General features: G+C 38.3%; 2 protein-coding genes across 2 annotated transcripts; both read right to left on the bottom strand.

Annotated features, from left to right (window-relative positions):
* Window positions 1-10863: 10863 nt before the first annotated feature.
* UGDH (UDP-glucose 6-dehydrogenase) lies at window positions 10864-37837 on the bottom strand. The gene is made up of 12 exons (XM_036763532.1): window positions 37530-37837; window positions 29248-29416; window positions 23766-23867; window positions 22561-22761; window positions 22224-22421; window positions 21569-21716; window positions 20605-20699; window positions 18064-18194; window positions 14798-14931; window positions 14337-14428; window positions 14121-14231; window positions 10864-11988 (listed from the first exon to the last, which is right to left on the bottom strand). Exons 2-12 carry the CDS (start codon window positions 29407-29409, stop codon window positions 11878-11880), a joined length of 1485 nt encoding a protein of 494 aa, XP_036619427.1. The 5' UTR covers window positions 29410-29416; window positions 37530-37837; the 3' UTR covers window positions 10864-11877.
* Window positions 37838-55503: 17666 nt separating this feature from the next.
* On the bottom strand, window positions 55504-119691 carry SMIM14 (small integral membrane protein 14). The gene is made up of 5 exons (XM_036763383.1): window positions 119409-119691; window positions 99530-99640; window positions 82318-82366; window positions 60235-60383; window positions 55504-58762 (listed from the first exon to the last, which is right to left on the bottom strand). The coding sequence occupies exons 2-5, from the start codon at window positions 99602-99604 to the stop codon at window positions 58730-58732; spliced, it is 306 nt and encodes a 101-aa protein (XP_036619278.1). The 5' UTR covers window positions 99605-99640; window positions 119409-119691; the 3' UTR covers window positions 55504-58729.
* Between the last annotated feature and the right edge of the window lie 1827 nt (window positions 119692-121518).

Raw genomic sequence — 121518 nt, 5'->3', positions numbered from 1 at the left:
TTGGGTTAGTCTGTTCTTTAAGGTGTTATTTCCTTCAGTATTTTTTTGGGTCTCCTTTAGCAAATCGTTGACTTGTTTTTCATGGTTTTCTTGCATCACTTTCATTTCTCTTCCCATTTTTTCCTCTACTTCTCTTACTTGCTTTTCTAAATGCTTTTTGAGCTCTTCCATGGCCTGAGCCCAATTCATATCTTCCTTGGAGGCTTTTGATGTAGGCTCTTTGACTTTGTTGACTTCTTCTGGCTGTATGATTTGATCTTCTTTGTCACCAAAAAAGGTGTCTGGAGTTTGAGTCTGAATCTGAGTCTGTTTTCACTGCCTGGCCATGTTCCCAGTTAACTACTTGACCCTTGAGATTTTGTCAGGATATGACTGCTTGTAGAGTAGAGAGTACTTTGTCCCAAGCTTTGGGGTCCAAGCACTGCTGTTTTCAGAGCTACTTCTACTCCACCATCACCCCAGGCTCTTTCCCAGCAGCTCTCCTCCTCCCCCAAGAACCGCCAACCAGGACCGCAATTCAGATCCAAGCAGGGCACAGCAAGAGAATCTGCCTTTGTGTCCACAAAGTGCTTTTTGCATTCCCGCTATGATCTGCTGCTAGATTCCTCCCACCGTGTGAGCCAGGGACTTGGGAAGGCACTGACACTGGCACTCTGGAGGCAGCCTCAGGAGCTTCCTGCTGCTACTACCACCACTGCTGCACGGCCTCCTCCACCCCCAGAGCTGGTGGCTGGACCGCTCTGAACTCAATCCTGCAGTTTCCCCCTAACCTGCTCTTTGGTGTTTGTGGGTTGAGAAGTCTGGTAACTTCCACAACTCACTGTTTCATGGCCCCAAGGCCTCTTCCGGCTGGCTGACTCCTGGTCTGGTCTGTCCCGGTGCAGCCCACGCTGGGCTCCCCCCTGCTCTCAGCACCCTTCAATAGATCCTTCCCAGTACCATCCAGGCTCTCCTGGATGGAGATCTGTTTCCCTCTGCTATTTCGTGAGTTCTGCAGCTCTAGAATTTGTTCAGAGCCGTTTTTTACAGGTGTTTGGAGGGATTTGGCGGGGAGCTTAAGCAAGTCCCTGCTTACCTGCTGCCATCTTGGCTCCACCCTCCCCCCAACTTGTTATAAAATAATTTTTAAAAAAGAAAACTCAGGGGCAGCTAGGTGATGCGGTGAGTAGAGCACCAGCCCTGGAGTCAGGAGGACCTGAGTTCAAATCTGGCCTCAGACACTTGACACATGTATTAGCTGTGTGGACCTTGGGCAAGTCACTTAACCCCAATTGCCCTGTCAAAAAAGAAAAAGAAAAAGAAAACTCAGTTAAAGCTGCAACCCTAGAGTTTCATTTCAAGAGTACAACTATGCAACTATTTCCTGCTCAAGCTGTAGTCACCATATGGTGTTAGCAGCAGCATTCCATAAGAGATGTCATGTACTTTTTAAAATATAATAATAAATAATATAATGTATTATGCAACATATAAAATACCTTTATGCTAAAAACTCCATTTTGCCTTGATCTATTGTATAACACTCTAGTTCAATGAAAGCAAAAACTTGACCTTTAAAAGTAATTAATGGCAAGCTTTCATAAGGTCGCATCAATATTTATATATCAAAATGCCCTGCTATGGGGGCCGAATTAGCTTTTTCTAAAACCCTGTTCCATTGAGGACAAGCTGGTTTCTTGTTAAAGGTATTGCAACTGTCCTGGAGATTTTATTGGCCTTCAGGGCTGGGGGCGGGGGGCTGCTGACCTGGCTTCTGGTCACCTAAGGGCATAAAAAAGGGGTTCTTCAAATTGGAAGAATGTCCCCAAATCACTACTCATTGCCCAGTTGACCAGATATTTCCAAAGACAGGAGAGGCCAGGTCTACCCAAGCCAAGTGCTATATCCTTTTTTTTTTTAAATTTGTAAATGTTTTCTAAATTATACAAATTTTTTTAACATTTACTTTTTTAAAAATTGAGTTCCAAATTCTCTCCTCTTCTTCCCCCCTCCTTGTGAAGGCAAGAAATTTAATATGGATTATACATCTGCAATCATATAAAATATTTACCTTAACAGCCATGTTGCAAAAGAAAATGTAGACCAAAAAACCAAGAGTAATAAAGTAAAAGTATACGTTATTCTGCAATCAGACTCCATCAGTTCTTTTGCAGGAGGTAGATAGTATTGGATTGTTGTATTGCTGAGACTAGCTAAGTAATTCATTGTTGATTATTATACAATATTGCTGTTACTGTGTGCAGTGTTCTCCTGGTTCTGCTTGTTTTATTCTGCATTACTTCATGCAAGTTTTCTCAGGCTTTTCTGTTTTTGTTTTGTTTTTTGTTTTTTTGGCAGGGCAGTTGGGGTTAAGTGACTTGCCCAAGGTCACACAGCTAGTTCATCTGTCAAGTGTCTGAGGCTGGATTTGAACTCAGGTCCTCCTGACTCCAGGGCCGGTGTTCTACTCACTGTGCCACCTAGCTGCCCCACCCAGGCTTTTCTGAAAGCATCCTATTTATCATTTATAGCTAAGTGCTATATCCTTCTTAAGTATTCTGTGGTTGCTATGGCTAAGTAAACCTCTTTCTCGCATTACTCATTTCTTTTCCCAGTTTTTCTTGTACCTCTCTTATTTTGAAATTTAAAATCCTTTTTAGCTCTTCTAGGAATTCTTTTTTGGGCCGGAGACCAATTCACATTTTTCTGTGAGGCTTTGGATGGAGCAGTTTTGCCTTTGTTGTCATCTTCTGGGTTTGGTTTTTTTTTTTAATTTTTTAAATTTTTTTTGGAGGGGGGAAGGCAGGGCAATTGGGGTTAAGTGACTTGCCCAAGGTCACACAGCTAGTTCATGTGTCAAGTGTCTGAGTCTGGATTTGAACTCAGGCTCTCCTGACTCCAGGGCTGGTGCTCTACTCACTGCATCTAGCTGCCCCTGGGTTTGTGTTTTGATTTTTCCTGTCATCATATTAACTTTCTGTGGTGAGGTTCTTTTTTGTGTGTGTGTTCTTCATTTTTCTGGCTTATTTCTTGCCTTTTAATTTTATGATAAAGTTGTGCTCTGATCCCAGGATGGCAGGGGCCAGGGGTGGAGAACTGTCTCAAGTTTCAGGTTGTTTGCACAGCTGTTTTCAGAGCTAGTTTTGGGGGTCTGTAACTTTTTAGTTCTTCCAAGGTGGTATGAGTTGAGGAGACACATGTTTACCACTCTCCTGGCTTATGCTCTGGTTGTGAGCAATCACAAGCACTCTTCTCTGTGACCAAGGTCTGTGCAACCCTGGGGCCACAAGCTCTGCTGTGCTAGTGCTTCTTTTCACCCTGGACTGCAACACAGATCCACATATGGGCAATGTAACAGAGTCCTGCAGCCAGTGCCAACAAAAGGACCCCTGTAATCTTCTTCTGACCAGTTATCCAATTTCCTTACTGTATGTGGACTGAGAGCTCCAGAAGCTGCTGCTGCCAATTCATTTGCCCTTAAGGCCTGCTACTGGCTTGTCAGGTGCAATTGCCTGCCCTGGACTTTGCTCCACTCTCACCTCAGTGCCAGCCTTTTAATTTGTCTTGGGCTGGAAAATTGTTTCACTGTGTCCTTTTGTGGTTTCTGCTGCTCGAGAATTCATTTTAAGGTGCCATTTTAAGTTGTTTGGAGGAGAACTTGGGAAAGCACAGGTGAGTCCCTGCCTTTTCTCCATCTTGGTTCCAACCCCTCCACTCTACCAGTTGTTGAGAAAATATATACATAAACATACAGACCTCACTTTATGTAAGTTTGTATTAGGATGCTGGACTTGGTCAGGAAGACTCCTGTGTGACCCTGGGTGAGCCACTTAACCTTGTTTGCCTCAGTTTCCTCATCTGTAAATACATTGGAGAAGGAAATGGCAAACCACTTTAGTATTTTTGCTGAGAAAACCCCAAATGGGATTATGAAGAGTTGAAGTCAACTGAAACACCTGAAAAACAAAAAATGTGTACATGTAGCATCACCCCTTTACAAAATCTTAGTTAAAATTTTTGGAGGCAAACTCCCACATTGACAAAAATTAAAAGATCTATGCTCAAGAGAAGAGACCCAAGGTATGGAGAAGACTGAAATCAGGAACAAATTAATTACAAAAATACCAATATCTGCCTGATTTGAAGGCTAATCGTAAATTGATACAGAGAATAATCAAAGGAAACTATTTCATTGATCACACATCTAAGGCAAAAATGTAGATGTGGATGCATAAAGCATAAATAACATTTTTGTCAAATGCAAAAATTCTGATCCTTAAATTTATGGTGATTATTCATAAGAATTTTTGTTAGAAATGCTTCTACTAAAGGATAAAGAATAAATCATAACCTGGAAAGACTTATATGAACTGATGCAAAGTGAAGTGAGCAGGACCAGAACATTGTAACACAGTATGGTTGGTTGGTTGTTGTTCTTCATTCTCGAAGAGGACCAAAATGACATCACTATGCTAGAGTCAAGTTTCAATGTGTCCCACTATAGCTGACCAGACCAATATGAGCTTGGAATGCTCTACCAGAGGTCAGGCACAAATAGTCCACGTGAACATTTAGGGTGGATATTTTAAACTTGCGCATCCTATATTTCCTTTGAGCTGTTTCAGTATGAATAATATTGTAAGGGAGGATGATCAACTGTGAAAGACTTACGTACTCTGATCAAGACAGTGATCCAAGATAATTACAAAGGATCCTTGATGAAAAATGTTATCCACCTCCAGAGAAAGAACGGAGTGCAGATTTAAGCATACTTTTAAAATTCTTTTTCTTTTTTTAGTGGTTTTTAAAATATTTTTCCCAATCACCTCTAAATAATAATTTTTAACATTCATTTTTTAAAAATTCCTTGTTCTAAATTCTCTCTTTCCTTCCCCTCTCCCTCCCTGAGATGGTAAGCAACTTAATATAGGTTATACCTGTGCAGTCATGCAAAATATTTCCATATTAGTCATGTTGTGAAAGAAAATGTGTTTTTTTTTACAACATAGGTAATATGTTCTGCATCACTTCATATGTATAATTGATATATTGCTTACTTTCTAAAGGAGCAGGAGGGAAGGAGAATTTGGAACTCAATTTTTTAAAATGAATGTTAAAAAAATTTTATATGTAATTTGGAAATACTCAAAAAAATTTTTTTAAATCATAATAAATAACAAAGTACTCCATAAAGAAATAAAGAACAACTGAAAAGGAGCGATGTTTGTGTACCAAAATAGGTAAATCAATTTGTTTCCAGTGCTTTGCTATGTAAAAAGCGCTGCTATTAATATTTCGGGGTATATAGAAACTTTTTTTTTAGTATTAATAGTCTGGCAGCAGGTAGGTGCTTTCTTTGGCTGAGGTTCTGGTTCCTTTGTTAGAAGGAACAAGTAGGGTTAGGATCACATGCCCAAGCTAAAAACGATAGAGGTATATATCATTAAGGCAGAATTCATGACTTCAAAGATAACCATGAATATGCCTGAGTGGTCCAGAATCGCAGGAGATAAGAAATTCTCTAAGTAGAAGGCAGAGGAGTTAAAGCATTTATTGAAACTCAAAAGTAGCAGACCCACGGACCAGGGTCCCCAGTTCGACATCCTGGCCAGAACCTTCCAAGACTAGTATGCCCATCTCACAATAGTGACCAGGAGGCCACAGAAAAACATTATGGCAGCAAGCCAAGCCATACTGGTGCTTCCCCCCCAATGCTAGGCCCCTCCAGCAAGAAGACCACCCACTGGCCTCAAGCCCCTGCTCAGCACTCTCCAGTCTCCATGAGGGTCAGTCCTGCTTTTTTATAGCGCCTGCCGACGTTCCTGCCACTTCCACCCCAATCTCCAAGCTGTGTTCCAGCTAGCTGACTGCTTCCTCTCTCCTTCAGCTCTTAACTGCTCTCCAACTGCCTCTTAGCTCTGCTCCAACCGTTCAAGCTTCTCCCACCACAGGCTTCCATTGGCTCCAGTCCTAGCCACTCCCCCCAGGACCCTGAGAGCCCCGCCCCTGAAACCCACTCAAATGGGTGGGGAAGATCTTCCCATTCATTGATTGCCTTTACAAGGTATAAGAAGGAACAAGCAGAGTTAGGATCACATGTCCAAGCTAAAAATGATAGAGGTATGCTTGTTATCTGAGCATGACAAACTCTATATGAGCTCTTCGTTCAAGCACGGGCCTTGTCATCAGATGTCTTTGACCCCCAAGGTCACCTCATGTCCTGGCTAGCTCTTTGACGTCACAGACTACACCAGGACTCCAGTAGCTGACCTTACTCTTGTGCAGGTGTACAGACAGATCTCTTGCCTCAGGCTCTTTTTACTTCATATTTCAGCAACTCAACCTCCTGCCCTTATATGACCAACCCCTTGCCACTGGCCTTCACAAATGGAGAATGGCCTTCCATTTGCTTGCCAGCACCACACCTTCCTCAGTCTCACAGAAAAGGAAACCACACATTATCCAATTGTCAACAGTCACTACTTGTTAAGCTGAAAAAAGTTTGAATAGAAGGTAATGTTTCAAATCACTCTGAATTTGTATCTTCCTAGTTGATAGGTCTCCCAGGGCATAAGTATTTGCATAGATGACCAACATATTAGGAGAAGTTAGCATAAGAATCCTTAGAGAATTTTTTTTTCATTCTAGAGTAAAGGTATTCCTTTTGGTTATGGACCCCCTTGGCAGTCTGGTGAAAGCCTTTCTCAGAATAATGTTTTCAAATGCACAAAACAAAATACACAGGATTACAAATAAAACTCTTTAGATTGAAAAGGTTACCAAAATATAACTTAAAAGAAAAAAGTTCACACATTCCAGGTTAAGAACTAGTCCCAGAGGCTTTAATTTCTTTGGCTAGAGAACAAAATCAGAGGAAAGGTCCCAAGTTCCCTGCCTCTGATCATTTTATCTTTATGACTAAGCTTAAAGAGAGATAAATTATTACAAATGGCACGAACATGGGATTAAGTCATCAAATGCTTGACTGTGGGTGGAAAAGTTTCACTTTTAGAGACTCCCAATTTCCCATTCACCTTTCCAAATAATTATTTAAAACATTAGTTTACTTATACAGTAAAAAGTACGCCTCTCCCAAAAGTTAAATTCAAGCTGCTTTAGCAGCAGAGCTTTCGGTTACTACACACCTTTTTAAAACCATATTTAGACTTCTAATAAAAAAAAAAAGTGCTAAAGGATTTCTCATTGCCCCTTCAAGAAACTATTCCATCCCCACCTCAGAAGCTTATGTGTATAGTGACTCATCAACATTCCTGGAAGCTCTTTGGTGGTGAGCAGTTTTCCAAAATTTCCTCCCTTTACTGCATCATTTAATAGAGCCCCTGGAATTTCCATTTTTTCCTCAAAGCCATTCCAGTTAACAGGAATCAAGGGAGTGATTTCTCCCAGTTTCAACATCACCTTATCTGAGCATACAAGTCAGAATTTGCGTGTCTACCACCCATTATACAAAGTATACTTGCATCACTATAAATATCAAATAAAACATGTATCTGCCTGGGTTTTGTCTTATATCACAATCCTTGAGAGGCAGAGGACTTAGACATTCAATTCACTTTGCAGAAGAGCACTCAGCAATAATAAAAAAGACATTTTAAAAGTTTGATTATTACAAATGACATAATGTGAAGGTTTAAAGGATTAGGCAGAAAATGGCTATAATCCTTTGTAGAGGGCTGTGACTGATCTTTTGGCCTCATTCCACCGGCATCTGCTGCTCTGCCTGGTTTCAACTCCTCAGAACAAGATGCCCTTCCCAGATTAAGGTCCTCACCTCTGATCTCTATGCCAGGCTGCTGACTCATGCTTTGGTTAACACTATCTCCCATGGCCTCCTTTCCCTTCAGATTGGAGGCTGGAGGGTGAGAACCAAACCCCTCCCAATGCATTTCTTTGTGGAAGGCAGAAATTAGACTCAGCTCATTCTGCTTTCCATCTGCTGTTCAACTTGCTTTCAACTCCACGGAACAAAATGTCCCTGGCTTTCCTGATTCCTGGTATGTGTTGTTTACCCGCCTTAGATTGTAAACTCCTTGAGGTCAGGAACTGTCTTTTTATTAAGTGTATTGGTCAGTGCTTAGCACAGTGCCTGGCACATAGTAGGTGCTTAATAAATGATTAATGGATTGGGTTGGGTAGGTTAAATAAGTGAGCTCTTCTCACTACGATGGTCCCTTGAATAGAAGGTCACTGCCCAGTTCCCAGCTACCCACCTAAGCCAATAGAAACCTGCGATTCACACCAGACCAAATAATGAACAAGAAATCCAATGAGACACTACAGTGAATTTTCTCACTCTAGAAATGCATAAAGCCATTGTGAAGCATGTAGGCAAGAAGAGGGCTCCCAGCAAAGCCAATGGCCATGCAAACAAGCCAGCAGACCTCTCAGTGAAAGGAGAGGTGAGTCATTCTTCCAATGTAACCTGTAGGGCAGTGTCCCAAGGCAAGAGAATGGAAAACTCCAAGGAAAGTGGTGGTAGGATCGAAAATCCCCAGCATTGTGGAAAACCCCCCAGGAGACAGAAAAGACCCTGGAAACCCAGGGAGCAGAAGCAACCACTATGGTAGATCAGTGATTAGACCAGGAGAGCCCAGGGGCTCAGGGTGCCCATCACTGTCCTAAGATGTCACAGAGGGCCCTGATGATCCAAGGCTCTGAACCTAAAATATCCAGGGGACCTAAACATGGAAGTATAAATAAGCCAGTCCAGAAGCACAGGAGAGACTAAGCATTGCTGCTAATGCCACCCACAAGTACAGCAGAGGGCAAAATCTGGCCCTGGCACAAAGCCCCCAATTCAGGAGCTGACCCTCAAGAAATGAATAAATCAAAGAAAACATCAGTATGAAATATTTTTTTGGAGATTTCTAGAGAGAGTAGCTCCATAACAACTCTAAGCAGAGACTCAGTGAAAAAACTACAAGAACTACATGAATCTGTAGGTAAAATGTTACCCAAGTAATGGACTCCCTAAAAACTAAAAAAGGACAAACAGAAATCAATCCTGGACTCTAAATCAAGAAATAAATGAAAACTGTCAAGATCTCTTAGAACCAAAGGACAAGGTAAAGATAAAGAATTCACCAACCATTTCCTAAAAGAAACCCCAATGGCAAAGAACTGGAAACTGACACAATCCTCATCAAGTGGGGAATGTCTGAACAAATTACTGTAGGTGAAGGTGATGGAATACTACAGTGCTGTAAGAAATGAAGCGGATGGTTTCAGGAAAACCTGATAAGATGTGTATGAACTGAAGCAGAGTGAACAGAACCAGAACAATTTATGCAAGGATAGCAAACCTGTAAAGACAATCAATTCTGAAGGACTTAGGAACTAAGCAATGCAATAACCCACCACAATTCCAAAGCACTAATGATGAAACATGTATCCACTTCCAGAGTTGATAGACTAATTGAAGCACGCTGTATTTTTTTCCTTCCTTTTTTGATATGTCTAATACAGACATTTGTTTTTATGATTATACATATTTGTATTGGGTTTTGTTTTTCTTGCCTTCACAATGGGTGGGGCAGGAGTAGATAAGAGGGAAAGAATTTAAACTGAAAATAAAATAAAGCTGGATTTAAAAAAAAATAAAAGAAACCCCGAAAGGCAAAATTCCAGCAATATCATAGCCAAATTCAGATGCCAAATTTGTGGCAAAGAAAATAAAATGGTGCAAGCATCCAGAAGGAAGGAGGTCAAGTACCAAGAAAATAAGTCAAGATCCCCTAAGATCTGGCAGGATTTCCTATGAATGAAAGAGATCTTGGAATACAATATTCTAATGGGTAAAAAGAGATAGTTTTACAAACCAACAATTAACCGTCAAGAATTGAGAAGACTCTTATAGAGGAAAAAGTGAACCTTAATGAAATAGAGGGCTTTCAGATATTTCTGATATAAAGACCAGAAACTAAGCAGGAATTTTGAAATTCAAACAGAAGAGTCAAGAAGAACATACTTAATTTTACTTAAATTTGCTTTAATAAGACAATATGAGAATGTGCTAACATTCTAAGAGTGAGAAGAAACAAGTGTCCCTTGAAAAAGTTAGTGTCCTCAAAGGGTTGGAGGGCATTTAAATTAGAAAAACAGAAGACTTGGAGGTGGATTAGTAATGTTCTAAAAGGTTTAAGAGGGAAAAGAGAATGTCAGATGTGAGAAAAGAATACAAACAGGAAGGAAAAGGTGGCAAAAAGGGCACCAGATGAACCTCACCCTTGTCTGAAACATAGAAAGGATTAAACACACATGCCCTTGTGTATGTACACACTGTTTAGTGCAGAGAATACATGAAACTCAACAGGGAAACAAGCAGACATAAAGATGGCGGGGTTCAGGGGGAGAATAATACTGCAGACAGAATAGCCACAAGCAAAACAAACTTCCTGATGTTGAAGACGGGATAAAATGGAAGAGCAGAGAATGGGAGACAGCTGAATAAATTGTGGTATAAAAAAAATGACAAAAGAGACAATTTCAGAGAAATTCTAGGTAGCATGAACTGATGCAGAACAATTTGTTCAAAGACAACAACACTGTAAATAAACACAATTTTAAAAGATGTTTAAGCTGTGATCAATCCAATGATCAATCATTGAGGGTCTATGATGAAGCATATTATCCACCTCTCTCCTAATGGAGAAGTGATGGATTCAAAATGGAAGAAGGCAGCTATCATTTTTGGAAATGACCATCTCGTGGATTCATTTTGACTGATTATAAGGGTTAGGGAAGAGCAACGGAAGGCAAAAAAAAAAAAAAGGCTGGGGGGGTGGGAGGTGGCAATTGGAACATTCTTTAAAATGCAAAGAAGTGGACAAAAGAAAATTTATAAGGAAACACGGAGAAGCAGAGTAGTTTTGAAAGCAATGTGTGGAGTTTATTACATATTTATTTTAAAAAAGCAAGTATTTTGAAATTAAGATTCACAGTTTCATATACAATCCTCTTTTTTTGTATTCTGCTATGTATATAGAGATGCTTTTTCTGGGGGGAGGGTATTTAAGTTCAGATTTTTAAAAAGAAAATTTTAACGACAAAATTAATGAAAAGGGAGGAATACATAGGCCATATTTATTTATTTTCTCTTAAGGTGAATAATTCATTTCACACATTTTAACTTACCAAAGAGAAAATGATTGACTCTTCGGAACAAAAGTAAGCAACTCAGTGTGCTACCCCCTCCTCCCCCGCTAAGGTGTTAAGGAATGTTTTATCCATTTTTCACTTTAAAAATCACCATGAAAAAGGTAGTATGGGACTCAGAAGAACCGAGAGAACATGTGTTTTATGTATATAAAGATGACAACACAAAAGGCCCAAAGCTGTCCATCGTACTACCTTTCTCTATGATCAGAGGTCCACGGTTTACATATCAGACAACACTGACAATCACACCTTACCTAACTAGGCTCACTTCATGGCATTTTATGATGAGTTTAAGAAGAGTCAGTTCGGTATTTAACATAAAAATTTAAAGTCATCAGCAAAACACATTTAATTTTTTTTAAATACACTGATGAACAAAACATAGAAAGGTATAAAATCGAAGCACAAGTTATGAATATATTTTAAAGTAAGAGATCTGAAGTTTAATTTTTACAAAAATCAATACCATTAAAATCATCATGATTATTTTCCATTTGCTCATTCGACAACTGATAAAATATTATAAAAATATAGAGAAAATAGATTCTAGATTTAAGATGACTAGGTATGTATGCTACTAGTCATGTAGCTTTTAAAAACTTGATTTAAATCACTAAAAAAATAAGTTTTGTTTTCTTAAAAACACTTCATTGGTTTCCTATTTAACATAATATGGGTATTCATGATTCTGCAATATTTGAAATACAGAAATGATGATGCCTATACTTTTGGCTTCTTGTTTGGTGGGTCCTGTAGACTAAACTTTGGAATTTCAGACGAAGGTGCATATGGAATTCTCTTTGAAGAAACCTTCTTACCAATTGTTTCGATCTAAAAAAGAAGGCAGATAACAGAGTTACTGGAAAATACAACTTGTAACTGGTGAAACTGCAATGGTAGAAGAAAATCCTAGAAGCTAGTGAATGTAAGAGGAAAAAAAATTAACATTTAATTTTTCCTAAATGCAAAATAAGCTTCTCAAATTATCTGGGTTGATATAAGCAAAGAGCTCATTTATTCTATTTTCACTTGGTGTTTCTGGAGCAAATCCAAGTTTTATTTTTCCTATATGTACACATACACAAGCATCCCTCTCTCAAACATTTGCACCTCCTAACACAACAGAAATGTATATAAAATTGCTGTTTTAGTTCAATGTGAAAAAAATTAAGAAAGTTAACATCTGAGATACTCCTCAATTTAGATGCTCTTTCATAATTCACCCTCATTAAGCCTACTCTTGAAAATATCCATAAGGGTAGTTCAAAAAACTAAGATCCTCTGTTCTAACAACAAATTACAGTCTGACCAACTGCTGAAACCAGCTGAATCTCTAAATTTAAAAACTTGGGGACTCAAATCTCAAGAAAAACCCCAATGAAAAGCAGATGTGAAGGTGACATTTATAAGAACCTTACCTTTAACAATAATGGTGGAAGGAAAAGCTAGCAAGCTAGCTATACATCTAGCCCCAATCTCCCTCTTGATTTCACATCCTGTAGTGCCACCTCCTTACCAGCACCTCGCATAGCACTGAACGTAGTGAAATACGCAAGAATGCTTTCTGACTGATGAGAGTGCCGTCAGTCACTGGGCGCCCAGGCTTTGTAGTGGTGGTGTGGATGGTAGCTATCTACTGCCCATAGGGAAAGTGGATGATGGCAATCACCACCCAGGGAGGCTGGGAAAAAATGTTCCCAGCTAGCACCAAACCTCTACCTAAACCTCCTTAACTGGGGAAGGGAAAGTAACTGAAACAACTGGGAATTGTGGTCTCTTTAGGAACAAGAAGATTATGTCATGCTTTATAGCTTAAAGAGTAACTTTCTGTCCAGAGTGTTCCAAAAATCTTAGTGCAGTTTTAAGCTACCGTGGGTTTTGGAAGACCCTGGATATTACCTCGTTGGAGTATCATGACCACTCTGTGAGGCACTAGAGGGTAGGGAAAAGAACACCAGATGTGGAGACAGGACTACATCTTAGCTCTGAGGCTTACGAGCAAAGTCATCAGGGCATACGCCTCTGAAATCCAACACAGTGTATAAGGAAGAAGAAGAGATGGCAACAGGTCCCCTACCTATGACCTTCATGACATGGAACAAATGACTTAAAGGAACCTTAGATTCCTCAACTGCAAAAGAGGAAGGAAGTTAGATTTGACCTCTAAACATCCTTTCCAGTTCTAAATTTCTATGACCTGTGAGCCTGTGATAAGTTCCCAAACTGGGGAAAAGAATATTGTTATATTAAGAATAGAAGGTAGATTAGATTAAGGCAAGTGCTTTAAATTTTAACATGACACGTTAGTATAAACTATTATTAATCTACAGGTGAGAAAATGGTGGCTTGGAGAGACTGTGTTAGACTAGAGCAGAGGCGTCTCCTCTGGCAGCTTATGGGTTTCGAGTTGTCCACAATGCTTGCACGTGCAGCCAGAACCAGATGAAAATGGAATTGAAAAATATTTAACAAAAGAAAAATACAATAAACAGAGGTAATGTTACTATGTAGTTTTCAAAGTCAATATGCGGCCTGAAGGGATCATCTTGTATAATTGAGTAGCCTCCGTTTCCATGTGAGTTTGGCACTATTGGACTAGAGGATCTCCAAAGAAACTCCAAGTGCTAATATTCTGAACCAATGACTTTATCCAAGTGTAAATAGCTGTTAGGGGATGAAGCCTGAATTAAACCCCAGGTTTTGGGACTTCCAGTCCTATGTGCCTGCCACTCACCAGAATTCTACCTACCAAGAATGTAAGCAACACGGACTTCATTATAGCTCTATCTCCCATCGTTAAATTTAACCAAGGATTGAAATAGCTTGGAAAACCACATGCAATACCCCCTGAAAAAATGACACAGAGCCACTGTGTTGCTAAACTGGAAAGAAAAAATTTTTAAAAAGAAAAAAAAAAAATCCTAAATCCCAGAACCTTCCAAAAAAAACAAAATCAAGATTACCTGGAAGCCAATGGTTTGTAACTCATTGTGAAGGTCATCGAGGACACGCCGACCATCAAAGATAAAGGCTGGCTTCAGCATTTTTTTGTGAATACGTTCATAATCCAATTCCTGTAAAGCCCCAAAGGAAGTGTTAAAATGTACAGCGGCCATCACAACTCCAACTGGTATTAGAACAGCTCCATGCTTTGCTTTCTTAAGTTGATGTCACCTTACCTTAAACACATCCCATTCAGTACAAATGACAACAGCATGGGCTCCATCACATGCTTCATATGGATCCTTTGTAATGGTCACCAGGCGGGACACTGAAAACACAAGAAAAGTAGGTATAAGGAGGGACAGTGAAGTTCCTTGAAATTATCAGGGCAGATCATAAACCATGGTTAGTAAATGCTTAATAAACACTTGTCGACTAATAAAGTTTTTATCCTGTGTGAAATGACTCTTTTTAAATAAATACTTACATTGCAAGCTCAACTGTAACCCATTTCAATTTCGGCACTCATTATGTTGCAAATTGTTTTGGTTTTAGTGACAAAATTAACTTTGATTCAAAAGCTCTACAATACTTAGGAATTTAGTACTAGGTTGACTATCAGGGATTTCTAGAGGCAAATAAATGTGATTTCGAGCTGACCCCAAGAAGTGTTCATTGCTGAGAATCAAAGACTCACCTTGGTCATCCTCTGAAACACCAGGATGGGAGAGATCTACAACTATTTGTTCCCTTGGTACTTTAGGATCATAAATATGGAGGTGTGCTCCTTCATCCATCAAATATTTGCTTATGTAGATACTAGAGGATTCTCTGAGGAAAAACCACCAATATTCAGTTAACAAGTATCTGCAATAGCAGCTCTTTAAATGAACTAGATTTAATCTGAAAATTAAGCTAACCAATGCTGTTCTGCATCTATAACCAAAAAATACTGTACAAGCCATCATTATAGTAATTCTAATTACAATTACAAGATAGGTAAAAAAAATAGTAAATTCAAAATAATATTATTCAGAGCATATGAGGTTTTAATTCAGAAGTATAGGTATATTGAGCCATATAGCCAAGTTCTTTTTAAAGAGTCAAAATATTTCCAAAGGGGGGGCGGAGCCAAGATGGCAGCTGGAAAGCAGGAACTCGCCTAAAGCTCTACCCAAGGACCCTCCAAACAGAGATAAAAAATGGCTCTGAACAAATTCTAGAACTGCAGAACCCACTAAATAGCAGAGGGAAGCAGGGCTCCAGCCCAGGACAGCCTGGATGATCACTGGGTAAGATCTATTGTGCACAGAGCTGGGAGTGCAGCAGAGCCCAGTCTGCACCTGAACCAACCAGACCAGGAGCCGGGCAGCACAGGCCCTAGCACCCTGAATCCATGAGCTGTGGCAGTTACCAGACTTCTCAACTCACAAACACCAAAGACAACAGAGAAGGTTAGTGGGATAAACTGTGGGGGACAGAGGGAAAGGAGTTCATGGTTTGGCCACTGTCCCAGGAGCAGCAGGGGAGGTATAACTACAGAACTACAGCTGCAGTTGCTTCAGGCCCCAGGCCCACCTGGTGGGAGGAATTAAGTGGCAGATCAGAGCAGGAGTGCATAGCCTGCTTAAGATCTGAGTCAGGTCCGGGTTGGTGGTTCTTGGGGAAGGAGGAATGCTGGTGTGGCAGAGCTTGCTGTGTAGAAATAGCTCTGAAAACAACAGTGCAGCCCCTCAAGCTTGGAACAAAGTACTTTCTACTCTACAAGCAGTCATACCCCCATGAAAAACTTAAGGGTCAGGTAGTTAGCTGGCAACATGGCCAGATAGTGAAAATGGACTCAGATTCAGAGTCAGACTTTGGAATCTTTCTTGGTGACAAAGAAGACCAAAACATACAGCCAGTAAAAGTCAACAAAGTCAAAGAGTCTACATCAAAAGCCTCCAAGAAAAACATGAACTGGTCTCAGGCCATGGAAGAGCTCAAAAAGGAGTTGGAAAAGTAAGTTAGAGAAGTAGAAGAAAAATTGGGAAGAGAAATGAGAGTGATGTGAGAAAACCATGAAAAACAAGTCAATGACTTGCTAAAAGAGACCCCAAAAAATACTAAAGAAAACAACACCTTAAAAAATAGACTAACTAAAATGGCAAAAGAGCTCCAAAAAGCCAATGAGGAGAAGAATGCCTTGAAAGGCAGAATTACCCAAATGGAAAAGGAGGTCCAAAAGACCACTGAAGAAAATACCACCTTAAAAATTACATTGGAGCAAGTGGAAGCTAGTGACTTTATGAGAAATCAAGATATTATAAAATAGAACCAAAGGAATGAAAAAATGGAAGACCATGTGAAATATCTCATTGGAAAAACCAGACCTGGAAAATAGATCCAGGAGAGATAATTTAAAAATTATTGGACTACCTGAAAGCCATGATCAAAAAAAGAGCCTAGATATCATCTTTCAAGAAATTATCAAGGAAAACTGCCCTGATATTCTAGAACCAGAGGGTAAAATAGAAATTGAAAGAATCCATCGATGGCCTCCTGAAAAAGATCCCCAAAAGAAAACTCCTAGGAATATTGTCACCAAATTCCAGAGCTCCCAGATCAAGGAGAAAATATTGCAAGCAGCCAGAAAGAAACAATTTGAGTATTGTGGAAACACAATCAGAATAACACAAGATCTAGCAGCTACTACATTAAGGGATCGAAGGGCTTGGAATATGATATTCCAGAGGTCAGTGGACCTAGGATTAAAACCAAGAATCACCTACCCAGCAAAACTGAGTATCATGCCCCAAGGCAAAATATGGATTTTCAATAAAATAGAGGACTTTGAAGCTTTCTCAGTGAAAAGACCAGAGCTGAATAGAAAATCTGACTTTCAAACACAAGAATCAAGAGAAGCATGAAAAGGTACACAGGAAAGAGAAATCATAAGGGACTTATGAAAGTTGAACTGTTTTTTTACATTCCTACATGGAAAGATGATGTGTGTAATTCATGAGACCTCAGTATTAGGGTAGCTGAAGGGAATCTACATACATACATACATACATACATACATACATACATACATACATATATATAGACAGAGGGCACAAGGTGAGTTGAATATGAAGGGATGATATCTAAAAAAATAAAATCGAATTACGGGATGAGAGAGGAATATATTGAGAGAGGGAGAAAGGGAGAGATAGAATGGGGTAAATTATCTCACATAAAAGTGGCAAGAAAAATCAGTTTGGTTGGGAGGGAAGAGGGTGTAGGTGAGGGGGGTGAATCTTGCTGTCATTGGATTTGACTTGAGGAGGGAATAACATACACATTCAATTGGATATCTTACCCCACAGGAAAGTAGGAGGAAGGGGATAAGAAAGGGGGGATGACAGAAGGGAGAGCAGATAGGGGGAGGAGGTAATCAAAAACACACCCTTTCGAAAAGGGACAGGGTCAAGGGAGAAAATTCAATAAAGGGGGATAGGTTAGGAAGGAGCAAAATATAGTTAGTGTTTCACAACATGAGTATCGTGGAAGGGTTTTGCATAATGATACACACGTGGCCTATGTTGAATTGCTTGTCTTCTTAGGGAGGGTGGGTGGGGAGGGAAGAGGGGAGAGAATTTGGAACTCAAAGTTTTAAAAGATGTTTAAAAAAAAAGTTTTTGTATGCAACTAGGAAATAAGATATACAGGCAATGGGGCATAGAAATCTATCTTGCCCTACAAGAAAGTTAGGGAAATGGGGATGGCGGGGAGTGGGGTGACAGAAGGGAGGGCTGACTGGGGAATAGGGCCATCAGAATACATGCCACTTTGGGGTTGGGGGGAGGGTAAAAATGGGGAGAAATTTTGTAATTCAAACTCTTATGAAAATTAATGCTGAAAACTAAAAATATTAAATAAATAAATAATGATTTTAAAATAATATTTCTAAAAAGGACCGTGATTTTAATGAACAGATACCTTGTGTCTCCAGTGTCCTTTTTGAATGCAAATCCCAAAATAGCTATCTTCTTATCAGTGACTGTATTAAACAGACTGTCTATAATCCGGGAAGCAAACCTTCTTCTCTGGTAGTCATTCATATCAATTACCTATTATATGTATAATTATAGTAAAAAGAACAACATGACTCATTACTCACTGGTTTTTTTTTCTGTTTAGTATTTTATTTTCCCCCAATTACATGTAAAAACAACTTTTAACATTCATTTTTAAAACTCTGAGTTCTAAATTGTTTTCCTTCCTCCCATCCCCCTCCTTTAGAAACAAGCAATTCCATATCGGTTATATATGTGTACTCATGCAAAACATATTTCCATATTAGTGATGGTGTGAAAGAAAACACAGACAAAAAAAACCGTCAAGAAAAATAAATAAAGTAAAAAAACTTTGACAATCTGTATTCAGACACCATCAATTCTTTCTCTGGGGATGGATAGCACTTTTCATCGTAAATCCTTCATAATGTCTTGGATCATTGTGTTGCTGAGAATAGCTAAGTCATTCACAGCTGATGTTCTTACAATATTGCTGTTACTCTGTACACAGTACATATCACTTTACATCAGCTTCTGTAAGTACTTCCACATTTTTCTGAGAGAATCCTGCTCATCATTTCTTCTAACACAATAATATTCCATCTCAGTGTTTTACTGCTGAGACTGCTTTAAATGTTACAAAGGTAATCTTATGAACAAACACCTCGAATTAACTTTCTCTGTTTCTGGGCTCACATCCTGCCTCTGGTCACTTATCACCTCAACTTTCTGCAATCCAGTTTCTTCCTGGTTCCACTTATTTCACTCTGCATCAGTTCATACAAGTCTTCCCAGGTTTCTCTGAATCTATCCTTTCATTTCTTACAACACAAAAAAAATGCCATTATCTTCATTTACAATAATTTACTTAGCCATTCTGCAAATGATGGGCACTCTCTTAGTTTCTAGTTGTTTGCTACAACAAAAAGTGTTGCTAAGGATAATTTTTATATGTGTCTTTTTTCCTACTTTCATAGATCTCTTAAGGGTATATGCTTAGTGCTGTAGTAGTATTTCTGGGTTTGAAAAGGGAATGCACAGTTTAATGACTTTTTGGCTTTCTCATACCCTTCTATACTCACATTAACCTCACTTTATTTCAGGCCCTAATTTCTCTACCTTCATGTGGCTCTCTTCACCATCCTTCACTCACTTTTTAAAATAATATTCCCAGTGCAGAGGTGTGACTTCCCTGCTTAAAAGTTTCCAGTGGCTTCCCAATCCTTACTGGATAAAACACAAACTATCCATTCGTGCGAACCATTCCCCATAACTAAACTTCATTGTCTCTAATACCTTTACCTGTTGAAGTCCTCCATGAAGACTGCCTTGATTCTCCTAGCTGAAAACTCCTCCTGTTTCCTACAGTACTTTTTCTGGTTCAATTGTGTCGCCCACCACCAATTCGTTATTAGTCAGTGTCTTGGCAAACAGTATACATTTAAGTGTTTCTTAAATGGAATTCATTTACTTGACTGCAAGCAGAGAGCTGTTTCTGCTAATGTGCTATAAACTTCTTGGACAATCCCATACCCTGAAGGTTTGAGAAATGAGGCTAGAGCTCTAAAGGAGACTCATATCTGGATGCCTGTATGATGTGGCAAGAACCAATCCAGGGTCCCAAATCAAGTACAACTGCTGAGGTCTACAAAGACTGAGTGAGACTATTTTGAAAAAATTCGAGACTGAAGATATGTTTTTAGATCCTATATCTTTTGCTGAAATCTGAGAAATTTAAAAAAAAAAAACAAGAAAAATCTTAAGATTCAAGGAAAAAAAACCTTCCCATGTGATTCATTCCTCAATGACTTATTAGGTTTACAATCCTTGGCCCCATTCATTCCCTATTTAGAAGGTCTATGAAATAACAGTAACAGCGACAGTCTCATTTATAACGTGATCTATACTTTAAAAAGCACTTTCCCTACAACTGTGAGAAACAGGCATTGAGAATATTAGGACTTCCATTTTGTAAACTGAAGAAACTTAACTATGGAAAGATGAAGTGACTTGCTTGACTGGCAGTGCCACAGCCAGGACTCATACTCTGACTAAGGCAATCCTCCTTCCACTACCCCAAGGTGTTTCTCTATACACAACTAGACAACTTCCAGCTGAACTACATAAATAATTGTGTTTGCACCCAGCTACAAATACACACACAAGAGTTTTGGACTTTAGGTACTTTTCGTAATTAACTCCAACTAACTAATGCTTGGGGACAAGTTCAATTTTAAAATTAGAAGAGGAAAGACGAATTGTCAAAAATTTTCCAACAGGGTTAACAAAAAGATTTTACAATTTTCAAAGTTTGGTAAGTAAAACTGTATCATTCCTTAGAAACACAATAATGGTGGCATTCTCATGAGACACTTAATATGTCAAAACACACTTCAGACTTAAAGGGTTTTAGGCCTTATATGAGGTAGAATCAGGGAGCTATAATCACCACAAATATTCATACCTGTTGCCAATAGCGAGCCACTTCAGGCAAATTCAGAGCTTCACAGAGATAAACCAAATTTAAAACATCTTTCTGGAAACAGCTCCCACCAAAGCCTGATGAAAAAAAATTTCTATTAAGAACTGAACATTTTCACTCTAGAACAGAATTCTAAACCAATAAATTCAACCTTGTAAATAAAATATGTAAGATGTAAGGGTCACATCTAGTTAACAATATACTTGAATAAGAATATCTTCTAGGTTTTATTTTGGCTAATCTTAAGACTATCTATTTAAAACTGGTTCTTTTTCTATTACTACTCATCTAGTCAACAATTAATCTAGACTCCTATGCCAGAAATATAGGGAGGAAGAGAAATTATAGAGGAAGATAAATGGCATGGGTACCGAGAAATCCTTACAAGGTCACCAATGTCCCATAGTTTTAAGAATATTGCTCTCAATTTTTCAGCAGCCTATAGATGGAGGTAAATTTTTACTATCCCAAGAATATTAATATCCTATTTTCTAGCCAAAGGTACAAAAATTGGTAGTAAAACAGAGTAAAACAGAAAGTAGGCCCTCCCCACTGCAACTTGGTCATAGAAGGCTATAGTTAACGGAATAGCTTCTAGCCCAAATCTATCATTTTACAATTGTGGAAACCTGCTACTTTAACACAGAAGGCAATTTCATATTTAACCTGTTTCCAAACCATCTGCTCATGTATTTCATACTTACTTACCCCTAACAAATGCCTAACATGTTGAAATATTTTCATCCTCACTAACCAGTCAATACATACATTATATACTTATCAATAGCCAATGTTTCACCTAAAAAGTCCTAGGCAAGATGAAGCTACATTTAAGACTAAAGTTAGTATTTAAAGCATTTTAAGTCAAACAAGTATGGACTCAAGCTACTGGCCTGCCTTGCAGAAACCCTCCCAATTAAAAATTGTGAGAATACTTTTTACTTACCAACACTGGCTTTCAGAAACTTATTTCCAATTCTCTGGTCCATCCCAATGGCTGTTGCAACCTCTTCTACATCAGCTCCTGTTGCTTCACACAGGGCGCTGATAGAATTAATGCTGCTGATTCTCTGGGCAAGAAAAGCATTAGCTGCCTAAAAATAAAAGAAGAATACCGTAAAGCAAAAATGTATTTTATAAATTCACTTAGCATATATTAGAGAAGAGAAGCAAAATTACTAAGGTAAGGGTAATGTAGGGAGGGTGCTAACTATGGAGCCAACTCGAGTAGGTCATCTTGGAAATGGTTTTGTGCTGGAAACAATTTTAGGTAAAAGGGGAATAAAGAGAAACAACAAACAAAGCAAAAGAAAAGTCACCCAACAACAGTCATTACTTTGACCTACTCCCAATTGCATTTTATGTTCCTGTAAAAATGTCTGGAACATTTTATATTCTGCAATTTGATATTCCTGGTGAAAATTATTTTGTAATACAAATCTATTCCAAGGTAAAAGGAGACTACGTTCATAAATATTATCTTTTTAATGATGCGCAGAAATACTACATAGTATTTCAGTATTTATTTTAAGAGACATCAATACAGAGTACTAAATTTAACTTGACAGTTACAAAAAAAAAAAAAAAAAAAAGATACCAACCAATTTAGAAAGCTCTGAAGACCAAGTGTTGGTTGTGAGAATCTTTTCCTTGGGAACCCAGTGTTCATAGACAGCAGACAGAGCTAGGACAGCTTTCTGTCCCTCGGGGGTCTCATCACCACCAATCAGCACGCGGTCAGGGCTCTTTAGGTCCTTGATTGCTGTACCCTCTGCTAAGAATTCGGGGTTGGAGAGCACCTAAGATGCCAATGAGGAGGGGAAAAGTTTTAAAACTAAGATATTATTACTTTATTATTATTATTTTATTAGTAGTAGTAAGAGACAAGATTCACATGAGAATACCTAACCAATGTCTAAGGTTTTCCACTTCTCATACCTGTAAGTTCAAGTTGGGTTTTGTGTTTGCATCAAAAATTCTCCGTATACTTTCTGCTGCCCTAACGGGGACGGTGCTTTTCTCAGTCACGATTTTGTACCCGTTTGAGTTCTGTACGATCCGTCTAGCACAAGCTTCTATATACTTCAGATCGGCCGCCCGACCTTTTCCCATTCCATAAGTTTTTGTAGGTGTGTTAACCTAATGAAAACGTAAGGGTTGGAAAGAAAGAAGGCCATCTTTGAAATGTTACTGATCTTTAAGAATGTTTCATAAATGCAGTAACTGTTAACTAGTTAAGAGGAAATATAGCTAACAGTTACTTTATTTAGTAACTTGGTAACTATATAGATCTTTATCAATTCAAACCTCTACAAATCTCCATTAATTCAAAGGAAATGTGTACTAATATTCCATTTAGGCAGTGACAGAGTGGGTAAAGACTGCATGGGGTAGTAGATAAAGAGGAGGAGGAGGAGAAGAGAGAAGATACAAGTTTTCAAATATGTGAAGGGCTGTCACGTCAAAGAGGGAGATTAGCTTTGTCCTACGTGGCCCCAGAAAGCAGAACTAGGAAAAATTGGTGGAAACAGCCGGTGTGGCATACTGGAGACAGTTTTGCCTCTGACACTAGGCTCTGTGAGCTCTTTGATCCTCACTTTCCTCATCTATACACCCAACATCCTGTGCTCCGGTAAACTGCAAAGAGGCAGATTTTAGCCTGATGTAAGGAAAAAAATCTTGGCAATCATCAGAACCATCCCAAAGTGAGATAGGCTGGCCTCCTTCAGAGCTAGTACATCCCTCCTCACTAGGGATTTTTAAAGCAAAGGCTTTATGACCACTCGTCAGCACGGTCAGAGAAGGGATTCTTGTCCAGTTACGGGTAGAACTAGAGATTAACCCCTACTGTTTAAGCCTGGCCCTGCCATGTGACTTTGGAGATGTGACTTTTTATGCCTCAGTCTCATATAAAATGAGGCTGGACTAGATAAAGTAATTGTAGGACTAATGTCCCTCCTGCTTTGACTTTCTAATGTCTTCTGAGAGGATGATCTGCTTAGTATAAAGGATGAACGAGAAAATAGACCAAAATATGTCACAGGGCTAAAAGTGCTATCCTTACATCTGCTGGTTTATTACAAAAATTTTTATGCACGACTAAGTATGTAGTACATATCCCACAGCAAAAGGAAGATACTTACAGAAATAAACACCAGATCAGCATCTTTGATGGCAGCATCAATATCAGTAGAAAAAAAGAGATTTTTCCCCCGACAAGATTCAACTACTTCTTTTAGTCCTGGCTGGGAGGGGGAGAAACAAAAGTTATAAAAAAAGGACTTAAATAGCTAAATGAGCTATCATAGCAGTGAAAATTCTACTTTCTTAAAAAGCTTATAAGTTAATGCTAATATTTTTTGGTTAAAATTAATGCTTTGAAACCTTTTGTTTTCCTAACATGCTCATAAACCAGTTTCCTCCTTCCTCTACCCTAATCTTCTCTTTTGTGTTTTTTTTTTAACTAAGTTTTTATTGATGGCTTTTGTTTTTGACATCATCATACTATGCTTCTCTCTCTCCCCCTCCCAGAGAGCTATCTCATTTAACATAGTATTTCTAAAAGACACAAAAAAGAAAAAAAAAACATGAAAAAAATAACCACAACAGAACATTACATTGAAAAAGTCCAGCCTTATCTTTTAACAAAGAAAAGCAAATAACTAAAACAACTAACACCTCAACCACATATAATGTACCTTCTGACACCCATAGGTCCTATCCTCCCCAACCCCCAACCAAAGAGAGGACAAAGGCACATTTCGTCTTTTCTTCTCAGGTCAAAACTTGTCATTGTGATTATACATCTTCAGTTTTATTCTAGTCCTTATATATTGATTCCCTGGTCCCATTTAACCAGTTTTGCTATAGTCGGTATGTATTAGTTCTCTATTATTTCTAATAATCTGCTTAATTTTGTGAAAAGGACAATGAATATCAAGCAAGGATCAGTAGAATCAAAGTTCCCAGAGAGCAGAGAATGTTTTGCTTTGGGTTTTGCACTTTAGCACCTAGAAGATAAGTTTATCTGTTTGCACTGAAATTAAATCAATGTTTGCATAAGCTAACCAAAAATTCATAAGCAAAGATGAATTTTGCCCACAAAAATAAAAATGAACTTCTAACATAAAAGGACAAGAGTTCATTTTAATCTTGTGTCACTGTTTGATATCCCGATTTTTTGAAAAGTCAGTAAATTTTAAAATATTTCCTCACATTCATGAAATCGAACAGAAAAGCAACATTCGATTTTGCACTGTCATGGTGAATGTTTTTTCTCTGATCATCCAGGCCCTACACATTGGTTATGAAACAGCCAATTTGTACCCTTTTAATTTCTATCAATATACAACATAAATCTTAACAAGGCTTATTATTTTCTAAGTTTAATGTGAAGGTATATGTAGAACCTATATCAGATTACATTCTGTTGGGGGGGAGGGGGAGAAAATTTGGAACTCAAAACTTGTGGAACATAGTGTTGTAAACTAAAAAAAATTAATTAATTTAAAAAAAAGACTTACTATTTTCCTCCCCACTCAATTTCGTGGAAGATTTATCAGCATTAAGATAACAGGACTACAACTTTCTACAACATAAACATGAACTAGAAATAGACCTTGGTGGTGACCCTGCTAACCAGTGGTCAGAATGGCCACAGGGCAAGAAGCACAACTAGCCTGCATCTAAAATTTGTTTTTTTCACAATTCTGAGACAGTTTCACCTTAGGAAAATTATTTCCAATTACTTTATAAAAAGCAAATTTTTATTTTCCCACTGCAGTTCTGTAGTTGGTCTAACAATGGTTAAAAAAAAAAGGACCACAAATATAGTAACTGTAAGGTATTAAATTTCTATACCAACAAGAAAATTAGCATACAAGAACGAGACTTTTTTAAAAAAAAATGTTTGAATATGTGATGTTATTGGTGTGGAAACTTCCTCCACTGAGGCCAAACAGTAACTCATCTGTAATGTAGTGTAGATATTAAGCCTACCTGGGGGTCACACATCTAAAGTGTGAATTTGGGTCTTTCTGACTTCAAGGTTGGTCTTCTACCCACTACGCAGATTCTTATCCCCATTCAACATAAGATATCTCGAAAAATAACCACACTTTTTTTTTTTTTGAAAATTAGAGGGTCATAGGAAACTATAAGAAGTAGTGGTACTCTGCCTTTAAGGGTTAACATAGTAAGTTCTCAATTTTAAATTTATTATATAATTATGATTAGCACTTAGTATTTATATGGCAGCTTTCATGCAAACAGGATTGTCTCTCATTTTTCAAAATGAGGAAAAGCAAATTGCCCAGACTACGAAAAATCTGTTTTGTTTGAAACAACAGCAAATAAGCCTTTGTAATTCCCCGCCACTGCTAATGCCTTTCCTCCCAAATTACCTTACTCTGACTATTTTATATTTATTATCTTTCTATCTATTTTGTAAATAATTAAGCATCTGTTATCTTTCCTATTAGAATGCAAGGTACTTAAGAGTTGGGGTTATTTCCTTCCCTGAACTTTCATCCCTAACACTCAGCACTGGGTCCAGGACATAGTAGGCAGTTATAAATTCATGATGACTGAGCAAATAATTAGCTAGTATGAAGTATTATTTTACTGAGGAACTTCTTAAAGGACCACTTTATTCTCTTATTACCATCTTATGATGTTATCTCCTACATAATATTCAAGAATATTTAACAGGACAATTCTTTACCCAATATAATAGAAAGCTGAGGTTAGGAACAACCACTACCATACTATCCCCTTTACATATTAATTCTATTATAGGAACCATGCATTGTAGCAATAATGATTTCTTGACATGAGGTTGTGGTTTTCAAACTAAAAATCTAAGCTCTAGAACTTATAATGGACTCAAAAACAAATTTGCTGTTACACATAGAGATATATTAAATGGTAGAATTATAAATTTATAAATATAAAGGTAACCAAATGTTTTTACATGTCTTTTTCAGATTCGGACAAGGACAAAGAAAAATCATAAAGAGGATAAACTTCCCCAAACAATAACTTACCAAGGCCAATATGCCTAGAATTGACCTGCCATGAATTTTTTATTTAATGACTTATCTCTCACCTACACAAGGAGAATCTATATAAGACTCCACCACAAATGTATGCTTTAATCTAAATGGAATCTTGGGAGAATTTTCATTTCAGGAAAGATAACTAAAAAAAGTTAGCTTTGGAAGTAGAAGTGGGTTTTCCAATTAGTTCCTTAAAATGGTATCATCATTTAGCCTTGTTTTAAAAGATCCTTTCTGATTTACAAATACTTTTCTTGATCTATGAAAGCTATTTCAAGAAGGCCATTTTTTTCCAGTTGTAGGATACAGGAAAAGCTTTGCCAAAAAAACATCCTAAGGACATTTATTTATATATACCCTTTTTTTCCCCAAACCAAGGGCCAAAATGATTCCCCTTGATAGGAATACTCCTTACAGGCAACTTTTAAAACGCTATTGTATTCAATTAATTTTCTGAGAAAGACATCTTTAAAAACAAGGTAAGATGAGGTTTACAAGACTTAGTATATTCAGTCACCGAATAAAACCAACAGATGTTACATGGCATCTTTTCTTTGAAAATTCAATGTTTAGGAAAATGAAAGAAAAGATTTATATATACAGTAACAGTATTTGAAGTGATAGCTCACAATAAAAGACACAAGTTAGAAAATCATATATTATAAAGGGCTAGAAAAGACTGTTTAGAAATAAGGATTTTAAAAAACCCCAAGCTTTTGAAAATGTTAAAAAAAAATTACATTGTGAGAATATTTTAAAGGCTGAGAGGAAAAAACCAAAGTCCAAATGAATGGAGCCATCAAAGTCAGCCAAGTAAAGTTTTTGAAGCACGTATCATTTAAATGAACGTTCTGTCTGATTCCATACATCTGAACCCAACAATCGACAGCCTGGGTTCTGAAAGCCTAAATTTTCAAGAGTAACCCCAAAATTCAAGCAATGGTGACTTGTAATTACCCTTGACTAGGAACGCCAGTAATTTGCTGTCTAAAGGAACTTTCAAGGGGGACAGGCTTTTCTAATTGATCTTCTCTGCCATATAATAAAGTCAACTTGGGCAAAGAAAACTGTTCATCCCATCCAACCATCCACTAGTAAAACAAGGCCCAAATTATAAGGGAATCTTATCATCTGCCCTACTGCAGCTCTCGTTCCCAGCAGGGATTCCTGCCATACCATCCCCCAGCTAATCCACTCCCATGGTGGCGTGAAAATTTACCTAACTCATTATTAAATCCAGCAGGTCACAGAGCCATCCAACAGGAACCAGTCCATATAATCCAGGCATCTTGCCATCTCTGCCCTGCCCTTTCCACCTCTTCTATTTTAGAACAGAAGTCAAATGAATGCTACAATTTGGTAACTGTAAAGAGTGAGAGACCCATTTGCCCTGTGGCCTCCTCTTACCATGCCTGTGACTCCTCAAACCAAAACTCCTGTCCCTAATGCCTACTCCCCTAGGTTAGTTGTAATTATTAGAATATAAACTTTTAGTGGGCCAAAACTATCTTGCTTTTCTCCTTGTATCTCCAGAACCTAACAGAGTGCCTGGTATATAGTAAATGATTAATAAATGCTTGTTTATTCACTCATATTTGCTTTTTTCTGATTAAATATATGAAAGCATTTTATTTCCTGGGTACCAGAAGAAGAATACAGGTTATGAGATTATAGGATGATTTTGTAATTTGTGATCAGGGTAGAAATGTCATAAGTTAGAAAACTATTGATAAGGTTGGTTTTTTCCCCCAGAAATTCTAAGAATTCAAAAATAATGGAGATTTAGAAATACGGGAACTGTCACTGCACAAATAGTACCAAGTCGAGGTATTTTAAACAGTATTATAGTTAACAAAAAACAGCAAAAAAAAAAAAAAACCACACAAAAAAAATCCCAAGCCAAATGCAAACCAATACACCTGTACACCCACCCCTCACAGTCTATAAAAAAGATGGAATTTTTAAAAACATAAAATCCAATCCACAACAGCTAGCATAGTGCAAGGCTAAGTCTTTAACAAGTTTAGAACTTTGGGGACGCTCTTTCACAGATTCATGCAATTCTCAATCTTAAAATTAAGTGACAAGGCTAATAGAGAAGTTTGGGGGATATTTATTGCATAACTAGATATTGTGAAGATTACGAAAACACTGTAAATAACCAAGTTTCTTTGCAAAAACATTATACTAATATACAAAGAAGTACTATACCATATATTCACTTACTTCCTTGTTCTGCTTCCCAATTACACTGAAAGAAAGGTCTTATCCTTTATTAAAAGGACTGAAAATGAGAAGCACACAGTTCTGTTACATATCTTGAAATATAAAGGCTTTTTTTTTTAAATCTGAAAATTCGCCAAACCAGCAAGAATTTCTGTAATCTCAATGAGGCAATTTTCAAGATCATCTACCAAAAATAACTAGGATTCTCAAATTAGCGGGTTTGTATCTTCTCTACTACAGTTTTAGATGATAATTTCTATGGGAAGCGTTACATGGGCTGGCAAAAGCAACAAGAAAAGAAAATTCTGGGAAGAAGAACAAATGAGTTTTTAGTATACTTTACCTCATAAATTGGGAGTGTGGCCGAATTCCATGCATTGATTCTAGATTCGTTAACATCTACCACTGTGACCTTAATTTCAGGGCACATGTGTGCAATGACACTACACGTGGGTCCTCCAACATAACCTGCTCCAATGCAGCAGATCTTCTTGATTTCAAACATGATTATACTAGAAAGGAAGAACAAAAGAAATTACAGGTATTATTACAATTTCAGAAAAAAAAACTAGATAAATTACGTATTTGTCATATTTATGAAAACATAAGTTGAAAGACATCCGGAGAGAATTCCTATGTGGGATGAGAAATGAAGATACTGGATTATGACCAGAATTAAGGGGGAAAAATTCCCCCAAAAATGACCTAGTAAGTGATTCACAGGAGTGGGAAGTGTTGAGGCAGGGCCACCATGTAGGAGACTATTGCAGTAGTCCAGGCAAAAAGTGCTGAAGGCCTCAACAAGGGTAGGGGTGGTGGCCGCTGTACAAGTGGGAAGAGGTGTGAGGGGAGCAGGGACCAGATGTGACAACTGATTGAATATATGAAGTGAGAACAAAGGGTCAAGGATGCCACACCCCGAGGTAGAAGGCCTAGGTGACTGAGAAGGTCAAAGAAGTTCAGAAAGGCTAACAACTTTGGGATGAAAGATCAGTTCTGATCAGGACATGCCGAGCCTGATGTGCCTACAGGACTTTCAGGCTGAGATGGGCAAAAGGCAGCTGGTGTATGCTTGGCTAGAGCTCGGGTAAGAGCTGACAGATAGTTATAGAGATCTGGGGGAAATCTAGCTAAAGATGATAACTGAAAGCCTGAAAGCTGATGAGATCCCCGATGAGACAGAGAGAGAGAGAGAGAGAGAGAGAGAGAGGAAAAAAAGATCTAGAACAGAGCTCTAGGGAAGATTTGCAGTTAGCAGGCATACCACTGATAAAAAAAAAACAGCAAAGGAGACTGAGAAAGAGCAGCAAGGAGAATCAGGAGGGGGGAAGTATTATATTTTAAGGTTTGAAAATTGGTTTATGTCTATTATTTAAATGTAGAAAAAGTAAGATTAAAAAGTTTAATTTTAAACAAATTTTTTATTTGTGTTACTGTATTTCCAGAGCAGCTGCCCAAAATGGTCCTGTCAGTCATCCTGACAGGTTTCTATCTACTGTAGAAAAGGGGGTGTGTACATGTGTGTATATGAAAGTCATAAAGTTTCATGACAATTTCTTTGAAATTTCATTCAATTTCCTTTGTTCTGATTCTAAAAATATTAACACCCCAATTTTAGTTCATTTTTCAAATAAGACTTTAGTGAAAAAAATGAGCAGACTGGCCACAAATATTACGGTTTACTTTATAATTACCATGGTAAATGAATAAAATAGCATTCTAGTTTACTTTTGTGAATTTGGTAGGCAAGAATCAATTCAGTAGGGTCTGACTACCTAATGAATTTAAGGAATTTTTTCAAGGGATTTATCTCACCAATATCTATGTGCTTTCATAAATCTTTCAAAGATTTGCCTTTAAGGCAAAACCTCAGGTTATTCTTTCACATGATTATTAACAGTTTACATTTCTTTTGATGTACTTGATGTACTAAAGGCTTTCCTCCACCTGTTTTCAAAATAAATTTTTATTGGTATCTTTTGTTTTTATATTGCCTAGTCTTCTCCCTGTATACTTTCCCCTACGAATTCCCACCCTGTATTTTTTAAAAAGTTTTTAATTTAGAAGAGAAAATAAATTAGTAAAACCAATCAATTCATTAAAAATAATCTTACGCACACAAATTTGCCATACTCTTGGATTTCCCACCTCTGCAAAAGAGAGAGGGAGTTGTCATCTCATCTCTCTTCTTTGAGGCCATGTTTGTTCTTTGTTATTTTGTACCATTCATTTTTGATTTTTTTTGTGGTTGCTATTCTTCTCATTTATATTGTTGTAGTTATTGTGTAAATTGTTTTCCTGGTTCTGCTTATTTCCTTTTGGATCAGTTCATATAAATCTTTCCATTCCTGTCCATAGTTTTTATCTTCATAGTTTCTTATAGCACAGTAATATTACATTTCCCTATCAATTTTTTTAAGCCATTCTTTATATACAGTTCTTTGCTATCACACAAAGTGCTACTGTAAATATTTTTATGTATATGGACATTCTCTTTGTTAATAATAAGTCTAACTGTGTGATCTCTAGGTCAAAAGCTACGCATATCATAACCATTTTATTTGAATAATTTCAAATTGCATTTCAGTATGGTTATATTGATTCACAGCTACACCAGCAGCGCATTAGTGTGTCTGTCTTTCCACAGATCCTCCAACATTATTCCCATCTTCTGCCATCTGTACCTATTAGATGCCTTTAAGGCAAAACCTTGGGTTGTTAAGATTTGCATTTCTCTTCTTATTAGTTATTTGGAACATTCTTTCACGTGATTATTAATAGTTTACATTTTTGGGGAGAATTGTTTGTTATCATCTGACCATTTCTCTTAATGGGCAATGGATTTTGCTTATATATTTTGGATACCAAAGCTTTATCTGAGAAATTTATACAAAGTTTTCCCCTCAGTCAATCGCTTCTCTTCTTAGAAGCATTAATTTTACTTGTGCAAAGCTTTTCATTTTCATAAATCAAAATGGTCTATTTCATCTTTGGTAATTGCTTATTTAAGAATTCATTTCCTGCTATTCAACTCCAAAGAACTGATGAACTCTAAGTGCAGATTGAAGTAATTTTTTACTTTATTTTTCTTGTTGGGTGTGGGTTTCTTTTGTAACATGACTAATATGAAATATTTTGCATGATTTCACATGTATAATTGATATACTGCTTGCCTTCTCAAGGGGTGGGAGAGGAGTGGGAAGGAGAGAATTTGGAACTCAATGTTTTAAAAAAATGAATGTAAAAAAATGTTAATTGGGAAATGCTTGATTATACATACACACATATATAATTCATCAACCTATATTTTAAAAATGGTACGCTATTTAATATTCAAGTCATGTAGCCATTTTGAATTTAACATGTAATATAATTTAAGATACTGGTTTAAACCTAATTTCTGCCAGACTGCATTGCAGCTTTCCTCTAGGGTTTTTGTGTTTGTTTTTTTAACATTCAGTGGTTTTCATCAGTGCAATACACAGGCTGACCATGTTACCTTTTTTTCTACTTGCCTCCTCCTTTCTTAATCAATTTTTGGGTTTGCTTTTGCATCTAACTTGTCATTTCATTAGCGTAAGGAACTTCCAGTGAAAAAACTATCAACAGAGCAGCAACCGCTCTGCAAGTTGGAGTCTCAGAGACATTATAAAGCAAGAGACGTCAAAATCGTTTGCTATTGGTTAAAAATAGAAAAGGAGATCAATGGAACAGACTAAAGAGAATCAGAAACAAGGGAACTCAATGGCCCAGTGAATATCCCTGAAAATATAAACTCCTTATGAAGAATTGCTGGGAAAGATAGAAAGCAGCTGGGTTATGCTAGGGGGTGGAATATTGGTTCCTTCTATCCAAGCTTAACTATTTCTGTCACAGGCACCAGTTATTTTTTCAGTCTCTCAGGTTTGTAACCTTAGCATTAATTTGTATAATACTTAGGTGCCTGGCACATATTAGGCATTTAATAAATGCTTGCTGACCTGACTCCTAACTCTACTTCATCCCATACGATAATCAATTACAAAAATTTTGCTATGTCTACCTCCACAATATCTCTTCTAACTGACCTCTTCTTTCTACCCACATATCCACCACCTAGATTCAGGGGCCCATATCACCCCTTACCTTAATTACTGCAACAGCTTCCTAACTGGTCTCCCTGCCTCTTAGCACTTCAGCCCCCAAAGTGATTTTCCTTTAGCACTCATGTCACTGCCCTACTAATCAATTCAACTGCTCCTTATTACCTTTAGGATAAAATATAAACTCCTCTGTTTAGCTTATAGAGCCCTTCACAACCTGTTTCACTGAATTTTACTTGCCCCTAAATAATCTGTGATCCAAACAGTCTTCCTCAGCCTCTCCATGCCTTTGCTGCCCCTCGTGTCTTCACCTGTGGCTCACAGAATCCCTCTCTTCCTTCAAGATACAGTTCTTGAAGGACAGACCAAAGTGACATCAACACCAGTGGTTTTTAAACGTTGTTTGTGTTATGGATCTCTTTGGAAGTCTGGTGAGAAGCATACAGACCCCTTCTTTGAATGAGATTTATAAAAGCATAAAATAAAATTCAGAGTATTACAAAGAAATTCAATTATATTGAAAGTTATAAAAAAAATTTTAGAAATCATTTAACAGATTCCAGGTTAAGAAGCCCTGTTCTATACAAAACCTTTCCTGATTACCCCCAAATGCTAGCACCTTCCCTCCAAAACTACCTAGTATTTATTAATTACTTTGCATTTATTCCACATTAACACAGTCCATCTCTCAGCTATGGGCATATTTTTCTGGCTGTCCCTCATGCCTGAAATGCTCTCCCTCCTCTGCTTCAACTACTGACCTCCATCGCTTCCCTGTAAGTCTCAACTAAAACCCTACCTTCCACAGGAAGTCTTCCCTACCTTCTCTTAATTCCAGTGCTTTCCCTCTTTTAATTACTTCTCATTTATCTTGTTCATAGCTTGCTTTGGATGTATTCGTTTGCATGTGTATCTTCCATTAGATTGCCAACTCCTTGAGGGCAGGGGGCTTAGCACAGTGCCTGGCACGTGGCAGGCATTTAATAAATGTTGATTGATTGATAAATTAGTTGCCTACTCCATTAGAGAGGGTAGAGATTCATTGTACTTGTACACCCAGAGCCTAGCAAAGTGCTTGATAAACAAGTGCTTAATAAATGTTCATTGGCTGATGATGAAAAGTCTTTGACCATTTTGTAGCTGACCACTGAACTACAGAAGTCTTTGATCAACATTTTGTATAGAAGGAAGAGACTGGATCCAAGAAGATAAGTTAAGAGTCTTTTGCTAGGCGGCACAGTGAATAGAGCACCAGGTCCTGGAGTCAGGAGGACCCAAGTTCAAATCCAGGCTCAGACACTTGACACTTACTAGCTCTGTGACTTTGGGCAAGTAACTTAGCCCCAACTGTCTTGCCTTCCCCCCTCCAAAAAAACCAAACCAAAACAAAAACCAAAAAAAATTCATTTTTAATTAAATTTTTATTTATTAATTTATTTAATTAATTGCTTGGTAACTTAGTCCTGTAGCTCAGGACAACAATCAAGGTGGAAGATAGATTTAGTAGTTGTGGTGGTCCAAAAAAAAACTCTGGGTTTTTTTGGGACCAGAATCTTACAAGCTATCTCTGATTTAGACCCCAATCCCTCCTTGTTTCCACATTCCTTTTATAGAATGTCTAGACCTGAAAACTTCCAAGTCCCATGACTACATAAAGTTCCATGCCCTTTGGTTTCCCTAAACATCACTCCAGGGATATCCACAAAATGATGAATATGGGGGGGCCAACATAAAAGTTCAAGTCACAGTGGTGGTATAATCTGCATCAGTAGATAGAGTATCCACACTGATAAATCAACAGTTGCTTGGAGTCTTAAAGAAGGAAGGTTTCTTTCAGCAGTATTCCTCAAATCACACCACACAGGGTACAAAGGCAGTCTCATACCTGCAGCAATTTATGATCTTACTGCAATTCTGTAGACGGAATCATCACCTCTACCAAGCCAAATGGTCATTCACATAGGGACTCAATAAATAAACAGCTGTCAAATAGACCCAACACATAGCTTAACCACAAAGTCTAACCCTGCAGATGAAGCACATTGGCATAGATGAGTAAGAATTCTGTTGCTTCGATGCTCCGTTCCTGTTCCCATTCCCCCCTACCCCCACCGTCCTCTGAACTCCTTCGTCAAATAAACTATGCAGCTATATAGGGACTGCAATCACTTCAACTCGTCTTAACAGTCAACGGCACTTAAGGCTATAGAGCTGTCGTGTAATAACCATTGCTTCTCTGTGTACATTGCTTCTCTGTACACTGGTGGTTTAGGTGTCTTTTAGGTCCTCATTAATAACACCTTACATGTATGTGGTGTTTTCAGGTTTGCAAAGTACATTATAGGCATTATCTCATTTGGCCCTCAAATCAACAGAGAGCCAGGTGTTATTGTTATAAGGAAACAGAGAATTTAAGGGATTTACCCAGGAACTCCCAGCTAGTAATGGGCTAAGGTGGGATCTCAATCTAGGACCTCCTGACTTCAAGTCCGGGGGGGGTCTATCCACTATGGCATTAAGCATGTACTACGGAGGACAATGATTTAACTTTTCCGAGAAGCCAAATGCAACACTGCCAACTGTTAACAATTGTGATTACTGCATTTCATCAAAAAACTATAACCTGCAATTCTGAAATTCATATATTATTAGAATTAGAATAAGCCCTAGAGACACATACACTCTTGCTTACCATTTCTTCCTTTACTTTATTCCTCTCACACCTTTTCCTGATCCTTCCTCAGCCAACCTAAACTTCTGCCTTACTTTTCTTCCTTCAGTTTTAAACCTACAGCAAAACCAGTTCAACTATGCACTTTACTCCACCCTAAAAAGGGGTGGGGGTAGGGGGGCAGTCAGGTCATCTTACCTACCCTCATCCTTCAGTCACCCTCCATCTCTGGAGAAAAAGTCATCTCACTGTGTCCACCATAAACACATGTGATGTAACATTAACTGGATCCTCAATGCTAAATGAAAATTTATTGTCCATTTTATTCCTTTATTCTCCATCACACACCTCACACTGGGTATTCCCGAAGTCTTCTTTAACTCCTACCTAACCCTGACCTCTCTTCCAGCATATAAACGCACCATACCTCTACTTCACAAAATGTCAGTAAATCAATCACTACTTCAACATTACCAAATGTTAAATTTTGACTTTAATATATATATAGTACTATTAGTTTGCTAGTCAACATTACTTTTTTTTAGTACTATTACATAAAAAAGCCATAAAGGTCATACTGTAAAACCACAGGCAAACCTAATATTCATTTAACAACTGTTATTTTCCCTCTCCCTTCTTTATAAGGCAAACACTGAGAAGAATTTCACCAACTAGGTATATAATTTAAATTAGAAATAGAACAGCGGGATAAAAAATCTAACTCGTCTCTTCACTAGGTTACTTGCTTGCAACACATGCATAGCTAGGACTTGTTTATTTTAGTCTGGTTACTAATAGGTAAATCCCAGGGCAGACAGTAAATTCTTTCATTCCCAGAACCTTCCTGAAGAGACAGAACAGATTACTGTACTCCATTTCTAAGGGGAATTGAAGAAACTCAAAAGATGCACATTGTGGCCTGTTAATGGACCCACTGTATGTGGATCTAAAGGCCATTGACAGCAGTCCTCTCTTAGAAACTCTCTCCTCCGGGCTCCTGAGATTCCAGGTCCACTTCGTCCTCCTACCAAAAATCTGGGAGTCTCCAAATTTTCACAACAGGGTTTCCTCGCAAGCAATGGGAAGCATCCTCTCTTGAGAAACTCAACTACAGCTCATTTGCTGGGGGGCGGGGGTAAAACTCAGATTCCAGAGCAAAGTAGAGGAGGCCAAATCAGCTAATCTTACAAGTGAGACTCTCAGCGGGCTTCGGGGCTTTCTAAGGTTTTTTTCCCGGGGGGGGGGGGGGGGAGAGGTAAGAGGGGGAGGGAGGCAGCAGGAGTAAATGGAGAAAGTCGCTCCCCCAGGGTGCACAAAGTCTTTTAAATGAAACAAAAGGGGTTGTGAATAGAAATAAAGGGGGGGGCTCTTTAAGAACAACATGCTCTGGGTGCAAGGGGGTGGAGAAATTTATAAGGTTTGCAGTATGCAAAATGGGTAAAGGGGGAGAGGAAATAAAAGGGGAGGACGTGGGGATCTCTCACAACTAAAAGTTGAGGTGGCTGGAGCCGGACCAAGGTGGGGAACTCTCAAGACTTCCAAAGGGAAAGTTAGAAGCATGGGCGTCCAGCCTGACCTAGGGGTGAGGGGGCTGCAGGGGCCAGGCTCGGAGCGAGGGGCTGCGGAGCTGGGAGCGAGGGGGCTGCAAGCCTGGGTGGGGGCCAGAGTGCAAGGCGAAGCTGGACGGGGGACGAGGGCTGCAAGGCAAGGCTGGACTGGGCTTAGGGCGAGAGGTTGCAAGGCAAGGCTGGGTAGCGGGCGAGGGACTGCGAGGCTGGACTGGGTTTGGGCGAGGGGCTGCGAGGCCAGGCTGGGTGGAGGGCGAGGGGCCGGGCGGAGGAAGGCGTCGTCCCAGCCCGCCTCGGAGCTTACCCGGGGGCCGCGGGCCGGACGCTTCTTCAGGGTCGCACTGCAGGAGCAGCAGCGAAGGCGGCCTCTACACGGAATTGACGGGGGCGGCGGCTCCTGCCTTCGCTTTTCGCTCCTAAGCCGCAGCCGCCCGAGTCCCCGCCTCCTCGCAGCTGCACAGCGTCCAAGGTGGCTCGCCCGGGCGGCCCCAGAAATTTAAAGGCTCCGGCGCGGAGCAGGGGGCGGCCTTGCAGCGCCGCCGCCGGCCCCTCCTCAGCCCTCCCCTGCAGCCGCTGCAGCCATTACAGCACGCAGCCTCGTACGGACGGCCCGGGGCGGAGCCGGAGCCTTGGCCCCGCCCCTTGGGGGGGCAGCGACCAATCGCCGGAGGCCACTTGGGACCCCGCCCCCGAGGCCCCGACTCCCCGCTCCTTGCGCAGGGGGGTGGGCGGCCCTTCGGGTCCCCCGGGCCTGCCTGGTGGCAGGGCGGTGGGAGACGTAGGCCGGGTGGGGTGCCGTGACTCGGCCGGTGACTCCCGGGGCCCGACTGCCGGGGCCCGTCACCGCCCGGCGGATGCGGAGCTGCGCGGAAAGGGGCTGCCGGGATCGCGTGGATGCCTCCCGCTTAGTGTCCCGAAGCTTGTCCCGCCCAAGCCCCCGGGACCGGTGATCTGAAGTCCGGGCCCCACCTGGGCCGGCGAGCCCTCCCGAGGACCCAGGGGGAGGGGAGACGTGATTCCATCCTGTCCCCAGGGTCCGAGGGCGAGGCCGGCACAGAACGAGCTCACCCTACCGGCCACACGCAATGTTCTCCGGCGTGCGCTCAGCGGGGCGGGGGCGGTCCCACCCCGGGGTCCCCGAAGCTTGTCCAGAGAGGGGACCGCCCCAGTGTTGGTTCAAAAACGGCATCCGCCTATTGAAGTCAATGAATCTTTGTTTCCTTTCTTACGTGTCTGTGAATGATTAACGCGCTTTCTGCGGGAGACCCCTCCACTCCCCTGCTCCCGCAAGTCACTTAACCGCCGTATGCCTCAGTTTACCTCATCTGTAAATTGGAGACAGTAATAGCATCTACCTTGCAGGAGTGAGCATTTTAGAGGGCTCTACAAACCTTAAAGCGCGATGTAAAACCAGTTATTTTTATTTGCTTTTTTGAATAGAAGGCATTGGAACTGGAGATTATTATATATTATACTTAACTTTATATAAATAGAAATATTGTTTGTTGTTTCAGCCTTGTCCAACTCTGTGACCCCACTTGGGGTTTTCTTGGCAAAAAATATAGTTTGCCATTTCCTCCTCCAGGTCATTTGACAGTTGGAGAAACAGGCAAACAGTTTTAAGTGAGTTGCCCACTAATAGCTAGTCAGTGTCTGAATTCTAATTTGAACTCAAAATGAGCCTTCCTGACTTCAGGCTCGGCACACTAACCACTGCACCGCCTAGCTGCCCAAATATTGTATAAATATATGCAATAATTTTAACATATATGTAATAACTTTAACATACAACACAACTATATTATGATTATATTTATTGTCATTTTATAATATAAAATGTATAATTAAAAATGTTAAAATTATTATGTAATTATATACATAATTATAATACCCAGTAAATTACTTTCTACTACTGGGTTTCTAATCTGCTTTTTGGTCCCTATGCCCGTATTTGTCTTTCAGTAAACTTTCAGTTCAATAAACATTTATTAAGCACCTACTAAGTGCCAGGTACAGCCCTAATCTCTGAGAATACAAAAAAAGGCAAAACACAATCCCTATGCTCATGAAGATTACAATCTAATGGGGAACATTTGTCTAATTCTATAGAGTAGATTAAAAAATCTGTAATTCTATATAATTATGAGCTTAGCACAGCGCCTGGCACTTAATAAACATTGCTTAATAAACGTTCATTGATTTGAATTGAAAGTTTATTGAGGAGAAAGTAACCTACTAGAGCATAGCTGCCTAACTTTTTGTGTGTGTGTCCTCTGAGCCCTTTGGGAGTCTGGTGAGGCCTATGAACCCCTTCTCAGAATAAGGTTTTTAAATGCATACAGTAAAATGCATAGGATCGCAAAGGGAACAAGTGATGTTGAAATACACCTATGAAAACATTTAGAAATGTTTTGATATCGTAATCTGTGTGCTTTATTAATACATTAAATAATATAGTCAAGTCAAAGGTTGTAATAACTAGTAATTCAAGCATGAACATAAATATATATAACAACTGTAATGTGATATGGAAGTATCTGATCTTTCTGTTAGTGACAGTCACAAGTATTGCTGTTACTACTGTTTTTGGGGGTTGCTAAATGCTAAATTTCCATTAGAGGTTAGTGAAAATAAAGGTGTAATTTTTTTCCCATCTAAATTCAGACTCCCTGATAGCCAGATGCTATGAATTTCAACTTCCCAACATCTGTTGTGTTTTTTTTTTTCTGTGACACTGCCACCACCCTGATGTAGGCACCCTGTGCTGGGACTATCGCAGTAGCTTTCTGGGTGGTCTCCTTGCCTCAAGTCCATCCTCTACCCAGCTATCAGAGAAATCTTCCTAAATCGATGTCACTGTTCTATTCAGTAAACCCCACTGGCTCTTTATCTCCTCCAGAATAAAATACAAAATCCTTACTTTGGGTTTTAAAGCCCATTATAATTTGACCCCTTCCTACCTTTCCAATCTTCTTACATCTTACTCCCTTAACTCTGATGTCCAGTGATACTGGCCTTGCTCCTTCTTGCACAAAACACTGCATCTCCTGGCTCCTGGCACTTTCATTGACTTTCTGCAATGCCTAGAATGCTCTCAGAATGTTCTCTCTTCTCTCTTCTGCCTTCTGGTTTTCCTTGTTTCCTTTATTTTGTGATGTTCTTAAGTCTTTTCAGTTGTGTCCCACTCTCCATGACCCCATTTGATTCCTTTAAGTCTTAGATAAAATTCCATTCCTTCTTAAAGCTAGTGCCTTTCCTCTGTGATTATCTCCAGTTTATCCCATATATATCCTGTGTGCATTTGGTTCGAGATGTTGGTCTATACTTGGTTTCTGCCAGTCTGCTTTCCAATTTTGTCAGCAGGGTTTGTCAGATAGTGAGTTTTTAACACCAGTAGCAGAGGTCTTTGGGTTATTCAAACGGTATGCTACCAGGTTCATTGGCTTCTGTATGTTGTATACCTAATCTGTTCCACTGATTAACTTCTCTCTTCCTTAACCAGTACTGAGTAATTTTGGTCATTACTCCTCCGAGATCTGGTAGTTAGGCCCCTTTCTCACTTTTTTTTCCAGTAATTTCCTTGAGATTCATAATCTTTTGTTCTTCAAAATGAATTTCAGTATTATTTTTTTTTCCTAATTCTTCAAAGTAATCCTTTTGTAGTTTGATTGGTATGGCTTTGAATAAGCAAGTTAATTTGAGTAGTTATTGTCATTTTTATTATATTAACTGACTCTTCATGACCCCATTTGAGGTTTTCTTGGCAAAGATACTGGAGTGCTATGGCATTTCCTTCTCCAGCTCATTTTGTAGATGTGGAACTGAGGCAAACAGGGTTAAGTGACTTGCTTAGGGTCATACAGCTAGTAAGTGTCTGAGGCCAGATGTGAACTCAGGAACATGGGTCTTTCTGTCTCCAGACCCAGCACACTATCCACAGTGCCACATAGCTGCCCGTTAACTCTGCCTACTGGTGAGTAATATTTCTCTATCTATTTGAGTCTGTCTTGATTTCTGCAAAGACTTAGCTTAGCTAGTACTTAGCACAGTGCCTGGCACATAGTAAATACTTAATAAATGTTTATTGATTGGTTTATAGTTGTATTCATATTTGTATATGTGTGTGGTTGGCAGACCCCCAAGTACTTTATACATTTTATGGTTAGTTATATCTTCTGGTTCTTTGCAGAAAGGCCCTTTACCTTTGGTTGGGGGTGAAATGTTGATTACCTTCTGTCTGAAACACTCTAATACCACTGTCCCCAAAGGTAAGATACAGGCAAGTTTTGGCAGTGGGGCATTCTAAACAAAGCATTTTTGTTTAGAATCTGGGAGTAACACTAAAAATACATCTTGTGGGTGAACCTCTGCGCATCAAAGAGCAAACTCCAAAACAGGGATTGTGTAGCCCTCTGCAAAAATATTCTTGGGTGAATATTAATATGCAGAAGAAATTCCAAGGGAGTTGAGGGTTGAAGGTAGGGGTGTGCTGGAGACAGCTTGAACCAGCGGGATTGTTAAATTTTCATTGTGAACGTTTACATTTTAGAAATGGCAAATGCTACAACTTGATTTATTTATTTTTTGGTAAACTTAAAGTTATGGAGAAAATGGTAATATTGTAGATTAAACTTAGAAGTGTAATATGCTTTTTTTTTTTGAGAGCTTGTTGTTAAACATTTACCGGCACACCCTTGGCTGAAGGCAGTGCAAAAACTTTGCCTCTTATTGTGCCCAGTAAACTGTAGGCAAAAAAAAAAAAAACCAAACAAAAAAAACAAACCACATTCCAATAGGGATAAATTCCTAACCTTGCCAAAAGGGTGCTAGACTAGAATGTGAATTCTCAGGTTTCCCCACTCCCTCCCACAGTACCCAGGGAAAGATGTTGGGATATACCTTGGATAGCTGAGAAAGAGTGCAAACCAGCAGGGACCTCAGGGAGACGGGTGAAAGAAAGATGACTTTCTAAAAGGAGGTTGTACTCAGAGAGATAAGATTTTTTTTTTTTTTACAAACACTAGGACTCTAAGTGATGCCAGCATATACAGACTGTTGCATCTCTGAGACCATGAATTGTAGGTTCTTACAGAATGCTGTTTGGTTTCCTTTTAATGAAATCTTCATCTGGTATAATAGTATAGCTTTAAATTTGGAATACTGACATTAATATAGGACCTGAACATCAGCAGACCGCCATACACGCATATCTCATTTGAGCCACACAATAAATCTGTGAACTAGGTAAAGAGAAATTATAGGTTGGAAAAGTTGTGACTTGCCCATGTTTACACAACTCATATCAGAGGCAGGATATGAACACACCTGTTCCAGACTCCAAGCCTATCATTCTGTGCTAGGTCAACATTGGTGCAAATAATGAATCTCGTGAAATGGACCATTCTGCTTGACTTCTCTGTAGCCTTTGACACTGTAGATCACTCTCACCTCCTTGATACCCTCTTCTTTCTTGGTTCTCCTCCTCCTTTTCTGACTACTCATTCTCAGTCTCCTTTGCTGGGTGCTGTGTCATCCTCCAGATCAGGCCCTCCATCCCTATGGGTCCTTTAGGGTTCTGCCCTGGCCTCTCCTCTCTTCTCTGTCTATACTGCTTTACGTGGTGATCTATCTCATCAGCTCTCATGGATTTAATTACCATCTCTCTTCTATTTCCTTTCCCAGTCTCTGCTCACTTCCAACCTCACTTCTCCAACTGCCTTTTAGATATCTTGAACTGGATGTCCAGTAGGTATCTTAAGCTCAATATGTCCAAAACTACTCATTATCTTTCCTCTTAAATCCTGTCCCCACCCCTCCTACCTTCCCTATTGCTGTAGAAGGCAACACCATCCTCCCAGTCCCTCAGGCTCCCAACCTAGGGGTCATCCTTAATTCCTCACCATCTCTCATCCCCCATATCCAAGCTGTCCCAAGGCCTGTCAACTTCACCTTTGTAACATCTCTTGAATATACTCCCTTCTCTCTTCTGATACTGCCACCAGTCTAGAGCAGGCCTCATCACTTCATGCCTTGATTACTGCAATGGCCAGTGGGTCTGTCAGTCTTTGATTTTCCTAAAACACAGGTCTGATCATGTCACCACCACCTACTTAATAAACTCCAGTGGCTTCCTATTGCCCCAGGAGCAAATACAAAATGCTCTATTTGGCATATAAAGCCTTTCAGTACCGAGACTCCTCCTATCCTTCGGGTCTTCTTACATCTTAGTCCCCAACACATAATCCTCAATCCAGAGGTACTGGCCTTCTGGCTATTTGATGAAAAAGACACTCCATCTCTCAGCTCCTGACATTTTCTCCGGATGCCCCCCATACCTGGACCACTCTCCCTCCTCCACTTCAATTACTGACCTCCCTGGCTTCCTTTAAGTCCCAACTAATATCCCATCTTCTACCAGAATCCTTCCCTAACCCCTCAATTCCAGCGCTTTCTGTTAATTATTTCCTATTTATCCTGTATATAGCTTGTTTTGTATGTATTTGCATGTTTTCTTCCCCTTTGGATTGTGAACTCCTTGAGGTCAGGGAGTAGTGCCCTTTGCTTCTTCTTGTATCCCCAGCACTCAGCACAGCGCCTGACAGATAGTAGGCATTTAATAAATGTTTATTGATTGGAGTATTTCTTTTGTGTGGGAACCAATTAGCCTATTTTTCATAATTATAACTTCAAATAGTGCAAATATGAATAAATGAGAGTACTTCAGGAGATCTGTGGTTCACCCTAATCAGAACCTGGCCATTTTGCCATGCTTGAGGAGACCTTGGAGATCAACCACTATTAGGGATTCTTAATCATTTTTTGTCATGGACCGCTTTAGCAGTCTGGTGAAACATATGGACCTCTTCTCAAAATAGTTTGTAGCCTACATTCATAACTGAAGGAAACACTCAATTTTAGTTAAATGTTAGTGAAAATTAAGATATATTTTTCCCATCTAAGTTCAGGGATGCTGAAATCTATTCAAAAGGCTAAGAACCAATGATCTAGTTCCTTCTCATTTTTTTTTTGATGGGAAACAGGAGTACAGGAAGATGTGACTTGCTCAAGATTACTTGGGCAGCACAGCCAGGATGGGAACCCAAGATCTCTGATTTGAAATACGGGGAGTTCTCACTTAGTCATGCAAGCGTAGGATAGATAGTGTGCTGAGATAGTCTTCTGGACTATGCATCCAGTAGAGAGATTTATCAAGATTTCTGGCTGATCCCAAGAGAGATTACACACACACACACTCACTAGCCTTGAAAGAAGGGGGAAGAAAAGTTGTAAAGGTGCAAATTTGGCCTAGACATGGAGAAAAAAGTTAAAATGTTCCTTTAAAAAAAATAACTTTAAGGCAACCTTGTGTTATAAAATCAAGATTGAGACTCATCACTAAGACAGGTCTTCTTTTTGCTTTTTACTGTACTGGCAGTATTACATCGATCATTACATTCAGTATTTTGGATAAAGGTCATTTCCATCTATTTTAAAGAAGCCTAGGCGTGGGGAGGGTGATTATGAGTTTAGAGAGATACGTCTAAGTGCCATAATTTTTATAGCGCCATAAAGTTTGCTTAGTGCCCTTACGGACCTTCTCATTTAATCGTCATAATTCTGTGAGGTGGATTGCACAAGCATTATTACGCTCATTTTGCAGATGAGGAAATAGAGCCTGAGAGAGGTTAACTGACCCGACCAAAGTTGCACAATTAAGTGGAAGGGCCAATACTCAATTCCAGGTTTTGTGACTCCCTCCTGATGAAATAATTGACCTCATTTCAGAAGGAACCCAAGAGCAAATATTCATTGCTAGCTTCCAGCAGATTCTAAATACTACTGCAGAGAGAGAGAGATTTCGTACGAAAAAGGGAGCCCTATTTTTTTTCTCATTTTAAAATCTTTTTCTTTTCTGGAAAAAGACCTAAAAATGTCATTTGTTCCTTGAAAAAACATTTACTGGTTTCCTGTTGCCTCTGGGATAAAATTACATATTACTCAGCTTGGAATTTAAAGCCTCAACCATCTTGTTCTAACTTATCTTTCCATCTTTATTTCATATTATTTCCCTTTAAACTCATACTACCTTTCAGATAACTGGCCTTCTAGAAGTTCTGTGGACTAAACACCATCTCCAATCTCTGTTGCTTTGCACAATTTGTTTTCTATGCCTGAAATGTACTCTTAACCTTGTCTGTCTTCAAGGATCAGCTCAGGTGCCACCTCCTTGGTGAGCCCTTCTAAGATCCTCTTCCCCACCCTCCCCAGTTGTTAAGTGATATTTCTTTTCTGAGATGATTTTGTATTGTGCTTATGTATATACATGTTTCATCTTCTTCAGTAAAATGTAAATTCTTTGAAAGCAGGGATAATTTTGTCACACAAGTCATCTATATATTCTGAGATACAACTGTGTATATATCTCAGCATCTAAGTGTCATGTAAGTATATAAACAGTACTTAGGTAAATGGAATTGAATTGCAAAAGGGCCTATCATGTGAAAAGAATAGTTTGAGCAAAAAATCTAAAGGCAAGAATCTTATAACTTTTCATTTTCCTCTGTATCTGAGGTTGTGTTTTCCCTATATTAACTTGGAGGTACTTAATGTGCTGAGCTGCCTGAGGTCTTAGACAAAAAACATTGCGGACTTGGCTGTGATGGATCTGTGCTGTGAGGTCAATAAAAGCAGCTTCCAGAAATAGTACATTCATAATTAGTCATGAATGACCTTAGAAGTCTAGACTTCATCATCTCCAGTCTTCTCTCTGCCCATATCCTGTTTTCATTTTTCATGGATATGACTACAGAGTGGTAGGTTATGTGTGTAGGAATCATCTTGACTTGTCATGAAATGAATGTTTCCTAGAGAATTCCGACTGCAGCAAGATGACAATTTTCATTGGACTCAATTTTGCCATTCTAAGTTAAGGCCAGTTCAATAACACTATAGTGCTATAAGCCGTAGAAGGTTTTTTTGGGGGGGGAGGGGGTTTATTAATCTCCTTCCTCCAAGGGAAAGAAAAAAAGGAGGACAGTGTGGAAAGAAATTTGGGATAATACAAATACAGTAGCTAAAAAAAATAGTTACTAATGCCGCTATGTTCATACTCTTTGAACCAGAGACTCCCATTACTGAGCTGAAACCCCAAGAAAGCCACCGATAAGAAGAAAGTCCCTGTATACACCAACATATTTATGACGATGCTTTTTGTTATAGCAAAGAATGGGAAACAAAATAGATGCTCATCAGTTGGGAAATGAATGTCAAAACAAGTTGTGGTACGCGAATGTAATGGAATATTACTGTCTTGCAAGAAATGATGCATATGATACAGAGAAGCATGGAAAGATTGACATGAACCGATGGAGGGTGAAGCAATAGAGGGTGAAGCAAGAAAATAACATGGACAATGACAACAGTGTAAATGGAAGGAACAACTGCACGCGCGTGCATGCACACACACATGCGCACACACACACAATGTTGGAAAAAATTATAAAGATCAAGCGTGGCTCAAGGAAGAGACATGAAAAGACGTTCCCAACCTACCCCTTCTTAGAGGTGGGAGGTCCACAGGAGATATATATTGCACTTGGTTTTGGACTTTTTCAATATATTGACTGATTGTGCTCATTTTTCTCTTCTTTTTCTTTTTTTTTTGTCTTTAAAAATATTATTTCTTATATGGAAGGGGTAGAGGGATTTGCAACATGTAATATATACATTGGGCAAGTGGTTGTCACAGTAGATTGAGCCCTGGGCCTGGAGTCAGGAAGACCTGAGTTCAAATCTTGCCTCAGCACTATCTGCGTGACCCTGGGCAAGTCACTTAACTCTGCCTCAGTTTCCTCATTTGTAAAATGAGCTAGAAAAGGGAATGGCAAAGCATTCCAGTATGTTTGCCAAGAAAACCCCAAAAAGGGTCACAAAGGGTCAGACGTGACTGAAACAACCGAACGATATATACATTATCTCGTATTAGCTGAACCACAACCCAGAGAAGTTGAGAATACAGATATTACTCACATTTGCAGCTGAAAAAAACTGAAAATGACCATCATTATACAACCAGTAAATGTCAGGTGGGGTTTTAATCCCCATCAGTTCTCTCTCTGGATGTGGATAGCATTTTCCATCATGAGTCCTTTGGAGTTGTCATTACTGAGAAGAGCCAAGTCGGTCATACTTGATCATCACACAGCGTTGCTGTTAGTACGTACAGTGTTCTCCTGTGCTCACTTTACTTTGCATAAGTTCATATGAGTCTTTCCAGGTTTTCCTGAAAATCATCTTGCTCACCATTTCTTACAGCACAATAGTATTCCATTTCGTTCATATACGACAACTCGTTCAGCCATTCCCCAATTGATGGGCATCCCCCCAATTTCCAATTCTTGGCACCACAAAGAGAGCTGCTATAAATATTTTTGTACATGTAGGTCTTTTTCCCTTTTTTATGATCTCTAGACCAGTTGTATTGCTGGATCAAAAGGTATGCACAGTTTGATTGCCCTTTGGGCATAATTCTAAATTGTTCTCCAAATGGTTGGATCAGTTCACAATGCCAGTCAATGGTGCATTAGTTTCTCAATTTTCCCACACTTTCTCCAGCATTCATCATTTTCCTTTTTTGTCACATTAGAAATCTGATAGGTGTGAGGTGGTACCTCAGAGTTGTTTTAATTTGCGTTTCTCTAATTAATAGTGATTTATAGCATTTTTTCAAATGTAGATAGTTTTGATTTCTTCATCTGAAAACTGCCTATTCATATCCTTTGACCATTTATCAATTGGGAAATGACTTGTATTCTTATAAATTTGACCTATTTTTCTATGTATTTGAGAAATGAGGCCTTTGTCAGAAACACTGGCTGTAAAATTGTTTCCCAGCTTTCTGCTTTCCTTCCAATCTTGGTTGCATTGGTTTTGTTTGTGCAAAATGTTTTTAATTTAATGTAATAAAAATTATTCATTTTATATCTCATAATGCTCTCTATAGCTTGGTCATACATTCTTCTCTTCTCCAAAGATCTGAAAGGCAAACTATTCCTTGGTCTCCTAATTTGCTTATGGTGTCACAATTTATGTCTAAATCATGTACCTATTTTGACCTTATCTTGGTATACAATGTAAGATGTTGGCTTATACCTAGTTTCTGCTATGCTGTTTTCCAGGGTTTTTTTTTTCAATTTTTGTCAGATAGTGAGTTCTTATCCCAGAATCTAGGTTCACTCCAATATCTTTGCCAAGAAAGCCCTATATTGGTTTTTGAAGAGTTGGATATAGCTGAACAACACTTCATGATTCTAGGGACAGTGCTTCTTTAAAAAAAAATTAACTTTTTTGTGACTGCAACAAATAGGAATATTTTAATATATAAAGAACAACAGAAAGCGACTGTATATAAAATTATGAATCTCTGTTATATACAGCTTGTTTTTTAACCTGTGTATTAAATTTAACAACATGGTACCAATACTGTCCTCTTTGTTTGTGTCTCCTTCTAGGTTTTCTTCTGTAAAGTTTTTTAATGTTTAATTAACATTCTTTTCTTTTTATGTTTCACTATGGCTACTGTTCTACTCCCTCCTCACAATTCTCCCCAGCAGAAATCAAAGTTCTCCTTTGTAACAAGTTAGCATTGTCAAGTACAACAAATTCATACATTGGCTATATCTGAAAATGTCCCAGTGTTCTTTATACTATATTCCACCACTTTCCATATGAGACATTAATGTAAAAGAATTCTGCGTAAATTAAGAAAAATATTCTGGATGAAAAACTCAAGGGTCAAGTAGTTGGCTGGGAACATGGCAAGACAGCGAAAACGGACTCAGATTCAGTCTCACATTTTGGAATCTTTCTTTGGTGACAAAGAAGACCAAAACATAGGCCCTGAAGAAGTCAACAAAGTCAAAGAGCCTACAACAAAAGCCTCCAAGAAAAACATGAACTGGTGTCAGGCCATGGAAGAGCTCAAAAAGGATTTGGAAAAGCAAGTTAGAGAAGTAGAGGAAACATTGGGAAGAGAAATGAGAGTGATGCAAGAAAATCATGAAAAACAAGTCAATGACTTGCTAAAGGAGACCCCCCCAAAAAAAATACTGAAGAAAATAACACCTTAAAAAAAAGACTAAACCAAATGGCAAAAGAGCTCCAAAAAGCCAATGAGGAGAAGAATGCCTTGAAAGGAAGAATTAGCCAAATGGAAAAGGCGGTCCAAAAGACCACTGAAGAAAATACCACCTTAAAAATTAGATTGGAGCAAGTGGAAGCTAGTGACTTGAGGAGAAATCAAAAAATTATAAAACAGAACCAAAGGAATGAAAAAGTGGAACACAATGTGAAATATCTCATTGGAAAAACCACTTTTTACTTTATTTTTCTTTTTTGGTCTATTTTCTTATGCAACATGGCTAATATGAAAATGTTTTGTGTGACTTCACATGTATTATCAATATCCAATTGCCTTCTCAAGGAGGGCAGAGGGAGAAAGAGAATTTGCAACTCAGAATTTTAAAAAATGAATGTTAAAAAATTTTTACATGTAATTGACTGAAAAAAAGGAAAAAAAAAACTTTAAATGACCTGGTAGGGGGTCCAGAGTAGGAACTTATTAATTATATAGGAGAGTGAGCCTCTGAGCAGAAATATTTTTGTGATGGAAAAGTTATTCACAAACCATATAGAGTTATATGGATGCCAGCTGTTATTATAAGTCTAGGTAAGAGGTAAGAAGGGCCAGAATTAGGGTGGCATCAAGAGAGTGAAGAGAAAGGAAAAGACATTATGAAAGTAAAATTGACCTGACTTGTTAACTAATGGATGTGTTTCTGGGGTGGGGGAGGAAGAGATAAGAGGTAAAGGAGATAGTAAATTCCAAGGTGACTCTAGTGTTGGGAGCATTCATTTACCTAGGGGGAGGAGAGCTGCATGCTGGTGGGCACAATGCCCAAACCTACAATTCCCTGCAACTGAGAAAGGGCCTTCAGCTGGAAAATATTTGCCACTTCTCCCCCCTCTGCCCTCTAAGATGGAAAGGGCAGCACTCACTGCAGGGGCCCAGGCCCATTGGCTGGGAAATAGATTGGAGGCAAAGGAAACAGAGAATGAGATGGGTTGGGATGACATAAGCTCCATTGTGCCTATACTATGGTAGACATGAAGGTGGTCTGGGTTTATTAGGCAGAATAGAAAATCACGGAGTTGTTGTTTAGTATCCTCAGTGCTAACAGTAGTATGGAAGTGGAAAGAGCACTGTGAGATTGGTGAGGAACTGTATCATGGACAACTCCCTTAACACCAGCTTCACTGCCTCTAAAACAGGGATAATTATACTTGCCCTAGGTTCATCATAGGATTGCTACAATAATAGTTCACATTTAGTTATTTTATATTATATGTATATTATTTACATATTTTATATTTATATATAATTTAAGGTTTACAAAGTACTTTCCTCCCAGTGAAGGTATGAAGTAGGTAATAAAAGGTTTTGGGTTTTTTTATCCAGATATGTCATTGCATTTGCTGTTGGGAGTGCTAACAAGGAAACCCTATCAAAAGAAATCAACTATTCTGCAACTTTTATTCTTAAGAAAGATGTCTGGAGCACTGAGAGGTCAAACACACAGCCAGTACTGTCAGATGTGGAACTTGAACCCAGGGCTTCCTGATATCACCCTGCTTCTCGTGTACATTTTGAAGATGAAGAAAATGAGGCTCAAAGTTCTGGTCATACAGTTGGCAAGTATAACAATACTGTAGTAGAGCCAGGATTCAAACTGAGATCTTCTGTTTCCAAATTCAGTGCTCTTGCAACTACACTATGCTGTGGGGGCATTTGGAATGCTGTAAAAACGTAAGGTTAGTTATCATGCTGGTGAAAGCATTCATCTAGGGATGGATTGAAGGTAGAATATGAGGTCTATGGGAAGTCAACTAAAGGGCTATTGGAATCAGGGCATGCCTAGATAGGAGTTGAGGCAATGGGAATGGGGAAGGAACACAGGAGTTATTTCAAAGGAAAAATAGACAGGCCTTGGATCTAGAAACAAAACTAAACACTGGGTAGGCAGAAAGGATCTCAAGGTCCTTGTAATGTAAATATGGAGTTGTCATCCTGGTTAGATGTTGCAAGAGGACAAGTGATAAGAGTTTAACTTCTCATAGTCCTAAGTTTAGCCCCACTTTAATATTATATATGATACATGAGGTTTTAGCTTATGAAATGTCATAATTTTATGATCCCTTTCAGACTTTCCCTGATGGCTGTCAAAGAGGAAGAAGAATTATAATTCAACAAGCATTTATTAAACATTTTATGCAAAGCCCTGTGCTAGGTACTAAGCATAGAAAGGCAAAACTAGTTTCTGCCTCCAGAGAGTTTTCATTCTACTTGGGGGCTGGGTGTGGGGATGGTGGTCCAAAATGCAGCATTTACTAGGTAAGTGCAGCACCATTCAAGGAGGGATAGAGCATTTACAATAAAGGGAATCAGAAAAGGCTTCTAGAGAACACCTTGAAGGAAGCTAAGGCTTTTGACAGGATATGAGAAAGGAAAACATTTCCAGGCATGTAGGACAATGAAAAAGAAGATGCAGACAGTAGAGAACACCTTATACTGTGTGTCCCCCATGTCATATGCATTTCATAGACACTCCTACTGCTTCCAGGCTCATCCAGGTCTATTCCACAGCTACTTGGGAATTTTCGTCACTTGCTCACAATTTCTTGGTGGCCCCTAACCTATATAACTAACAATTTTCCTCTCCTTTAGCTGTGGGTGTGTATATGGGTGTGGAAGAGGTTTGGAAGGTATAAAATGAGAAGGTATAAACAGAGTTGGGGGGTGAGGTGTCACAAAGAGTTCTCTAAGTGGCAGAAAATACCTTCTTGAACTATGTACTTGTTAACATATTAACCTAATTTAAATACAACTAGCTAAATACCAATTATATTATTCTAATACCTTGTGCTGAGAGGAATAATTATTTCTCTGTTACTTATCCAAGTACACTATTATGAAATGCTTGGGGTACTAATGACTTCTCAAGATTTTTCCATCCAGGATTTGCAGAACATGGAAGACTAGAAGGAAAGTAGCAGAAAATAGGTGGTGAAACAGGAAGTCTTCTAGAACGTGCTAATAAACCTCAGTTCTCTGACCTAGGCCTCAGCCTACACACAGTCATTCTGCTGCTTGGTAGGATCTTGCTCTATTTAAAACAAAGACTGGTTTTGGACTTTTGATATGGAACTCATATAGGAATCAATTTTTTTTTAAAAAAGACGCATCCAGTAGGATAAGCTTTTGTCCCTGGTTGTAAACACTCTCATTCTCAGAAGCTGACATCTCTGATTTCATCTGGCTGATGTTTTTCTTCAGTTGGGTTATATAAGTGACTTGAAAGTAAATTCTCCTTCATCCAAGGGGTAAATTTAATTGGCTTTGGGACAGCTGATAACCTTTCCCCTGCATGCATTCATCAGTTCAGACTCATTCTCACTTAGCCACGTTCTGAGAACCTGCTTTGTCAATACTGCTTCTTATACACTGAATTCCATGCCTATCTCTGCTTTAACACACTCCTCACAGCCCCACCTCTAGAATCCCTTCAAGACTCAGCTTAAATATTACCATGCAGTACTTTTTATATCTCCCAGGTGATCTCCCTCCAAGTAATATAATCTTCCCCCAAATTATCACATATAACATAACCTCCCCCCAAATAATCACTTCATGTATATTGTATATATATTTTACTCTTAAAATATAAGCTCCTTGAAGGCATGGACTTTTTTAATTCCCAGTGCCTAGCACAGTGACTGACACAGTAGGAGTTGAATAAATGCTTACTCATTTTTTCACCAGACAAAGCTAATCTACTTTGAGGCTTCTGAAGGATCAAACTCTAAAAAGATAAATTCTTCAGTGTTTTACTTCTCGTCCTGGAATCAATTCATATTCTAGGATGCAGGTCCACACTACAGTCAGGGATGTACTAGGTAAACATGCCTGAAGTCTGTCATTTCCATCCTTTGTGCCTGGAGGGTGAGAGAATTCTGTAATAAATCAGAAATGATAGCACCTTCATTTTGCAGTCAAAGTTCAGGAGCACTAAACCATGGTACAGTGAGTTTAGTGTCTAATACAGAATTTCTTCCACTACTTTACCTTTATATCTTAAGAAAATGTAATACGCTAATACCCATGTTCCTCAAATTGAAAGATTTTTGTTTTGTAGAGCATTTCAAATTGCCTTTGTGAAGTATGAAGGGCATTTAGGATTCTTTTAAACTCCAAAAAAATTCAAGAAGCTAGCTTTCACTTTCTGATTGTCAAGTCAGCAATCGGCATGAAGGACTTAACTCTACGTGAGCAGTCAGTGTCACTGCTTTGGCCTAAGTACAACGTAAGCCAGTTTCCTCATGATACGTCCTCAAATTGATTTTATAATGAATAGTCTTGTGAAGCCCTTAAGTTCCCACAGAAGTGACATTAGTTGATGTGATATATGTGAAAATATTTGAAACCTTTAATAGAAACATGAGAGTTCCTAGAAAACAAATCTGTGCATGTATAGCCTATATTAGATTGCTTGCCGCGTTGGGGGGGAAGAAGGGGAGAGGGGGAGAAAAAAATTTGGAACTCGAAATCTTAAAAAAGTGAATGTTGAAAAAAAATTTAAATTAAGAAAATCAATTCAGTAGTTTTCTTTCAAAATAATGGATTTCAACTGAAATAAGTTATTTTCTTTCTAACCACTTGTTGAAATAAAAAAAAAATCTTTAAGTTCAGAATCTTAAATTTGTAGAATTCATTTACAGATAGAATGTAGAATTCCATTGATTATCCCTTGAAATCTTATTTTGTACTACAGTCTGTGATGTCATGATGACCTGCCATATTCTGTCTTTGCCCATTGCTTAATATAACACGTGCTGAAAGATAGAAACTATTTTTTGCACAAGTGAATTAACTTTTGCTTGTTCCAAAGCAGGCCTGCATAACATATGGCCTGCAGTCCACCAAAGGATTTCTTATGGCCCTTGAAAAATGTAGAGGATGTAAAAGAAAATAAAGATGTAACAAGTGCGGTGTTGAACAGGAACAAAGTGCGTGCAGCCAAGTGCCAATGCAGCTGACGCCCTCCATGTGATAAGTGGCAACAACTCGAGGGCTTCTTCCCTTCCCTGACTGCACAGTCACCCTCCAAGTTACATGAGTGTCTGGCACTCTCTCCAAGGACAGATACTCAGCTCAGCAGTTCTTTGTATGTGAGCAGTTGCTGTGGAGATTTTTTTGGTTCTAACATTAAAGTTTTTGGGGTGACTGTAAAATGGATGATAAAAAGAAACGGAAGATCGAATCAGAACATACAGTATTTAATCCAGAGTGGACAAATAGATACTTGTTTACTTACATGAGAGACAAAATACTGTGCCTTATTTGCCAAGAAGTAATAGCTGTTCTGAAGGAATACAATCTTTGTCGCCATTTAGAATCAAAACATCCTGACTTAACTGGAAACCAATGAAAAACAAAGCATCTAAATTGTTGAAAAATCTCAGTGGGGAATGATGATTTTTCAAGAAAGTAAAATCAGAAAAAGAGGTGGATATTAAGGTTAGTTTTCAGATTTCTAAAGAAATTGATTTCAAACATGATTCTGGAGCACGATAAACTGATTGCTAACAAGAAGTATAATACATCCTATTAACTAAATGCAAATAGTAAGAAAACCTGAAAAATGTATTAAAACTTTTACCACTTAGCAAAGTAATTTTTTAAACATTAACGTGATCTTTTGATAAAGAAAAATCTTAATAAGTGTAATTAATTGATATTAATTGAAATTTCTCTTTTTAAAAAATATGGTTTATTTGCAAAATAATTTAATCATTTATTATACCTTTACTTGGACAGTGAGCTGCTAAAAATCTATCTGCAGCCCGAAGAAGTTTAGCTTATTTTAATTTGGCCCATACCGACTCCCAAGTTGTGCTGGAAGGTCTGTTCCACTGCAAAGGTTAGGGATAATTAACAGTTAATCAATCCAAAGTCCTCTGCTTGGTCTCTAACCCCAAATATTCATTCTTTCCAGAAATAAAATGTGTTAACATGTAAAAACACTTTGTCCATTTCATTCTCAAATACTCTGATTTCAGTTAGCAAGAGGTGGGTAGAATTTACTACTAGCATCTGTGATGCTAATTTTTAACGAATTAAAATGATCCACTATCACCACAAAAGCCAAACAGAAACAAGAGGGTTACTAATGGTTTCTATTTATTCATTAATAAAAAGTGCATAGTACAAGCCCTTTACCCCAATCCAAGTACTCAATAAAAGATTAACAGGAAACCCTGGATGGCACAGACATGATTTGTTTGGCATAATTTAGACATTTTAAACCAGCAATTAACATTTAGTACATCACATGACTGCTTCTCTTTTTATTTTGTTGTTTTTTAAACAAAGTGATCTTCAGACATTAATAATAACAAACACACATGATTCTTCATTAAGAATATAATATATTAAGAGACTAAACCTACTACTGCAGTAACAAAGATGTAATCCATTAACTGTAAACTCTCTTTTCACTGCTTCTTCAGGTTGCTGGAATTCCTGCCTTAAGAATTCAGCTGGCACTGTTTTTAAACAGATCCGAATAGTGAAAAACTTTCAATATTTAGTATCTTCCAAGGTTCCTTCTAAAATGTGAGCTATATAAATTCCATATAAACACGATGTTACACTTTCAATTCACAAATCACAAAAGACACTAAAAGTAACCTTGTGATAGGCTGTGACTGATAGTTAGTTTAGAGAGTTTTTGCAAGTTTAAAAATGTGACTTGCTGAACATGGGGTCATGGCCTGGTACATCATAAAACATTTTACTACAAAACATTTCCAACTTAGTTTTTTCCATATGTAAAGCCAAAAATATTGTTTTGCATAAATAAAGCTAACAAAATGAGCTTTCAACGACATACTATTTGCAGTGTTTAAGTGCCACTGGTGATTTTAAAAGATGGGGCCCTAATCTTTTTTTTCCAGAATACTCAAAAAAATTTTTTTAAAAAAGGATTGTAGTGATGGTTTTAAGTTAATGCTTATAAGGCAAATGACTTACTAGTCTGTTCAACAAAAAGGCATCAATCATGCAGAAGCTTTAAGGGTTATGTTTGTTGCATTGTAAATTACTGTTTTTAAGAATAGTCTGTATACCTCAACCTATCACAGGTGCTTAAAAATTTTACAAGCAACACAATTAGAGTCAATACTCTGTGGAGATAAGAACTGCTGTTATTAATTAGTAGATAAGAAATCTAATACAAAGAAAAAGAAAAAAACACAAATGTGCTTTAGCTCAGGTATCAAATAAATATGGTCTTGGAACAGAAACAAGAGTCCTGATTTCCAGGGCCCAAGGCTGACACTAGACCGCTCTGGCACCATGTTACTTAAAACTGTTCCAAACTGCAGTCAGCTCTCTATTACTCGGGTGCTGCTGGAATACTGTATGCATTCTATCTGCCAAGAGCAGGCTTCCCAAACACTTACAGGATATGGAGACTGGGAAGATGAGGGGTGCAGATAAAGGGGCAGAGTTTTCAGAATTGAGGGCACAAGGGTCCCCACCTTTCATCTTAGGTGCTACTACCCTGGCTGATTCATTCCCTATAAGTACGCAGCTGAAAAAGTAGAGTTTGATTGTCTAGTGGATCACAGCTGAGGGAAACCATGATTTTGGGGGATTAAGACTTCTAGTATTTGACTTTCTGGCATACGATACCCCTCTATTAACAAAAGTAATTAAGAGTTGGTTGTATTATTTCACCAAGTTGGTCAGAAAACTAAGATGTACAAAAAAGAATTCAAGTTAGGAATATCAGATTGTATATTTAAAATTATGACCTTACATAGTGTAGATGGCCTAGAAGGCAATCTTAAAAAACAAAACAAAACTTCCTTAAGTGTCACAGGACTATATCAGAGACTATATTACACAGTACAATGATATAGAGAAATTTATTCAACTTATACAAGTGCAAGATCTATACAATAAAAGGCTATGCTGATTCTTCATTTATGATGAAAAAAGTCTTATATTGGATAGCAGTGTATACTCCAGGTCCCCATAAGTTGTTCTCACTCACTAGGAAAAACTACATAGCCAAGTAGGTCATGTACACATATTCTTTATATTATTCTCACTCATTTTCTAAACTGACCAAGAAAAACATACAACTGTCTATTTTTCTGTACATTTCAAAAAATGCTCTTAAGTTAATATCCACAAGCATTCGTCCCATTTAGGTAAACTAGAACTCACACAGTAAGGGAAGAGAACAAACACCTCTCATTCTTCCCCACTTGCCATATATTTCCCTGGAATCAACAAATTCATAAAGGTTTGTTAAAAGGTTAGAAAGGGCATTGAAGTCAAAACAATAGAGGACAGAGAATTAGCAAGTAAAACTATATTTGAAAATCAGTAGCCAAATAGGCTCTCATAAAGCTTTAAAGTTACGCTCAGTGAAAGGAAAAGAAATAATCCAAGTTTTAGTTCTAAAACCTTGGAGTCAATAAGTCAAAAGGTATTTTCAATTTTAATAGGTTCTCATCATAAACAATAAATTATAGTTTAAATTAAAATGATATCGGTTACTCCCAGTATAGACAGGAGTTGTTACATATTCTCTTTTTATAAACCTTATAAGTCTAGTGCTCAGTGGCTTACAAATATTTTATATAATGGACAGTTAATTATGTATTTTATCAATTACATTTATTGAACTTTTTAATGTAAAATAATTTCATGAAAGGTAGTAAAAACTTAGCAAACCACCATATAATTTCTGCTTTTTTTCCCCCAAGCATACAAGTCAGTTCTAATGGGCTTTTGCCACCAATGGTAAAAATTCCATGTAGTTAAAAAGTCTGGAGAATATGGAGAAAACTACCATCCACAGAGAGGGTCACTATTAGGCTGAATATAAATACAATGTGGTTCTAATTGTCCCAGCTGAGTTCAAATAACTTTAAAAGTATACCTTATGCAAAAAAAAAAAAAATCAGTCTTACAAAACTATCAAAACCATTTCATGGGTTTAAATTCAGAGACTGCAATTCTCCTTCAATGAGGCCAGAAATCATCACACACAACACACACACACACACACAAAATCATAACCATTACAAAGAGAATAAGTGGAATGTTTAAGGTCTGGAAACCCCAGAATCCCATGTGACTCCTTTAAGGAAAAAAAAATATTTACGCAAATATACTCTAAACAGGAATGATGGCAACATGGGAAGCAAAAATTAGATCACAGTAAAATTTCTAGTAGCTCATGAAAACAATACCATCCTATGCTGTAAATGCAAAGGGAAAAATAGTACTAATTGGGTTAAGAGTACTCTGGTCATTTTCTTCCATTTGGTCGTGCAAGGTGTTAGCTGTTTTCATTTTCTATCATACAAAGTCTAGTCCACAGGAGGTGCTGGTGGATCTTGTCCCTGGCAATTAAAAAAAAATCCAAAAGACAACAAAATTAACCTTTTCTGAAACTACAGGACAGGCAATTCTAACAACAAGGAAAACTGACATGAACATTTTTTTTCTAGGTTTTTACACATTAGGAAGACTATAGTTTTCTTTTCTTCTTTTTTGGGGGGGAAGGCAGGGCAATGAGGGTTAAGCAACTTGCCCAAGGTCACACAGCTAGTAAATGGTGTCTGAGGCCGGACTTGAACTCAGGTCCTCCTGACTCCAAGGGTGCTGCTCTACTCACTGTGCCACCTCGCTGCCCCAGGAAGACTATAGTTTTAGGGTGATTACTTTCAGTAATAACTCAGCATAGCCCATAAACATTCCCAGATAACAAAGGCACTCTGCTAAGCTTTTCTTTCTTAATATTAACAATACTAGATGCGGAAATAAGGCCAGTCATACTGATCATTAAACACCACCATATGTGGAGGGGTGTAACAGCAAGCAAGTGCCTTTGATTGAATCAAGAGTCTTTGATGACCTGCCTAAGTCACATGAGTTTGAGTCACATGGTTGTGATGCCCTCTGATCCTAAGGAGAAGTGTATGTATACTCTGAGGTCAGCATTTTGCTTTGGAGCTCACTCACTGGAAGAGTGTTTATGTGATTTGACCAGATGAGACTCTGGGCAGCCATTAAGGAGCCCCCTGCCCCCTGGCTTTGAAAACCCAAATGTTGGTGCTTCTCTCTCTCTCTGGTAACTATGTATGTATTGCTATGGACAGACAGTGAGGAACCTTGTCTGCTGATCTGTGCTATTTGCTCTGTTTATACAATTTCTGCTTGTAATTTCTGTTTGTGTTTTCTCTGAAGTTCAGGGTGCTGACTTTTTCCCCTGAACTAAGTGAATGATATATGTATGTTTAATTAAAGTGAGACTGTAAACCCCTTAAAGTTGCTTTCCTTGGAAAAGCAGATCAAAGAGCCTGTGCTAGCAGCCCTCCTGTGTGCTGGTGTTGTTGGTCTTACACTTCACACTTCCGCAGCAGCTGCTAACAACGTTGTTATTACAAGGGGCTAAGAAAACAAATAATTGGGATAATGTCATGTTAAATTTTAAATGTGCTAGAGGAAATGAATTACTTGAGCAAAATGGAAAAAATTAAAATCAAGTTTGAATACTGACTGATGATACTTTCTGCAATCCTGAAAAAGTTACCGTTTTGAGACTTTCTACTTCTACTGCTCAGTCTGCAAAAAATGGATGGTCTTTTAAATGGGTACACTGGCAAAGTAAGCATTTTTAATGCTGGGAGACAAATGGAAGTTACAACAAAAAAAAAAAACACTACATAAAAAATAAATCTCATTTTTACTTGGTGACTTAGATATTTTAGATGAATATATGTCTATACACACATCATATAGTTCCCCCTCCCTTCTCCCCAGCAACAACAAACAAACAAAGAAATCAGGTTTCCTAATCCATAACACTTACATTATGTGGACTGGTTGGTTTTCCAGATATGATGGATCCTCTCAGATTAAAAGGTCTCATTAGGAACAAGATCATTGCAATGGCCACCCAGAACATTATTATCATAGTGATGCTGAGGCCAGGATCAACAGAAGAATTAGGTCCTGGTACTAAAAACAGACAAATAAACAAACAAAAAGTTTATTTGAAAAAGAATGAAATCTTTGATGTAGTATTTATATTTTTATATAAATACAAATAATGTACTAGCAGATATCTGCTTCAGCATTAGAAAATAATATTGTGTATAGAAATAAATTATGGAACAGAAAAGTTTCCATGCTTAATAAAAATGGAAAACAAATTAAAAGGATATAACTAATAATAATTATTATTATTTTTATCTTTAAGGTCCACAAAACACTTAACAAATATTACCTCATTTTGTCCTAACAACAACCCAGGAGGGAGGTGCTAATATTATTATCTCCATTTTACAGATGAGGAAAACTGACACTGAGAGATGCCGAGTGTTCTGCTCAGGGTCACACAACTCTTAAGTATCTGAGACTGTATTTGAACTCCACCCTTCCTGGCTTCAACTCTAAGACATTATCCATTGTACCACCTAGAGCTGCTAACTAGAGGAAGACAGAAAATTATGGTTTGAGAAAGAGTACACATATCATAAAGGATACATCAAAAGAACTTTTGTGAGCAAACAGCCCCAGAAAAGAGCTAAGAAAATGCACCTCCCTAAATGGACTCAAGGAGGTTTTGTTTGGTTTTGCTTAACTGATTTTTCCCCTTTTTCTTTTTTAATCTTTATCAAAAAAGAAGACTGTTCAATCTGTGTGTGTAGCAGAGCTGTATGTAATAGAGATTTGGTTTGTGTTAAATTAAAAATTTTTTACAACAATTTATTTTTTAAAAAAATCTAACTAAATTGAAAAAAAATCCAGAAGATCAATGATGTGAAGGAGACTGAGAGCTCTTGAGTATGAAAGACCCTGTCATCCTCTCAAGGTATATTCTTCTTTATGCTTCCCTTTCAGTCAAACTCCCAGAAAAAGCTATTTTCACTCTGTTCCCTTTTCTCACCTCTCACTAACTTTTTAACCCTACCTTCCAATCTTATCTTTTAACTTAAGCTACTTTCTCCGTTTGGAAGGGCTAAAAGAAAATAGCCACAATGTTGAAGTGGAACTGTGTCAATACAGTCATCCTAGAAAGCAATTATTTGGAAATTATTCCCCAAAAGTTGATTGATTGTGAATATCCTTTGACCCAGCAATACCTCAATTAAGTCTTATGCTCCAGAAATCAAAGGTAAAGGACACCTATAAAAATATTTATAGCAGCTACCTACCTCTTGATTGTAACAACATGATGCTAGCAGCTGCTGTGGAGGTGTAAGACCAACAACACCAGCACACAGGAGGGCTGCTAGCACAGGCTCTTTGATCTGCTTTTCCAAGGAAAGCAACTTTAAGGGGTTTACAGTCTCACTTTAATTAAACATACATATATCATTCACTTAGTTCAGGGGAAAAAGTCAGCACCCTGAACTTCAGAGAAAACACAAACAGAAATTACAAGCAGAAATTGTATAAACAGAGCAAATAGCACAGATCAGCAGACAAGGTTCCTCACTGTCTGTCCATAGCAATACATACATAGTTACCAGAGAGGGAGGGAGAGAGGGAGAGAGAGGGGGGGGGAGAGAGAGAGAAGCACCAACATTTGGGTTTTCAAAGCCAGGGGGCAGGGGGCTCCTTAATGGCTGCCCAGAGTCTCATCTGGTCAAATCACATAAACACTCTTCCAGTGAGTGAGTTCCAAAGCAAAATGCTAACTTCAGAGTATACATACACTTCTCTTTAGGATCGGAGGGCATCACAACCATGTGACTCAAACTCATGTGACTTAGGCAGGTCATCAAAGACTCTTGATTCAATCAAAGGCAAGGCTCAATCAAAGGCAATTGATTGCCTTAGTGCTGAGAAGCACTCCAAAAGAAAAAAAAAGTCCTACTTTGCTTGTCATTACACTCATAGAGAGGTGATGGATGCACATGGCAGAATGAAATATAACATTTTTGGACATGGCCAATGTGGAAATTTGTCTTACTAGACTGTATATTTGTTAAAAAGGATTTTTTCCTTTTAATTTGGGGGGAGAAGGGTAAACAAATGCTTGTTAAGTGAAATTAAAAAAAAAAAACTGTCAGTTAACAGTCAATAAATATTTGTTAAGCACTTATCTTACTATGTGCCAGGTACTCAGCTAAGCTTTGTCTCCAAAGTAATCAATGCTCTCTTAATGCCAAATCCAAAGGTGTTTCATCAACCTTCATCTCATCCTTCTTGACCTGTCTACATTTTACACTTAACCATCTTCTCCTTCTGAATAACCTGTCTACTTGAATTTTATGACACCACTTTCTTGGTTCTCCTACTTTTCCTTGGTCTCCTTTGCTGGAATATTATCCATATGCTGCTCCCTGGTGTTGTTCACAAAGGCTCTAGGCGGGGACCTGCCATCTCTTCTTACCTTTACATTCTTAAGTTCCCACAGATTTAACTATTTTCTATGCAAATGATTTAGAGGATGCTATAGAGTCAACTAAAACCTGGATTGAAGCAATAACTTCAGCAAGGTTTCAGGATATAAAATGTATCTGTTACAAATCACCTGCTTTTCCCTATACTACCAACAAAAACCAGAAGAAAGAGATAAAAGAAAAACTGTACTGAAAACAACTACAAGGGTAATATAAAATATTTGCAAATCCCCTATCAGAGATGAAACCTTAGATTTGCTTTAACTTGCATTTCTCTATTAATGATTTGGGGCATTTTTCCATATAGTTATTGCTAGCTTGAATTTCTTTGAAAACTATTCTTATCATTTGATCATTTTGGAGAATGGCTCTTGTTCTTACAAGTTTGAATGAATTCTTTATGTAGCCCTTATATCTTGATATTAAAGCTTTACCAGAGAAACTTGCTATAGATTTTTCTCAGTTAACTCTTTCCCTTTTCAATTTAACCATAATGGTTTTGCTTACACAAAAACTTCAATTTTACAGAATAATATTAATTATATAATTAATTACAGAATAACAATTACAGAATATTTTATCTTCTGTGATCTTCTGTATCCCTGGTTTGGTTATGAATTCTTCCCCAAGCTATAGGTGTAAAAGTTATTTCCTTCTCTAATCCTCTCATTTGTTTATGTGACCTTTTATATCTAAGTAATGTATCTATTTGGAACTTACCTTGGTATAGACAGTTCTCACTATGTAAGTGGACCTTTCTACAGGCCTCTACAGAAAGTAGCAAGGGAGAGACGAAGGGAGGCAGCATATGATTCAAGGACAAGTCGGGGCTTGGGACAGAGAAGCAAGAATAGGAAGAGGCAGGTGGGGAGCATATCGGGGCCAGACAAAGACAAGAGAGGACAGGTGACATGCAGGGGCCAGGGACAGAAATGTGCTACCAAAGTAGGACTGACAGGAAAGCTGATGATTTATGCAGATATATTTTGTATCCTGAAACCTTGCCAAAGTTATTGCTTCAATTAAGTTTTTAGTTGACTCTCTAGGGTCCTCTAAATATGTATCATTCACAAGGAGATAATTGTACTTCCTTTTTGCCTATTTATTCTTTTTCTTGTTCTTTTTGCTCTAGCTTGCATTTCTTTCTTTATTTTTCCTGTGAGTGATGCTGTATTTTATTTCACATTATTTATCTTGTAAACAACCGGGCCTATGTGTGCTATTGCAAAAAATCTCACAGAAAATCTTAAACTTCTACACATTAGACATAATGAACAGTGAAGAAGTCTTATATGAAGTATTAACAACTACAGTTGTCTGTACAGCTAGCATTTCTAGTATTTCAAATATGAGTAGTTATAATGGACACAGTTGCTTTACCCTTGTCCTTACTGGAAAGGTCTCTGGCTTATCTCCATTACATAGCTGGCTTTTAATTTTAGGGGCCACAATTTACCATATTAAGAAAAAGTCAAAGATATGTATCGTTATCCCTTCCACATCAAGGGGACTACGGGTACAGCACCTCTGTGATCTGGAAAATCCACGTAAAATTTTTTGGCCCTCCCTCGTATCAGAGAAAAGGCCTGAATTATTATGGTATTAGAAGATAAAATACGTTGATGTTATACAATACTATACAAACCTTTTCTGTGTGGTCTATGGCTTCCACAAAACTCCCCCAAAATTCCCATTTCATTTCTTATGCTGCCCACATGATGGAGAAAGTTGTGATGTGGAAGGGATAACTGTATAATAATGAAATGTGCTATGCCCAGCTATGGTTCAGAGGGCACTAAAAGCCACATCTAAAAATAAAAGAAATGGATAGCTTCTCTCAAACCTCAAAATATCAGAGACAAAGCATCTTACTTCACCTGAATAGCAAATTTAGAGTAAATCATTACCCCTCACCCCAGAAATGATACAAGCTGAAAGAAGAAATAGTTTCAAAACAAGTTAAGTCAAGTCCCAAGATGACTATTCTATGATTGACCTTGCTACCATGCCAAATAGTCACCATAGATATTTCTTTTTAACAGCATTATTTTACCACTCTTCCCCTTGTCAACTCCAACACTTCAAAATTCCTAGAACTAGCTATGTATATTCTTTGCTTCAAATGCCTCATCACTTGTAAATTTAGCATCTGTCCTCTCACTGTATTGCAAAAACTTTCTCCAAAGCCACTAATAAACTCTTAATCACCAAATCCAATAGTCTTTTCTCTTTTTTTCCATCCTCCTTGACCTCTTGTTAGTGTTTGACACACTCTATGGACCATTCCTTTCCTCTGGATACTTGAACTTCCTTTGGCTTTGGTGACACTATTCTCCTGTTATTCTTCTACGTCTCTGATCACTTCTTCTACCATCTCATCTTATACCCGAAATCTTAAAAAATGAGTGTTCACCTCATATACTGCTGGTGATTTGCAAACTGGTAGAACTTTTTAGAAAACAATCTCAGCGATACATAATAAGAGACACAAAAATAGTCATATGCATTAACCCCAAAATCCTACTATTAGGATTAGGACCTAACAGTGTCATCCCAAAGGAAAAAGAAATTTATTCAAAAGTACATATGACAGCATTTACAAATACATGGTTAAAGTATACAAGCAGTTTTTTAGAAGAAGCAACGAAATCCCTCAACAATCAAACAGAAATTTCTCCAAATCTCTATTAAGAGAAATGAGATTTTTAAAAAACAGATGTCTCATCTCATACTCAAATTAACATAGATAATAAAAATCAATGTTATAAAGGCTCTTCATACACATGCACAAGTAATGGTGTAGTTATGAAGTGATTCAACTATTCTTGAAAATGATATGTAATCAGGTGAAGAAAAACCCTAAAACATTCATACCCTTTGACCTAGCAATCCTACTATTGGTCACATACCTTAAAGAGGGCTAAGACTTCTTTGTCTCTGACCTGTATACCAAAATGTTCATAGCAATATTTTTTAATGATAATAAACTAAAAACAAAGTGCCTGCCAAAACTAGAGAATGACTAAATAAACCATGGGAAATTAACGTAATGACATTATAGTGTAACACAAATAGAAGGAATTTTCAAAAAACTTGAGAAAATCCTATGAACCAATACAGAGAAAAGAAAGCAGCAGCAAGAGTGGCATTTATGATCACAAAAATGTAAAAGTCATCAACACTTCAAGAATTCAGGTTAATGTATGATCAATCTTAATCCTAGAGGACTAATGAAAATGTATTTCATTCTATTGATAGGTGGGAGATTATAGATGCAGAATGTTAAACGTAAGAGTCAGACATGATTGATGCATCTGTTTCCTTGCTTCGACTTCCCCTTTGCTAGAAGAAAGGGTGTTTTAATGGATGTGGTGGTTACTACAAAGTAAAAGTAATGTAAAAACAAACTTCAGAAGCATCAGTAACATTTTTAGTTAAATGTGAATTCTACTTATACCAGCAGTATTTGAAAAAAACCGAAAATAGTCTGTCATATGTATGACAAGTGAGTAAAAGAGTTGTGTTATACCTATGAAATGGAATACTAAGTCACTAACCAAAATCTAAGGGGAATAAAGATATGGAATAATGCAAAACAAAGAAAGCAAAACAGAAGAACAAGTCCCTTTCACTTCTAGATCTAGGATCCTATGAAAACTATACACAATGACAAACTATGTAAAAGAAAAAATATAACACAAATACAAAGGTAAATGAACAATGAAAATGGAAAATAAAAAAGAAATTTGATAGGGACATATTGCGTGTAGAAATCTGTGTAAACAGCTGTAAATATGTTTACTTAGATTTGTTAAAGTTAAGTACCAATACTTTCAAAAATTCCATTCTTAAACATTATTTATTTTTAGCATTATTTTCAATTTAAATTTATTTATTGAACATATTTGGTTTTCAACATTGATTTTCACAACAGTTTGGATTACAAATTTTCTCCCCATTTCTACCCTCCCCCCCACTCCAAGATGGCATATATTCTGGTTGCCCTGTTCCCCAGTCAGCCCTCCCCTCTATCACCCCCCTCCCCTCTCATCCCCTTTTCCCTTCCCTTCTTGTAGAGAAAGATACATTTCTGTGCCCCATTGCCTGTGTATCTTATTTTTTAGTTGCATGCAAAAACTTTTTTTTTTGAACATCTGTTTTTAAAACTTTGAGTTCCAAATTCTCTCCCCTCTTCCCTTCCCACCCACCCTCCTTAAGAAGTCGAGCAATTCAACCTAGGCCACACGTGTATCATTATGTACAACCCTTCCACAATACTCATGTTGTGAAAGGCTAACTACATTTTGCTCCTTCCCAACCCATCCCGCTTTATTGAATTTTCTCCCTTGACCCTGTCCCCTTTCCAAAGTGTTTGTTTTGATTACCTCCACCCCCATCTGCCCTCCCCATCATCATCCCCCTGCCTTTTATTTTTTTTTATCTTCCTCCCTCGTCTTTCCTGTGGGGTAAGATACCCAACTGAGTATGTATGGTATTCCCTCTTCAGGCCAAATCTGATGAGAGCAAGGTTCACTCATTCCCCCTTCACCTGCCCACTCCCCTCCTCTCCTAGAACTGCTTCCTCTTGCCACCTTTATGCGAGATAATCCACCCCATTCTATCTTTCCCTATCTCCCTCTCTCAGTATGTTGCTCTCTCATCCCTTAATTTCATTTTATTTCTTTTAGATATCTTCCCTTCATCTTCAACTCACCGTGTCCACTCTCTCTCTTTTACATATATATATACATACACACATATATATACATACATACACATACATACATATACACACACATATATATATATACATACATACACATTCACTTATATATATTCATAAACATATATATACATATATATGCATATTCCCTTCAACTACCCTAATACTGAGGTCTCATGAATCATACACATCATCTTTCCATGTAGGAATGTAAACAAAACAGTTCAACTTTAGTAAGTCCCTTGCAATTTCTTTTTCTTGTTCTTTTTCTTGATTACCTTTTCATGCTTCTCTTGATTCTTGTGTTTGAAAGTAAAATTTTCTATTCAGTTCTGGTCTTTTCACTGAGAAAGCTTGAAAGTCCTCTATTTTATTAAAAGTCCATATTTTGCCTTGGAACATAATACTCAGTTTTGCTGGGTAGGTGATTCTAGGTTTTAATCCTAGCTCCATTGACCTCCGGAATATCGCATTCCAAGCCCTTCGATCTCTTAATTTAGAAGCTGCCAGATCTTGGGTTATTCTAATTGGGTTTCCACAATACTCAAATTGTTTCTTTCTGGCTGCTTGCAGTATTTTCTCCTTGATCTGGGAGCTCTGGAATTTGGCAACAATATTCCTAAGAGATTTCTTTTTGGGATCTATTTGAGGAGGCGATCGATGGATTCTTTCAATTTCTATTTTGCCCTGTGGCTCTAGAATATCAGGGCAATTCTCCTTGATAATTTCTTGAAAGATGATATCTAGGCTCTTTTTTTGATCATGGCTTTCAGGTAGTCCAATAATTTTTAAATTATCTCTCCTGGATCTATTTTCCAGGTCAGTGGTTTTTCCAACGAGATATTTCACATTGTCTTCCATTTTTTCATTCCTTTGTTTCTGTTTTATAATATCCTGATTTCTCATAAAGTCACTAGCTTCCACTTGCTCCAATCTAATTTTTAAAGTAGTATTTTCTTCAGTGGTCTTTTGGACCACCTTTTCCATTTGGCTAATTCTTCCTTTCAAGGAATTCTTCTCCTCATTGGCTTTTTGGAGCTCTTTTGCCATTTGAGTTAGTCTGTTTTTGAAGGTGTTGTTTTCTTCAGTGTATTTTTCAGTATTTTTTTGAGTCTCCTTTAGCAAGTCATTGACTTGTTTTTCATGGTTTTCGCCCATCCTTCTCATTTCTCTTCCCAATTTTTCCTCTCCTTCTCTAAGTTGCTTTTCCAAATCCTTTTTGAGCTCTTCCATGGCCTGGGGCCAGTTCATGTTTTTCTTGGAGGCTTTTGGTGTAGGCTCTTGCACTTTACTGACTTCTTCAGGCTGTATGTTTTGGTCTTCTTTGTCAGCAGAGAAAGAATGCAAAGTCTGAGACTGAATCTCGGTGCGTTTTCACTGCCTGGCCATATTCCCAGCCAACTAACTTGACCTTTGAGTTTTTCAGTGGGGTATGACTGCTTGTAGACTACAGAGTTCTATGTTCCACGTTTGGGGGGGAGGTGCCAGCTCTGCCGCACCAGCACTGCTCCTTCCCCAACCCCCAACCCGAACTGGGCTTAGATCTTCGGCAGGCTGTGCACCCCTGCTCTGATCCGCCACTTAATTCCTCCCACCAGGTGGGCCTGGAGCCGGAAGTAACAACAGCTGTAGCTGCCCCACCTCCGCTGCCCCGGGGCTGGAAGCCGAACTGCGAACTCCTTCCACTCCCGCAGCTTTTCCCACTAACCTTCTCCGCAGTCTTTGGTGTTTGTGGGTTGAGAAGTCTCGTAACTGCCGCAGCTCACTGATCCAGGGTGCTAGGGCCCCCTCCGCCTGGCTTCTGGTCTGGATGTTCCACGCCACTCAGGCTGGGCTCTGCTCCACTCCGTTCCCAGCTCCCAGCTCCTAGCTCCCAGCTCCGTGTGGGATAGACCTCACCCAGAGACCATCCAGGCTGTCCTGGGCTGGAGCCCTGCTTCCCTCTGCTGTTCTGTGGGTTCTGCCGTTCTAGAATTGTTTCAGAGCCATTTTTTATAGGTTTTTGGAGGGGCTCGGTACGGAGCTCACTCCAGTCCCTGCTTACCAGCTGCCATCTTGGCTCTGCCCCTATTTTTAGCATTTAAAAAAAATTTTGAGTTCCAAATTCTCTCCTTCCCTCTAGCCCCTCCACACCCACTGAGAAGGCAAGCAGTGATATCAGTTATATATGTGAAATCATGCAAAACGTTTCTACATTAATTATGTTGGGAAGAAAGCAAGAAAAATAAGGAAGGTAAAAAAAATTAGACTTTAATTTACATGCAGAGTTCATCAATTCTCTCTCTGGAGGTGGACAGCATTCTTCATCATGAGTCCTTAGAAATTATCTTGGATCACTATAATGATCAGAATAAGTCATTACAATTGATTAAGGTATTCTCCTGGTCCTGCTCCCTTCACTTTACCTCAGTTCTTATTAGTCTTCCCAGGTTTTTGAAACCATCCTGTCTCATCATTTCTTATAATCAGATAGTATTCTGTCACAATCACATATCACAACTTGTTCAGCCATTCCCCAATTGATAGGCATTCCCTCAGTTTCCAATTCTTGACAACCATAAAAAAAAGCTGCTATAAATATTTTTGTGCAAATAGATCCTTCCCTTTTTATTTCTTTGGGATGCAGACCTAGTAGTGGTCTTTGCTTGGTCATCATAGGTTATACACAGTTTTACATGAACTTTCTCATCTCAAAGCAACTTGTCTTAGGCCTTTCTTTGCATTATTTCCTCCATAATATTATTTACATATTGGCTTATTTTGGTGTCCTATCACCCCTACCCTACAGTAAAAATAATAGATAATGTATTTTTTATGCTTGAAAGTCTGCAAAGCACTTGACATATTGAATTTGAGCCTCCCAACCCAGGAGGTTTTATAAATATTATCACCTCATTTTGTAAACGAAGAAAAAAGAGACTCAAAAAGATTAAGACTTGTCCATGTCTTATCCACACTGCTAGTGAGTGTTAGAAGCAGGTTATGAATATAAATTTTCCTGCCTCTCAAGTCCTGCATCTAAAGTTGTACCGAGGGCAAAGCAAGTGAAATTTTGCTCCGAAGCACAGAATTTGAGGTTACCTAGGACACTTAAAAACACTTAGCAGGCAGTAACAAGAGCTTAGCTGTGAATTTAGCAAAAACTGGGAAAACAAGAAGCTATCAGACAGTAAGCTAGGGTGAGCTCCCTCCCTTCCCATAAAACTCTCCTCCCTCATCAATCCCTTTGGAGCTGTGTGTGTATGTGTGTGTGTTTTAGGCTAAGACCAGAGTGTTTGGTTCTACACAACCTCCCTACCTAGATTTGGTGTGCCTTTGTACTGCAAGTCCTACAAGCAGTGGCCCTTTGTAGCATTTAACCTAGCCATTAAAATACCTCATTGCAACTCTGGCCCTTTATCTACAATTCTTTGTAGGTATAAGAAATGCTGTTGAATTAAAATTAAAATTAAGCCATAATAGGTTGTTTGCCAGTACTTTTCAGAGGAAGACTCCCTTATTTGAATCATTCCTTGGAAGTCTGTCATTTATATGATGAAGGATTTTGTAATGCTGGTGATTCAGTTTAGATCTCACATTTTATGACCATTTTTATTACTGGAAAAAAGAAGCTTTGTCATGGTGTCCCCTTTAATAACTTAGCATTCTAAGCCCCACCTCCTCCCATATTTAATGGTTCTCATGCTAAAATAACCAAGGGAATTCACTATTTTCATTAGCCTCTTATTTAGTCTCTGCCTTCCAGCCTTTGTTCCCTCATTCTTAGCAGTTGCCTTTCCTTATATAAGACACAAAATTACCTAAAATTTCCTCCTCTTTCAAAAGGACACTTACCCTCCCTTCCTGAGTCAGGAAGAGAAGTACTCTTTCCACTTTTAACCTCCATCTCTCTCGAATGTCTAATCTCTCTTTCTGCACTGTCTTGTCTTTTTCCTATAAAGATTCTCAGTACTCCCTTACTCTTAAAAAAAAACCCTCAATTAATAATAATTAAAAAAAGCCAAATCAAAAACTCTACCTTTCCTTACTTCTAATCCTTAAACTCCTTTTAAACAGACAGAAGGCAAATGGAGAGGTATACAGGGCTGAGCAAAGGTAAGAAGTAAGAAATACAAAGGTAGGAGACAATATAAATCAATATAAATATACAGATGAACTGGTTAACTATACAGCCAAAACTATGGAGTTAGAAAGTGAAGCTACAGCAAGGGTGATAAACTGAAGACCAGAGGAATGACAGGGCTGGTGGGGAGTTCAAGTGCGACAGACAGAGACCCCTGAAATGAGCCAGGGTTTTCCTGTTATCAGCAACCTCAGAGCAATGGAACCAGCCCAAAAGATCTCTAGAGTAGCTAACATGAGGCGCTATCCCAAAATGTGAGTTCTATGTTTGGTACCAACTGAAATTCTGTGACTATTAAGCTGGGAATCAATTCTTTGTGAAGATCCCAGAAGTAAATCTGTCAACTTCAAATCACTGAGCCTGGAAATAGTGAGGTAATATACAGGATTCTAACAGAGGGCCTGTTATGAACAGACCTCTGCCCCCGCCCCCGCTCCAGAAGTCCCAGACCAAACTGGTACTGACAACAACTCAAGGATTTTGGCAGGAATTGAAGTGGCTTTGAAAATGCTGAGATGAGGTTTCACTATTGATTAAAATCCCTGTAAAAACTGGACAGTAGTATGGAAGGAATTAGATTTAGCCCAACATTTTATAACAAGATGAGTTTTAAACAGATAAAAGACCTCATAAACACATTAAAGAAACAGAAAAAAAATGACCCATTAGATCTATGTTAAGAAAAAAAGAGCATACTAAGACATACAATGTTTTTAGCACACTAAAATTTGGGTTAAATGGTGACCAACCACTTGCCTCTCACCACTGCACGAAAATGGAATGAAGGAAGGAAAGGAAATGGGCACGTTTCAATATGCTACTTCTTACCAGGCACTGTGCTAAGTGCTTTAGAGATGCAATCTCATTGGATCCTCACAACCACCCTTTGAGGGTGGGTATTATTATCCTGATTTTACAGCTGAGAAAACTGAGGCAGAGGTTAGATGACATGTCTAGGGTCACAGAGCTAGTAAGAATCTGAGGTCATAGCTGAGCTCAGGACTTGCTGACTTCAAGCCTATCTTCCATCTGCTGTGCCACCCAACTACCTCTAATGGAATATTTTGACTTAAGGTTTAATCAAGAAAACTAACATTTTTAGTCATTAAAAACAGGCTTCAATGTTAAAAGCTCAAATGGGATGATTGCCGACCTGTTCACTCTAACTAAAATGCTGTTGATTCCATGGAATTTCTTCAAATCTAAGGAAATGAAGTTAATGTGTCTTTTATGTGCCCAGTACAGTGGTGTGTACTGTCGTAGGATACACAAGAAATAGGATGTTTTCTGTCCTCAAGGAACTAAGTGATAAAAATAACATGAGAAACTAACTCAATAAATAAATGCTGGGCTGCTGTGGGAGAGACTCAAATTCAGGGGTTCTTCACTGGGGATCAAGAACCCGTGAAAAGATTTCAGGAGGTCCATGAATTTGGATAGGAAAATGTTACATTTTTATTTTCACTAATCTCTAACTTAAATTAAGCAGTTCCTTCAATTATTTAAAAACATGACTGTGAGAAAGGGTCCATGACATAAAAACACTAAGTGCTTTAAAGAACTCAGAGGGAAGACAGGCTAAAGCAGTACAGAAAGACTTGGTCCAAGTGATCTGGTGCACTAGAACAAGTTCTGGATCTAAAATCAGAAGGCATGAATACAAGCCCTGGCATTGCCACTTAATGTCTATGCAACTCTGGGTAACTTAAGTTTTCTGGGTCCCAACTACTATGTCTATAAAACTAGCCTCTAAGTCCCTTGAAGCAATGAGTATATATGTAATCCTAGGATTATGAATGAAATGAGGCTGGGACTGGCAAAAAGGAGAAGAGACGGGCATTCCCTGGGTTATGAATGAGCAAAAGCTAAAATATGTGTCATCCACTGAGCCAATAAATACCCATTTAAAAGGCAACTATACAGTAACTACATGTTCTATGACTAAATATTTAAATGTATTTAAATGTGCAAACCATCAAAAGAACATTGTTGGAAAAGGAAACTTTTTTAGAAATGTGTTCTGTACTGGAGAACATATATTAACCTGATATACTTTTTTCCATTAGAAATGTTTTGTTTTCTAATTTGGTACAATTTAAATAATCAATTTAATTGGGATTTTGAGAGTACAATCAATGTTCAACTTAACATTAGTCTTTTTGCTTCCCAACAGTTCCCAATATTTAACAACCAAAAAAAATGTTAATTTTGTGAAGCTTTTTAAAAATACAAAGCTTGTATTAAAATTCTTATTATGAATGACTTTTAAAAAGGCTAGTTATTCAGTGGAACGTGTGGGAGCTTAGACAGGCTTAAACCCCAGCTCAGATCTTACTATACCTGAGCAAGCTACTTAATCTCTCTGAGCCTCCATTTCTTCAAGTGTAAAGAGAGATGATATCATCTCACAGAGCTACTGTGAGCATCACATAAGAAAATATATGTACTCAATGAAGATGAATTGCTACTGTTATCTAGCAAGGTGCTATACGGGAGTTAATTAAGGAGAATGGTCTAAACTGAATAGAGATTCGAAGTCAAGAATATGACAAGGGGCAGATAAATTATGAAGGCAGACCTCATCTTGTATAAATTCTTTTTTTTTAATTGAGTAGATTTTGAAAGTATTTTAGGGAGATTAATCTTGCCATGGTGAGTAGAATGTATCAGCAAAGTTACTAGAAACATAGTGAGGTTATGATGGTCCAGACTAGTTAGGTAGTAGGTGTAATGTAAAGGAAAGGACAAAGCCAAGAGCAAGAACGAACAGGGCAATGAGATAAAAATGATAAAAGAGGGAGAAGTTAAAAATGACAAAGGTTTTAGGCCTAAAAAAACCAGAAGAATGGTGGCGAAGGGATCAGAAATGAGGGAGTTGCGAAGGATACTTGGTGTGGTGGGAATGATTGTTTCTCCCTATCTTACTTGAAGACATAGGAAATTCCCTCTTTACAAATTTTATGTCCCAAACAAACTTAGAAATTTGGGATTAGAACTTTTTTTGGGGGAGCTACAAACACAATAGGGAAGCATCAACGTAAAGGCTGAGGACTGGTATTAATAACATGAAAGGCCAAGGACTAAGCCTTGGTATTAAGTAAAAGAACAACCAAATGCAGTACAGTATCCAAGGTAAAAAGGAAAGAATTTCAAGAAGGTTGTGTTTAACAGGATCAAATGCAGGAGATCATCTAAGAAGGAATGAGAAAAGGTCATCAGATTTAGGCAAAATGAAAATGGTCAACCACAACCAAAAAAGCAGATACATTTTATGCAAAACAGTGATACAGCTCCCATTATACAGCATTTCAAGTATTACAAAGAAACTTCCCCAACAACAGCCTTATGAGGTATAGTTAGAGCCTATAAACAAGCACATGAGTTTTTCCAAGCATGGCTTTTTCACACTATAATTTCTGACGCAACAGAACTGACTAGAAAACCAAAGCTACCACATTAAATACAGAACCCTAAAATTTTCTGTTATCCATTTAACTAAATATTACTGTAACCACAAGGATCTGGGACTTCAGAGTTCTCAAGTTCAACTTCTCCTCCTAATCATGAGTCCTGTCTATAGCACATTCCTAATAAGTAGTTGATCAGGCTTCACTTAAACCCAATACAAATGTAAAAACAACAAAATATACTCAAAAATAACATTTGAAATTGTAAAAGCAGAGAGAAGAGGCTAAAAGGGAGCAATAAAAGAGAGGCTAGACTGGCGACTATAATCTAGGCAAATGTTTTATCTACTCCTGGGCTCTAAATTCTCCATCTTAGACCTAAAGACCAGGAGAAGCTAATAACCAAAGGAAGATGGCAGTCAAACACCAAAATGAGTTCTAAAAAAAGACTGCCAATGAAGCTGCAATGAGATTCCAACTACAGGGATCAGTCACGTAATTTGGGGAGCTCGGAGGTGCAGTCGATAAAAGTGCTGGGCCTGGAATTAGGAACACTTACATAAGTTCAAATCTGACACTAGCTGTGTGACCCTGGGTAAGTCTCTTAACTCTGTCTGCCTCAGTTCCTTATCTGTAAAATGAGATAGAGAAGGAAATGGCAAACCATTCTAGTATCTTTGCCAAGAAAACCCAAAAAGGGGGTCACAAAGAACTGGACGTGACTGAAAGGACAGAACATCATCAACAACATTACGTAATTCAGATTAAGAGACTTTTCATTTACAAGAATGGGGATTTATTTGGTTCCCAGGTGTTGCTGGCTCAAAAGGTCACAGAACACCACCAATGTATTTAAAAAAAAAAAGATTCTTATTTCCCAAAACAGGCACACAAGATTATTTTTCAACTGGTATAACTGGTTTGAGCATTAACACCTAAAACAACCAAAGATATCTATGAGATGATGCTCACAGCTCCCATAGGACAAGACTGATGATGAATAAATTATTCTCAGATCAGTATTTTTTTTATTTTTATGTTCAATTCCAAATTCTTTCCCTCCCTTCAACCCCTCCCCCATATATTGCATATGAAGTCACGCAAAACATTTCCACATTGGCCATGTTGCTTCCCCCCCTGCCCCAAATGCTTCAATCTGAACCTAGAGTCCGTTAGTTCTCTCTCTGGAAGTGCATACACTTTTTCATCTTGAGTCCCTTGAAACTGCCATGGATCACTGATTGATCAGAGTAGCTAAGTCTTTAAGCATCATTACAAAACTTATGTTATTGTGGACAATGTTCTCCTCCATGAGCTCAAAGAAGTCTTCCCAGGTTTTCTGAAACCATGCCTTGCATCATTTCTTTTTTTTCTCCACGTTTAATTTTTACTTCATTTTTCTCAATTACATGTAAACAAAAACTTTTAACATTCTTCTTAAAATTTCTGAGCTCTATATACTCTCCTTCCTTCCCCTCCCTGAGATGGAAGCAATTTGATATAGATTATCTATGTGTAGTCATGAAAAAATTTTCCATGTTAGCCATATTGTAAAATAAGACACAGACCAACTTCCCCTCCTCATTCCCAGAAATAATAAAAGAAAATTAAAAAGTATGTTTCAATCTGCACGTGGACTCCATCACTTCTTTCTCTGGAGGTGGATAAGTCCTTTGGAAATGTCTTTGGATCACTGCTGAGAATAGCCAAGTCATTCACAGTTGATCATTATACAATATTGCTGTTATTGTGTGTAATGTTCTCCTTGTTCTGCTAAATTTTACTGTGTAGCAATTCACATATGTCTCTCCAAGTTTTTCCATAAACATCCTGCATGTCATTTCAATAACACAATAGTATTCCATTACAATCATGTACCACAACTTGTTCAGCCAGTCCCCAATTGATGGGCATCCCCTCACCTTCCAATTCTTGGTCACCACAAAAACAGCTGCTGTCAATCTTTTTGTACATACAGGTCCTCTTTCTTCTTCTCTGATCTCTTTGGGTACAGTCTTAGTAGTGGCATCGCTGGGTGAAAGGGCATGCACAGTTTTATAGCCCTTTGGGCTGAGTTCCAAAATATTCTCCAGAATAGTTGGACTAGTTCACAACTCCACCAACAGTGCTTTAGTATGTCCCAATTTTTCCACATTACCTCTAGCATCTGTCATTTTCCTTTTCTGTCATGTTAGCCAATACGATGGGTGTGATATGGTATCTCAGAATTGTTTTAATTTGCATTTCTCTATAATAGATAATGATTTAGAACATTTTTTTCACATGATTATTGATAGCTTTGATTTCTTCTTCTTTTTTTGACTTCTTCCAAAAACGGCTTGTTCATATTTGACTATTTCTTGAATGGCTCTTATTTTTATAAATTTGGTTCAATTCTCTATGTATTTGAGAAACGAGGCCTTTTTATCAGAGAAACTTGCTATAAAATTGTTTTCCAGTTTCCTTTTTGCTTTCTAATTTTGTACAAAAACTTTTTAATTTAATATAATCAAGAATCATCTATTTTACCTCCCATCATCCTCTCTACCTCCTGTTTGGTCATGAACTCTTCCCTTATCCATAGATCTGTCAGGTAATATTTTCCCCTAATTTGCTTACATCACCCTTTATGTCTAAATCATGTAGTCATGTGATACATGGTGTGAGATACTGGTTTACACCTAGTTTCTGTGTGACTGCTTTCCAACTTTCCCAGCAGTTTTTGTCAAACAGTGAGGTTTTGCTGTAATAGCTGGGATCATTGGGTTCGTCAAACACCAGGTTATTGTAATCATTTCCTTCCACATATTGTGCACCTAATCTTTTCCACTGATCAGCCACTCTGTTTTCTATCTAATACCAGGCTTTTTTTTGATGATTATTGCTTTATGTTACAGTTTGAGAGGCTGGGACGCCTTTATTAATTTTTTTTATTGACTCCCTTGACGGTCTTGACCTTTTATTTCTTCAGATAAATTTTGTTATTTTTTTCTAGCTCTATAAAATAATTCTTTGGTAGTTTGACTGGTATGGCACAAAATAAGTAAACTAATTTAGGTGGAATTGTCATTTTTATTTTATTGGTTTGCCCTACCCATGAGCAATCATTATTTCTCCATTTGTTTAGACCTGTGTTTCTGTGGGAAAATGTTTTGTAAATGTATTCATATAATTCTTGTGTCTGTCTTGGCAGGTAAATCCCCAAGTATTTTATACTGTCTGCAGTTATTTTAAATGGAATTTCTCTATCTCTTCTTGCTAGGTTTTATTGGTAATATTTAGAAAAGCTCATGATTTATGTAGGTTTATTTTATATCCTGCAACTGTGGTAAAGCTGTTAATTATTACAACTAGCTTTTTAGTTGATTCTCTAAGTATACCATCATATCATCTGCAAAAGTGGTTTTTTTTCTTATTGTCTATTCTTATTCCTTCATTTTTTTCTCTTCTCATTGCTATAGCTAGCATGCCTAGCACAGGAAGTGAATAATAATGGTGATAATGAACCTAATCCTGGCTTCCCCTGATCTGACTGGAAATGCTTTTAGTCTATTCCCATTACAGATAATACTCAGACTAGAGCAAATAGTTTTCCTCACTGAAGTGCTATATCATTCTTCTAATTTCTGCTTCTCCACCTTCACCGCATCCTTGGGAGTACTGGTCTGCTCCTGTACATGAGTATTTGAATGGACAATTTGAAAAGCAGAATATAGTTTCAGGAATGAGGAAGCAAGACTTCATTTTTGGATTAATCATCTTAGGATGTTTCTAAAAGGAAGTAATTTTTGTGAGAAATTATTATTAATAACCAATGATTTGGGGGAAAATTCAGAGCTCTCTCTCCTTCTTCTACAATCCTTTAAAAGTTCAGTTTTTCTTCCGAAGGACATTACTGATAATGAGATTGCATTCATTCTCATAGATCTTGTTCAAGGCCCCAACAATGTGGTCAAAGCTATTGTGTTTGCTCAAGCTTGGATGACGTATACTTTCTTTGAACTGATAACCTGAAGCTATGGATAGTCTGGTATAGATACTTTCCCTATTCAAAAGATACTAAGCCCTTCATTTTTAATATAGCCCACCTCCAATCCCATTAACTAATTAGATTTGACTGCTACTTGAGGAGAGGCTACTCACAGGTTGTGTTTGTCCTTCACTCTCTTTTCTTTTTGGATTTTGTTTTTTGAGGGGGGAAGGCAGGGCAATTGGTGTTAAGTGACTTGCCCAAGGTCACACAGCTAGTAAGTGTGTCAAGTGTTTGAGGACTGATTTGAACTCAGGTCCTCCTGACTCCAGGGCCAGTGCTCTACTTACTGCGCCACCTAGCTGCCCCTTGTCCTTCGTTTTTGAAGAGGACCATGACATCAGGGAAATGATGACATGACTTGCAGTTGACTTGGGATTTGAGTGAGGGTAAGCTGTGCAAGGTCACCAACCTTTCTCCTCCAGAGCCATCTGGGTCCAGTGGCCTGATATTCACCAGGACAAACAAAACCTGTGAGTAGCCTCACCTTTCCTCTCCTTTCTCTACCTGAGGGTGCTCCACCCAAAGGAAGGTCCATTTTTGATGACCAAAGGCTGCCTCCTTAACTTTGGGTTTACTGGCTAGATTTCTTTCTTAAAAACCAAGCCTTAAACCCAACTCACTCTGGAGCCCTCCTCACACAGAGTAAATGTAAATACTAAATAGTAACTATTTCTCTTTTGGGCAGGAACCCTGAAGGTCTTCCTCACCCAATTTGATTTTTTTTTTTTTTAGTTTTTGATCAAAGGGGCCATCCCTTGATTAACTTCTTAAAGAGGCTTATTCACTGAATAGGCATTACCTCACTTAACATGAGAACCTAAAAAGACCCTAACCTGAAAGGGCCAGGGTCTCCTAATGCATCCTGGGCCACCTCCAGTCCTCCTGGTGAATATCTGGTCCCTGGATCCAGATGGCTCTGGAGGAGAAAGTGAGGCTGATGACCTTGCACAGCTCTCCCTCACTCAAATCCCAAGTCAACTGCAAATCATGTCATCATTTCCCTGATGTCATGGTCCTCATCGAGAATGAAGGACAAACACACACAACTGTTCTGAAGGCAATATAAACCATGAGTCCCCTCCACCAGACTGATAATCTTTGGTCAAAGAGAGCAGGCCAAATGACCATCCTTTATTAATAACCTGCTAGCCTTATTACTAAAATGATTAAATTAGCCAGAAACTATGTGTCTCAAACTTTTTTAAACATCACAGTTAAAGACAAAAAATAAAAATCAGAGCCTTGTTTACCTCAAAACCCTTTTTTGCATGTATCCTTATTATTAGGGTGGGCTTCAAATACAAGAAAAATACTAGCTTGAGTACCAAGAGGACTATCAAGTGAATATACACTCAGATCCTGCAATTTCTTACTTGTAGGCCCCCACAAATATGATTCAGCTACAAAGCTCTACCCTCCTACCTAACAGTGCTACCTTGTTCTAACAAACCTTACTTCCTTCTCATAGAAAAGAGGACAAAGGAACTCTACCTAGGGTAAATATGCAGGTCTCTTACTATAAAAAACAAAACCAACAAAGAACTTCCTAACAATTACAGCTGCATGAAAAAAAAGTAGTCAGGGTTGGCTCAGGAGCTCATGGGTTCACTGTTCCTGGAGCTCTCTTCCTGCCAAGGAGACTTGACTGTCCAGTAGGTGTTCCTGTTCAGATACGAGTGCAACTAGAGGGGCTCTGAGGGCTCTTCCAGCACAGATTCTGGGATTACTGAAAGGAGATACATGGAAGCTTACAAGCCTGGTGTGCCATCAGAAAGGGCAGAGCCAGAAGCACTAAAGACTAGGAGGCACAGAGGTTCCCGGATGAGGAGAGAGGTCTCCTCTTACCTAGGTCAGGAGCTCTGGTGGCAACGAGGAGAGACAGAAAGAATTCAGTGACTTCTTTTCTCCCTAACCCCAACCCCTCCCCTGCTTCTTGCTAATCCTCTAAGAGACCTCACTGGAGGTCTTAAGCACCTGTGGCTAAGGAGGCAGTTGGCTGGGTTCCATGCAAGTGCCACCATTTTACAATTATTTATAGAAAGGTACACAGTGCCTCCCCTCACAACCACCAATGTGGTAGATAGGTAGCACAAGAATAATTACCATGATTTTCACAAGAAGAAACTGAGCCCCAACAGAGACAATGAGGAACAAAGAGCCTCAGTGGAGTCTCTCTGCTTGGACTGTGACCAGAATTCAAACTGGCAGAATGAAAAAGCTATTTTTTTTCCCACTCCCCTGCAGTGGACAAAAGCACTTGTAACTGTGATGAATGAAAAGAAAAAGATACGCAGGTCACCGAAAAAAACAAGTTATCTTGATATGACCTATGGACTTGTGATGTTCTGAATTACAAGCCTGACACAAAGATCCTGGTAAAACAAGTGACTTAATGTGGTTTCAAGTAATTTTTGCATTGTGCCTTTGAACACAAACATTTTGTTATCTTTCACAATTATCTTACTATGAAATAATAATGGTATTATCATATAAATATGTTCTTGCATCTTTGCAGACTCATAGCCGTGTAAGCATGATGCTTTTTCCATAAAAGTAGGTGGTGCTTTTACAACACTCTGTGAACTTTAAATTGTTACATTATCTCATTTGACCCTAACAATCTTGAGAGAAAGCACAATCATTATTCTCAACATCTTAGAGAGCAGGACACTGAGACTCAATGGAGTTAAACGCCCTGCCCCGAGCCGGTCAATCAGTTCTCTGACTTCAGATGCTGAGCTCTCTCCCTTGTACTGCAGCTGCCTGGGAAGTCAGACACATTCAGACCCACCCTGAAGGGCAGTTGACACTTGCTCTTTCTCCAGGGTTCTAATTTCATACATATAGACAAAAGGGGATAAAGATATTCAGACAAACATGGCGTTTCCAGGTTTAATACAGAAGAACTTTCTTATAAAGTCCATGTTAGGGAAAAGCAATACTCTACAAGGCCTATGTTAGATCAGGCTTTTTTCATGCTACATTTGAAGAGATACCATTTGATACTAAGTCTACTCAGAAATCTGTGTGTCTCTTGTTGGGCTGTACTGTTTTCATTAAATGAGTTTGCCAACCTGAAATTCTACTTCCCCAGAGCAGCCTAAACACAAGGAGTAAGTAGTAGAAAAATTTTTTTTTTCTCTCCAATCACTGAGGTTTTTCCACCGTTGTCTAACCTCTTACCCCTCATAGCCTTTCCCCCTCTACCCCCCCACCCCTACTTATACCATCACCACCAGAAGTACAATTACTCACATTCCTGAAGGCATTCTGTGTCTGTGCAATAGGACTGGGACTGTCTCAACTGAAATGAACAAGGAGGAAAGGCAAGTTAGTCACAGAGTTTAAAAATGGCTTTAAAATGTTGTGAATATTCTATGAGAGACAAAATGTTTTTCCACGCAGTCATGTGGGCTACCCAGTTTGGTCTACATAAAAGTTCATTATGGTATTTGTTCAGTCACCTTTACTTGTATTAAGTCTAAACCTTTGGGACCCCATTAAGGAATACGCTAACCATTCTATTCCTACAGGATACCAGCCCAAATTTATTCTTTTATGATGACAAACAATATATTCTGGGAGTTGAGTGCTTTGTTGTGGGTGTGGGTAAGTCATGGCACCCCTCCCAGACTGCTTAGTCACCTATAAAAAGAAAAGTCCTATACTTACACTGCCCTCACAGGGTTATTGTGAATAAAACACTTAATGAATCTGAAACAGTGACAGATGCAGTATGAATTACATTACATACACAATGTGTACACAATACTCTTCCTTTCTCATCTCAAAACTCCTTGACATTTTCCACTCTCTTGCCCTTCCTACTCTTCAAACCCCCAAAGACTTTTGACCAAAAAAAAAAAAATCTTTAATGGCCGCTGGCCTGGCCAATAGAGTTCATCCCCAGAGTACATGCCATGTGTTCTGCTTGGTGCTGGACCATGTGGAAAAAGCTAAAGATCCTACTTCTGGAAAGGCCAGACAACTTGTAGTGAGCAGAAGGGCCCAACTCTCCAATGTGGAGCATGCATACATACCCAGAGGGCCAGCCTGCTGTGTGCTAACCACGTGGCGGAAAGATAGAGGCCCTAACTAAACAAAGCGAGTCACTTTCTTTTCCTCTTTCCTACCTGGCTATGTTCCAATGTAGAAGACAAGGATGTAAGACTTTGGTGGGAAGACAGGACCCTTTGGGCCTTTATTACCCTACCAGGGCCACTGCCAAGTGGTCTGTGAGCACATGGCCCTGCTGCTGCTTCTGTCTGTGTTTTGCCAATTCTTCCTGCTTTGTGGTAAAGAAATATTGGGGATGGGTAAAACCTTGTGACCTTTGAAAGGTAAGAATAGCGAGTGTCAACAGTATGAGAGCTGAAGTACATGCTAGGATTTGCAAGATACAGCCAGGCCCTGATGAGTAATCTACATAACCCAGGGCAGTGGGAGCAGAAACAAGGAATCATCCATCAGCTAGGACACATTTGTGAGTGAATTTGGTGGGGTCAATGCTTTGTAGCAAATGTTTTAAGTAAAACAAAAAACATTCCTTCCTCGGGACTGAAATGATAGATGAGAGAGTCTAACTTTCTTGGTTCAGAGGGAAATGCTTTGTAACTGCTGTTTCTTGCTCTACCTTTGCAATAAATATGACTCTGTAAAAGCTAACTGATGTTAACTGGCCACAAAACTGGGATTCTAATCACTGAAGGTTAACATTAAGGAGAACACACCAGAATGGGAACTGGTACTAGAAAAAAAGATCTCTAGTTCCTCAAGGGTATCCCTAGGCACTTGAGAGGGACATGTAGCCAGCCTAACTCTGAAGATGTGGTAAGTGTGCATGTAGGTTGGGATGAGGATATCAAATCTTAAAAAAATTTAATCGAATGTATAAGAAAAGTGATTCCTCAGTAGATGAATGGTTAAAGGATAGGATAGGCAAGTTTCAAAAGAAAGAAATCTAAACTATCAACAAACACTAAAAAAAAAAAATACTCCAAATCGCTAATTAGAGAAACCGTAACTAAGGAACTCTGAGGTTCCATATCATACCACCGGATTGTCAAAGATTACAAAAGGAAAATAACAATTGTTGCAAGGGCTGTGAGAAACAGCCATGCTCATATAGTGTTGGGGGAGCTGGAAATTGGTCCAACCATTCTGGAAAGCAATTTGGAACTATGTCCTTACAGTTGGTAAAACTGTAACCACCATAAATCACTCCACTATTAGGCTTATACTCCAAAGAGCAAACAAAGAGGGAAAGAACACTTCAGCTCTTTTTTTTTTTTTGGTAGGAATAAAGAAGCAGACATGAAGAAGTGGGCCCATCAACTGGGAAATAGCTGAACATATTATGGTACGTGCATGTAATGGAATATTACTGTGCCATAATATATGACAAGGACTGCTTAAACACATTTTTTGGAAATGGTCAATGCAAGAATTTTTTTCTTTCTTTTTTTTCCCCTCTGCATGGAGGTAGGAAATGTGAAAAAGAAAAAAAATGTTTGTTAATGAAAAAATTTTAATAAAGATGCAGGTCTCTAAAAATCCATCTTCTGCAAGGTCTTTCCTAATCCTCACAACTGCTAATGCCCTCTCTTTCAAATGACCTTGTATTTAACTGCTTTGTATTTCCATTTATTAATTTTATGTTTATGCTGCATGTTTTTATATGTACTTGGCTTCTTCTCCATTAAAATGTAAATTTCTTGAATGTAGTGATTGTTTCACTCTTTGTATTTGTATCTCAATTGCTTAGCACAGTGGCAGGGACATGGTATAGACGTTTTCTGTAAGTACTTGGTGATTAAGTGACGTCTGGATTTATGGCTACAATCTTGTGAGAGAAGATGATGACGGAAGTAGTAAAGAAAATTTCTAAGTCAGGGCTCAAATCCCATCTGCAACACTAAACAGTTGCCAAAGGCAAATCATGGAACTTCTTCGAAAAAAAAATTTCTATTCATATCTTGTTTTTACATCACCTAGGTTTCCCAAACACGTAGCTTATTCTAGGTATCAGTTTACTTTGATATACTTGTAATATGACATTGTAAGGATCAATGAAATTAGGTATATAAGGCATTCTTTAAGTGCTGTATAGACATCAGCTTGCGTGGGTTTCTTGCTCTGCTTGGTTGAGATCTTAGCTTTGTTTCTCCCTACCTTACGTGAACTTGGGCTTGTTTCCCCCTCTATGTAATGCAAGGGGGTGGATGAGCAGATACGGAAGTTCTCTTCCAGTTCTAGATCCACAGAGGCTGCTCAATTTTGTTTCTGTCTGAATCTGCAGCACTGGGCATGGATTGGAGTAGGTACTCTATGTACAATTGTTGAATCAAATAAAAATAACTCATGACTTTCATGAAAAGCTAAAGATGCTTTAGAGGCCTATTTTTTAAAAGATCCATGAATTTCTTCATTACTAACTTTTTCCAGTTACAGTCCCAGGTCCTGGCTGTGCATGACTCATGGCTCCTCTGACTTCTTCCTTAGTCTCTTCTCTTCCTTCCCCTTAGGCACAAACAGGTCTAGTCCTGTCTCTCTGTTCCACTTCCTCTCACTGTGCAGCAAGACCCCTAGACATTAATGGTACCAAGTCTGCTCTCACAGTGTCCTCTTCCTTCCTCACTAAATGCCATCAGCAGGCTACGTCAATCTTGCATTATCATACCTCTATGGCAGGGAGAAAGACAGAGGACCTGCTGCCATATCCCAAACCGCACCCCTCCCCTCCAGTGAAAGTCAATTTAAGATTAGATTTTCCCTATCTAGAACTTTCTAGTACCTGTGATACCCAGGGCCAAATAGCACCCTTACCTATTGCTCTAGTGCCCCTGGGATTCAAAGGTGAGAAGGAAAGTTCACAGAGAACCTCAGGTCTATGTCACGGATGAAGAAGGAAACCCTAGTTGCTGGGGGATAGGATCCAGGACCTTTGTCTGGTGATTGGTTAGTAAGTATGCTAAATAAACAAACAGTGTGCGTGTGTGTGTGTGTGTGTGTGTGTGTATGTGTATACATACACATACACACACACACACATATATATTATATATATATACACACACACACACACACACACATGTACAGTGCATTTGCAAGGTACTTTACAAATACATTAAACCATTCACATTTTAAAGTTCACTCATGCCCTAATGAGACTCTGGAGCTTTTGGAAAAATAACTATTTTACTGAACTGTCATGGAGAATAAAATACACACCTATCCCTAAATTATTTGCAATTAAAATCTCTGCTCTATTTCAACTGCAATCACTCCTGAAATGGTGAGAAAGAGGTACCAGGACATGGCACATTTCAAATGATTCCAACAGCCCCCACACGAACACTGAACACAAAGTCTTTCCCACAAGGTTTCCATAACTGTCTAGGGCTTGGGCTCTTCCTTCAGCAAGGCCCCGAAAGTACATCACTTCTGGCAATTTCAGGAATCAATCTCTGAAGATCCTTTGTAATTGCAGGAAGGAACTTTTTAAATTTCATTACAAAGGAAAAATTTCAGAATGACAATTAAGCAAGTCCTTTTTGCTTAATGTCTTCACTGCTTTTCTGTCAGGGATACAAAAAAGTTTGTAACCCTCTTATTTAAAGGCAAGAATTAGTCCCAAGCCCAAACTTGCAATCATCCTTGTTGTAAAGTGAACTCTCAAAAAAAGAAATCAACTATCTGGGACAGGCTAAATGGTTCCTTTAAAAGACAAGTCTTTTTCTGGCTTAAGGAGCAGGTAATCTCCACGGAATAGTATTATTTATGGATTAGGATTGTAGCCACTGACTGAGCTCTGAAACTTGCTTTGAGTCAACTTGGTTTGAATATATTGACACTGAACTTGGTATCCCTTGGTGTTCCTAATCACAATTTGCCACTTTGTGCCTTGTTGGCTACCTGAGGGATTTTCTTCAGACATTTCTATGTAGGTTACTTCAAAATCAGTCCAGTTAAGAGCCACCTATATTTGGCAAGTTGGTGGCAAAGGCCAAAGACTACCCCTTCTAGATGAGGACCACAACCTTATGTGCTGCTGTAGCTATTTCTCCTTCAGATCCAGTTAGGACAACTGATTTGGATTACTGAGGAGGGTGGGTAGGGGATGGAGTTTCAACAATAGAAAGAAAAAATCTATTGTATAATATCAAAAATGCATAAAACTATTACTTTAAGACCCTTAATGTTCTTTCATTGTGATAAAAGTAACCCTCAAATATCTGTGGTGAGCCAGAAGAAATTAAAACAACAACATCTCTCCCAGACTTCTTAAGTGCCTGCTCCAATTGGCTTTCACATAAAACTAAAAATTTTTTTAAGTGGATGCAAAAAATTTTAGAATAATCATCATAGCATAACTTACTAAAGAGCAAAAACCTGCAAATAGTGCTAAACAAAGTGAATTAATGCAGATATCATCCTTGTTCCGTGACATTTGTTTAAAAAAATAGAGGTAGGAATCGAACACCCTTACTGTTAAATTTTAAAAACCCAACTCAAAGCAGATGTAATATATGTCAAAGCAAAAACTTAAAGATCATACCTCATATCCCCCTAGTGAGGTAGAAGCAAAGTAAGAATGCTTCTTCATATAACTCAATATCTAGCTTCCACCTAGGAAGGTACACAAAGATCCGCCAGATGAAGGCACACTATAAGCAGTTACACAAAACAGGCTTTCATGGGTAAGTTTAAAGGAAGAACAGTTAGCATGCCATACCAATCAAACTACCAAAGAATGATTTCATAGAGCTAGAAGAAAAAATTTATCTGGAAGAACAAAAGGTGAAGAATATTAAGGTAATCAGTTTTTTAAAATGTGAAGGAAAGTGGCCTTGCAGTTCCAGACTTCAAGCTCTATTACAAAGTAGGAATCATCAAAACAATCTGTTAACTGGATAAGAAATAGAGTGGTAGATCAGCGGGATAGAGTAGCTACAGTGATAAATGATCATAGTAATTTAGTGTTTGATAAAACCAAAAATCCAAACTTTGGGGGCAAGAGGTCACCATTTGACAAAAATTACTGGGAAAACAGGAGAGTACTCTGGCAATTACTAGCACAGACCAACAGCTCAAACTACAAGATTAGGTCAAAATGGATAAATGATTTAGACCACGGGTGGGGAACCTGTGGCTTCTAGGTCCTTGGGAGCAGCCTTTTGATTGAGTCCAAGTTTTATAGAACAAATCCTTTTATCACGGGGATTTGTTCTGTGAAGTTTGGATTTAGTCAAAGGGCCCCACTTGAGGACCTAGAGGGCCACATGTGGCCTCGGGGCCTCAGGTTCCCATTCGACTTAGATATAAAGGGTGATATCATAAGTAAACATGGGAGCATGGAATAATGTACCTGTCAGATCTATGATAAGGGAAAAATTTATGACCAAACAAGATAAAGAGGATCACATGATTACATGAGTTAAAAGTTTTTACACAAACAAAATTGCCAAAATTAGAAGGAAAACAGGAAACTGGAAAAAAAAATTTTGCAGCAAGATTCTCTGATAAAGGCCTCATTTCTCAAATATACAGGGAACTGAACCAAATTTATAAAAATAAGAGCTACTACTCAGTTGATAAATGTTCAAAGGACATGAAGTTTTTAGAATAAGAAATCAAAGCTATCAGTATTCACATGAAAAAATGCTCTGTCACTATTAATTAGAGAAATGCAAATTAATATAACTCTGAGGTACATCCTCCTCCCATCACACTGGCTAACATGACAGAAAATGACAAATGCTGGAGGGAATGTGGAAAAATTGGGACATTAATGCACTGCTGGTGGAATTGTGAACTGGTCCAACCATTCTGGAGAACAATTTGGAACTACACCCAAGGAGCTATAAAACCATGCATACATACTCTTTTATCCAGCAATACCACTACTAGAACTGTAGCCCAAAGAGATCAGAAGAAAGGGAAAAAGACCTATTTTTATAAAAATATCTATAGCAGCTCTTTTTGTGTTGGCAAGGAATTAGAAATTGAGGGGATGCTCATCAATTAGGAAATGGGTGAACAAGTTGTGGTATATGATTGTGACGGAATATCACTGTGCTGGATGGTTTCAGAAAAGCCTGGAAAGTCTTATCTGAACTCATGTAAAGTGAAATGAGCAGAATCAAGAGAACGTTGTACACAGTAACAGCAGTATTTTACACTGGTCAATCGTGAATGGCTTTGCTACTATGACAAAGAATGATCCAAGATGATTCCTAAGGACTCATGATGAAAAACAATATCCACCTCCAGAGAGGACTGATGTCCTCTGAGCACAAACTGAAGTATAGTTTTTTAACTTTATTTTTCTTGTGGGTTTTCTTTTGTGACAGCTAATATCGAAGTAGGTTTTACATGACTTCACAAGTAAAATCAAAGTCATGTTGCTTGCTTTCTTAAAAGGGAGAGGGACTAGAGGGAGAGAGAAAATTTTAAACTCAAAATTTTTAAAAATTAATGTTAAATTTTTTTTTACATGTAACTGGGTAATATTTAAGGAAATAAAAATATGTTCATCAGTTACGGAGGAAAAAAGAATGGTAGATATCCTCAATATTTAGTCACAAAACAATGCTACAGATGAAACACTGGGGTCTAAAAGACACTGTTTGGAAATGTCAATGAATCTTTGGCTCTCTACCAGAATAACAACCCTGATTCTTAAGGGCATGTATAAAGGATAAAGACATCTTGGTCTTAGAGTCAGTGGAGAAGGGACCCAAGTATGGATTCTATCACCAGTATTTATTCAGGGTACGACAAGAACTTCATTTTAACTTCTTTGAGTTTCAATTTCTGTTATTTGTAAAATTGGGATAATACACTAGTACTACTGTGTGAGATGGATAGTGAGTGAAGTCTCCTCAAGGGTTAATAGCTATCTGGACAGTTTCAGCAGTTAGATTAGGAGACTAGCACAAGGGTTGCTACATGACCTCCTGGCACACCTGACCAGTTTGACCACAGATATCCTGTTTTTTCACAAAGACCCTCATCCTTAAGGAATTTGCACAAACAGCTGCAGAAAACACTGACATGGCAGTTAGATCATGCACCCTAAATCCCAGCCAATGGGAGGGAGGGGGAGAAGTGGGGAGGGGGCTTGCGTTAGGACGATAAGTACAGGCTTTTTCCTTCGCTCTACGCCCCTGACTTCTCTTGCTTGAGTGGCATCCTTTCTCATGAGAAAGAATAATAAATGCCTTTTTCGAATTCGGGCTCGGACTCTGCTGTTGCACACACTATTTATTATTATTCACAGGGCTCTGAGATTTCACCAACTACAAAGATACAAAATTAAGAAGAGACTCTATTTTCTGAGCAATGTTTTTCAGTGTCTTGCCCTTGAAAGTAAAGTGGCTTTATAACAGGACAAGAAGAGAACAAATTTCCCGATTTTTAGATTTGTTAAAGTTGGAAGAAAACTGTTGAAGTTTGCTATTAAGATAGGAGCTCCATGAGAGCAGAGACCATTTTTTTTTTGGCTTTTCTTTGTTTCACCATGATTAGCACAGGGCTTTGGTACTCAGCGTGCTTATATTTATTTTGTCTATTGAGGACAGACTGCCATTCAAAAAGGTGTGAATTTAAATTGTTTTCTGTAAGTATTGCAGAAGCCTGGGGGAATATTTCTCTTAAGTTCTCTGTCAGATCTCCATTTATTTTCATTACTAAACAAGCAAACATTTGGGGCTCCTCTACTTTTATTTTCAGCTCTCATAATGACTTCCCAGTATATAGTAACTCAAACAACTTTAAAAAGGCTTTTTAAAAAATCCTTCTTTCTCACTGCCACGCCCACTAGATCCAGCTCCCAACATCTCGACACCTAAATTACTGAAATGGCTCCCTATCTAGCTTCACTGCCTCTAGTTCACCCTACTTTGAGGCCACCAGATGGCAACAGTGGGTATGAATAAGAAAGACCTGACTACAATTACTGGCTTGGACACTTAACAGCTATGTGACTGGGTTCAACACCCAGTTAACCAATCTGTAAAGAGGAGATAATGATACCACCCATCTCACATAGTTTTGTGAAGGATCCAATGAGAACATACAGCATGTCTCAAAAGTCTTAGTGCACTTGTAAGCCTTAACAGCTACTCCCTTTAATCCCCTCTTCCTGGTTTACACAAATTCTCCTTGTGCATTCTAAGATAATTTTCCTTAACCTTCTCCCCACTTCCCAGTGTATTTCTCTTCCCCTTCCTTTCTATTCATCTTTTCATACCAAGACATCACAAAACTAGCTTCCTAGGCCTCCTACTTCGACTCCTTCTATGACCCTTGATTATATAATCAGAAGTGTCACATAACATCCCCCCCATGTTAGAATGTAAGCAGTTTATCCTTGTTTAGTCCTTTATCATTGTTTGTTCACGTTTACCTTTTCATGTTTCTCTTAACTCCTGTGTTTGACTGTCCAAGTTTCTATGCAGCTCTCTTCTTTTCATCAGGAATGTTTGGAAGTCCTCTAGGAAAGGTCCATTTTTCCCCATAGTAGGCGTCTACTTTGTTTTGCTGAGTAAGCTATTTTTGGCTGTAGGCCTATCATGTCCTTTGTCTTCAGGAATATCATAGTCCAAGCTTTCTGCTCCTTTTGAACGGTGACTCTAAAATCTTGTGCGATCTTGACGGTGCCTCCTCAGTCCTTGAAATATTACTGGCTCCTCACAGTACTTCTTCTTTGACCTGGAAGCTCTTGATTTTGGCATTCTCTTTCTTGAGGGTTTTCACTTTGGGGTTTCTTTCAGGAGGTGACCAGTAGATTCCTTCTACTTCCACTCTGCCCTCTGGTTCCAAGATATCTGTACAGTTTTCCTTCATGATTTCTTTAAATATAATGTACAGAATGGGAGGGCAAGAACAACTGGTTCCAATGGCCATGAAGGTGGCTCAAGCATGTACTGTGGAGAGCTCAGAGCTTGCTCAGACATCAAAGAGGCCAAGGCCATCCACCGCATCCCAGGCTATTGTCAGTTGTCTTGACTTTTTCTTTCTTGCCACTGGACTCTGATGACTCTGGAAGAGAGAGTGAGGCTGACGACATTTCGTGATTCAAGACATCACCCATGGTGATGTCATTAGTTTTCCTCGACGAACAACAACAAACAACAAATATGACGTCTAGGCTTTTGTGGGACCATGGTGTTCAGATAATCTAATGATTCTTAAATATGTTGTCCTTGATTTATTTTCCAGAGCAGTTAGTGATTTTTGTCATGAGATACTTTACATTTTCTATTTTTTTAGTCTTTTATTTTTTAAAAAAATATTTCTTGTTTTCTCATGTAGTCTTTGGCTTCTTTTGGTCCATTCTAACTTTTAAGGAACATGTTGGTGGGGTTTCATACCTCTTGTGCCAAGCAGTCAGTTACCTTTCTGGTTCTTTCTTCTACAGCTCTTATTTCTTTTCCATATTTTTCCTATAGCATACTCATTTCATTGACAAAAACATTAACTTTTTTTTTAACTCTTGCTTTATCTCTTTCAGGAAATCTAGTTAAATTTGCAGTCAAGCTGTATTTTTCTTTGAGGCTTTGCTTACAGATTTTGAGTCACCATAATAGCTTTTTATGGTGGTGGTCTTTTTTTGGTTTTTGTTTGTTTTGCTCACTTTCTGACTTCAAACTTTATGTTAAGGCCAGGTTCTGTGTACTTCTGTAGGAAAGATCTGGGCTGGTCCCACTGATGTTTTCTTGGGGTAATGAGTTATGTTATTTCAGAATCTCAGGGACAGCTCAGGCTCCAGACCCGAGAATTTCCATCACTTCCAAAGTGATGTCATCCAGATCAAAACCTAATTGTTGCACTCCTGGTCTAAGTTCTGCAAGTTCCCGACCTGGTTTGGGTCTGAGCAACAGTAGACTCTTACTACACTTGGCCACTGTCAGCCAGCTGGGAAGCTCTTCTGGTTCTGAATGACACAGATTCTCCTTTGGTCTGGGATTCCTGCCCTGATTATTCCTCTGGAGGCTCCAGACTGGACCTAAGGCCTGAGACTACCATGGGGTTGGCAAGGTGGACACAATTCCCCTGGTTAGTCGGCCCTGGATCTATGGCCTGGAACTGGGTAGTGGGCAACAAAGCTGCCAGTTCATACCTGTCCCTGTTGTGGTGCCCCAATATAGGTGTGGAGGTGCCTCAGAATGAATCTGGGACCCCTTATTACTCTGGTTCACAGAATTTTCCTGGGCACTGGTTTGCTCCACATGTGGTGTGGTTCACACCAGCCCCTTGTCTCGTGAATTCATAAGACCTCTCTTTCTCCCTATGTTAACTGAGGGTGGAAAAATAGCTCCCTGTGATTTTTCTCTCGGATTCCCCCATCAGGATTCAGTCTGGCGTGTTTTCTATGGGAGGGGAATCCCTGCTATACTACTTTTTGCTACTGCACTATGCAAATCTTAAAGTATTATATAAATGCTACATTTATTAACTATTATATTATTACTTTAACTGTTGCCAGACTAATTTTCGCAAAACAGCATTTTTATACTATCATGCTCCTTTTCTGTGTTCCCTACCTGGTTTCTCTCCTAGACCACGTGAGCTCCAGAATCTCATCTTTCAGCAAGATGACAACTCAAACTTCCACCTGTTCATTACCCAGTGCCCTTTCAGTCCCATCTTCCATCTGACCAGAGAGGGCAGAGATCTGAGAGTCCCTCCCAGATACTCTACTACTTAAGGAGAGCACCCAGGGCGCTCACCTCATCATTCCCCACGCCAGCTGTAGGACTTCATCATGTCCTTTCTCTAGGTGCCTTCTCCCGTTCTCCCCCACTTCTATCTTCTTTTGATATGTTATATGCCATTAAATTGTGAGCTCCTTGAGGGCAGACACTGTCATGTCATTTTTTGGTAACCCCAGTGCTTAGTACAGAGAGTGGCACATAGGAGGCACTTAAAAATACATGTTTATTGACTCTTAACTCTAACTTCTAACACACAAACAATAACTTACTATAAGTGGATCCCAAAAGGAAGCTGTTAAGACCAAATGGAACCCCATTCTATAAGGTGAAGCCTTGATAGATGTAAGTTTTAAGAAGTTGGAAAAACATTATTGACTTAATAACTTCTCTTCCTTCTCAAGGACTATTCTAATAATTTCTGGTCTCCCCTTTCCAGTTTCTTGCCATCTAGTCCTTCCTACAGATGAATCATACCAGTTAGAGGTCTAATCATGTTATATTTTTCTCAAAAAGCTTCATTGGCTCATCACTACCTACTAAATAAAGTTAGATTCTTTAGTTGTATTCATTAAAGAAACATTTATTAAGCACCTACTATATATTTAAGAACATTGTGCAAAGGAGTAGGGTCCATACAAAGTTGAATTAATGAATGATCTCTCTACACTCAGCACTTAATCATCTAGTAGGGAAATAAGACAGGACAGAAACATCTGTAACTAACAAATTCAAATAGGTATGATATTTGCACTGCTTTTACCTCCATTACCTAGGGAAAGGGCTAGGTAAACCTTAAAGAAATATATAGACGTGAATTATCACTATGATCCCCAACATGTTATAGATGAAAAAGCATCATCTATTAGAGGAAAAAAAGTTTCTCAAAAAGATTCATTTCAAATTAGACATTCAAAATCACCTTATTTCTTTCACAATTTAAATATATAGATAATGTGTTGTCTTTGTAACCAATGAAGAAACAGGACTCTGCATTTTTTCCTTGTGCTCAATACAAATTCCCAGCACTGGCTCTTAAACCTTGGCAGTACAACTTGGATTTTTTAAAGGTGACAAAATGAGCAATACAGTTCTCTTGGGAAGGGGTGTAGTAGTCATAATCATGAGGTTCACCAGAAAATTTACAACATCATGTATGATTTATACTGAAACATGAATCTAGCAGTGATGTATTTTTTTAAATTTTCCTGTATGGTTATAAATTTGACATACAAAGAATAGGAAAAAAAGTCCTATATCATGCTGATAGCCTGTTACATATAGATTATTTTTTAATAATCATATTTAACACGGTAGTTTCTTCCATTGTGTCCTTTGGAATGTCTCCAGAATAATTAGCTAATTTCTTTCATCTTCTTTACTTACTGCTTTCATTTCCTGGCACTCACTAAGACCTGACTCTCTCTCCTCCCCATTATCTTGCTATCATTCTTGAGGATTCGACCTGCATATCATGCTCCCACCAATACTCTAACTTCTCAGTTCCTCAATCTACTCAATTTGCAAGACTTCACTACACACACACGGTCCTACCCTTGATTTTGCCACTGCACCAAACTGTTCCACTTCCATGTTCACCAACTATACTGTAATACAGAAGCTGATGATCCGCGTTGGTAGAGGGAATTTCCTATACCAATCAATTATCTCTAGGGGGTCTCCATTATCTCCAGGATCAAATATGAAGTCCACTATTTAAAGCTCTTCATACCTCCCTCATATGGTTGCTGGAAGGACAGATGCAATGGGTAGTATTGGCTGGGGAGGGGGGGGGGGAGACGATGAGTCTTGGTTCAGTCATGCTGAACTTGAGACGTGTATGGGATATTCCATTTGAGATCCCAGTATCACTTGATTAGAGACTAACATCCAAAAATGACCCTGAATCATTAATGAATGACTGACTACTCTTTGGAGTCCATCCATTCGACTAGTTTTATGTGCACCTAAATATAGCATCATCTAGCTCCTTCTCTATCTTAATTCATATCGGGAATGTTACAACGCTTTGTGAATACTGCCTGGGCAAGAGTCAACACCACTAGCCCCTTAGACTCATGTCTGTGTTATGTTCTTTGGTAAATGCACCTCATTTGGCCCACGTCCTAAGCCAGGGTGTCCCCTGGAGAAACCAAGATTTACTAGTTCTTGTTCTGATCTAAATATCTTCAGTTAGTCTTGGTACTTACCAGTACCAAGCTAATAAACTTAGCACGTAGAACAAGTGCACACTCAAACGCACGTAGAGGGAAGGAAGCACTCTGCTCAGGCGATCTCTGCCGCACTTAGCAGCCTGTACAATCGCCCCAGCCTTAGAATACTGGCCAAGAACGGAAGAAGGATACTCAGCCTCTGACACTTCCTGGGTATGTGACCCTGGGGAAGTTACTTAGCCTCTTTTGGCCTCAGTTTCTTCATCTGTAAAAGGGAAACAACAACAATACCTCTCTATACCTATACAGGGTTGCCATAAAGATCAGGAGATAATACATGCAAAGCGCGTTGTAAACCTCACAAATGCTGTGGCTATTATTATTTTTAATATTAGTACTACTAGCTAACTCAAGGTGAGTGAATTTCATTCACCGATTCTATGCTTCGAGGTGCAAGCCCCTCATACGGACAAGACATATTGCTGAGTCTTTTTAAGGCTGGGCCTAGGAACATACATTTCCATTTGTCTTTCCAACTTTCATCATTCTCTCGGGGCACTAGGGCTAGGTTGTACAAATGTGGCCTCTGCCAACATTGCCTTTTTTGGGGGGGAGCACAAATTCTTTATGTGATGTTACCTCCGGCAGTAAAACCAAAGCCGCTTATTAAGCATCCTGACGGCTGTGAGACCACTTCTCTTTTTGGAATCCTTTGTTCTCTTCTTCAAAAAGTTGGTGACACTGTTTGATTTTTCAAACATCATTTATCTACAACAGTCACACTATGTTCGCTGATTATGAACAGACAAGCTAGCCTTGTCTCTCTCCACATACACACATACGCATACGTGTGTGTGTTTATATTTATGTATGTGAAGTGATGAGGAGGGTCTGAAGTGGCAGTAGCAAACCCACCAGCAACATCCATCCAGTACATCCAAGCTCTGGTAGGAGAAAACTAGATAAACAACAAAATGGCAGGAGTAAAGATTAGAACCTGTCTTCAAGTAAAACACATAGAGAGGAAAAACAGAGGTCTGTTGTGATGCTGTCACAGAATATTCTGGGGCCAAAAGCATTGACTGCAACCTTGGAACACCTTAGGGCAGAATGTGGCCAAGGCTACACAGAATCACTTCTGACCGACTGATCATTTTGACACGTTTTCACCCACAGAGTTCTAATTCTTAGCCTAGGTGCACTGATGTGCTGATGGCAGTGTTCTTCCCCTGAATGTGATTTTTCATCTTTATTTTGGGAAGCCGGAGGGATGGCCTTTTCTAAGTTCAGGAAATCAAGTGTTCTCTTACTAAAGATAAGACTATAGGGAGATGTTTTCAATGACACAGGTTTAAGACTGCTAATCAGATAAAGTATAAGGATCTGCTAATCTTGAAAATGAAATGTGTTCACTATTACCTGCTGTAACCTGCACTGTCATACTATATGGGGACTCCTCTGGAATCCTACTCCAACTCAGCCAATGATGAAGATACTTTTAATTTTTCTGGGACCCTCAATACCTTCAGTGTATTCCATTTGAGAATGAAAATGATTTATTTTTGCCAGGTCAGTTGTAGGAAAAGGAAGTGCTGCTCTCTCCTAAGGATTCTAGCTATGGCTTAGTATACGCATAATTATAGAAATCACACAAGTTGGAAGGGACCTCAGTAACCATTCAATTTCATTGTTTTTGTTCAGTTATGTCCAACTCTTAATGATACCATACCACATCCATACTGTCCGTGGGGTTTTCTTGGAAAAGACTCTGGAGTGGTTTGCCACTTTCTTCTCCAGTGGATTACGGCGAACACAGGTTAAATGACTTGTCCAGGGTCACACAGCTAGTAACTGTCTAAGGCCAGATTTGAACTTAGGTCTTCTTGACGCCAGGTCTAGCGCTCTATCCACTGAACAATCTAGCTGCCCATCATTTAATTTAGTCTAAACCATATGAGTATCTACTATAATATGTAATATGTAATATATATATGCTTGAAAACTTCCAATTCACCACCACAGTTCTAATTGTTAGGAAGCATTTTCCAACAATCTGAATCGACCTGTTTGCAACTCCTACCTATCTTTCTGTTCCGCCTTTTGGGGCCAAATAAAATAAGTTTAATCCTTTCTCCATGAGGCAGCCCTTTAAAATACCTGAGACAATTACAGCTGCCTGAGTTTTCTCTCCATGAACTGACAGGGTTTGATAGGAACTCAAGGCCTTTCACTACCCTTGTCTTCCTCTCCAGTTGAACAACATCTTTCTTAAAACGAGGTACCTAGAACTGAACACACTTTGTATGTCTCCTTACTGAATTTCAGATCCAACCCAATACTTTAGCTTGTCAAGATGCTTTTGGATGCCAATTCTAGCAGCGTCTTCTTAAAATAAGAAAAACAATATTATGAAGAATTCAGATCAAATCATGAAAACAAGAGGAAAATTATGAAAAAAAAATCAACTTATATAAGAAAGTTATTCCATTAGGGAAATTTGAAAGAATTAATTATAAACTAGCTTCTTGTAATTTCAAAGTAAAATTTATACCTATGGATAAATGGATCTAGACATGAAAAATGGTTGACAACTACCTCACAAAAGCTATTTTTGAGTTTACCTGCGTCTAAAGAAAGGCATCACCATTACAGTGCTCCCATTCCACCTCCATACCCATTTCCTCTGTGTCTCTTTTGAAATTCTCTGGTCTTAATTTTAATCTTTACGCTAGAAGGCACCCTTTTAAAAGTCAATAATTATGTATAGTAGGCTAAGCCCCAAAGAAAAGACATTTAAAAGAAGCATACTCGAAATAAGTATATGGTAGCACTGGATTAGAACGTTTGCTCCCTAATAACTAAACCAACGAGTATTCAGACACTTTTATCTAACTTCACAAGAATACTGCAAAAAGGGCATATTTTTATTTACTTTAAGTTAAATTTAAATTATTATCAATTTATAAATATGGCAGAGAGTGCAAATTCTTGACAAGACTTAAAAAATCCTACCCATGCTAGTCTTAATAACTGAGTTTATAAGCTGCAAATACCAACTATTCACGATGTATTCTCTTATAACAAATGAGCCATGATTCTTCAAATTGCTTTTTTGTACTTTAATATTGTTGTAGCAAACATGTACTGTATGCAAAGTAAAGTAGGTCACAAGCTCAGGCTTAAAAATCTGTTAAAGAAAGGTTGCTATGGTACATATTAAAATCAGACAATAATTTGACAATGACTAAGAGTACAAATAAGCTTTAGTTTGCTGAAGGTTATCTGAATGAAATGGCACAGACTAGTAGCTTGTGTATGCTATGTAATAGAAGCTCTACCTTATTAACCTCTGAATGGATGAATGTGGAACATTTTAGCTAGCTACATCAGAAAATGAATAAATATTTAATCATTAATGAATCTACTGATCATAAAATATATATCATGGCTTTTAATGAATGAAGACAACATTTCAGTTTAATTATATAACACTCTCCCATAGCCAAAAAATAAAAATTATACCTCAAAACAAAATAGCATAGGCAACTCAGGGTAAAAATTTCCCGTTTATCTTACCAGATTGATCAGTCTTCTCATTGCATGTTCATGAGAGCAAACACATTCACAGGGATCAAATCCACCTTCTGCCATGATTACCAAGAATGATTTCAACAAAACTGTTTATACCTATCAGGAAGAGAAGTTTGAAGAAAAAAAAAAAAGATGATTACAAGACAGCAGTACAGAGTAGTTAATTTTAGAATTTAGCCTATGAAATGTTTTTTTAAAAAAAAGTTTGAGAGGATTCATTTGTCTTATCTACTTCTTCTAAATTCTGTCATCCTGTAATATTACCTCTTTAATTTTGCATTTTTGCAGGGATTTGGTGTTTTACCTATCTATGTATCTATCCAAGGATAACAATGATACTTATAACTGGATGGGAAAGTTTTTTAGTTTTTATTTTATATCCAGTGTTATTATTTCATGAATTCTTAAATTCTACTTAGAAATAAATTTTCATGAGAGTCCCTATATAAAGAACATCCTCATTTTGGGGATTATCAATTAATTAATCACTCAATTAAAATGATCAATTCTCTTTACATATATATCAAATACAGATTTTCCCAATATTATACTTAAACCTATAATTTCCTTGCTGCTTACCTATTAGATTTTTCAAGTCCAGAAAGCAGAATATTAAAGTCTCCTACAATTATGCCCGGGCAAAGGACACCTAATAGTCATCCTGTGTGTTCCAATGGTATCCTTGCAATGTCAGAATAACTCAAAGACAAAATCCAATGGTTGTTCCTCTTCCACTTCCCTGCATACTCACTATACCTTCTAGTGTTTATAGGTCTCATACTGATACTTATTTATGGAACACATAAGCATGACATAGCTTCCTGCTTTGTCTTAAATTTTGTTATTCATCTGAAATCATGCTTGTACCTCTTTTCCTGTTTTCAATACAGAGAAAGAAGGGACTCTACCAAACTCCTACTATGAAGTCCTGATGCTAAAACCAAGGAAATATCTTATATATATAAGCAGAGAAAGAACTATAAACCAGTATTACTAATATATAATAATTCAAAAGTTAAAAAAAATATTGGCAAAGAAAATACCATAATAAAAACTAAACTATTCACTATTATTGAACTGAACTGATACCAAGAATGCAACACTGGATAGAGAGTGGCATAATTCACCCTATTAGTAACAAAAGTAAATAGATGCAGAAAAAAAAAAAGAAACTTCCAAGAAAGTGCAACACGCATTTATGTGAAAAATAGTTCTGGGAAGTAAATGAAATTATAAGTTAATTAATTTTTCATATCCTTTAACCCAAAGATTCCATTTCTTGTACTATAGTATATTCAAAAGAAGTTAATGAGAAGCAAGGAAAGGTAAATATATGCAAAAACATTCATAGGATTTTTGTTATAAAAGGTGGAATTAAGGGATGGTAAATGAAATGTCACTACAGCACAAAGAATGAATAGGAATTCAAAGAAATATGGGAAGACATACCAAGTAGCACAGAAGGAAGAAACCTGAGTCAAAAGATTAATATACACAATCACTACAACAATGTAAAGTAAACATGAAAGATAATAAGGATCTGGTCAAATAAAAGGATAAATGTTAATACCATCCTGCCAATACAAAAGGACACATACCTCCCTACTAGTTATATAACCTTAAAAAAATGTTGGGGGGGATGACAATATTCATTTAAATAAAAAAAAACAAGTCAACAAGTTTTTATTAAGTGATTTTATGGACCAAACACTGCGGGGTTTAGCACAGCTCCTACTCTCAAGGATCTCACAGTCTACTGGCAGAGACAACATGAAAATAAATATGTAAAACACAATATATAATAATAAATTGGAAATAATCAATAGAGAGAAGGGAGACTCAGAAAGACTTTTTTTGTAGAAAATGGGATTTTAGCTAAGTCTTAACAGGAAGTCAGGGAAGCCAGGTGATAGAGATGAGAGAGAATTCTCAGCATGGTAGACAGCCTGTAAAAATGACTAAAGTCTGGAGATAATGTTGTTTTTTGTGTTTTGTCTTTTTTTCAAGGAAGAGCAAGAAGGCCAGTAAGTGAAACAGAATAAGACTGCAAAGAAAGCATGGAAAGCTGAAATAAGCATATTTCCCTGATCCAAGAAAGATGTGAAAAAGGCAGCTCCCCTTAAATTGGTGCTTTGTGTCTAAATTTAGAATTTAGCCCATAAAATTCAGATATAACTCAACAAACAACAACTGGTACTATTTGTTAATGTTAAATTGTTGGGAAATAATTTTGAGGGGGCAAATAGTGGCTTTTCATATGTGCAAGCCTTGACCATATCTCCTTTTGATAAATGAGTAGTTAAAAGATAAGAGAACATACAGTACACAGAAAAATCTAACATAACTATAATCTACTAATATGTAAAATCACTCCTGCAGCTAAAATATTCCCTTATTTCCTCAAAAAAGAAAAAATATCTCACGCCACATTAGTGCTATCATAAATAAGAAAACTTAGAAGAAACTGGTATGGTATAAGATTGGGAGTCAAGAGGTCTTATTACTACTTACTTGATCTCAGGTAAGTCACTCTCAGTTTCCTAGAATTAGGAAATCACCTCTAACTAAGATTAGATAAATCACTCCCAACCCTACAATAAAATAACTAATCTTTGCTTCTCTCAGTCTCAAAATTCTATAACCTACCTCAAGAACCTATGGCACATGATATAATAAAAATACTACATAAACCAATTTACAGATTTAGTGTGAATCAAACATCAAAATGATAACTTAAAAAATAAGACGAAATAAGATAAGAGTAAGAAAGCATGAAGAATGAACCAGGCTTGGTAAGGGAGTACCAGGAACAATATTAAAACAAACAAAAAAGCCCAGTAGCCCAGTGATTACAAAACTCAAGAACTTAAGTTACTGAGGCAAGGACTCCCTACTTGAGGACTGCTGGGAAATGTGGAAAGCAGCTGGGAAGAAATTAAGGTTTAGAAAAACGTTCCATTTACCACAAGAAATTGCAAAAGGATACCTGACTTGCCAAAAAAAAAATAGTGGCAAAAATAAGTACCTTTCAAAATTATGGGTAGAGGGAGAATTATTAACACTAAGGGATAGAGGTAGTCATTGGAGACAAATTAGAAAAGTTTTATTACATAAAATGTTAAAGCCTTTACAATGGACAAAATCAATTCAGTGAGAAATGTTGAGATGGGAGAAGAAACCTTTGCCTCAAATATCACTAATAACAACCCGCTATCCAAGTCACCAGAGGGTGCAATGGAAAAGTACTGGCTATAGAATCAAAAAACCACTCAATCTTGATGCTGTCACTTAGAACTGAAATGTGCACGGACATTTGCACAAAGAGGAAGAAAAACAACATGTGTATGAAACACTGTGGTGACATAAAAAAACAGACATCAAAAACTTATTAAAAAAATAAATGATAAGGGTAGAGGAATAAATGAAAAAATTAATGAGAGATATGGGAAGAGAATTAACAGCTTAGAACAAGAGGTACAAAAACTTACCTAAAAAAATAATACCCTGAAAATTAGAATTGACCAAAGAGAAGCCAATGACTACATGACACATCAAGAAAACTGAAAACAAAGTCAAAAGACTGAAGGAGAAGAAAATAAAAAGTATTTCATGGTAAAAAAAAAAAAAAACGAATCTGGAAATTACATCAAAGAAAGATAATTTAAGATTCATTGGACTACCTGAAAACCATGACCTTTTTATAAAAGAGCCTAGACATATTTCAAGAAATCATAGAAGAAATCTGCCCAGATCTCTTAGAACTAGGGAGCAAAGTACAAATAGTAAAAATCCATTGGTTACCTCCTGAAAGAAACCTGAAAATGAAAATTGCTAGGAATATTAATAGTAAAAATTCAGAGCTTTCACAACAAAGAAAATATACTGCAAGCAGCCAGAAAGAATCCAAGTACAAAGGAACCACATGGGACCTCGAAAGATTTAACAACCACCACTATAAAGGAGCAGAGAGCTTAGAAAAAATAGTTATCCCTTCCATAACATAACTTCTCCCACTGCGGTTTTGATGTACTGCAGGCTGGCTTAAGAAATTAAATGGGAATTTTTTCAGAATTTTGCAGAAGTTGCAGATGACATGCAAAGGCCAATAGACGACACAGAGCCAATGATCAAACGCTTAACCCAAATTTTACAAAAAAGGTACTGAAACACCCCATAAAAGAAAAAGAGAAAAATTCAGACTTCTTCTCAATGGAAGGGACAAACAATTTTATGCAGATTTTCCAGAACACAGCAATGCCACGCCCATAACCCCCACCATATGGAAAGGATAACTGTATTCCAAAAGGCAAAAGAACTGGGCTTATAAACAAGAATTATTAGTCTAAAACTAATATAATCCTACTACAGGAAGAAAAAGGGATCTTTAATGAAATAGAGGACTTCCACACATTCCTAATTAAAAGACCATAGCCAAGTAGAAAATCTGATATTCAAATACAGGAGTCAAGAGAAGCATAAAAAAGTAAACATGAATGAGCAATCATAAGGAATTAAACCAGGTTAAACTCCTTTCATGCTTACATGAGATGATAAGATGAAGTCAATCCTCAACTTTGGCAGGGGTAAAGCTCCTAGAAAGTAAAAAAACATGAACGTTGATACACTGGACCTAGGTTCCTACAATCAATAAAAACTGTAATCTTTTGCTAGATATTGCTGAATATACACTTTTCTGAATACAATTCTATAACAAAACATTAATTCTGATAATATATACTTTTCCTAGCAAAGCAATCATGAAATAACCCATAATATTCAGTAAACAAAATAAAATTGGTTAACACGCAAAACATTTTTACTCATTACCAATTCCTGAGAACTTTGTGACCTTTTGTGCTAACATCTCAATTAAAAAAAATAATTTCAGACAATATTCACCTTTCATAACACATGAAATCTACACTACCATACTGTACAGCAAATAAAATTCTTAAAACTGAAACATTTTTTAACCTGAATCTTACCTTCCACTGTGTCAGATGGTGGAGGGCACTGTACCGTGTACTATACTACTGTAAGCCTCTCTACCATGGCTGCTCTCAGAAAACCAAGGGACAGGCTTCTGGGATTTTAATTAATTTATTTAATGGGATTCTGTGCACTGCACTGCATTTATATTTCAAATATGTATCTTGTAAAGGTCAACTCAGATGAGAGTAAGGTACAAGTGTCACCTGCTCCCCTCTATTCCCCCTTCCATGTTGTATGGTTTCTACTTGCAGGCCCCATTTGTGTTCCCCAATACCTGTGGAATAGTGTTCCCCAATTTTCCTTTCCCTCCCCACCTTCACAAAGTAGTCTTCCTTTCTCTTTTCATTCTTTTTCTAAAATTATCAAAATGTAAAGGAGAAGAACCTATTTGTTCAAAAGTATTTATGGCAGCTCTTTTTGTGGTAGCCAAGAATTTGAAATTAAGGGGATGCCCATCAATTGGGGAATGGCTGAACAAGTTGTGTTATATGATTGCAATGAAATACTAATGTGCTTGAAGAAATGTTAAAGAGCAGATGCTTTCAGAAAAACATAGGAAGACTTCTATGAACTGATGTTAAGTGAGAACCTGGAGATCACTGTACACAGTAACAGCAATGTTGTAATGATCAACTGTGAAAGACTTGACCATTCTGATCAATCCAACGATCCAAGACAATTCCAAAGGATTCATGATGAAAAAATGCTATCTACCTCCATAGAGAACTGATGAACTCTCAATGCAAACTGAAGTATAATTTTCTCACTTTTTTTGTTTTTGTTTTTTGCAATGTGGCTAATATGGATATATTCGTTTTTGGTTTTTTGGAGGCAATCAGGGTTAAGTACCAGGATCACAGACCTAAGTGTCTGAGGCCAGATTTTAACTCAGGTTCACCTGACTCCAGGGTCTGTGCTCTATCCACTGTGCTACATAGCTGCCCCTAATATGGTTATGTTTTCCATGATTTCACAGGTATAACTGATATCATATTGCTTGCCATCTCAGCAGGTGGGACAGGAAGTGAGGGAGAAAGAGAACTTAGAATTCAAAATTTTAAAAGAATGTTAAAAATAAAATTTTTTTAAAAAGAAAACAAGTAAAAAGTAATAGAAACAAAAATACCAATAACAAATGCCTGAAAATGGAACAGACTGGCCAACATTTCTGATACTGGAATCTCCACATTATTAAATACTTATTTTCTCTGTGCCACGTTGACATCAAAATATGAAGATGAAAATGAACCAGGCCTTGCCCTCACATTTTATTGGACAAGACAAAATGAACATATGTAAATGTATGCAAAATAAATACAAGTGATTCTTGGAGGCAAAGCTGGGAAAAAATGAGGGAACCTAGGATTCCCTGAGACAGAAATAAGGAGGGGGTGGTTTATTTGGATTTTTAAAAATGGCATTGGTGGGAACTTTTTTTTTTAAACTCCTGTCACTATTTTAGATGTGACAAGAAGAATGAAACAAGAATCTATGGAGCTATGTATAGGTATAAAGTTCTTCCAAAATGAGCAAAGGAAGATGACCCTCTGAGGAAGGAAGCAGCTGATTTTTAGGATCCTGAGTGCTACTAATGGAGACCATCCAATTCTAACCAAAGGAAGAGATGTTGCCACTGATGGGTGGCTACTGAGAGGGACCAAGATGACCAAATATTGGTCTGACATTAACAATGAGGAGTTGTGCCATCATTGTAGGGTATGAATCCATGAAACATCCAGCTTCTGACAAAATTTCTCAGACCTGACAACCACTACCCACTTCTGGCAATTTATATGGGGACTGATGGTGCTACCGACTAGGAAGCATTGCTAGGCACGATAACCTGGGAATTCACTCATTTATATAACAAACATTTATGAAGCACCACCATGTGGTGCTAGGCACCAGGAATACAAAGATGGAAGAATTAAACAGTTCCTGCCCTCCAAGACTTTACATTTTATTGGTGAGGCTCTTTAACACACATAAATACAAGGTATAAACTAAATAATTTTTACAGGAGAGAGCACTGACAACAAGCACAAATTTGAACACTCTTCATCTAGGATATAGTACCTAAGCTGAGTAGTTAAAAGAATCTAATAGAAACAAAGAAATGGGAGACATAACCACACAAACAGGCTACAGTAAGTAGGCCAGTTTGTTTAGAACATAAGGACACTTTAAAATAATTTGCAATAAACCTAGAAAGGAAAGAGAGATTTGTACTTAATCCCTTAATCCTAGAGGCAAGAGGGAGCCACTAGAGTTTATAAAGTTGGGAAGTAACGTAGTGAGATGGATATTTTAGGATTGTCACTTTGACAATTCTGGAGAGGACCTTTTTGGTCCGAGGAAGATTTGAAGCAGTAAGGTCAATTAAGAAGTTATTAGAATAATAATAGGTGATAAGGGCCTACAGTAGGGTGACTGTAGGAGACAGATGTCCATTATTTTGGCAAGTACAAGTGAATAGATACGGGGGTGGGGGAGGGGAAGAATGAAAGAAAAAAGAGCTCAGAATGACTGAGTTTGTGAGTCTGGCTGAATGGCTCTCACCGAAAACACAACCACATGAACATGTGGTATTTTCATCACTCCTCATTGAAGGGGTGAGGATTACAGGAGAGTAAGGCAGATCTGTAAAATGTTACACTAATTTAAGAAAATGCTAATAAACTGTAAATTCTTGGTCAGGAACTGAGTGCCTCTAATGAGGAGAGGCTTTTAAAAAATTAGATTTGCCTGAAGAATGATAAGTCTGATCAAGAGAGCTATAAAACGAAAATATAAAGGGAAAAATTTCCCATATATGTCTACTAAGAAAAAAGAATACAGAAAGTAGAAAACACTGACATTATCTGTACTGCGGGAGGATCATTATTAGGACGTCCTTTTTTCTATTAAAGAAAATATTAAGAAATAAATATTTCTCCAGTCTTAAGTCCTTTCCAGATTTACCTGAAAAAAAACTTCCTTTTAAGAATGCCTGGAACTAAACCCTTTTGTCCCTTTTCAAAAGCCTAACCACTTTTGTTTAGAAAACTGGGTTCAAGTACCCATTCTAAGGTCCCAGAAAATGTATTAAGAGTGATAACCAGGGGCAGCTAGGTGGCACAGTGAGTAGAGCACCGGCCCTGGAGTCAGGAGGACCTGAGTTCAAATTCGGCCTCAGACACCTGACACACGTACTAGCTGTGTGACCTTGGGCAAGTCACTTAACCCCAATTGCCTTGCCCCTCCCCCAAAAAGGCAAAAAAAAAAAAAAAAAGTGATAACCAGATTTAGATTAGGAACACCTTAAATCTACTTAAAAGTCACTGCTCTCCTTACCCTTAACAGGACCAATGGTTTAGGAAATAATTTTCTGAGATTTAACAACTTAAGTGTTTTCACTTTTAAGGGGCAACTGTCCTGTTTGATGAACTTTTATTTCAGTTAGGTAAACATGTTCTGTCACATTGTGAAATTCCTCTTTGTTTAGGAATACTATCAATTGTAACTCCCAAATGGCTGAATGTTAAAGACATTTCCAGCACTACACATAATGGACATAATGTAATGGAAATAAAAGGTCTTTCCAGTGAAATCGGGTGAAGCAAAGACGCCCGTTATCATCAACACAGTGCTAGACATGCTGGCTATACAGCTCTTTTTGTAGCGGCAAAGAACTGGAAATTGAGGGGATGCCCATCAACTGCAGAACGACTGAACAAGTTGGGGTATATGAATGTAATGAAATACGATTGTGCCATAAGAAATGATGAGCAGGAAGATTTCAGAAAAACCTGGAAAGACTTACACGAACTGATGCTGAGTAAAGTGAGCAGAACCAGGGCAGCATAGGCAGTAAGAGCAACACTGTGCGATGACCAACTTTGACTGAATTAGCTCTGATCAGCAATACAATTGATCTAGACAATTCCAAAGGACAGAAAATGCTATCCGCATCCAGATAAAGAACTATGTAATCTGAATGCAAATCGAAAAGCACACTATTTTCTCTTTTCTTGTTTGTTTTTTCTTTCTCATGGTTTTTCCTTTTCATTTTGATTCTTCTTTCACAACATGACTAATGTGGAAATATGTTTAAGAAAATAAAATAGGGGCAGCTAGGTGGCGCAGTGAATAAAGCACTGGCCCTAGAGTCAGGAGGACCTGAGTTCAAATCCAGTCTCATACACTTGATACACTTACTAGCTGTGTGGCCTTGGGCAAGTCACTTAACCCCAATTGCCCTGCCTTCCCCCCTCCAAAAAAAAAAAAAGAAAAGAAAATGCTAGATATAGCAACAAGATAAGAAAAAGAAATTAAGGGAATAAGCACAGGTAAAAAGGAAACAATCTATCAAAGCAGCAGGATATAAGATAAATCGATATAAATATTCTGCATTCCTATATATACTCTACAAAACCCAGGAAGAATAGCTTGAAGAGGAAAAATTCCATTCAAAATAACTACAGAAACTTTACTAAAATGCAGCATATCTATAAAGATTCACTCAGAGACTACATAAATCTAGCTATAAAACGCTGCAGAAATAAAAAGAATTAAATAACTAGAGGAATATTAATTGCTCATGGGTAGGTCAAGCCAATAGGATAAAAATGACAGTACTATCCAATTTACTTATCCAGTGCTATCCTAATCAAGTTGTACCCTAAAGAGATTTTTTAAAAAAGGACTTATATGTACACTGAGCTGGCAGTGGGAAAACACATACAATCATACACTGTTGGTGAACTTTTAGCCATCCTGGAAAGAAATTTGGAACAATGTCCAGAAAGTTACCAAACTCTGCATACCTTTGGACTCAGCTGTACCACCAATTGGGCCTATAACCCAAAGGAAAAACAGAAAAAAAAAGGATCTGTGTGTACAAAAATATTCATAGCAATTCTTTTTTGGTAGCCAAAAAATTGGAAACTAAAAGGAGGGTCTTTTCACTGATGAACTGCTAGACAAATTATATATGGTATGTGAAAATGGAATACTGGTATGTCGTAAGAATTGATTAAATCAATGTTTTTGTTGTTACTGCTCAGTCATGTTTAACTCTTTGTGGCCCCACCTGGGGTTTTCTTGGCAAAGATCCCGGAGTGGTTTGCCATTTCCTTCTCCAGCTCATTTTACAGATAAGAAAACTGAGGCAAACAGGACTAAATGACTTGTCCAGGGTCACACATCTAGTGTCTAAGATCAGATTTGAGATTTGAACTCAGGAACATGAGTCTTCATAGCACTCTATCCACTAAGCCACCTAGCTGCCCTTAAAGTCAATGCAGGATGGCAGTTAAAAAACTAATGCAACCTGAGGTTGAACTGACAAGAGATGCGTCCATAGTGTCCAGAATAAGGGATGAAGCAGTTCTGTTGAATTCTGCCCTCCAAAGCACACATCTAGAATATTATTTTCAGTTCTGGGTATCTCATTTTAGCAACATCAAGATGGCAGAAGACAACATAAAATGGTAAACTGAAGGAACTGGAAATATTTACTCAAGAAATCGGAGATGTTTAATTGAAAGAAGATGATTTATAATGTTTTCAGCTTACGAATAGTAATAGTTGAAGAACTATTACTCAAATTTGTTCTCTTTGGCCCCAGGGATCAGATTAGGAACAATGGTTAAAAGTACAGCAAGGAAGATTAAGGCTGGAACCTGAGGAAAACTTTCCAACATGAACTGCCCTAAAGTGGAACAAGCTGCCTTGGAAAGGAGTGGGCTCCTCATCACCAAAGTTCTTCAGAGGGAGACTAGTTATCCAATCTATTGGTGATTCTGTAAAGGGGACTCCTGGTTCGGTACCAATTAAGCTAAGCGACTTTTGAGGACCCTTCTAACTCAAATCTGAGGTTTTAAATTTTTTTTAACAGAACTCGGTACTTATCTTGTTTAATAAATAGATTATGAACTTACTAACAAAAGCTAGCTGACAAAAGGTCTTCAGCACTTATTCTGTGTAATATCACAGGTTTCAGAACTTGGAGGGGCCTGGATCTTCTAGCCCCTTCCTTCTGTTTTATGCATTTGATGAAACTAAGGTTCACAGAGGTCAAAAGACTTTCCCAAGGCCACACAGGTAATAAATAAGTGGCTAAGAAAGGATGCTATAGTTTTTAAGCTCTCCAAGACTAAAAAAAAAAACCAACATTCCTATACGATAAACAAAATTAGATTACACATGAGTAGTGAAGAATAAAATTTAACCAATTCAATTCCACAAACATTTATGAAATGCCTAATCTATGCCAGTCACTGTGCTAAGCACTGGATACAAAAAACAAAAAGGCAGTTCCTGACCTCAAGGAGGTTACAATTTAATGAAGGAAACAATACACGAAAGGAAGCTGGGGGAGGGGAGGCTAAGGAGGAAGGAGACCAAGGGGATCCCCATTCAGGGCCCCCCATCTTGTTCTGTAGAGGTGAAGCCAAGCAGAACTGCGGACGTAAAGTAGAGTGAGCTGGAAAGTCCACATGCTGCCCTATACAGGAAGGCTTTGGGAGGAGTTTAGTGTTCCACCCTCCAGCCCTAGAATCAGAGGGCTGAGGGAAGATGGGAAGGTGCTGAGTCAGCAGCATAGGGATGGGCTCTGGAGAGATCAGCTTAACCTGGGAGAAGCATCTTGTTGAGAGGAGTTGAAACCAAATCGAGTTTTAGGTCACTGAAGGTAGTCTGGTGAACTCTGGTTCTCACTTCTTCCAACAAAAAGTAAATTCAGCCATCTTTCAATGCTTCTCTGTATAATGAGACCTTCATGGATTAAGTGGCACTTTAGCTGGCTTAAAGGATAGGTAAAAGGAAAAGTAAATGATGACAGGAAAAGACATTCTAGTCTTAAAGAACAGCCTAAGTAAAGATTAAGGTAGGAAGGGGAAAGTGTTTTGACAGTCACATTTAAGGATTTACTTTGAGTCGAGTGCAAAATATCACTATTTTGTAATATTCAAGTGTCAAGAAAGTCATGATTGCTTGTAACACCAGTAGTTATGTGTTTAAAATCAGTTGCAAAATCTAACATGACAGCAACAAGTATATCTACCATTAAGTTTTGGTTTACACCACCTCAAGATAGTTTTCTATTTTTCTACCTTGGTTCAAGTCAACATGGTTATCTATAAAAAGTCTGGGAGTTTTGCATCTGTGCTATTTTAAACTGAATTTAGTCAAGCAACCAGTTTCATACTGCTGCTTTAAAAAAATATAATTCTCTGTGTGTGTGTAAATGTATACACATATATACATGTGTATGTACATGTCCTGTGCAGCTAGATGTGAAAAAACAGGAAATGAAAAAAGTCTATATGAAAATGATTGAGAAAGGAACTTTTCCCAAAGCAAGATAATTGTAATATAAATACTACACGTAAATTTAAGATTTAATAGAAATCTGGACTAATCCTTTATAACGTTATATTTTTTTTTGCCATGAATAAATATATCAGCTTTTCATAAGAATATTTTTAACAAATATTTTGAATTTTCCTCAACTGAGTAAAGTTTCTCTATAAAAGATGAGAGCTTAAAGTCTAAGTAACCCACATACCAATAGCCCTGGGGGAAAAAAAAAAGTTATGAAACATTCTCTTCTCCCCTCTGAAACCAAGCAGAAGACTAGTTCTAGGATAGAATGCTACCTGTCTACACTGTCCCATAGAGTCACTGTACTGAATATATTTGCTTGATTTTCCTCATTACAAGGGAGGGGTCTCCCCACAAATTTCTACTTAATGTATGCCTTTCATAATTATAACCTATTTTTAAGATAAAGGCATTACTACAAAAGGCAAATCTTGAAAGAAAATCATATAGGATTGTGACATTTAACCATACCTTTTTAGAACAGTCTACTTCCCAGAAATGTGGTATAATGGGGAAAAAACAGAATCTGGAGTTGCAGGACCTGGATTTGAATTCTAACTCTGCCACTTATCATCTCTATGGTTTTGGCTTTCACTTTTCCTGCCCTCAATTTGCTCTTTTATAAAAATGAGAAGATCAAACTATATCAGTTATCTTCTAACATTTCCTTGCATACCCCAACACTGAAAATGGTTGAGCGTGTATTCTAAGTCTATGTATGTTTATTTGTATCATTTACTTGTATTAATTACATATATTATAAAACTTAAGACAAATTTTAAAAGGAGATAAAAATGAAATTTTAAAATATTTTAACAGCATAAGAAACATGTTAAAATATTAATATTTTAGTGAAAAAATGTGACTGAATATACTTCAATTTTTAAAAAAATCTTTGTTGAACATTTTGTGATACAGCCATTCCAAGATCTAATATTAATTAAATAAGCATTTATTAAGTTGGTGAAGTTCTAAGTTCAATTTATTTCAGCATCTGGTTTTATATCTGTTAGGTGACAAAGACATCTCACAAAGATACTGTAGATCCAAATGGAAGGAATATATTACTGGTTGTGCTTACTAAATCACCCTATCAATTTTTTGATCCCGGGCACCAATCAAATAAGTCAAAGGTTTCTATTTTGCATCAGCTGGTTAATTTCCATCTTCCCTCATGATAATCCATTTTGACATTTTTCACAAATTTAGTATAAAACTCATTTTCAGTACATTTATACTGAAATTTATTTAGAGTATTTTCAACAAATTACACTTTAACACATTTAAAAATAAGCGGATTAATTTTTATAGGTAACATCACATTTAGCAACGCAAACATCCAAGTCCCTCAGTTACAGTGGAGAGGTCAAGAAGGATCAGGATTAAGTAAAGGTCATTATATGTGGTAATTAAAAGATTATTTAATTAATCTTCATCATGAACCCTCTGGGCTCATGAATTGTCAGTGAAGACTGAAGTTATAGTTGAATGAAGAGAAAGAAAAGGAAGCTGAGAACGGAAACAGGCAAATTTGGAAGGAGAGTGGGTTTGAGGCCAAAAAAATTCTTTTTAATTTACTCTGCAAGGCAATGCAATAGTTTCCATTCATCCATACCTGACCATCCTATTTGATTCACTCTCTTACTGGAAAAATGAAAAAGGACAGGAAGGAGAGGTTTTCGTGGTAAAGAAGTAAGGTAATCACAGGGCCAGGAGGCCTGCGATAGCTGTAAGATGAAAGGCCGTCCATCTGGTGGAGTGTGAGCTGAAGGGCAAATACAGTTGCAGCCATAGGAAACTTGGGATAGAAGGGGCAGTGTAAATCTATAACAGATGAATCAAGTAGTCTAACAATGTTGGAAATAAGATAATAATCAGACGGCTGCCTCAGCCTCCACTACTGCCGCTGCCACTTCAGAGATCTGAAGATCTCTAAGCCCCTTCTAACGCTATGGCTCCTATGCTTAATAATAGTTAATATACAGCCACTACAGCACACAAGTAGAAGCATTCGTATGAAGTGAGTTTCTAAGTAAATACAAATGATTAATAGCTTTAACAAAGCACGAGATGCAAAATAGTAGTAGAAAATTTTTCTGCACTTTTAAATATTAGCAAAAAACAGGAAAAAATGGGAGAAATACCATTAAAAATAAATACAAAAAATATAAAGTATCTAGGAGCCAATCTAGATATATTCAAGACTTATAAATATACAATTACAAAACATGTTTCAGAAATAATGGAAGACTTAAATAATTGGAGTGATAATTCAGGGATCTTTGTTGGACTATACTAACCTGCATTCATTTACAATTTTTTGCAGCATTAAATGAAGAAAAAGCCCCTCAAATCATTGTTCAGGAAAAAGAAATGAAAAGTCTCAAATCTTTGTCATACATAACTAAGACCAATTCCCCACAGGTAAATAGTCAAAAGAAAGGAATAATTTTCAAAAGAAATGCAAATTATCAACACCTCATGGCAGACTGCTCCAAATCAATTATGAGAAATATTTTCACTTCATAGATACTAAATTGGCAAATATAACAAAAGATGAAAACAGTCAAAGTTGAGGGGCTATTATGAAAACAAGGGAGAAGCTGGGTGGCTCAGTGGATAGAGCCCTGGAGTCAGGAGGACATGAGTTCAAATCTGAACTCAGACACTTGACACTTACTAGCTATGTGACCCTGGGCAAGCCACTTGACCCCAACTGCCACAACAAAAAAACAAAAAAAAAACCCCAAGCATGATATACACATTGTTGGTAGAATGGTAAATTGGTTCAACCATTCTTTTTTTTTTTTAATTTATTTATTTTCAGTTTTCAACATTTACTTTCACAGGATTTTGAATTCCCAATTTTTTCCCCCCTCCCCCCTCCTCCCGTCCCAGGGTAGTGTGCATTCTGATTACTCCTTCCTCCAATCTGCCCTCCCTTCTATCACACCCCTCACCTTCTCTTATCCCCTTCCCTTCTATTTTCTTGTAGGGCAAGACAGATTTCTATACCAGTTTAACCACTCTTTAAAACAATTTGTGATTATTCAAATAAAGTCATTAAATAGTCTTATCCTTTGACCAAAATGACCTATAATCCCAGGACATTGGCAGAAAGCTCTCTCATAGAACAAAATAGTAACAGAAGCCCTTTTTTGCAGTGGCAAAAAAAGGAGACAAAATGGTCAATTACCAAATGAGGGTAGGCAAAGCATAGTGCATGAATGTAACAAAAAAATTCTGGCATAAAAAATGATGAATAAGGAATTCAGATAAGCATGAGATCTGTAAAAAAAAAAAAAAACTGATACAAAATAAATTAAGACCAATGTCTGTCCTAGACAAAGAACAATAAAAATGTACCTCCCTCTACTTGGTGGAAAGGTAGAGCAGAAGAGGTGTCGTTGACCTGTTGCATGAACCTTTTTAACAAAGGTTAAAAGGTTCCTTTTAACAAGGAAAAGCTCATGGTCAGGGAAAAAAAATGTATCCAAAAATGATCCATGTAAAAAACAAAAAGGCATCAATACAATTTTTTTTAAAAACAAAAGGAGCTGACCCATAGATACGGTTGATGAATTCCATAACGTGGAAAACGGAAATGGAGGTCACTGCAAGTCATTCTAAGATATTCATCCAAATGGACTTCTAAGAAGTCCAACCAAATTCTGGGCGATATTAAGGGAAGTGTTACAGACAAAAAAAGAAAACATGCAGCCGTGGAAACAGCTCTGTCTCTGGAATTGGGGGAATGATTCTGCCACATTACAGCACCAGTGAAACCTTGGACAGGTTGCTTCATCTCCCCGGGCCTCGATTTCCTCATTCGTAAAATGAAGGTGTTAGGATCATCTCGAAGGTCTCTTCCAAACAGAGTTACCATCCTGTTACCCTCACCTTTACACAAAAACACAATGTACATTTCCCATCTGAAATACCCTGCACATCCCTTTGCATAGAAAATATAATGTAACTAGGAACCACCCAGAGAAGAGCAACTATACCAATTCAGAGAATCAGAAGTCTACAACATGACAATATATTTCAAAGATTAGAATTCTTTTAATCTGGAGAAATGAATGCTGAGAAGGGGTAAAAACAATTTGGTTAAGATACAGACTAGGGGCAGCTAGGTGGCTCAGTGAGTAGAGCACCGGCCCTGGAGTCAGGAGGACCTGAGTTCAAATACAGCTTCAAACACTTAACACACTTACTTAGCTGTTCAAGCTTGGGCAAGTCACTTAAACCCAATTGCCTTGAGTCCCCCCACCGCAAAAGCCTTGAGTCCCCGCGTCAAAAAAAAAAAGATAAATTCAGACTAGTACTAAATCTCAAAGTACTAAAACAAAGGGCACCCCTTTAAAGATTGAGATAAATAAATTAGGGCTATTCCACAAAATCCATAAACTTCTGAAACACATTATCACAAAGATACAAGATGAAAATAGAGAACAAAGGTTTTCATAAATGCTCCAAAAGACTCCTGATGGAAAAAGCTATGCACATTCAGAGAAAGAATTAAGGACTCTGAATGCACATTGAAGCAAATTTTTTGCTCTTTTTTTTTTTGGTTTCATTTCTTCTTTCTCATGATTCATACCATTGGTTATAATTCTTCACTACAACTGGACTATTATGTAAATTAAATTCAATGTGAAGGTATATGTAAAACCTACATTGTATTACATGCCATCTTGGGAGGAGTGGGAGGGAGAGAAAATCTGGAACCCCAAAACTTGTGGTACTGAGTGTTGTAAACTAAAAATAAAAAATGAACTTAAGAAAAAGAAAAAAAAGGTTTTCATAAATGTACAAAAGATATGTCATAGGTCACCCTCACACAAATTGGGATGTTTGGGGTTATGTCTGGTGCCCATCAGATATGGGCCAACAACACACCCATATGATGCTGTGTAGCAAACTATTTTGGAGAGTCTTCTCTTTCCAAGATTCAGTGTTAATAGGTAAGTTTTTTTGTGCTGCTTTTCCTCAGGTGGTCGTCTATCTAGACTTGTTCAGTTGTGAAACCAAGAATTCACTCAACACTGTAACTGGAAGTATATATGTCTAGGTTAATTTTTTACATGTTGGGTCATTAGATCAAACATCGAAGGCTATGCATAAAAAGCTAAAGCACTAAGTTAAAATTATGAAAGAGTTTAAAAAGGTGCTGAATTCTATCATTCCTTACTAATCAACAATCGAATTTTCTGCTTACATAAAATAGTAATACGTTCCTACGTCAAGATGAGGACTAAAACTGAAATTCTGGAAACATAAAAGGTCTGTAAAGATCTCATGAGCTCACTTTGAAACCAATTAAAGAGACTCATGGTTTACCATTACTAAAATATACCCTTCAGATCACCTACTGAATAATTTCTTCTTCTATTTAATACACATCTTACTGTTTTTCCACTTTGTCCCAATTTCCCTTCGTTAACTACAAGAATATAGTGGCAAGCAAACTGACTAGAAAGCTTTTTTTCTTTTTTGAGAACATTAGTCCTTTCTCTTTTTGGAAAACTATATCAAAGAAGTTCTTAGTACTGGGTTAGTAATAGAACCCCTCCTGAATACCTTACGGCCAAAAAGAAGTCCCAGTCTTGGGACTTTTGTGGTCTGGGGACCTGGAGGGGCGGACCACAACCATGTGTAACACTGGGAACCCATGGAAGGCAGAACCCATAAATACACTGATAAAAAGCTAGAGAATGGGAGCTCACCAAGACAGATGAATTATCTTCCTCCTCCCCCACCCTTAATCCTGGGGCAGACCCTCATCGTTTTAGGCATGGACTACACAGCAAGTCTCTCCCCACTCCCAGTGAAACTACCTCCAATTTATCCTGTATACACATACTTAGCATGTACTCTCCTCCATTAGAACGCAATATCCCATAAGACAGGGATTGTTTTTACCAGTCAATAAACATTTATTAAGCTCCTCTTATGTGTCAGGCACTACTCTCTCCCCCAATGAGCCTTACACTCCAATGGGAGAAGACGCTACCAAAAAAGAAGCTGAAAGGCGGGAGGGAGTAAGAGGAGTATGGAGTCCAGAGGGGTGCAATGACCTGGGAGCTTTCCTTAAAGAGGGGTTTTGAGAGCTACTCTTTGCTCTCCTCTGGCCTTCCAATCAGAGGGATGTGAGTACCAAGGCTAACGAAATCCAGGAAGAATGAGAAGTTTCCTGACGATGTAGTTCCTGGAGGGCATGACAGAGTCCAAAGGAGGGCAGCCAGGTGTTTTTTACTTTCTTTGTATCCTCAGCGCTTAGCAAAGTGCCTGGCACACAGTCGACGATTAATAAATGCTTATTTTGCTTGACTATAAATATTGATAATGTTTTTTCTTGCTTTCTCAAAGGATGGAAAGGAGTTGGAAGGAAGAGGATTCAAAACTGAAAATAAAATAAAACAATTTAAATAAATGCCTGTTGACAGACCCCACATTTTGGAGTACATCTCGTAAGCCTGATCTATCACTTCTACCAGTAAAAGTACCGAACAAAGCTTATTATTGGAATCCTCTTATGCTGGAAAAGGAGGCTCTATCCCATTTGAAGCTACTCACACACAATCAAAGAAAAATTGCAAGGAGTCAAAAAGAACCCAGCTTTAAGAAACAGAATGTCTGATATTCGGAGGCAACATCCTCTATTGCAACTAAACTAACTGAAATCTCCTCCCCCCCCCGACCCCTCCCCCCGTCGCCTCTAAAGCTAATAAACCATCTTTTTTCTGCCAAAATGAGGTTTAGAAAACACCCACTTTCGGGAAGAAATGTCATTGTTTTAAAGCAGCAGGATGAGCCTTTCAGCAGCAGCATTCAATTCCCTCAAAAGACAAGGACGCGGCAATAGGGTCACATTTATCAAACCAAAACGAAAACTGGGATGTTCGGATTTACAATACATTCCGTGCAAAGGATTTAAAAAGGGAGACCGAGAGAGATGACGTTCGTCTTGGATAAATCACAACAAAGGAATCTCACCCAGCAATGGAAAGAGGTGACTGTGGCAAAGGACTCTCATTGGGATTTCAGGGTTTTGGGGGGCGTTTCTACTTTTCCCCCTATCTTCTACCCTTTTCTCTTTCTCTGGCCTAAATTATCACACACACACTCATAGACAGACGGCTGTTACTCTTAACACTAAAAATAAAATCATCGCCCATTTCCTGAATCACTTTCCCTTGCCCGAGACTCCTCCCGGAGAAACAAGCCAAATCGAGAAGCTGGGGCCCCGGCGCTCGGGGAGGCTGGAGGGCCTGGAGGCTTCCTCTCCCGGCCCCCGGCGAGCAGCTGGAACAGCACAGCTGGAGCCGCACAGCTGGAGGCCGCTGGCGCTGGTGCTGCAGCTGCTGCTTGCTCAGACATACTGGGCTGCGGGGGAGACGCGGAGCGCAGGGGGAGGGGGAGTGGGAAGGAGCCCACAGAGCGCGGGGACGCAGGGGGCCTCAAACGGCTGCCGGAGCGGTGCGGGGCCGGGGTCAAGACTCACCCTCCCGGGACAACAAACAGGCTGAACAGGAGCTGAAACGAAAGACAGACGAAGTCCCGGGCCCCCAAATACCGCCGCTGATTCTGCGACCGCTGCAGCTACCCCCGAAGCCGCCGCCACCTCCCTCCTCCACTGTTTTGATTCGATTGACCACGTCACTCCTTGCCACGAGACCCGGATCTGCCGGCTCCCGGAGCGGGCGCAACAGATTGCAACAGCTAGAGACCCGGCTCTAGCCTCCTCCTTCCCCCCACCCGACCTCAAAAAGAAAAAAAATCGCGGTTGGGAGCATGCGCAGCATTCCAGCGCTTGCCCAGTACGAGCCGCCCGGTGTTCCACGGAGAAGGGGGCGGGGGCAGGAGAAATAAACAAAGCAGCGGGTAGGGGCGTAACGAGTCCGGAGGAACAAGCCCCGGTGGCACCAGGTCTTTGGGTGTGCTCCAGCCATGCCCAGACGCCGGTTTTGGTTTTTGTCGAGGGGGGTTGCGTCTTAAATGAGGAAATCGAGTGAGGGAGGAGAGCGCAAGGGTGGTATTAAGCCCAGGCCCTGGCCGTAGGGATAGGGGCAGCTACTGCAGCTTGGGCAACAGCAGTAGCCTATTGTGGAGGCTGGAGAGGGATTGAGATGGACGTTGTACAGGCCCACAGGGTTTTAAGCTAGAAGGGATTTTACAAGACCCAGGCCAAGGATCCTTAACAATTATTTTAGGTGTCTTTCTGTCGTTCCCTCCCCGCCCCCCCCCCCAACTGGCAGTCTGGTGCAGCCTTTGGATCCCTTCTCAGAATAATTTTTTTAATGCATAAAACAAAACACAAAGTATTGCAAAAGAAACCAACTATATTGAAATACGTTTATCAAATTTTTTTAAAAAAAAAAAGCAAGTTCACAGATCCTAGGTTAGGAACCCTTGATCTAGTCCACCCGCTTCATCTTAGAGATCAGAAAGCCGGGGGCCAGAAAAATTAAATAACGGTTCAATGCCAACACAGCTAGCAGATAGGAACAGAATTTGGACCCAGGTCCTCTGACCCCAAATCCATGGATGCTGATGGCACAATGGACAGAGCTGTGGGGCTGGAATAAAGAAGACCTGAGTTTAAATTTTGCCTATTAGCGGTGCGACACTTCAAAAGTCACTTAACCTTCTGTTTTCCTGTTTCCTCATCTGTCAAATGAGAAGGAAATGGCAAACCACTGTAGCATCACAGAGTTAGACATGAGTGAAACGACTGAACAACAAATCTCAGAACTACACTCTTCCTAAATTCATTCCTCGTTTGGGTCATCTTCGGCATGATTGAGAAATGTACTAGTAAAACAACATCATAGATGCAACGGAATTTTAGAGCTAGTAAGGAAACTAACAATTCTAACAATAGCGCTTCAAGGTTCATGAAGCACTTCACAAATATCATCTCATTTGAGTTGGGCGCTATTATTATCCCTACTTAACAGATGAGGAAATTGAGGCAGACGGGTTAGATGACATGCCTAGGGTCACACAGCTAGTAGGTGTTGGAAGAATTGAGTGGAAGCCTTTGTGACTTCAGGTCCAGGGCTCTACCCACTGTACCACCTAGCTCCCTCCTAGATCGTTTCATCTGAGCAGCCCCTCATTTGATAGCTCCTTACTTGTTACATAAACACACTCATATTAGTCGTGCTTCAGACTAAATAAAATGAGGAAATAAAAATACAACAAACTGGATTACTTTTAAAGTTCTTGCTCTAACTCTATAGTCCTATGGACTAGGTAGGCTACAAGAAGCCTTTACTGACCAACCTCACACCCCATACACACACCATCCTCATGGTTAGCTCTCACTCTTTGTACACATTTATCTGTTTACTTGTTTGAGGGCAGAGACTGCTTTTTACTTTTGTACCTCCACAGCTTAGCACAAAAGCCCACACATAGTAGGCTCTTAGTAAATGCTGACTGAATTAAGTGGACTGCTCATTGACATTCATAAAGTTTCATGTTATACTTCAAAATTTGTGTCAAACTGTCATAATCATAATCTTTAGATTATAGAGTCTTCATCCCCTTAGTCTTTCCTGCACAGTTTATTAGCTAAATCTCTTTTGAGCTCCAATAGATTTCACTTG

Source organism: Trichosurus vulpecula, chromosome 6 (assembly GCF_011100635.1).
Source record: "Trichosurus vulpecula isolate mTriVul1 chromosome 6, mTriVul1.pri, whole genome shotgun sequence".
Taxonomy (NCBI): Eukaryota; Metazoa; Chordata; class Mammalia; order Diprotodontia; family Phalangeridae; genus Trichosurus; species Trichosurus vulpecula.
The sequence above is the reverse complement of the archived record's forward strand: the minus strand, read 5'-3'. Positions and strand labels throughout refer to the sequence as shown.

Excerpts from the sequence above, each read along its gene's own strand:
- UGDH (XM_036763532.1), bottom strand. The coding sequence starts at position 29,409 with ATGTTTGAAATCAAGAAGATCTGCTGCATTGGAGCAGGTTATGTTGGA. Across the intron at positions 21,717-22,223 it reads CTTCAGAGCTTTCTAAATTG|GCAGCTAATGCTTTTCTTGC; the intron begins GTTGGTATCTTT and ends TTTTATTTTTAG. Across the intron at positions 11,989-14,120 it reads TACAAACCATTGGCTTCCAG|ATCGAAACAATTGGTAAGAA; the intron begins GTAATCTTGATT and ends CTTCTTTTTTAG.
- SMIM14 (XM_036763383.1), bottom strand. The coding sequence starts at position 99,604 with ATGGCAGAAGGTGGATTTGATCCCTGTGAATGTGTTTGCTCTCATGAA. Across the intron at positions 82,367-99,529 it reads TGAGAAGACTGATCAATCTG|TTGAGACAGTCCCAGTCCTA; the intron begins GTAAGATAAACG and ends TGTTCATTTCAG. Across the intron at positions 58,763-60,234 it reads AACCAACCAGTCCACATAAT|GGACAAGATCCACCAGCACC; the intron begins GTAAGTGTTATG and ends TTTAATTGCCAG.